Below are 144,179 nucleotides of genomic sequence, written 5' to 3' on the forward strand. Positions count from 1 at the left end.
CTCCCTTCCTCGCCGGTGCATGATAGTAACTTCTGTAGCTTCTTTATCCCATTTCATGACCACAGCTGCAAGAGTTAAACAAAAACAAAAATGATAAATATGTAAAGAAAACCAGTGTACATTACTGTCAGGGTGCAAGCGAAACAGAAGGCGGAAGCCGGAGTACAGCTCGCTTGGGCTTTAATGCACATGTGAGGGAGAGAGAGAGATACGAGCACACACACACACAGACGCGCATACGCGCACACACACACAAGCACAAGCACACAGCAGTCCTACGGTTGAAGTCCAAGGTGCGCTAGCTGACCCGAGATGCACGGGGAGGTGAAGCGCAGCCGGTATGGGATTGAACCATGCTCCCAGCGGAGGTCCGAAACGGCGCGTAGCTCATCGCGGAGGCCAAAATCGGAGCAAAACCACCGGCGAAGATCGGAGCCAGGACGAAGGCCGGATCCAGAGAGGCGCCCCCAGTGGCGACCGGGGACGGAGGTACGCCTGCAGCGGAGGCTGGAGACGGAGAGCTGTCTTCAGCGGAAGTCGGAAGCAGAGAGATGTCTCTGGTGTAGGACAGGGACCAAGCTGTGCCCGCAGCAGAATCCAGGAGCTCGGGGGCGAGATGTCGCCACCGGGGGAGCTCGGAGGCGTGACATCGCCACCGGGGGAGCTCGGAGGCGTGACGTTACCATCAGGGAAGCTCGGAGGTGTGACGTCGCCTGCAGGGGTGTCCAAGAGCGAGTCGTCGCCGGCAGAGGAGCTCAGGGGCGAACTGTCGCCATCGGAGGAGCTCAGAGGTGTGACGTCGTCTTTGGAGGAGCTCAAAGGCGTGACGTCGCCATCAGAGTAGCACGGGGGCAAGACGTCGCCATCAGAGGAGCTCGGAGGCGAGACGCGCTGGAGCAGAGAGGAGCTCTCTGAGACTCTGTAGAGCGGAGAGGAGCTCTCGGAGACTCTGTGGAGCAGAGAGGAGCTCTCGGGGATGCTCTGGGGCAGAGAGGAGCTCTGTGACGTAACTTCGCCTGGAGAGGAACCCTGTGACGTGGCCTCACCTCCAGGGGGACAGTGAGGCGAGCCGTCACCTTCGGGGAGACCGTGAGGCAAGTCGTCGCCTTCGGGATGACCATGAGGCGGCGGTACGACATCCCTTTCGCGTCCAGGCGGCGGTACAATTGTCCTTTTCGTGGCCAGACGGCGGTGCGACTTCCCCTTCACGGCCAGACGGCCGCGCAACGTCCCTTTCGCAGCCTTGGGGCTGAGCTGAGTGCACTGGGAAGCTCCGGGGCGGAACGGAGCTGTCCTGGAGGTCCTGAAGCGGAACAGAGCTCGCCTGGAGACCTTGGCGTGGAACTGAGCTCGCCTGGAGACCTTGGAGCTGAGAGGAGCTCGCCTGGAGGTCCTGGAGGGAGGCCGAACTTGCCTGGAGGTCCTGGGACAAAGCCAAGCTCTCTTTAGGACTCTAAAGCGGAACAGAGCTCTTTTCAGGACTCTGAAGCGGAACGGAGCTCTCTTCAGGACTCTGAAGCGGAGAGGAGCTCTCGGAGACACTCTGTGACAGAGAGGAGCTTTCTGTGGAGGCCTGGAGCAGAGCTGAGCTCTCCTGGAGGTCCTGGAGCGGAACTGAGCTCTCGTGGAGGTCCTGGAGCAAAACTGAGCACTCATGGAGGTCCTGGGGCAGAGCTGAGCTCTCGTGGAGGTCCTAGGGCAGAGCTGAGCTCTCGTGGAGGTCCTGGGGCAGAGCTGAGCTCTCGTGGAGGTCCTGGGGCAGAGCTGAGCTCTCGTGGAGGTCCTGGAGCAGGCTGAGGATCTCCTGGAGGCCCTGGGGAGGAGTAGAGCCATCCTGAAGGGCCTGGAGCAGGGCCTGGAGCAGGGTGGAAATCCCCCGGAGGTTCTGGGACGGAGTGGCGCTCTCTGGGAAACTCTGGTGCGGAACGGAGCTTTTCGGTAAACACTGGCGCGGAATCGTGCTTTCGGTAACGGGAGAAAGATGGTGGAGATCTGAGGTGACCATCCCTAGTTCCCGGGTGAGAAGCCGGATAAACCGGGCGCACGAGCCGAATTCGCCACCAGAGGCGCTCCACAACTTACTGGCCAGAGAGAGGGATTCTCCAGACAGCAGAGAAATGTGGAGGGCGATCTCGTCTGCTTCAGTGGGGTAAGAGGATGAATAAAAGTCTATATATTCACCGACGCTCCGTATAAATCCGCGGAGCAGCGGACTTTCGGGTTTTCCCCGAGGCGGAGCTTGGCTGCCGCTTCATCATGGTAGAGCGAATCCTACCTCCAAGGTTCGGTTCGTGCCGGAACCACGACGGTAATCCGATCATTTTCGTTCCCTAGTGTTTTCTTTCTTTTTTTTTTTATATATCCTTTTCAGGAGGTTCGTTATTCTGTCAGGGTGCGAGCGAAACAGAAGGCGAAAGCCGGAGTACAGCTCGCTTGGGCTTTAATGCACGTGTGAGGGAGAGAGAGATACGAGCGCGCACACACACACACACAGACACACAGACACACACACACACAGACGCGCATACGCGCACACACACACAAGCACAAGCACACGGCAGTCCTACGGTTGAGAAAGTCCGAGGTGCGCTAGCTGACCCGAGATGCACGGGGAGGTGAAGCGCAGCCGGTATGGGATTGTGGAGTCCGGATGGAACGGACAAGTGGAGTCCTGGATGACAACCGGTACGTGAAGACATGCAGCACGGAAAGTCAAACATAAACAATAACGAACGGTTTATGTAGGAGCGGGGTGGAGTGATGAGCTTCAGGTGTGCCTCGTTAAACCTGGAGCTTCAGAGAGAGTGGAGGCATGAGTGATGATGAGCTCCAGGTGTGCGTGGTTAAACCTGGAGCTCTATGGAGAGTGGAGGCATAGAGAGCCACCAAAGGGGGCGTGGCAGGTGGCTCCCTGACGATTACATTTCAATATGCATGTTCATATACAGTATTTTCTTTGTGAAAACATGAAGGTTTGTTTATATTGATTATACTTTAATACTTATATTCCTCCTGTAAAATATAAACTAAGTGACAATACTGAAAACACACCTGACTGGTGTGGTATATATGCAAACTACTGTAGGGCTGCTTCTATTGACTATTTTAGTAATTGAATAAACAATTATTCCAACGATTTTTCATGTAATCGGATAAAAAGTACTTTCTCTTGATTAAAGAGAAATACTAAATAAGAGAGAGAAAATAAGATAGGTCACTTAAAATAAACAAGCAATTTGTTTTCTTTTTTTGCATTTGAAATTTTTATTGCTAAAATTGCACAACTAAAACTAAACCCATTTTAGTGCATTTAATTGTCATATTAAGGTTGGCTGAAGCTTACCCATATCGGGTCCTTCCGTTCGGCCTTGCACTCTCACCCTGCACCTTCACAAAGTGTGAGTTCCAACGCCTCCCCATGGCAGACTGCTAGAGTGTCTGCCACTCGCTTTAGCGACCCGGGTTCGAGACCCGCTCTGACATTACAGGCCTTAGACATGTGGAAAGACCCTTGGTTCCTGTTACAGGACCCCGTGTTGGGGGCTTATTGTTGTCACATAACATTAACGATGGACGCCTCCCTTTACAAGTTGGGGGGCGGTCATGAGTGCCCACTCCACCCAAGGACTATGAAAGGGCCCCATCTGTTGTGACACATCAACTGCATGGAGATGCTGGCTGTGCTTCTAGCATTGAAGCATTTCATCTCAGACCTAAGGGGCCATCCTTTGCTGGTCTTTTACATCAACCACCAGGGGAGGTCAGTGCTCTCGCCTCCTTCACAAGCTGGCACGACAGACCCTTCTGTAAGCTGCTCTTACTTAGAGCACTAAACATCCCGGGCGGTTGAATCAAGGAGCAGATGCCCTTTAAAGGCAAGGGCTGAGCTCATATGCAGCAAAATGCTGCCTGTTAACTTGGGTCACCACTTAGACACAGTTAATTGTCCGGTTTCCCAGTGCTGGAATTTTTTCAATAATTTCTTCCACCCTAAAGGTGCTTATCATTCTCCACTTGCTGAGCAGTCGCTAGGGAAAAACAAGTTAGTGACATGTTTCCTCCAAGGTACCCTGAGGCCTCAGGTACGACCCAAAGTTGGACCTCGCCGTTGTTCTGGGGGCCTTGTCTAATCATCCCTTCGAGCACCTGTCCGAAGTGCACTTGAGATTTTTGACAGTCAAGACTTATTTTCTACTGGCCATCTCCTCTATAAAGAGGGTTGCGGGTGTTCACGTTCTTTTTGTGAGCCCCTGTCTAGAGTTTACCCCAGGCATTATAGATTGTGTTGTAGAAAGAAGTGTCCTTGCATCTTTTGGTAGCAGGTGTCCTTACTTTCTTAATATTTCCAATTCATTTAAGAAACTTTGTATGATTTTGGTTCTTTGTGGACCACTGTCCTCTTTTAAATCTGGAGAATCCAATAAAGCATCAGAAGACACATATTCTATATCAGTGTCAAAGTGATCTGTTGTCAAACTGTCAGTGGGTTAATTAAAATAAAAATTAATTATTATTAATAATAAAAAAATGTCAGCCTGTCAGCCTGTTTATGTAATCCACAGGTTGATCATGATCTCTGACTATCATGGTCATCATCACTGTCAGAATGCAGGAAATGATTGTGCCACGCTTATAAATATGCCATCTGTAACGCAACGTTTAAAGGCAGATTCTTAACTTTGCTTCTTTCTCTTAAAATTTTTAGGTATGACAACAGTTCTGCAAACTTGAAAATATGTACAGTATGAATCGAAAGTCTTTGAAAGAGTTATACACAAGTCAAGGTTTATGTTCCATAGCTAAACTATAGATTTAAGTGATTTTACTTTTATTTTTAAGTTAAAAGACAAAAATATAATCTATACTTTTTACTTTAATTTTAAAAAGGTGTGTTCAAAACAAACTAGTATCTATTAAACAATGTACACACATATCCCATACAACAGAACATTGGTCCCAAGAGCCAAAATTCATTGAAAGACAGTATTCAAAAATTAGATGTAGCTCTGTATAAGGTACAGCTTGAAGTCATCTAATAAGTGCATTTACCACTCTTGTGAGAAGCACAAGTATATTGCTGTAAAATATCTTTTTTTTCCCTCAGTGTTTCAAATTTGCCCATTTTTCAAGTCAATTTAATTAGACAATTTAATGAAACTTATAATAATTCATAGATGAGGTGTCGCATCAATATTACATTTACATTACTTTACCGTATGCAGTATTTGCTTGCAAACTTGCTTACAATAATTACACAGAATGAAATTTTATTATTTACGATTATGATGATTATAACAAATGAAAGCAGTAAACTACACCAAAAATAAAAATAAAAACATTTTCAAATACAAATTTAAATCAAAGACTTCACCATATAATCATAGCCATGTGAAACATTATAAACTAAAGTGTCGATGTATTAAAACCCAGACAAAGAAAGTGGAGAATTTCGAAAATACAATAAAATAAAAAATGATTTTGACATCCTGATTTTGCCATACTTGCGTTTTTCATCTACCTCATGCATGACCAGTTAGAACTTCAGTCAGTGAAGCGTCGCGCACGCGCAAAAGTTTCCAGGGTGCAGTTTTTAGATAATTTCTCTTTTTTTCCCTTCATTTTTTATTCAGTAACGGATATGATTTAAAATGTAGCAAAGTACAATACTTCAAACAAAACATACTTTTTTTCTACAAAATCTATAAATAAGATAATTGTAAGATGCTCTGGATAAGGATGTCTGCCAAATGTAAATATTTTCTTTAGGACTATTTATTTAACAAATCAAAACACTTTAAATAATGATAAATTTATGATTAATGTTAGAACACATATCTAATTCAAAATATCAGGAAATGAAATAGCCGAAATTCTGAATTATCCGTCCCACATTGTGATCTCAAACCCAAAAGATTTTAGTGTAGACTAAATTGCCATATAATAAGAAGGTTGTTTATTGTACAGTGTTACATCATGTGTCAAATTATTCATTTAATGATTGTATCAGTGTGGCTGAACCAAAAGTAAAATAAAATGGAAGATAAAGAAAATGAATCTGACATGCGGCTCATTGCATTTCAATGACATTGTTAGAATTTCTTATACTCACACACACACCCGCTTACGCAAACGCAAACACACACATACACAAACATGCAAGCAATGAAAATGACAATAATTCTTAAATGTTATTTTTGTATTAATTCATATTTATTGTACATTTTGTACATATAGACATATCAAATACATTTTTAAAAAGTAATAACATTTGAAATTGTTTCAATAAATTATAATAATAATAGTAATATAATAAAAAATATAAAATAATAATGTACATAATCATATACAAAATATATACACACGTAAGATTTATTAAATTATAATATTACTTATAATATTAATATTTGTAATTCTTTTATACAATTAGATACATAATATCTATCTATCTATCTATCTATCTATCTATCTATCTATCTATCTATCTATCTATCTATCTATCTATCTATCTATCTATATTGATATAATGAAACAATTTTTATAGTTTATAGTTTTTTGGCTTACATCACTGATTGTGTAGATGAGAAATAATCAGACAGTCATGAAAATGTGTCAGAGTCTTGCAAAACACACACACACACACACACACACACACACACACACACACACACACACAAAATGATTAAAACACTGTAACTGTACCTAATTTACTATAGTAAATAATAAATGAATTTGTGTGTGTGTGTGTGTGTGTGTGTGTGTGTGTGTGTGTGTGTGTCTGGTGAATTACTGTAAAAGTTACTTATGTTTATTAGTCACTATGTTGCAGCAGGCAGCAGATTGTTCATAAACTGATGTAATTGTACATTGTGCTGTAATTCACAAAAATAACAGCTTATTATATATATATATAATGATATAATGATATAAAAATTATATATATTTTTATACAGTATCATTCAGTATTATTACACCACATATACAGCATATTTACACCAGCACAATACATTTTTACCTTATACACACAGGTATGTAGCTTTGTATTTTTCTTTTGTATTTTTTGCTATTTTAAAGAAAACTTTGCTTTGTTTTGTTGTGGATTAGTGTATGTGGATTAAAATACAATATATACAATTTTAAAATTGACTGTAAATTAAATGTTAATTACTATGTCTAATTTATCACAGTTTACTTATAAATCTAAATAAAGAAAAAAAAAAATCTTTACCAAGAAAAACAATTCACTTTTGCTCTTTTATTTGTTTTGGTATGTTTTTTTTGTATCTTTGGTATGTGTATGTGTATGTGTATGTGTATGTCAAACATCTCAACAATGTTACCACCCTTCAAATGAAATACAATCTATTGTTTTAAAGCCAAATATTTGTTTTGATCGATACTTCCATCTCACACTTTACACTGATTGGCTGCTGGACAGTTTATAAGGTGACACTTCCACACTTATCATAGACACTTCTTCAGGCAGAATCTTTCTGATAACCTGATAACAATTCGACTTGATTGTCAACTTTACCTGAAAGAATGTATTTTGTGCTCAGTGTAGTTTTGCCTCTGCTTATGCTTTCCTTTGGGCAGTGTGCAGTCGTCAATAACACAGAAACCAGAATTGCCTCCAATACAATCAGTGTGCTTAATGGACAGATATGGGGTACATGGGGAGTTACTCAGAAGTGTCCTTCAGGCACCTATGCTACAGGTTTTAGCCTCCTGGTGAGTACACCTCATTTTCAGCAGTTAATAATTACTAATTAAGAAATGTATGAGCACTTATAAGAAAATGAATATACTGTATGCTAAGTATACTTTATGCTACAGTTACAGTTACAATTACAGTTTGTTTTTGTGTGTTGGTGGTTTACGTAAATGGTGAAGTAAAAAAGAAAAGAGTAACTGAAGGACTTCAGTGCAGCAAAGACTGTAACTGGATTCTGTAAACAAATTTGATGTCATCAGTAAATTACTAAAGTATGTTCTTTTTATTAGGTTGAAGGAAATCAGGGTTTTTGGGGCGATGACACGGCCCTAAATGGAATTGCTCTTTACTGCTCAAAACCCATCGGCTCCAACGGGATTGTTGGGACCTACACAACAATCAAGTCTTCTGTAGGAAGGTAAGAAGAGATCAACATTTCATACACTTAGTATATGTTGCATTGTTATGTATTACATATTTAATGTTCAGTATTAATAACATAATGCATACACTAAGTACTGAAAATTGCATAAAAAAAAATACCTACAAAGGATATTCTTAAGATACAAAATTGTTTTAGTATCACAAGTTAGAGAAGGAAACGAAGAGAAAAAGTAATAGCGTCAGTGTTAGCAGAAGTACTAGTCATTGTTGCATCAGTAGTAGTAGTAGTAGTAGTAGTAGTAGAAGTTGTTTTATCAGTAGTGACTGTTGTTTTATACAGCTGGGGGTCTTGGACAGCAAACAAGTTTTGCCCAAGTGGAGTGCTGAAAGCTTTCCAGCTGCAAGTGGAGAGTTATCAGGGATGGTATGCAGATGATACCGCTGCTAACAACATAAGGTAATTAGTAACACACAATAACCCCCACATCAGACAATTATCTCAAATGTTACACAGTTGGTCATGTCTTTGGTCCTGTCATGTCCTATGTGCATTTGATTAAAAAAATTAACAAAATGTATTTCTAACTAAAAACGCCAGGTTTTCATGCACTGGAAACCAGGTGTTGCAAGGCTTGGGCATGAGCTGGGGATCCTGGGGTTCCTGGAGTCCAAGTTGTGGAGGAACTGGCATTTGCGGGATCCAAACAAAAGTGGAGTCACCCCAGGGTGCATCTGATGACACGTCTCTAAATGATGTCATCTTTAACTGCTGTTAAAAATAAGGTATGTTTCTTTCTTATCTTTGTCATCAGGTGTTTTTACACACTTAATGAAAATAACTCTGACACCTTTACCTCACTTGAATATTTGTTTTCTGTGTTACAGTAAGAGTTGACAGGACAAGAACATGAACTTGATCATAATCAGTTTTCGGAATGGATTATAATCACAAATTAATATAATCTTCCAGTAATCACAAACATGTACTCGCTGATGATTTAGTCTTATCTTTTATCCTTTGCCTGTTCTTTAATTAAATTTCATAATAAATAAAACATGTTCATCAGCAGTTTTTGTGGTTTATTTGTCTTTATTTGAAAAAATTATTGTTCTTGATTAGCTAGATCATAACCACCCTAGAGGTGAGTAGTATGAGCAGACATTTTTTTCACAATGTGTATAGACGTTTGAAAATATAATGTGTCCTCTGATGATACAAAAATGTAAATGAACAATTTGGATCACATAAACAGTTTTCAATGTAAATTAATTTAAAAGTATCCATTTATTAACAGATTTATCCATGATTTCTTCAATGTTTTATTCCTGAGTTCTTTAGGTTTATAATTAACCATTTCCAGCATTTGAAATGTTAGTAATCGGTCCCAAGGCCATTTTACAATTTGTTCAAACCTACCGAAAGGTTAAACACATGAAGCACATCAAATGCAGAGCATATAGCAGCTCCTTCAAACCAAATACATCTAACTGATATAAACTAATAGAAAACCATGTGTTTTCAAATGTATCTAGTGTTAAAGGATGTGCTTTGGTGCTCAGGATGGAAAGCCGAAAAAAGAGTAATTCATATGCAGAGGTGTTTTATACAGTACATCGTCCAAGTTCACCCAGTCACAAACCAATTCAGTACCTGAAAACAGTACCTGGGCTCTGTTCAGAGTAATGTACAGTATATTTATACAACATATATAGACCCAGGAGATTTGTAAATGGAATTTGTAAATGAGCCAGAAGAGTTTGCCAGAGGATGACCAATCCTGGCATGCTGACTTCATATTACACAACCATGACAGTTTTTTTCTGTTTGTGTTCAAATTGAATTCATATTATTTTTAAGGATGATTTTAATTTGAATAAAACTGGGGTTAGGTCAGGTCAGGTTAGGTTAGGTTAGGTTAGGTTAGGTTAGGTTAGGTTAGGTTAGGTTAGGTTAGGTTTAATCTCCATTACAAAAAAAAAAAAAACCTTTCATAGGGTAAATACTAGGACTCAGTTTCTAAAAAGTATTAATTTAACAGTATTTTACCACAGAAACCCAATGTTTTTTGTGTTGCTTGTACTACCATTTAACGTTTATCTGTATACTGTGTTTTCATTCTTCTAACTCTGTGTGCTCCAGTATATCTGCTACTGGAAAACCGCCACGTTTTGTGAAATCAGTGTCCCTTTGTGAAAGTGTGGAAATTTGAAGTCTGGAAAAGCCAAAGGTTATAAAGGTTATTTTAATGTACGCGCACATGTGCACGTCCCGTAATGTTTCTTCGGTAACGGAAATAGGAGGAAACTCAGGCAGCCAATAGCTTTCTGTGGAAGAGAAAACATCATAGAGACAGTTCAGTTTATAAGTGGTCACAGTGTGTCTTCAATTTGCAGACTTCGCTTCCTTTTTTAGGAAAAGATTCTTAGAAGCAAATAAGTTATTTTTGATCTCGGTTTATCAAAAAACATGGATTTTGTGCACAGTATTGTGTTGCCTTTTTTAGTTCTATCATTTGGGCAATTTATAATGGTCAGCCATGGAGAGACTTTGAGAAAATATACTGGGATCATTGCAGTAGAAAATGGGCAGGCCTGGGGCTCATGGGGAAAACGGCAGATGTGTCCCGAAGGGACGTTTGCTACAGGATTTAGCCTGAAAGTAAGTACAATATACAGTATCTTATTTCATGATGGATTATTAATAAGTAATTGTATTAGTTACTTAGAAGATTTTTTTTCTCAAATGCTGAATTTAATCATTTAACGCAGCCATTAGGAAGGCACAAGCCAGTGCACTTTTAGTGCCGGTCCCAAGCCCGGATAAATGGGGAGGATTGCATTAGGAAGGGCATCCAGTGTAAAACATGTGCCAAATTAAATATGCGCATCACAAATCAGAATTTCATACTGGATTGGTCGAGGCCCGGGTTACCAAAGACCGACACAGGTATCGTTAACCCGCAGGGTACAGGTGGAAATTGGGCTACTGTTGGCTGAAGGAGGAGAATGAGAGGAGGAAGACGTCTACAGAGACAGCAGGGAAAGGAGAAGTGGAGGAGAGTGGAAGTTTGGGTGGGCACTTTAAATGTTGGTACTATGACTGGTAAGGGGAGAGAGATAGCTGATATGATGGAGAGGAGAAAGGTTGTGTGTTTAGGGGACCAAGTTGAAAGGGAGTAAGACCAGGAACACTAGCGGTGGGTTTAAACTGTTTTATCATGGTGTGAATAGAAAGAGAAATAGTGTAGGGGTGATCCTGAGGGAAGAGTACAGTAATAGTGTAGTGGAGGTGAAAAGAGTTTCTGATGCCTATGGTCCTGTATCTACTTCTTGATGGAAGAAGGTTTAACAGTTTGTGACTGGGATGTAAAGAGTCCTTGATGATATTGTGAGCTCAGTGGTAGTAGAGTCAGCGGTTGAGGTGAAATGTCTTATGCCTTTATCAAAACGATACGAAAGTGAATGGGTTCCTCCGGTAGGAAGGCACTGCTGTTTGGTTGAGATTGTGGTGTTGATTTGTAATCTGTGATGGTCTTGATGCCTTTCCACATTCCTCTGGGGTCAGAGTTATGGAAGAGCTCTTCTATATGGAGTTTGTATGTGTGTTTGGCTCTTCTAATACCCATTTTCAGGTTGGCCCTGGCTCTGTTGTAGTCAAAGCAGCATCTCTTGCTTTCAAAAGGAGACAGATCTCATTTCACGTGTTTGACGGTAGTGACATTGTCAATGCATGTGTTGATATGGTCTAAAACAGATGATGTGCAGATGTCCATGTCTGTGTGAAAGTTCAATGTGGCCTGTGAGGCAAACATGTTCCAGTCAGTATCCTGAAACTGTTGCTGTAAAGAACAAATGGTCCTATTTGGCCATACTGTCCTCACAGCTGGTTTCAGCTGGTTTAAGCACTGTGTATGTGGGTAGCAGGAACAAAGAGAGGTGATCAGACTCACCCAAATGGGGATGGGAATGGCTTAAGGTATGTTTGTATGTACGTGATCCAGTGTGTTTCCACTCTGGTAGAGTAGAAGAAATTATGTTGAAATTATCATCCTATAAATCACAGTCATCACTTACAAGGATATACTATGATCCTATAATCCTAAATGATAATCAGTTAAAAAAAAAATTCCAATCGATGCATGTGTGTATGTGCATGCATGTGTTGATCTATAATATATTGATAATGTTTGTTCCAGGTTGAACGGTCAGTAGGAGATGGGGATGACACAGCTTTAAATGGAATTGCTCTTCACTGTTCTAAACCCCTTTTGGGAGGGGTACCTGCACATTACACTACAATCTCATCTTCTGTAGGAAGGTAAAGCATTCCATCTGTCCAAAATCTATTACTTTATATTTCTTTCCATTGTACTGAACAAAATTAAATTGGCTGCTTAAAAGACATGTATTTCGATAATGATGTTTAGAAAAGCAACACTCTGAACTTGAACCTCACAGTTTTCATTACTGTTTAAGGGTTAACCAAAAAAAGACTATATTAGTTCTGAAACTATAATAGATGTCACAATTGTACTTTTGATTATATCATATTAAGTTAAAGAAGATGGCCATGACTGGAGCATGACTAAAAAGCCCATGCTGTCGGCCTCTGACATGGACATGAATTCATGGGCTGCCTCATTGCCCCCCACTATAAGCTTTATTAAAGAGCCCCCCTAATGGGCCTCTGAGTAAAGCTTGGCTGAGAGGCTAACTTGTCAGTCTCTGGCATTGACTTGAATTGCAGTGCCTACAAAGGCCACCTCATTGACCCCCAGCATGGACTGGCATTGGAAGTTCCTTTTCCCACCCTTTGCTGGGTCATGTAGTGGGTGGTTGTCTTGTCAGTTGCACAAGTGAGCTCTACAGGTAAAGCCACCAGGTTAACTTCAGGGTGGAGCTTGCCATGGGTGGCTACCACATCATCCACATCATTAAGCTTGGTAGCTGAGTGTTGGCAGTAGAGCTTGTCATGGGAGGTTTCCCCATCAGCCTCAAAACCCATAGATGCAAGTGTAGTTAACACAGTGAAAGATATATTTCAACTAATCTTTAAAAAAAGACTATAAGCTATTTTTGGAACATTTTGTTCCCAGTTTCCCATTTTTTTCCTGTTTCTTCAGTAGCTTCTCTTTAAATACTTCACTGCAGCTAAAGTTACAAAAGCAAATTGTGGTAATGGAGAGTCTCATGAATGCATTTGTTTCATTTCTGCTTATTTTCTGACCAAAGATATTGTCTTGTTAGCCATTTTTTGTCCTTTTTTTGTCCTCACACTAATAATGTAATAATAAAGTAATGTCTGATAACTAGGTAATACTTGATAAAAAGAAAATCAGCCATCTAAATATGCCAAAGCCCCATTTTTTTCTTTTCTTGTAGCTGGGGAACTTGGACACATAAAAATTGGTGTTCTATTGGAGTGATGCACTCATTCCAGCTGCTTGTAGAATCTCAGCAAGGACATGGTGATGATACGGCTGCTAACAACATAAGGTGACTAGTGTCTCCTTGGAATATATTACAAATATTTGAAGTCCATATTAATAAATTCTTATACTTGTGTTTATAATTTGGTAATTGTTTTGTGTAATAAGTTTTATAAATTGCAATTATGACTCATCAAGCTGATTTTTAAAACATATTTTTTTCAGGTTCTATTGCACTGGATTGAAAATTATGACCGGCAAAGGCATGTCCTGGGGAAGCTGGGGAACATGAAGTTCAAATTGTCCTGGAACTGGTATTTGTGGAATCCAAACGAAAGTAGAACCACCGCAAGGTTCAGGAGATGACACTGCTCTTAATGACGTCCGCTTTTATTGCTGCTAGCCAAGGTACTTTTTTTAGTCTGGATAATACAGTAAAAGAAAACACATTAATTGCCATTATGCATATGGTAAAAGAAAAATAAAGATATTGTTCATTCCTACCAAGATTTAGGTTTTAGGCACATTTATCTCTTTATCTCATTCTGATATTTGTCTTCTGTGTTACAGCAGGAACTGATGAGAACATCAACATGAACATAAAGCATGAGGCATAAAATCTTTTTCTGTGCATATGTTTTTGTTTGTTTGGTTGTTGTTTTTTATGTCAATTTTCTAAATGCTAGTTGATTTAAATACATTAATTTAAATATATATCGTTGTATATTTATATGATTACAAACCAGTCAGTGACTGAAACTGTCAGAGTCATAGTTTAATCCAGGAGGTTTCATTAGGTCAATATAATGTTTGCAATAAGAGTTTCAAAGCATAAGCAACTTGTTCAAAGTAACAAACTTGAATTAAATGTTATAAAACTGTTACTCTTCCTCTCAGTGTTCAATTAGTGATAATTGTGTGTATATATATATATATTAACTGAGGGACACCAAGAAATATGAGGAAGTTTTAGGAAAAGCAGATGATATAAATTAGTTAAATAGTTGTAAATGAAAATGCACAGATAAGATCAAATAAATGTTTAATTTTAAAAATCATTTGTTGTTGTTGTTTTACATTTACCCAAACAATGTAACATTCATCTTTTTTTGGAATTTGTAATAACATGACCATATTGTCTGGGTATTTTCCCCGTCATGTATCAAACACATCACGGTAGCTGATATTGACTCTTTAGGAAAGCATAGAGTACTGTGCAAAAACTTTAAGCAGGTGAAAAGAAATGCTGTAAAGTAAAAATGCTTTAAAAATATATATTTTTACTGTTTTCTGTATGTAATTTAATTGTTTCTTTTTAAAAAATTCACAGTGAATTTTAAGAAGAAAAATCTAAATCTATTCAATATTTAATGATGATATTATGAGGTGGATGAATTCAGGCAGGACACCACTGAAGTCCTTTACAGAGCAAGTATTCTGTTTATTTATATATACATTGATATGATTTATACGCTGCTTTATAATCTCAAAAAACAGCTGGCAGTCAGTTTGCTAAGTTACTGATACATACATAGTTATTTATTGTTAAATCTGTCTAAAATGGTACAATTAAATATCTCCTGTGTATAGCAAAAACAAAAAACATGTATGTAAATCTTCTGTGAATAGCAAAAACAGGGAAAGGTCTCAGTGTTCCAATACTGTCGGTGGTAATTCTATAATATAATTATACATTTCTTGTACAGTGTTACATAATGCTATGGTAAAGTGTTAATTATAATGTTAATCTATTATAATTATTATAATAGAAAGAAATAGAAAGAAAGTAAAACTAAATAAATGATAATGACAGTAAATCTCACATGCTATTAATGGCATTTTAATGACACTGTTACAGTAAATGATTTCTTAGTCACAGACACAAACAAACACACACACACACACACACACACACACACACACACACACACACACACACACACACACACACACACACACACACACACACACCCCAAAGAGACACCCAAAAGGCAAACAATGTATCTGAAACCAGTTTAGCGTGATTTGCAAACTCTAAATAAGATATTCAATTAGATAGATAGATAGATAGATAGATAGATAGATAGATAGATAGATAGATAGATAGATAGATAGATAGATAGATAGATAGATAGATAGATAGATAGATAGATGGATGGATGGATGGATGGATGGATGGATGGATGGATGGATAGATGGATGGATGGATGGATGGATGGATAGATAGATAGATAGATAGATAGATAGATAGATAGATAGATAGATAGATAGATAGATAGATAGATAGATAGATAGATAGATAGATTTACATATTAATGAAGAATTGAAGAACATACATCTTTATCAAGACAAACTTCACTTTCTTTTGCTAATTGTTGTTTTTTTTTTTTTTTTTTGTCCATTAGGTGTGTTTGTGTGTGTGTTTGTTTGTCAAACATCACAACAAGGTTATGTAACATGTCAGGAAGGACATAAACACCCTCACAATTATTCATTCAATTTATTCAAATAAGGCTAAATAATTATGATCTATGCTTCCGTGTCACATGGCTACTGGACACTTTATAAGTGACACATCCACACACTCAGCATAGGCACTTCTTCAGGCAGAATCATTTTGATAACCTGATATCAGTTTAATCTGATTGTCTGCTTTACCTAAAAGAATGCATTTTGCACTCAGTGTTCTTTTTCCTCTGCTCGTTCTTTCCTTCGGGGAATGTGCAGTCGTCAATGACACCCAAACCAAAATTTCGGTGTCCAATACAATCAGAGTAACTAATGGACAGACCTGGGGTGTATGGGGAAACCCAGAGAAGTGTCCTTCAGGCACATATGCGACGGGCTTTAGCCTTAAGGTAAGTACACCTCATTTTCAGCAATTAATAATTACTAATTAAGGTTTAGTGTTTGAAATAAAAATTTTATAATATTTCAGCATTTATAAGAAAATTCAAATTTAAAAAAGAACTATTATAAGAAAAATTATTACTGATCTGTGTTTCACAATTTGTGATATTTCTATTTCTAGTTTTCTATTTTTAACTACTTTTGTAGATATTTTTAAAAAGTGTATTAAAAGGATTTTATTGCTGCACAAACTGTAACATTAACCCTTTTAGTGATTTTTGTATTTTGGGTAAATATCAGCAATACATGATTTGTAATGTATTTGATTTAGGTTCAACCTCATCAGGGCTTTTGGGTCGATGACACGGCTCTAAATGGAATTGCCCTTCACTGCTCTAAACCCATCGGCAACAATGGGATTGTTGGCCCCTACACAACAATCAGGTCTTCTGAAGGAAGGTAAAAAAAAATAAAATCAATTTTATACATTGTGTATGCTGTTTCCTATACACTACTACATCAAGAAATACAAGACATACAAGATGTACTTAAGACACAAAGTATTTCAGTTGTAGTATCAGTACTAATATTAGTAATAATAGTTGAAGTACTAGAAGTAGTTGTAGTTGTATCAGTAGTAATAGTAGTAGTAGCTGTTGTGTCAGTTTTTGTTGTATCATTAGTACTGTCAATTTTCTTTATACAGCTGGGGGTCTTGGACGCAGAACGTGTGGTGCCCTAAGGGAGTCCTCACGGCTTTCCAGCTGCAAGTGGAGAGTTATCAGTGGCTGCTAGATGATAGTGCTGCTGCCAACATAAGGTAATTAGTAAGTCATAATAACCCGCAGATCTGATATTCAAAAAAGTGCTAAAAAGTCTTTAAAACAAAAGTTTACCAAAAATGTTCTACCAATGTTTCGTACATATTTCTTAAACATACTTAGGAATAAACATCACAATATAATATCAATATAAAATTCCAGGTTTTCATGTACTGGGAACCAGGTGTTGGAAGGTTCGGGTATGAACTGGGGTTACTGGGGTTCTTGGAGCACATTTTGTGCAGGAACTGGCATTTGTGGGATCCAAACAAGAATGGACCCACCTCAGGGGCTAAGTGATGACACTGCTCTTAATGACGTCCTTTTCTATTGCTGCTAACTAAGGTACTTTTTATCATGTCTGGATCATAAAATGAAAAACTTGAGTGTTATTTAGATTGTTGCAGAAAAAGGAAATGTACCTGCTTAATGAGGATCACTCTGATATCTTTACCTCATTTTGATGTTTGTTTTCTGTGTTACAGCAACAGCTGACAAGACGAGAACATGATCAAGAGCTACATATATATTCATAATGATCTCTTTATTTCTCATTAAAGCCATTTTCTGAGTGCATTATAGTCACAATGGAATTATTAGTTAATCAATCTTCCACTAATGATAAGCATTTACATCCTGTTGTTCTATTATCCTTTGCCTGTTCTCTAATCTAATCACTTAATAAAACAAAACATTTGCATCAACAGGTTTCTGTAAACTTTTTTTTGCTTTTTTTTTTTTTTGAAATATAAAAATATACAAAAAATAACATTAAAGCATAACCACGCTGTAATGTTGAGTAGTGTGTGCACAATTTATTTCTTCTTGTCAAGATTCTTACAAATATAATTTGTCCTGTAATTGATAAACAATTTGGACAAATAAATGTACTAAAGTTATCTTCCGTCTTCTTCGACACACATCAATCTCAGAGTATATGCTGTAACAGCTCCATGTTCATATTAATTATATGCTTATTATTTTAAAAAAAAAGTGTAGAAATTAAAGAAATTAAGAATTTTAAATGTTCATATTAGTATAAAAACAGAAATAAAAATTTAGACAATGTAGTGAACTTTAGTGAACAACTGCTAATTAAAAGACTTTTTTACATTCTTGATTCAGTGATCAAATTAAAGTGACATACTTTTAAATGTGTCTGATGAAGTTGACAAATTAAAAGTTATGCAGTGAATACATGTTAATACATTTTATAAAAAAAAAAACTTACATGGTGCATAAGCTGAGGCATTTGTCAACACACCTTATCCCATTTATTTTTTTATTGAATTTATTAAATGTATTACATTAAATGTATTAATAAATTTCATTTAGTATACTTCTAACTTGGTAATATACACTATAATAATACATGCACCGCTGTTATATATGAATTTTTCCATATGTGATGAATAAAGAAATCGATCTACAGTGCCTCTCAAAAGTTTGGAAACTCTTAGACTTTTATTGTTGAAGTTGTACACAATCAATTAAATGAATGTACTAAAGCATTCGCAATTTGATCAAAGCACAAAAAAATCTTTTTATGATGAGCACAAGTGACTAAATGATGTGGAGTTTGGACAAGTAGTTTTGAGAATTTCATTTATGTTCTGAAAAACGCTCCAAAGCGACTGAAAAAACTGTAACAATAAACTTTACCATGTAACCGTAGCAGTTACAGTAAGTACAGTTTAGTGTTGGCAGAAAACTTGTATTCACACTTCTTACCAATAAAATTTATATTATACCCAAATGGACCTTTACCTCACAGTTGACAGACAGACAGACAGACAGACAGACAGACAGACAGACAGATAGACAGACAAATAGATAGACAGATAGATAGATAGATAGATAGATAGATAGATAGATAGATAGATAGATAGATAGATAGATAGATAGATAGATAGATAGATAGATAGATAGATAGATAGATAGATAGAATTATCACTTTATTAATCCTAAAGGGGATCTGGTTCCTCTCAAGGATTCTTCCTTATGTCCTCTCAGGGATTTTCTCCTTGCCACTGTTATTGATTAGAGATATGCGAATAGAAATAAAAGAAATTATATGAAATGTAATGTAAAGGATTTTGGATTGATATAAAACTTTACCTTCCTATAGAAAATGAGAAAATGTGTATTCTTAAAATGTATATTCTTAATCTATTTAAATATGTAAATCTCCTTTGTGACAATGTCTATTGTAGTGTATACAAATACAATTAAAAGAATTATTTAAATAAATAAAACACTAAGTGATGATGGGCGTTAAAGATAATATGTAGCTGCGCCTTCTACTTATGCAAAGGGTAATTTCAGACAAATAAAAAGACAGATAAAGAGAGGTTAAGAGAAAGAGACTACAGTCACTACAGTCACGTCCTCTGTCGGAAGGTAAAGTTTTACATCGATCCAAATCAATTTGTATTGAACAAGATTATAGTGGATGCTTAAAGGAAATATACTTTAAGACACTCTCAATCAAAAACAGAAAAAACCTTTGAGCAGTTGTCAATCACAAAACACAGTATGTGTTAGAGAGCAAGTACACTAAGGTTTTTATTTTTTATGTATATAATAAAAAGGTAAAGTCTGGTTTAACTGGCTAAACAATGTGTTCTGGCTATTCAACAAAGTAACAGCATCAGTCAGCTTTTCTATTGTACAACATTTCATATGAAAATGTGCATATAATACAAAGACAAGTATACACAATGTATTATGTTTTACTTTATTGAGACACAGATTGCCAGTTTAAGGTTAAAGGGTTTATTATAGGGTTCCAGTAGCTGTAGTGGAACTGCCGAGGGGTGTAATCGCTGAGTAAACATTGAGTTGCTGCTGAAAATCACGTATTCCAGTGATGATAGAAATAAACAGATCTATTTACAAATCAGCAAATGACTGATTTAGATAACGGGACTGGGTTCAGTTATTTTCACTGATAAGATAAACCTAAGATAAACCTTTATTTGTCCCACAGTGGGGAAATTTCTAAACGCAAAATAACACAAATACTAATAAAGAAAGAAGAATTAAAAGCTGTAATAACTATATTATTTTTTTTTTTTTTTTCTAAAAATGTCTGTAAATGTAAAATAAATGTCTGATATATCAGACGTACATTAGACTCTTTGCAACATTATTTGAAAATTAGCTCAGGTGCTCCCCAATTCTTTTGGTTGTTGCTGAAATATATCTACACCTTGACAAGACAATGCACCTCTGAATTATACTTATTTATGCAGTATACAGTATACACCCGGGCAAAAATGGTCAAATATTAAGCTTTTACATAAAAAAAAAATCATCATGGAATAGAACAATATAAGAGACAATAGAAGTAAATTTCCCTGTTTCTAGCTTTTTCCCAAACTCTTCAATGCCGCAAAAGTAAAAAAGTGTGTGTTTGTGTGTGTGTGTATTGTTGGGATTGGAATGGCTGGACATCAATATGAATGGCCATGACTGTAGCTTGTCTGGCTACCTGGCCATCAATATGAATCAAAAATCAATATTAAAAGCCAAACATGTATAACTAAAGCCTTTAATGGTCAGCCATTCATTTATATGCAGTATAGCAAAAAAATGGAATAGGTCTTTGTTGCAATACTTTCGGTGGCAATTCTCTGACATAATTTTACATTTCTTGTAAAGTATTACATAATGCTATGGTAAAGTGTTAATTTTAATGTTAATTCATTATAATTATTAAAATAATTGAAAGTAATATAAAGGAAGGAAGGAAGGAAGTAGTGTTTGTGTGTCTGTTTGTTTGTCAAACATCAGAACAATGTCATGTAATACATCAGGAAGGACAAAAACACCCTGACAATTATTCAGTCAATTTATCTGTTAGCCTTTGCCACAGCTTTTGGGACTCACAGCTGAAAATGCCCTACCTAACTTTGAATGTTAACAGTTCCTGATAAAACTGGGCTACAAACACAATTTAAATATCTTTGGAAAGAAGACACTTTGAGCTTTACTGTCAATCATTCAAAGATACTAAGTTATAGATGATGTATAGATAAATGTTATGAGATTTCCATGACAAATGAGATTCCTACCAACATTTATCTGAGACTGTCTGATCATTTTCTCCCTCCCCCTGTTTGAGAGCCACCTGCTAAACTCAGGTGGCCATTTATACTGTATTCATACAGTCTGCATATAAATGAATGGCTGACCATTAAAGGCTTTAGTTATACATGTTTGGCTTTTAATATTGATTTTTGATTCATATTGATGGCCAGGTAGCCAGACAAGCTACAGTCATGGCCATTCATATTGATGTCCAGCCATTCCAATCCCAACAATACACACACACACAAACACACACTTTTTTAAGCATTTCTTTTATAAACACAAACAAGCAATAAAACATTGTATAAAACTGTGAAGGGAGATATATTGTACATTACAGGCATAAAAAAAGGCTCAGATTTTCCATCCCCATGCAGATCACCAAGTCGCTGTTGTTACTTCCTCATCGCTGCTTGGTGCAAATCTCAGATAAATGAACTTATTTGACTGTTTATTTTTTTCTTTGTTTTGTCTTTGTACTTTTTTTTGTAAACAAACTTCAGATAGCACAAGCTGGAAACAGCTGTTTGGGCAGAAACGACAGCTGCTTCCTGGTCTGTCACAGTGCACATGTTCCCCTTTCTTTCTAAGTTTCTAAAGATTAATAAAATTACGAAAAATCCACGTGGGGAGTAAAAACCTCCCATATATTGTTCGAATCCTTTACTCATTGGCAACATTTTCCATCACTTATTTTGTTTCCATAATGCTACCGGCTGGAAATAAAAGGTTTGAAATGATAGGTGATGCAGAGCAGACCGTCATGACACCTGCCTATAAAGTGCAGGCTCAAGCCCAAGATTCTGCCTCTTTTGTTGTTTTTTTAGTGGGTGGTCTCATTTGTTTTGTAACACTATATTCTACCAGCCATATTTGTTTTTTTATCCATAAGATGACGCTTTTTATGCGAAAGATTTTCCGAAACATTAACAAACAATACACCAGTTGAAGTAAATGGAAAGAATAAGCATCTAAATTGCAACACTATTGATTGGTTGGAAACCGGGATTTGCAGCATTGGATGCGATTGTGACTGCTTATTACAATAATTGTATAAGTACTGCATTTTTTTTTATACACGTTACAACGGTATAAGTTTGCCATTGAAAAACAGTGATCTAAGAGCGATGCTTGAGGCTTAGACCTTCGGAATGATTTATAGCTAGTCATGGTTACTCTTCTTCCTTTTTGTTTAATCTATTGTTAAACATTAACGCCTCTAAACAATGGGATATCGGTTGCGCTGGCGCAGCGCTGAAGGCTAAGGGGTTTTAAGGCCAAATATTTGTTATGATCGATGCTTCCGTGTCACATGGCTACTGGACACTTTATAAGTGACACATCCACACTCAGCATAGGCACTTCTTCAGGCAGAATCATTTTGATAACCTGATATCAGTTTAATCTGATTGTCTGCTTTACCTAAAAGAATGCATTTTGCACTCAGTGTTCTTTTTCCTCTGCTCGTTCTTTCCTTCGGGGAATGTGCAGTCGTCAATGACACCCAAACCAAAACTGGTGTGCACATTACAATCGGAGTAACTAATGGTCAGACCTGGGGTGTATGGGGAAACCCAGAGAAGTGTCCTTCAGGCACATATGCGACGGGCTTTAGCCTTATAGTAAGTACACTTAATTTTCAGTAATTAATAATTACTCATTAAGGTTTAAAATTTGGAATGAAAATTGTAAGCATTTATAAGAAAATTCAAATTTAAAAAAGTACAATTATAAGAAAAAATATTACTGATCTGTGTTTCACAATTTGTGATGTTTCAAAAGGTTTCAATTTTTAACTACTTTTGTAGATATTTTTGAAAAGTGTATTGACTGTAATGGTAATTGGCTGCACAAACTGTAACATTAACTCTTTTAGTGATTTTTGTATTTTGGGTAAATATCAGCAATACATGATTTGTAATGTATTTGATTTAGGTTCAACCTCATCAGGGCTTTTGGCGATGACACGGCTCTAAATGGAATTGCCCTTCACTGCTCCAAACCCATCGGCAACAATGGGATTGTTGGCCCCTACACAACAATCAGGTCTTCTGAAGGAAGGTAAAAAGATAAAATCAATTTTATACATTGTGTATGCTGTTTCCTATACACTACTACATCAAGAAATACAAGACATACAAGATATACTTAAGACACAAAGTATTTCAGGTGTAGTATCAGTACTAATATTAGTAATAATAGTAGTTGTTGCTGCATCAGTAGAAGCAGAAGTAGTAGTTGTTAATGGTAGTAGTAGCTGTTATGATACAACAAAACTTGACACTAGTACTGTAAATGCTCTTTATACAGCTGGGGGTCTTGGACGCAGAACGTGTGGTGCCCTAATGGAGTCCTTACGGCTTTCCAGCTGCAAGTGGAGAGTTATCAGTGGCTGCTAGATGATAGTGCTGCTACCAACATAAGGTAATTAGTAAGTCATAATAACCCGCAGATCTGATATTCAAAAAAAGTGCTAAAAGTCATTAAAAAACATGACATATTTCTTAAATGTACATATGAAAAACATCTCAATATGATCTCAATATAAAAATTCCAGGTTTTTATGTACTGGGAACCAGGTGTTGGAAGGTTCGGGTATGAACTGGGGTTCCTGGGGTTCTTGGAGCACAGTTTGTGCAGGAACCGGCATTTGTGGGATCCAAACAAAAGTGGACTCACCTAATTGGCAAAGGGATGACACTGCTCTTAATGACGTCCTTTTCTATTGCTGCTAACTAAAGGTACTTTTTTCTTGATCATAAAATGAAAAACTTGTTATTTTGACTGTTGCAGAAAAAGGAAATGTACCTGCTTAATTTCATTATTTTTATATTTGTTTTCTGTGTTACAGCTTTACAACTTTTACAACAGCTACATATATAATCATAATGATCTCCATTTCTCATGAAATCCATTTTCTGAGTGCATTATAGTCACAATGGAATTATTAGTTAATTAATCTTCCACTAATGACAAGCATATACATTCTGTTGTTTTGTTATCCTTTGCCTGTTATTTAATCTAATTACTTAATAAAACAAAACATGTGCATCAACAGGTTGTGAGCCTTTGTTTGCCTTTATTTGAAAAAAAAAAAAAAAAGATTAAATTAAAAAAAAAAAAATACACAATTTATTTCTTCTGTGTCAAGAATCTTTCAAATATAATTTGTCCTGTAATTGATAAACAATTTGGACAAATAAATGTATTAAAGTTATCTGCCATCTCTTCCACACAACCTACCTAAATTAAAGATTAATGTTACACACATCAATCTCAGAGTATATGCTGTAACAGCTCCATGTTCATATTCATTATATGCTTAATATTAAAAAGAAAAGGTGGAGAAATTAAAGAAATTAAAGATTTAAATTTTTCATATTAGTATAAAAAGTCTTGACTTTTACAAAAACAGAAATAAAAAATTTAGACAATGTAGTTGTCATGCTGCAATGAACGGAGGCGAAAGCCAGAGTAGAAATCGCTGAATGTTTAATGAATGAAGCGAAACACACGAATACATACACTGCAGTCCAGTATAAGTTCAACGAGAGATATCCGTGGTATGCCCTGGAGGGGGGAGGTTCACATAGGCCAGGAACGAAGGAGCCGCCCGCACAGAGCTGCTCGCATTCGGGGTTCATGGAGAACACCTGAGGCTCATTCACTCACTCATCCATGCTCCTATATAAACCCCACATTCACCCACACTCCCTGTCCGTTATTGTAGGTTCATGGTGGTATGTGTGTTCGCATGTGCGTATCCCGCTAACCCTTACATGGTGCATAAGCTGAGGCATTTGTCAACACACCTTATCCCAAGACTTATTGATGATTGTTTTTTTATTAAATTTATTAAATAACATTTAGTAAACATCAAACTTGGTAATATACACTATAATAATACATGTACCACTGTTATATACTGTATGAATTTTCATATGTAGTGAATAAAGTAATCGATCTACAGTGCCTCTCAAAAGTTTGGAAACCCTTAGACATTTATTGTTGTTGAGAGACATGTTGCTTTTTATTTTGTTTATATGCAACAAACTTTCAACTTTCCAACTTTTCTTTAATAAAAAAATATCTAAATTGCCATGCCTTTCGCCAAAGGTGTTCTTCACTACACAAACTTCACTAGTTGTAAATTTCATTCTGACCTCGTGATCCAGTTCATCCCAAAGCAGTTCAATAGGATTTAGGTGCAGTTACTGGGCAGGCCATGATAGGCTATTCCATGATAGATAAACACTCTAGTTTACTGTTTGCTCTCTAAATCTTACAGAGAATACAGAGATCTTGTCTTAATTATGGTGAATTTGGTTGCAGTTAGCCACAGGCCAGAAAGAATTGTATATATATAAAGAATTAGCATGTTCTTCCTGCAATAAATGGAAACTCAATCTTTGAACCCAAACATGGTCTTTTTCATGGTCTAATACATTGCACGCTTACCACACAACCAACTGATTAGATATTTACATGAATGAATAGGTGTAATAGGTAAGTGAATGCATGAGAAAAACAAAAATGTTCCTGCTAATACGTAGACAATTGTACTGGAAGGACTTTGACATTTTAAATTTGCTAAATAGTTAAAAAAAAAAAAGCAAATACTGAACAAAATACAAAAAAAAATACTGTACTAGAGAAAGCCAAAGCTGTTTATTATTGAGTACGGCTATGTGTGGATGAGCACCTTATATTTTAAAGTCCTTAAAAATGCAAAAGAAGTGCTGAATTAGTAATGTGTAAGCTATGTTACACTTATGCATGCTCTCTGTCTCTCTGTAGAGCATCCCTTTCACGGTAAAGAAAGTCTATAAAGCATCAAAAATAAGGCTTAGGGACACACATTACAGTTTTTCTTAGATGCTCTGGAGAATTTCTTAAATGATCCTTAATATTTGCAAATCAGTAAGTGCATTCTCAAAACAATTTGTGCAAGCAGTACAAAACATTGGATTTCTTGCAAAAGCCTGTATTTTTCTCACAATCTCTCAAAAGTTAGTATTTGTGTGTATAGTAATCAGAATCTTTGCAACATTATTTGAAAATTAGCTCAGGTGAAATATATCTACACCTTGACTAGACAATGCACATCTGAATACTTATATATGCAGTATACAGTATACACCAGGGCAAAAATGGTAAAATATTAAGCTTTTACATTACAACAAATCGTCATGGAATATAACAAAATAGGAGTTCAAGGGGAGCATTGCAGTCGTTCTGGCTGTAGAATCTTGGAAATGCAAACTGTGATTGTGACATCAATCTGATTTATAAACATGCAGTAGCAGTTTAAATCTCCACTGTTATTTAGTAATAGATGCTTAAAGGAATAATGCAAAATTAGTTCTCAAAAAAAAAAATATTAAAAGAAAAATAAAACACCTTTATTGCACTGGAAAAGATTAGTTGCCTGGCAATAAAATAAAGTACATCCAGTCTTGCTCATTTCTCAAGAATACTGAGTCTAAACATGACTGTTGACATTACAAAAAAAAATTCAAGAAAATGAACATGATGTTAAAAGATTTACTGGACATGTATTTTCGTATCCTAAATGAATAAATCAGGAATTAATTAAATCTATGGTATTGAAGCGTTGGTGTGGCAGAAAATGTAGTAAATACACTGAATAACTGTCTATTTCAGTCTTTCTGCTAACACTATGCAGTTTGGAAGTGGAAATGCACAAATTTGATCAAATAAATGGATAACGGATTCGTTAATACCATTTCTTTCAGAATGTGTGATACATTAATGCAAAGTCTAAAGGTTTGGATATCGCCGAACACTTTATTCCATCATGTATTAAACACATACAGAATAACTGATATATACTATTTAGGAAAACATTATTTAAATGCTACATAATGTAGTACCTGCTTCAGAAATACTGATATCTTGTTCATACATATTTATTGAGTTAATTTATTTTTGTCTCAATATACAGATGAGACAAATTACAGGGATGCAGGGCAAAATGTAGACTCCTGAGATGAAAACTTGGAAATCTAACAAACAAATCATCTGTCAGAAATTAAACAAATGCACTCCTGATTATCTCCCATGACACAATTTGCTTGTTGCTGCAGTGAAGTGTTTGGGGGAATTTCACTTATATACTCTTTTTAATATGCAAAAGTAAAATCATGATAATGAGTAAAATGTTTGATGTCAATTTCAACACACAAAAGAAACTCTGTGTACAACACTTTCCCAAATGTTTATTTTTTCCCTTAAAGAACGAGTCATTATTTGTTTATGTGCCACTCCTGGTACATCCACTAAGAGCCTGATTCATAAAGTTCATAAATGGAAGCGAAATCGATAGAGCAGAGACAGATCTACAGTGTTTGTTTCATTTTTCTAATTTCAAAACCAATGATTTTTCATTTATAGCAATATTTTATAGGATGATGCCCTTTATGGTTTGTCCCTTTTTAATTTTGCCCATTTTGTAAATAGTTCAATAATTTATTTATTATTAATATGACATGAAGAGAGTGTTTTTTTTTTAGGTGACTGGGAATGTTAAGTACTTTCTGTTCACAGTGAAATAGAGGCATATTATGGGATAGTATTATGTTGCATCTCATTCTAAAGCAGATTTAAGACAATAGGGTGGCAACAATAAAAAGTGAGTACATTTGCTGGCATGGTTTGGGTCTACATGTCCCTTAGAAGAAAAAAAAATCACTGCAAAAACTCTTCTGAGTGATGAACTTGATCCTATAATGAAACATTTCTACCCTAATGGGAGTGGTCTCTCCCAGGTTGACTCCACCCACATTCACGGAAAATGTAAATCATATGCTATAATCGTTTGCCTTATTATGTCCTTTAATACTTTAAGTGAATAAATGGTGCAGTACTAAAGTGTGATGGAATTTTATTTGAGAATAGGATCAAACCATTAAATTGATAAACAATATAATACATTTTTCTCATCAGGGTTTCTGTGCCAGGAGTGTGCTCAGTTTGATTTTCCCATCCATCGACGCTGTGAGGCAGGTTCCACAGTCCACAGCAGAACACCAGTCCACCGTTACCACCGGAGCTTTATGTCCTCCCAAAGACAACACGCTCTCCAGACCTGCGTCTCCCTTATTCAGCTTAAGACACAAACACACAGGATTATGTTCAAATATAACCCATACACACAATGCACAATATTTATTCTTTTTTAAATAACGTAATAAAATTAATTAAAGTAATATTCATTTTCAGGCAGAAATCTATAAAGACAAAAACACCAGTAAACATTATTGAATCTGTAGACTGGGTTACACTGATCTGTTACTGCACAATGTCTAAAGCTCTCTACAAATGTAAATTAGTACTAAATTTTTTTTTATGTGAGAGAATGCAGCTGAAATTAATCACATTAAAAATAAACTAAACCATATTATGTTTTAAAAAGGTATTTTTTACCAATGAATATAAAAATAATTAGAACAAATAATCAAATTGTAGTATTTGTATTAGTTATTATACTACAACTGGTTGTTTACTTACTTATTTCATTCATAAAATGAAAAAACATTTTTGCCACAAACTGCAAACTTAGACTTTGTGTTTCTTTTTTTCCATTCCAAAGTCCTCCTTCACATTATAAAAGTTGCTTCCATGGAGAAAGTAAGTAAATAATTAAGTAAGTAGGTAGGTAATTAAGTAGGTAATTATGTAAGTAATCAAGTAAGTAAGTATGTAAGCAATAAAGCAAGTAGGTAAGTAATTAAGCAGATAGAAGGGAAGCAGATAAGTAAATGAGTAGGCAGACAGACAGACAGACAGACACACACAGACAGACACAAAGATAGATAGTGTGTGTGTGTGTGTGTGTTCACCCGAAAGATGAGTCCTCCACTACTAGAGCAGGTGAGAACGTGCTGTCCCTCTGAATCAAAAGCGAAAAGTCGTCCACGAGCCACCTGGACCTGCTTATAGCCACTGTAGCCAGAGAGCACAAACGGTCCCACTGCATCCTGAGATAATAAGTACTCTGACTGTTTCACTCCAGAGCGATGGATGTTCCACTGGATGAACTAGAATTCACACAGACACATGCACAGATGTACTTTATTTACAACCCTGATTTCAAAAAAAGCTAAGATGCTATGTAAATGTAAACATATATTTTAAATAAAACCACATTTTATGCAAATGTCTACATTTTGTCTACAAAATGTATCATTTTCAGGAAGAAAAAAGGTCATTTTAAATTTAAGCACACGTCTCAGAATGTTGGAAAAGGGCTGGTTTTTAAACACTTTTTACTTTTCCAGCCTTTGTTGCCTTTGTTGCCAGTCTCAACTTTTAAAAAGTGTTGTTTTATATGTTCTAATTAAATAAAATATAGGTTCATGAGATTTGCAAATCATTGCATGTTTTCCAACACATTGGGGTTGTAGATACTGTACTTTAAGAGAGAGGGGAATTATTCTTAAAAAAAAAAAAAAAGAACAAAAGATAATAAAAAGATAAAAATAATCTATGTTTAAGCTGATAAAATCCTCGACAATAAATGTAACACAAACACAAACACTTACCTTGCCGTCCTCTCCGATGCTGAACACTGTATTTTCATCATAGCTGAATTCAACACTGTACACTTCACCATCATGAGCCTTCCAACTCATAACACTTTCATACCTCTGCATATCTGCAGAAGAACAGAGGAAATGTGTGAAACTTTCCATCAACATAAAATTAGAACCATTGCAATTGGGATTTTTTTTTTTAAATGGAGAAGGGAACAACAATTAGATGGTGTGATGTATCGCTGCAGCTATTGATTATTTTAGTAATCGAGGGTTGTGCTGATTAGTCCATCCATTAATCAAATAATCACATACAAATTATTTCTTCTATATACAAGAGAAAATAAGACAGGGCTCTTAAAATGAACAAGTCATTTGTTTCCTTTTTGAAAAAAATCTATATTTCTATTGCTGAATTTGCAATCTGTGAAAACTGAACCCATTTAGTGCTTTTAATGGCCATATTACATCAAAATGCAAATACAAATATATAAATATTAAAAAATCTAATAAAAATCTAAAAATCAATACCGAATGACAAAAGAAATTGCAGCATCTTCTATGTGGACGCACATGTCCAGCACTGTTTTGCGTGTACGCCATGTTTATAAATGAGACCCCAGCGGTCTAGAGATTAGCGGGTGGTGCAAAAGTGATAACGGTCCGTGAGGAAACAGTGCGCCGTGTGTAGATAACTCAAGAAATCGTTTCAGCCCTTATGTGCCGTTTAATAGCTGCATGTCCAAGTGGATTTATTTTCCAGGTAGGTACAATTTTAAACAGCCATCAAATAATAAATGATTATACCATGAACATACAATAATTGCACTTAGACTATAAATGAACCACCGTAAAGAATGAAAAAAAAATTCATATTACACAATAGATTTTACTTTAATTTTGACATTTTTCTAATTCTGTTATAATAATAACTGAGAAATAATCCTACCAAACAGGCGTATGATTCCATCAGCAGCTCCAGTTACCAAAGATTTCCATTGTGGTTGAATGCAATGCAGTTTACAGCCACAGGCCCAGGCTCCAGTGCGAACTGCAGCTACAAACACAGAAAAAAAAAAAAAAGGTAAAATCACACAATGTACAACAGACAAAATCTTATGCTCTATATAGCATAAAAAAAACGCTATAAGGTATTATATGCGACTAAGGGTTTTTAAGACAGACAACTGAACACTCAAACATTATTAAATACATCACAATAACATATTATAAGAATAAAGGATCATAACACAACTTCCCTGAAACTGCACTATAAAATACTTTAAATGAGTGTGCAAAAGTGTGAATATCCTGCACAACATTTTATAATACCATGTTTACAACATGACACCAGTACACGGTCTGTTGTAGGGCAACACGATGAAAGAATAACGGTAATAATCCGTGTTTACCTGTTGTTTGACAGTTTTAGTGTCCCAGAGCAGTAGTTGTCCAGAAATGGGCTGTCCCAGACGGGGCACTGTTTCTGACATGCTGCCTGAACGAGCTGCAGGAGCTGCTGCTGAACACACAAATGATGTTCCACTGGGACTGCAGGCCAGCGATAGTATCCTATAACACAAAGATGTACAACATGCATTCAATAGAAATTAATACCACAGCAATGAAAATAAGCATATACATATATTTGTAGAAAACTATTGGGACTCATGACTTTTCTAGCCATATGTGGTTCTTCCCCAAACTGTTACCACAAAATTGTAGACATTGTGTCTGAATGAGAATTTTAATTCTCTCTTTATTTAAAACTAAAGGATCCAAACCTGTTCCAACATAACAATGGCCGTGTAAGCAACGCTAGCTCCATGAAAAATTGCTTACATGGGTTGAAAAGTTTTTGAGTGGCAAGCTATAGAACTCTGACCTCAACCCTATTGAACACCTCGAGATGAATTTAAACACTGACTGCACCCCAGGCCTCCTCCTCTTCATCAGCACCTGACTTGACTAATGCCCACACACTAACATCTAGTAGAACATCTTTGCAGAAGAGAGGAAGTTATAATAGCCAATATAGACTATAGTGTTGATATGACGAATTTTTCTCTGATGAGATGATTATTTTGTTTTTTTTGTAAAGTAAACAGCTGCATGTTTTCTGCAATTAAACGAAAAGGAGATCAAAAAATGTTGTCTGTTTGATCTATGCCAAGTCTTACAGAAAAGTCGAATTACTTACCGTGGATGAGAGTCGTCCATTGACATCTCATAGAGATTTTTCTTAGCTTCTGTATCATACAGCCTGACTGTGCCAACCCCACTGCCCAACAACAGCTAGAGGGAAAACACAAATCGACTTTATTTATCACAACCAGACCTGACAAATAACTACCAAACTACAAAATGGTAAAAGCAGGGATACAAACTAAAAAATAATATTAAATGATCAAGTTATTAATGCGGCATAATAAATGGGCTCATCCCAGCTGCTCGTCCAACGTATTGTACATCGTACGCTGCTGCCTGTTGCACGGAATTTTTAATATGTGTAAACTTCCAGGAAAATTGTGTGTTGTTTTGCTAACCCTAACCTTACCAATCAATATGTCCATATTTACACTTTAAGATTATATGCATACTTTTCCATTTAGTCAGTTTTTAAATAATCTGGTTTTATGATCATTTATTAAAAGCCAGACATGTTAGTTCACTTATCACTCCAAAGGGAATAAATGAGTCAGAATACTTTGCTGAGTCAGCATTCAGACCACAATTTATCAGGGTGAAGCATTGACCTTTGGGATTTTGAAAGGCCCCACATAAATTGAATGCATTAGTGTTAGTGCTGGTGAAGGCAAAAGCTGCACAGCTTATGTCTGAGGAGGCCGCACTGCTTTCATTTATTATCCCTGCACTCTTCCACTTTGCAGGAGCTCAGAGTGAATGATAAGAAATTAAAACAATGCAGTAAATGCATGTTTTCTGCAGAAAAGAGCACAGTCTCTCTATTACTTACACTGCCTACTGGGTTATACAATCCTCAAGATGAATAATTATTAAAAGCAGGGTATTTAAGTATTTGAAGGATACATACAGAATGTAACAGGTTTATTAATACAGTAATCTCCCGTTTATCGAGGTGGTTATGGTCCAAAACCAGCTGCGATAAACGCAAAACCACGTTAAACGTACGCCACCCAAAAAATGCTTTTTTATAAATTGTTTAAGCCGTAAATGATCCTCCCACACACTTTAAACACACACAGAAAAATTGCAAGAATATAGCGAGATGAATTTGGTGTAAATTTGTAAAAATACAGTACACTGTATCACATTTATAGTGACTACATGTACTGTATAGTATTAACATTTTACTTCATTTCATAATTAATAATTATATTTTTATTAATAAATGTCATTATTTCAACATAAAACTCCATAAGAACAATTCCCCATAAGTGTTTTGGTCTATCGTGCTATAAACAAAAGAAGAATTAAGAAGATGCCCTTCTCCAGAGTGACATACACAAGTGCTTTGAGTCTCTATCGATGAAAAAAAATCAACACTGGTTTACTAGGCTGCAAACTTAGAATACCATTAGGTTAGAACTCTACTGAGAGGAATTGTAGCATAAAATGACATAAAACAGGGAAAAAATGTGCATTTAAACAATTTTTGTTTTATGCTGAATTGTAAAAAGAAGGAATGTGTATTTCTCACCAGTCTGTCTGGTTTTGTTGCCCATTCCAGTGAAAGAAGAGGAGATTTGGACATAATGGTGGCTTTGGTCTGCAAAATTGGGTTGAAGGACCAAACTTTTACAACGCCATCCACATCCAAACTTGCCACTTTTCTACCCGAACTATCCACCCTGGTCAAATAAATAATAAATAGTAATGGTTTTAGAGGCACTAACAATAGTGTTAGAAGCTACACTGAACAGACATAACATTATGACATAACATGGGTCCGCGACGGTACTGCTGGAGGTCCGCTAATTTATGCTGTATCACAAATAATGTGCGATATAAATAAACATGGGTAAAAACATCAAACATTAAATATCTCGTTTTAAAAAATCATATAATTATTACATTAAAGTTCTATTCAAATTACAGCTGAGGTTCTTGTAAATGTATAACATTTTATCTGAGAGTAAAAGGAAAATGTAAGAAACTGCAAATCTATAAAAAAAACCACAATATTGGTGAATAATTTAATAAATTGTGATTTTTACTGCAAAATATAATATGATGCATAAATCTTTTTAAATGATTTGAAAATTCATGAAAATATACAGACAATTAGGCATGTTCAACAGCAACATACTAGCACTTCAAAATATAATTTGGCACGTGTGGTCCGATCCAAGAGATGAGCTCCTGTAGCTAAAATTGCTTGTTAATGATGGACGGGTCAGAACCTTTTCGGCAGCAAAAAGGGGGACCAACACAATATTAGGCAGGTGGTCATAATGTTATGCCTGATTGGTGTATATAGTGCTAGTATGTTAACAAGGATATTACTTATTAGTCATAATCCTCTATATATAAGTTCAATCATAATCATGACATTAGTTGTTGTACCAAAGACTCCGTAATGGTTAGGAATGAATGGAAGATTAATGAGAGATGTTGTGATTCAGAATGTACCCGAATAATAAACATTTAACTTGGGTATATCCTGTATTCAAATTTAAATTTGCAGCGAAGATTGTTGCTAAATACTGGTTGCATACCAAATCTGTGCATTTTAAGTCACAAGAAATGCTATTTGCCCCTATAATTGTTAGTCGTACTGTATAAGGTTGCATTTAGGTTCTGACACTACAAGATGCGGAAAAGTTTAAGGTGGTTTTTGTGTATTTATAGGACACCCATGCAAGGTACGGGGTGTGAATATCTCAATTATTAATCAGCCTAATGTTCTACCACTATAATATGTGAAACAGACATTCGCAAATGTTTTGATCTCCACCTACTTGCAATGCATGATGGACGAATGATGCTCTCCATACTCCTCCTGACTAAGTTTGATGAATGGTTGTTCAGCCCCAGACCCGCCTCCTTCACTGCTAGCCTGAGCCTGATTGGTCGCCGAGTCAGTTGTGTCGCACTGGCCCTCGATTTGACCTTCGCCCTCGGAAATCTCAATTTTCTTTTCAGAACTCTGTGAGAAAATAAGAAAATACACACAAGTTTAAATTGTTTTTGATTTGCAAACTAGTTTAAGCCGTACTATTTGTTCACATAGTTTACATTATCGTTCCTACCGCCTAATTTAGAGATGTATATACAGCAAGAGAATAATAATAAACCTGTGCTACTTGTTTGGAGAAAAGCTCTTTTCTCTCTTTCTCATGATACATCTGCCGCTTTTGCCTTCCACCTGTATCTGCCGATGTAGCAGCACCAGAGGGCATCTTGAACTCTTTCGAGATTGTAGGGTCCTTTATCTTCTACAAAAAAGACAGAATTTAAGCATTTCTCAGAACCCATAATATAGCTCAAATAAATTAAAGAAATCCAAAAACAAAATAAGTAATAAGGTACAATAATATTAATAATAACCTAAAATTTACAACCATTTAAAGACCTTCAGTGCAAAAGTGTTGAAGAAAACAACCAGAGGACCAATCAGGAGTTTTTGCATCTCCTCAAAAATTAAACCTGACTGGCTGAAGTTTCCTTCCTCCCGAGCGCGGCCTGTGTGGGGGAGGAACTTGCTGCCCCCTGAGATGATCGCACTGGGGCTCTTCTGCCCTGAGGCAAAAAGGAGAAGAAATTCCTTGATGGAGTGGTAGGGTTTGCGACACGCTGGCTCGACACCAAATCCCTGCGACAAAACACACATGCACGCCTCATTCTCCTCCTCCGTCCTTAAAGTCTATAAGTAAATCACTTTTGGAGGAATCTGAATAAAAACATCACACACAAAACCGCAAAAAAAAAAACCTCATGGGGAAAAAATAAGGCCTATGCAGTATTAATGCTGTTTGGTTGGGCTTATGACCTAAATACAAACGGCTTAGCTTTATAATAAAGAAGAAATAAGACTATTGTAATTGAATGTATTACATTTACCATAATTGTGGGCTTTTTCCTATTTGTGAGTGCTTAGTAGTGAAATTAAAAAACCGTATGCCTCCTAAGTTACCAACTATGAATGGTCTCTATTGTTTCTATATACAAACAAGCACATGGATATAATATAATAACACAGAAAATTAATCTTGGAACGTCTAAGATTATGGACTTACAGGAGCTTTTGCTTGTTACTTAGAATGTAATCCAAAAAACTCCAAAACAGCACAAGAAAAAAAATTATCAGGAATTTTTATTCCTTGTTAAAATTCTGTTTGCACTACAGCAGGCTCTAAAACACTGAGTCCACTAGCAAAGTCTGCTGATTTGAATCAGTTATCCAAAAACGAACACACATCTATACAAGCAATATAATGCATTTAAACTGACTATAATCCTTCTGTGGTTTTATTAACAGTTTTAACAATCAATCTTTAATATATCCTATAATTACTGGTTCTTACCAGGCTATACATCATACTTAGAATAATACATTTAGGTTTTATTAAATGGAGTCTAAATTGATTGAAATATTGATTTGAAAAACATTTGGTTTTGTAGCTCTCATTTATATTGACATATTGCCTATTTTGACAAGCTACATTCATTAAATAATCAATACTGTAGACACTCCACAAAAAAACAGAATTTTTTTATAGATAACAGAAATTTGATGAAGTGAAGATTTCTGTTAAAAAAAAGTTGAAAGGAGTATTTAGTGTCAGCACTTTTCTAAAAAATAAAAAATAAAATTTTCAGACACTTCAGTAACATGGCAAACTAATTTTTTTTAAGCCTTATTAAGCATAATATTTCACAGAAATAATCTACATGCGTCTCGACTTGGTGGAGTGTCTCGGTTTCTAGTGGAGTAAAAATAGCTTGTGCTTTATCATCTAAAACTCGACCATGCTGTCAGAGTTAAAGGTTTTATTTTAAAATAGTGTTAGCTTTCTATTTACATTTGAAATAAAGAGACAACATTTTTGGGATTTAAATCAATGAACCATGATGTAACCATGTTCAAATGGTAACTGATTCAATCACGACGCTTCTTGTTAGCAGACTCAAAACAGTATCCTTCAGTTAAAAACACTGTTGCAATGCAACTGTAGATTCGGTTCCAAAAGTCGGCCCTCACAGCTCTGTGTCTCCGAGTCGGTCCATGTGCTGGACGTAAGCAGGGAGTTTGTGATGCAACATTTCCTCTTCTTTCCTGGGCTTTGATTCTCCTTGAAGTGCAAATAACTGGGGAAAATAAAATAGCAGCATCAGCATAAATGTCAATCTTTCAATTTACCACAGGTCAATGAAAGAAACATCAGTCATTGAAAAAACAGGTGGGCTCAAACATATGCTGTTAAATGTTTGTTCTAAAACACAAATATCATGACTAATGCAAAAAATATTAATAAAGGGCTTTGGTGTTCCAATACTTTTGTGCATTTACTTTAAAAACTGAGGGAAATAAATTAATAAAAAGCTTTACCACTTGGCGCAGTTGTTCATTCTCCTCCTGGATGTTGGTGGTTCTCTGAACTTCAGTATCAAAACTCAAAAGCACAGGCAGAGGTGATCTTATTAAGGAAAGTCACGTCACATCATCGCACTGCTAAGTAGAAGGTTTGCCGATTGTTTATGAAGCGTTTCGTTTTTTTACTTAGAAATGTATTAATTGATACTTCAGAATAAAGTTGATTGTTCAACTGCAACCAAGTGTCCCTACATTTTTCATTTTCTTGAATGATTAATAAACTGCTTCAATATTGCAAAGCTTATTTTAAATCAGAAGATTTACTGTATATTTTCTATATATTCATTTGATTTCTTACGTTCGCTTCTCATTTGAATTTTATTTTAAAAACACAGGATTTTATATGAACGCTATGGAAGATTGCTTTATAACTGAGAATTATTTTGCACAATTTTCAATCATTTGGAGAAAAAAAAAAAAACGTTTTCAGGTACAATGTATAACAAACGTATAACGAACGTATAAGAGGCAAATGGATTTCAAGGGAATGGTCTCAAAAAAAAAAAGATTATACCCTTAGAATTCCACAGACCCAAGCTACATTTTTATTATTAAAAGCATCACTAGGACCAACCTGCTCTCCCTCCAGGATCTGTAACCATTACATGACAGGAAACAGACGAAAATAATCATAAGGGACTCTCACACAAAATAAGGAGTGCCACACTTCAAAATAGCATTTTCCCAGCAGACAGAAAGATTGGAAACGGGTTCCCATAACTCAAATCTACACGGGATTTTTTTTACCACTACACAACCTTTATTACTTCTACTTTGTGCAATATCATACCCCTGTGCAATATTTTACTATACTTTCTTCACTTTAATGTCACTTTCTCATGGGCCATAGTGTACTGTTTTCTAAGCTTGGTCATCTAGTTATGTTTAATCCAGTATCTTATTAGTCCAGCACTGCTGTGCCATGCCTGTATGATAAATGTGCACTGTTGGTTTGATTTTAACCATAACCCTGCCATACTTGGCCAATAAAGCTGATTCTGATAATACGATTCTGATCTTAATCTTAGTTACTAAAGATCACGTAGAAGATCCATCCTTGAAATGTGCTTGAGCAAAGTACAGAAAGGATATGCATACACCGGAATAGAACACTGAGAAAATTATGGAGGGAAACGAGAAATGTGTCGGCCCACTGGCGGGAAAAATATGGAGAGAAGCTCGGATTTTGCTCCGGTGCTGAGATGAATGGGAGGATAAACCAATCACGCCATTCTGCTTGGCCCTGTAGATCGAGAGCCTGCTTCTGGAAAAACTCATGAGTCTTCTCCAGGTTCTTTGTCTGAGTAAAAGGAAAGGAAATTGTGAAAATAAAAAGAAACCACAGAATACTGCTACTACTAATAATAATAGTTAAAATAATAAAATGTATTATTGTTTTAATTATTATGCACCAATCAGACGTAACATTATGACCTCCTGAATAATATTGTGTTGGTCCCCCTTTTGCTGTTAAAACAGTCCTGACCTGTTGAGCATCAACAGCATTAACTTCTTCAGCAATTTGAGCTACAGGAGCTCGCCTGTTGAATCGTACCACACGCCTTCACTCCCCACATGCATCAATGAGCCTCGGCCGCTCATGACCCTGTCGCTGGTTCATCACTGTTCCTTCCTTGAATCATTTTTGAAAGATACTGAATACTGCAGACCAGGAACATTCCACAAGAGCTGCAGTTTTGGAGATGCTCAGACCCAATCGTCTAGACATCACAATTTGATCCTTGTAAACTCGCTCAAGTCCTTACGCTTGCCCATTTTTCCTGGTTCTAACACATCAAATTTGAGGACAAAATGTTCACTTGCTGCCTAAATATATTCACACACTAACAGGTACCATGATGAGATAATCAATGCTATTCACTATACACCAGGTCAAATATTACTCCAGTAAAAGTGTCCCTTTAAACTTGAGTAATGTACTTAAGTGTCCAAAGTACTATGATTTATTATGGCTATAATGATCCTCTTATTATTTTTGTCACAAGACTCTTTGGTTATTCAACTCAGTTTATGTGGAAAGACTCTAATGTTACTCTTAGCAACACCAATCTATTAATAGAGTAATCAAATAAGGCCACGGGTGCTGTGGCAAGTCAGAGTCAGGATTTTCTTTTATCATCTATTCCTCTCAAAATGTTCTGCTTGCTGTTGAAGTGATGCTGAACTGTATGTTGGTGATCAATAGATACCACCAAGCGTCAATCAAAACAAGTTTAAAACAGAGCGTGTCGTGCTGTGTGTTTGACCAGTTTAGATTTTATCCGCTCGTAAATAAAAAGGAACGACTGATTTCATTAAATGTAGTTTAATAAGATATTTGACTTCAAAATGGAGTGAAGTTAAAGTAAAAGTCTCCCCAAATGGAAATACTACAGTAAAGTACAAATATGCTACATAAGTACAGTAACGAATTACATACTATCCACCACTGCTTCTTACATATTGTATGTCTAATAGTTTCCACTGACATTTGCTCAAATGGACACTTTGTGTATGTTTATGTTAAGTAGCAGTCAAGAGCTAGTGAGTTAATAAAGCTTCAGCTTGTGTCAGTCAGTTAATACTCATCATAGAACGTAATATGAAAATAGTCTGAAACTCTTGAAAAAAAAAATAGTCGCCCACCTGAACAGTGTGCACGAGGTAGTAGCGGAACAGGCTTGTCCTCAGTTTATTAACAGTGGGTCTGTAAACATCCTCCAAACGACTGAAGAGTCTGTGATCCAGGTAGCCCCAATATTCCTTCAGTCCAGCCAGGTCATAGTTCTGAATGAACTGCAGAAGCTGCTCGATTATTTTATCCACCTGGGTTGTAAAGCATGTGAAAGTATACACGTGACTTTTCACTTCTGCACTGCACCACACATGGAGAAATGTATGAGAAACGCCCACCTGTGGCATCAGCGTAGTGCATTCATGTATAGATCAATATATTACCACCAGAATCATTAAGAACGAACATTTTATTCTCAGCTGCTTTGTGTTACTTACTCGAAAGCCTTTCTCTTTATCCGCTTTGATGTCAGTGTCCAGATGCTTGAGAGTGCTTGTAAATCCACGGTATATTAAATATTCACGCACCAGATCGTCTGTCCTCTCCACAGCTGATGCCATCCTTACATCTGCAGCAAATAAGAAATATATTAGTTGTTTGTGGAATGATTTTGTTGATTTAGACACTGGTTGTTCCACATCTGGCTTTTTAACAAGCACAACACCACACAATATTTTCTGCTCTTTTAATACCACAGCTTTGTTCTCAAGTCTGATTAGTCAGAACGTGTTTTCTTTTCTGTAACAGCAGCCCTGGCTTTAGTTTAATCTGCGATGTGTATATTAATGCTCTCGTTCTAACATGTTTCTATAGTAACAACTCATAAAAAGGGATAGTATTGTGGACAATCATAATCCAAGACATAGTAAACAGATTTTGTGTATGTTGATATGATAGAGCTTTCTATAATGATATCATAGGTTCTTTATTATTTAGAGAAGAAGTCTCCAATGTCACTTTTTATACTCTTATACCATTGTCTTGAAAACATGATAATATGCACTTTTGTTTTTGTGTAAAAAATATATAAAGGCTGGTGAAGGAATGGCATTATAGGAATTTGTCTTGTGAACGATTCACATCATTAAATGCAATCAAAGTAATAATTGATGTCATTTGTTAATAAATCAACAGGAAAAATTGTTTTGAGGTAAGAAGGATACAACACTTTGGGTGTGCTTTTATAGAAAAATAATAAAAATAATCAACATTTTGTTGGTTGCAGTAACTCATGTCAAACATCACACCACCCCGTTGTGGCTTATTTTCCCATAACAGAGCATCCCATGTTGTTTTATAACTAGCACAACATACGTTTAATACTTCCAAACACATACGTCTAACTAAAATTTGTCAAAAACACAAACACCTGTTGTTATACACCCTTTATTATAACTATACACTGTGGGGTTCCCTGGTGGTCTAGTGGTTAGGATGCGGCACTCTCACCACTGCGGCCCGGGTTCGATCCCCGGTCAGGGAACCATCCCCAGCCACTTTCAGTGCCGGTCCCAAGCCCGGATAAATTGGGGAGGGTTGCGTTAGGAAGGGCAGCCAGCGTAAAAACATGTACCAAATCAAACATGCGGAGGATCCGCTGTGGCGACCCCTAACGGGAGAAGCCGAAAGAAAGTTATTATAACTATACACTGTAAAACAGGTGTCCCCAACATCTGGACTATGGAGCGGTACTGGGCAGTGGATAATTTGGTGTGGGGCAGAAACAACAATAATAAAAACTTTGTCATTTTTATTTTATTGACTGTCTGTGTGGATGTTCTATATTGATAAACAATTATGCCTTGACTAATTTCCTGCATCTGTTTCAGCCAAAGTTTTATTCTCTGCTTCAATAAATTACGACCACAAGACAACAACAAAACAAACACTGCACAGGACGAAGGACCAAATGACAAGATTGTCAACAAAAAAGAAATCCCAAATGTTCTAGTGAAGGTTGGATCATGACTCTCATGATCCAAGTCTGTTTTTGTGTAATGGGGATCAGGGATCCCAGTGATGATGCTTTATGAAGAGTTGAGTTACATTTTCATTTTTTATGTAATAATGAGTAATGAGGTTTCTCCAGGTTATTTGCTTCAGTGAGGATAAAAAGAAAGCACAAAAAAGCCTTAATAATATTCCAAATATAATTTTATAAAAAATAATTTATTGAAAATCAAATAATTAATAGTAATAGAATATTGAGTAATGCAATTAAAAGGTTGGGGAACGCTGTAACAACTGAAAGTATAACGGGAACAGGTTAGCAAACCAGCTAAGCTCTTTACATCGTCATTCAAGCTGCACCATCGTACACATTATCCTTATATAAGCATTTTTATCCTTTATTACACATAATAAATCATATGGCGAGGCATTTTTTTAAATGAAATATCCTGGTTAATTGTCATAAACGAGCCTCTTACCGATACACAGCCAAGGAATGAAAAATCTCTTCCGGTTTCCTGTTTTCGTGTCTCGTGCTGGTCATGTGACTCCGATTGAGGTCAGCAGACCAGCGCGTGCATTTAAATTCCCGGATGAGGGGGGACGATTGCTGTATCTGTAGTAGAAAGGATGCTTCTGGAAAGCTTTATGTGGAAACTGTTACACAAACAGTGGCACGATTTTAACAAATGTTTAATACAAAAAAAGCAGACATCTTGTATAACTGCTTCCCATTTCTCCATGTTGTTATATAATATCACTAAAAAGCAGTGGTGGACAGTAACATAGTTCATGTAATTCATTACTGTATTTAAGTAGTTTTTTCACGTAGTTGGACTTTACTCAAGTTAACTTTAACTTCACTACATTTCAAAGTGAAATATTGTACTTTTTACTCGACTACATTTCGCAAAATCCATCGTTCCTTTTTATTTATGAGGGGATAAAAACTAAACTGGTCAATCACGCAGCAAGCTACCAATCAGGGTAGTTGTTTTGATTCGCTTGGCAGTGGCGGATTTAGGCATTGGCGATATGGGCACCCGCCCAGTGCAGGATCCTTCTATGTAAAAAAATAAATACAATTATATTATTATTATGTTTTGGGGGGTTTACCACTTCTCATATAGATGAGGATATAGATGGTGTATGTACGTATCTTATGGCTACAATTAGCCAAGGAGTTGTTTAGTTCTTGTTTCTGAGAGTTTGATAAATTGTGCACAATGACATGTAAATTTAATTGTGCAATAACTGTATTTAGGGTGATATTTATACATGAGATAGAGCTCACAGAAATGTATTCACATTTGTGGACTGCTCTGAGAATATGTCTTACTCATCCAGTGACGGTAGTTGAAACAGAGATGAGCTTTTCAAAGCTTAAATGAATCAATGTGGGCGACATGGGTTCATGGTGTGGATCACCCAGGTCGTCTTGCAAGCTAGAACCACCACTGGCACTTGGTGGTATCTACTTAGCATGAACATACAGTTCAGTGTCAGTTCAACATCAAGCAGAACATTTTGAGAGGAATAAATGTTGGAAGAAACTCCTGACTACAGCACCCGTGGCCTTACTTTGCAAGATTTCTTTTAAGTCGTTGAATAGGAGGTTTTGTGCTCATGACAATTTATTAAATAGCAATCAGTGTTGACCTCATAATTATCATTATATTAATAGATTAGTGTGCTAAGAGTAACATTTGAGTATTTTCACATAAACTGAGTTGATTAAGGAAAGAGTATTGTGATAAAAATGATAAGACATTATAGCCATAATAAATTATAGTACTAGGATACCTAAGTACATTTGAAAACAAATACTTTTGTACTTTTTCCCAAGTGATAATTCTAAGGGAGCACTTTTACTTTTTCTGGAGTCATATGTTACATCCTGTATCTCTACTCTACACCTGGGCATTCAATGAGGTCCTGCCTGAATCAATATACCTCTAAATATTGTCATTATGATGCCACGGCTTTAGAAACCATCAATATTAAAAAAAAATGCAGTATAACAGAGTGCATCACAGTCATACAGTCTCATACAGCGAGAAAGAATGCCATTACTAAAGCAAGAAACCCAATGAACACAACTCAAAAAGTTGCCTGCATACATCATCTATAAGAGAAGCATCAATATTAACCTCAATAAAATTACTCCAGGTTTTTGCCTGCATTTTATTCCATGCATTATGGTTTTCCTGGGGATTATAAATTCAAGTAAACTGTGAGTTTTTGTGCAAATTCTACAGGAAAGAAATCACAAAAGTATAAATGGTTCATGAAAAAGCTTTACAGCTGTTTTGAACTATTTTGGCCGACTTTTCCTTGCAATGTCCAGCTGTTCTTGATAAGTCCATCTTGTAAATGTACTTGTAAATATATCTGCGACCAAATCTGTTTCTTCTTCTCTTCTAGCCATTGTGAAATCAAAAAAAGCTATTCAATCTACATGAATATATTGTACCTTGATGCGCTCTCTGACCATCCAATCAAAGGACATGAAAATGGCAATGTTGTTGTATGCCTGCTAGATGGCCCCAGTGCCTTCAACTTTAAGCAGCGTGTATTCTAATCTGTAGTCACGTGCATTGTTCATTCTGAAGGCTTGAGGCAGATATCTTTGAACCCGGCATAGAGACTCAAATGTAAACAGACACTAGGGTTGGGCTGCTCCTAGAAACAGCCCACCTGAGAGAAATGTTATGAAATGATGAGAATGGACTATTTGGAATAATTTTAAATATATTATTTGACTAAAATTTATTAAAACTTAAGACAGTGAATCTGATAGAGTTTAGGCTGTCAGAGAAGGCCGTGTTGACATTGACGGCCCGCCACTGCTAATAAGACTTATTCTATTCAATATCTGAATTCTGTTCATCGGATTTACAGACCAATGTTGTGCAGCACATATAAAAAAATAAAAAGCACATTAAACTTGATTGTGTTACAGCACACTTTGCAAAGGTACAAAATAAACTTTATTACCCTTTTTTTCCCTCTGCCACTAATACCTTTTTTTCTATTTGCCCTCTGCGACAGCCACTTCCACCTTCTTCTCAGCCCTTTTTCTACACTATTCAACTTAGACATCACTCTGCCCTCTCACCTCCATGCAAGATTCAGAACAAAACACCTGCACACCATCTCAAATTTGCACTGTCAAGCCTCTGAGGTTTCTCTGAGGTCTACTCATGCAACATCTAACTTCTCAGTGCTAGATCAAGGTTCACACTTCACTTCAAGCAGAGGTCTCCTAATATCCTCAGTGATATTCAAAAATTGTCTGTTACAGTAGACTTGAAGCGGATCTTGGTTTTGAACTAATAAATATATTAAAATGAAGATTAATTTTTTCAAGTCGTAGTAAGAACAGTCGAGAATTGAATAAAGTATGCCAACTCAGGTAGACATAAATGCACTGAATGTGAAAAAATAAATAAAAAAGACCTAGATTAGTGAACACAATGCATTGAAGAAACCAAGGAGTAAAAAACACATGTATACAGAAAGCACAAAACCATAGACACATTTAAGAAGCTATACACATGAATAAGGCAAACCTTAAGCATGTTAACATGTAGCCTTTATCATGATTTCAACCATGAAATCATATGCACAGAGTCTCTGTATGCAGTCTTTCTTTTTCTGTTTTCAGTAGCCACTATGGTTGCTTAGCAATTTTCTTTTTCTTTTTGCTCTCAAACACGTTCTTGTGCCATGCTCCTACTTGACTTCTGCTTGTGTTGTGGGGGCTGTCCAGCATTCCACTGGCACTGCTGTCTGTAGTGTTGATCCAAAGTAGCTCAGGGGCAACAACAGTCTCCCATGACACCCAGCTTCATTGTTCTGTTCTCCTTAAGGTCCTTAGGGCAGAACATCTTTTGACCGGGCACATGACTCATTAAATAGGGTGATGAGATGTCATGTCTGCTATTGATGAAGCTAACCCACTGTGAACTTGATGGTCACTGCCTTCTATCTAGTGTTTGGTGTGTTTATTTGTAAGATTGATTGTTGCCTGAAGACAGAGATGACTAGTGTCAGATTTAGCATCAGAACATGAGGACTATTTTACCTCTTATAGCTGATCTTTCTTGGTCAGGTCCATAACTATAACAGCAATAGTTATATAATTGCATAATATCTATAATATTAATAATAATAGAAAATAAAACAAATTTGTTAGTCTTATATACACTTTATGGAAATTAGGGAATATGCATTTTCTGTGTACATATTTAGCTTGCATCAACAAAAACAGGGATCATACAACCTAAAATAGACAACATTTTGGGTTCACTTACAGCAGCTGGTTCGATTCATTGTACAATTATGTTCTTGATGCAATCAAATTTGATTAAAATATGTTGGGAGGAAGTATATTGGCAACCAAATAGTAAAGACCTATCCTAAAATCTGAATAAGTATATGTGTTTCATTTTAATACTAAGCAGTGGATACTTCACTGCTCTAAAATGAAAGATGAGAATAGAACATTTTGTTATTGGAATAGCTGATGGGATCATCAGGGCATGTATAAGCAACATAAGGAATGAGTTTATCTGTACCTTATGCATTTTCAATCAAAGTTCAGTGTTATTCAGTATTCAATAAAATAAACCCTTTGTATTTTGTATCTAATTCTTATATATTTCTTCAATTATCCGGAGTGCATTATAAGAATAAATAAGGATTTTATCAATAATGAATATTTATCAATAACATAAACAAAAGCTGTGAGTTTTGCTGCAATCATTAGTTTTTTTTATGTACGTTACTTGCAATAAAGAATTGTTTTTTAAGCACAATGTGCACCATGTAGCACAAGTATTGCATTTAATCTATACTTCTTCTTCTTCTTCTTTCGGCTGCTCCCATTAGGGGTCGCCACAGCGGATCATCCGTCTCCATACCACCCTGTCCTCTACATCTGCCTCTTTCACACCAACTACCTGCATGTCTTCCCTCACCACATCCATGAACCTCCTCCTTGGCCTTCCTCTTTTCCTCCTACCTGGTGGCTCCATCTTCAGCATTCTTCTACCAATATAATTCATGTCCCTTCTCTGCACATGTCCAAACCATCTCAATCTCGCCTCCTCACCTTGTCACCAAAACATCCTACATGCTGTCCCTCTAATAAACTCATTTCTAATCTTGTCCATCCTCGTCACTCCCAACGAAAACCTTAACATCTTCAGCTCTGCTACCTCCAGCTCTGCCTCCTGACTTTTACTCAATGCCACTGTCTCTAATCCATACAACATGAGTCTCACCACAGTCCTATAAACTTTCCCTTTCATTCTTGCAGATACCCTACTATCACAAATCACTCCTGTCACTCTTCTCCACCCACTCCACCCTGCCTGCACTCTTTTCTTTACTTCTCTAACACACTCTCCATTACTTTGCACTGTTGACCCCAGGTACCTGAACTCCTCCACCATCTTCACCTCTTTTCCTTGCAACTGCATCACTCCACTGCCCTCCCTCTCATTCACACACATGTACTCTGTCTTATTCCTACTGACTTTCATTCCCCTTCTCTCCAGCGCATATCTCCACCTCTCCAGGCTCTTCTCAACCTGCTCTCTACTCTCACCACAAATCACAATATCATCTGCAAACATCATAGTCCAGGAGACTCCTGTCTGACCTCGTCCGTCAACCTGTCCATCACCACTGCAAACAGGAAAGGGCTCAGGGCCGATCCTTGATGCAGTCCAACCTTCACCCTGAACCAGTCTGTCGTACCTACTGCACACTTCACTGCCGTCACACTGTCCTCATACATGTCCTTTACCACCCTCACATACTTCTCTGACACACCTGACTTCCTCATACAATACCACAACTCCTCTCTTGGCACTCTGTCGACGCTTTCTCTAAATCCACAAATACACAATGCAATTCCTTCTGTCCTTCTCTATACTTCTCCATCAACATCCTCAAAGCAAATAAGGCATCTGTGGTGCTCTTCCTCGGCATGAAACCATACTGTTGCTCACAGATGGTCACCTCTTCTCTCAGCCTGGCTTCCACTACTCTTTCCCATAACTTCATGGTGTGACTGATCAACTTAATTCCCCTGTAGTTACTGCAGGTCTGCACATCTCCTTATGCTTAAAGATCGGTACCAGCACACTCCTTCTCCATTCCTCAGGCATCCTCTCCCTTCCAGAATCCTGTTAAACAATCTGGTTAAAAACTCCACTGCCATCTCTCCTAAACATCTCACGCTTCTACCGGTATGTCATCTGGTCCAACCGACTTTCCATTCTTCATCCTCTTAATCGCTGCTCTCACTTCCTTCTTACTAATCCTATCTACATCCTGCTTCACCAACTCCACATCATCCAACCTTCTCTCTCTGTGATTTTCCTCATTCATCAGCTGCTCAAAATACTCCCTCCACCTTCTCAACACACTCTCCTCACTAGTCAACACATTTCCTCTCCATCCTTTATTGCTCTAACTTGCAGTACATCCTTCCCAGCTCGGTCCCTCTGCCTGGCCAATCGGTATAAATCCTTTTCTCCTTCCTTAGTGTCCAACCTCTTTCGCTTTCGCCACATCCCTTTTTACCTGCTGCCGCATCTCCTTGTACTCCTGCCTACTTTTCTCATCACTCTGTCGATCCCACTTCTGTTTTGCCAACCTCTTTCCCCTAATGCTCTCCTGCACTTCCTTATTCCACCACCACGTCTCCTTTTCTTGCTTTCTATTTCCAGATGTCACACCAAGTACTTTTCTAGCTGCCTCCCTCATCACTCCTGCAGTAGTTGCCCAATCATCCGGCACCTCTTCACCACCACCAAGCCCCTGTCTGACCTCTTCCTGAACCTCACACTACACTCTTCCTCCTTCAGTTTCCACCATCTTATTCTTCTTTCAATCCTTACTTTCCTCCTCTTCTTCTTCGCCTCCAAAACCATCCTACAGACCACCATCCGATGCTGTCTAGCTACACTGTCCCCGCCAACACCTTACAGTCTCAATCTCCTTCAGGTTGCATCTCCTGCATAGCACATAGTCCACCTGTGTGCACCTTCCTCCACTCTTATCGTCACCCTATGATCCTCCTTCTTCTTAAAATACGTGTTCACCACTGCCATTTCCATCCTTTTAGCAAAATCTACCACCATCTGCCCTTCCACATTCCTCTCCTTAAAACCATACCTACCCATCACCTCCTCATCACCTCTGTTCCTTCACCTACATGCCCATTAAAGTCTGCCCCAATCACCAATCGTTCTTTCCTAGGTACACCATCTACCACTTCATCTAATTCACTCCAGAATCTTTCCTTTTCCTCCATCTCACAGCCAACTTGTGGAGCATAGGCACTGATGACATTTATCATCATCCTTCAACTTCCACCTTCACGATCATCACCCTATCAGAAACTCTCTTCACCTCTACTACACTCTTACTGTACTCTTCCTTCAGAATCACCCCTACACCATTTCTCTTCCATCCACACCATGATAAAACAGTTTAAATCCACCTCCAATGTTCCTGGCCTTACTCCCTTTCCACTTGGTCTCCTGAACACACAGCATATCTACCTTTCTCCTCTCCATCATATCAGCTATCTCTCTCCCTTTACCTGTCATAGTACCAACATTTAAAGTACCAACCCGAACCTCTACTCTCCTACACTGCTCCTTTTCCTGCCGTCTCTGTAGACGTCTTCCTCCTCTCCTTCTCCTCCTTCGGCCAACAGTAGCCCAATTTCCACCGGTACCCTGTCGGCTAACGATACCTGTGGCGGTCGTTGTTAACCCGGGCCTCGACCGATCCGGTATGAAATTCTCCTTTGTGATCCGCATATTTGATTTGGCACATGTTTTACGCTGGATGCCCTTCCTAACGCAACCCTCTCCATTTACCCGGGCTTGGGACCGGCACTAAGAGTGCACTGGCTTGTGCCCCCCTAATGGCTGGGTTATTTAATCTATACTATATGGCTAAATGTTTTTACTATTAAACATACATAGTTCTTCCCTAATGTGGTGTTACAAATTTAGAGGCACACAGCTGTACAGGATGTCTTTGTATGCTGTTACATTACATTTCCTTTCACTGGAACTCAGAGGCCCAAACCTGTTTCAGTATGTTACACCCGGTACACAAACTCCACGAAGGCACGCACAAAGTCGGATTGGAGCTACTTAAGTGGTCTGCACTGAACCCTGATCTTAATCCAAATGAACACATTTGGATGAACTCTAGAACGCTGACTGAAGCCCAGATTTTATAAGATGACCGCACAAAGGCAAAATCTCCACATCCCAAATCTCACCTTTAGGATGAACTGAGACAACGACTGGACCACAGATTTTATCATCTTTTTTTAAGCAGATTTTAATACGAAGGAACTTGTGCACAAATCTCCACGACTGAAATCTCACCTTTGGGATGAATTGGAACACTGACTGCACTCCAGGCCTCCTCACTCTACACCAGTTCCTGACTTTACTAACACCCTTATGGCTAAATGAGCGCAAATCTCCACAAAATCAAACCGAAATCTAGTGAAACATTTCCTCGAGGAGTGAAGGCTGTTATAATGCAAATACACATCAGAAATCTCACCTTTGGCATGAACTGAAACGCAGACTGCACCCCAAACCGCCACACGCTACATCAGTACTAACATTACTTATTTACTTACTTTCAATTTATTCAATGAATTTGTGTATTTATTTTATTGTTGTTTTATTATTATTATTATTATTATTATTATTATTATTATTATTATTATTATTATTATTATTATTTGTCAGCTGTTTTTTTTTTTTAACTGGGCGGTTGTAGCTGAGTGGTTAAGGCATTGGACTTTGGATCCAAAGGTTGTGAGTTCATATCCCAGCCTCATATCCCTGGCTCTCAACCTCTGCTTATTTGTATGATCAAGATATCTGTAAGTCACCCTGGATGAGGGGGTCTACCAAATGATGTAAATATAAGACCCAAACCTGTTTAAGTATGACAATGCCCCTGTGCGTAAAGCAAGCTTCATGAAGAGGTTTACATGGTTTTTACGGTTTACATGGGATGGAGTGGAAGATCTTGAGTGGCCTGCTATAGAGCTCTGGACTATTGGATGAATTAGAAAGCTGACTGCACCCCCAATCTTCCACACCCCTCATTAGTACCTGATTTTACTAACACCCTTGTGCCTGAATGATCACAAATCTCCAGACATACAGTACACTCAAAAAATCTGGTTGAACACCTTTGAAGAAGAGTGGAGCTTATTACACTGTATGAGCAAGGGAATCTAAATGTGGAATGTGATGCTCAAAAGCTTAGGTGGCCACAAACTTTGGGCAGCTGTAGGACGTTTTGGAGACAAGGTGAGGGAGGGGAGATTGAGATGGTTTGGACATGTGCAGAGGAGGGACATGGGGTATATCGGTAGGAGGATGCTGAGGATGGAGCCACCAGGAAGGAGGAAAAGAGGAAGACCAAGGAGGAGGTTGACAGATTTGGTGAGGGAAGACATGCAGGTAGTTGGGTTGAAAGAGGCAGATGTAGAGGACAGGGGGGTATGGAGACGGATAATCCGCTGTGGCGACCCCTGATGGGAGAAGCCAGAAGAAGAAGAAGAAGAAAAGAAGAAGAAGAAGAAAGTGTTACACGTGAAATTCTCTGCAACCTGTTGATGCAGGGGTTGGAATTTCTACAAGTCGGCGCTAGGACCCAGTGTGCTGCGCGCGACAGAGAAAAAAACGAGCAAGTGTGCTCGCGCTCTAAAGCCGCCGCGAAGCGTCCATGCCAACAAGCGCTTCCAGGTTTCAAACGAGTGCCGACCACCACAAAGAGCGCAGGCGTCTGAATTTTATTTCTTTTTCCCAGAAGTGAAAAACCAACACTCGTTTTATTTCGGGTTGAAAAATGTATAATAAAAGGTCTCATCTCCAGGGCTATAGCGGCTAAAGGCACCTGCTCCTCAAGACTTCAGCCTTATTCTTAGTGATATGTAAGTAAAGGCACGACACCCACGAACGCGTGTGTATTTTACACACACATCCTATATTTCACAATATGATATATTTCATAATTATAATGTTTCATTCATAAGGTTTTATTTAAGTTCCGTTTGTAACGCTTCCATCACGCTCTGTGCTGGGTGAGTCATAGCACCGAATCGGTTCTTTTTTTTTTTTGCGTTTTTTTCCCAGACCGACTCTTTCGCGGTGAGTCGATTCGCACACAATCATGGATTGAAAGTTGATTTCTAAGCTGTCTCTTTTATTTATTTGTATTCAACTACTATTGCTTTCAGCATGCTTTAACAACACCAATATTATATTATTGCATATTATTTTGACATTGTGGTAACTCATAACTCATCAGAACGTTGATGGTTCAGCTCCCAGCACCATTAGGGGTATTAGTAGTGAAATGAATGGTAGTGGTGGGGAAGTGGGAGATCAGTGGTCCAGGCTCTGGGTTGCTGATCAGATGGTTGATGGTTCAAGTCCCAGCACTGCCACTGTTGGGCCCTTAAACAAGGCCCTTATAACCCTCTCTGCTCCAGGGGCGCTGTATTATGGCTGACCACATGTTCATGCAAAGAATTTCTGCTGGGAATTTCACTGTGCTGTAATGTACATGTGACAACATTCATTGGTCATTGATTCAGTTTAAAACAAATATGCCAATATGTCAAACTCAAGGCCGCTGGGCCACTGCCTGTGGATGAACATAAACACACACGGGACAATCGTCTCTAACTTCTGCTCATCTTTACTCCATTCTAAAAGTTGCAGCACAGAACCTGAAGCCCGAACCTTAATGAACTGACAGCCAAAAAAAAAAAGCCCTGCATCATGCTCAGCCAAAAGTTCATAAGAGCAGAATGTACTTTTACTTACTTATTTTTTACACTTCATTCTGTATCCTTTCTGTCTTGTTTGGCATTTTTTTTAGGCCTGGTATTTCATTTCTATGACGCAGTTTGACACACACACACACCCGTGGTTCATAGAGTTTCATGCACAAAAACGCAAATGATCGTCTTTAGTGTTTTGCATTTGTATCAAAATTCATTAATTTAAAATCTAAGGGCATAAATTATTGAAAAACAAAACTTTGGATACTTCGGTAACACTTTACTGTCTTATTATATTAATGGTATGTGCGGCTGTCAATCAAACAGGATTTTAAATGCAATATTAATATTAATGCATTTCATTACAATATACGTATCGCCATGCACACCTTTTTTCTCTTGGATGTTCTTCAATGTTGGATTAGTGGCTTTAAGGGACTTAAAATCTTTCTAAACCCCTCACTAAACTGTAAGATATATGATTTTAATAAAGACATACGCTAGTAGTCTGTATGGTTTATTTACATATTAATGTAACACCACTGAATTTGTTGAAATCTAATCACGTGGATTGAGTAATGATTGAGTAATTCAAACATTAAAGGCTTTCGAAAGGTGTGTAAACTTCAACCATAACCAAATCTGTCCCCAAAATCATATATCACATATATCATATGTGTGATATGTTAATATGTTGAAAAAAAAATATACTGTCTTTTTACTATAGGCCTGCAAAATCGTCCTGGAAGTTTTTGATAAGCAAACCGTGCACACATAGTCAGTTCGATTACTTGTTAGGGTTATGCAATCAAAAAAGAGAGAAAGAGTGACAATCATTTGGCAACAGGAAAGGATGTTCTAAGATTTTTCTTACTGCACCCATGTCAGTTTGTTCGCTCTGAACGGTGACTAGTGCAGTTCGAGTCATTTAAACGAGTCTGATCCGAAAGGATCAATTCAGTAGAGTGAGTCGTTACGGACATCGGTAGTGAGTCATAACAACCCCCTCCCTCCTTCCCACGCGCCACAGAGCGCTGTCCGTGAGCACCGGCTCGAGTTCAGCTTTGGTTGCGTTGAGGCGACGAGATGATGTGAAGCCGTAGTTTTGCTGTAGTGGAGAGAAGTTTTCAGCGCTGATGCAGAAATATTACATTCCTGTGTTTCTGATTCATTGCCAGGATATTTCTATAGTCGTTCTGTTGTTGTTGTTGTTGCTGTTGTTGTTGTTCATTCATTGATTTACCTTCAGTAAGAACTTTATCCTGGTCAGGGCTGCAGAGGATCCAGACCAATCCTAAAAACACTGGACACAAGGTGGGGACACACCTTAAACGTTACGAAAGTTCATCTCAGGTCACACACACACACACACACACACACACACACACACACACACACACACACACACACACACACACACACACGCTCAGGTTCATGGACAATGTAGCTGTTTTGTGGAGGAAACTGGATAGTAAAACATCATCTTTATCATCATCATCAGCAACAGCAACAATGACAATAATACTAAGTAATTATATTTGTAGTAGGAATATTTTGCATTGCAGATTGCAGTATATGTGTTTCTTTTTGTACAGAGCACATGTTGTCCTTCAGACTCTATATTCCGAGTCTGAGATTTTACACTGAGATTTCCACAGGGGGAACATTTTTCTGGGCTCCTTTTTTCATCACACCTGCACGTGGTTCACGCCTGTGAGGCTGCTCGATTTTCACGAACAGAGGTGTCTGAGATGTGGTCTTTCATTAGTAGATTATACTCCTTCGCTGTCGAATGTAACGCACGCAAGCAAAGCACATGAAAATGGAAAATAAGAAAAAGAGAAGATACGTTTGGTAGGTTGGAAATTTTGTGTGCATTATATTTAACAGTATATAAAATTAGTCGATTGTTCGATTTCTCTTTTTTTTTTTTTTTTGTAGATGGCTGATTTTATTTACGTTTTTTGTGACCTTTTCTGTTTAAAAAGTAACACATCATGACAGATTTTGGAAAATTGAAGACTAGTGCAATTAAAAAATTGCAGAAGCATAATAGGATCAAATTGCAGATTTGATCCTATAACCTTCCGATCCAGAGTCCTATCCCTTAACCAATGAGCTGCAATCTTCAGTATGTACACAGTGCAAACTATACAATACGTGTTTCTGGCCTCAGTTTGTTTGTGATGCAATTGCTTTAAGTAAGGATTTCACTTCCTGCAGCAGCAAGTTGCATAATTCTTGTGACATGAAAAGTAGTTTTGGTCACCTATCGTTTTCTACGTTTTTCCCTAACGATTTGCTGCAGTTGACAGAAACGGAACAGATGAAGTACATAGACCATTGATCTCCATTACACTAATTAATATTGGCCTGGTTCATAGGCTATAATTCTTCTGCCTTAGTGAATTTCCACAGGAAGTAACAATCCATAAGATGATGACAAATCGTAGCATGAAATTACAAGACTGCCTGATTAATGTGCAGCAGTTTACCATCTAATAAAGCTGTAGCGTTGTTTTGTACGATGGAACAGTGCAATCGTCTCCTTAATCCAGCTATATCCTAATAGTAGATTCTGCTGGAAAGCATTAAAAAACATGACGTATTACCGACTTATACGAGCTCATATCCTGACATTTTATTCCGACCTTGTTGAAAGCTCTTAATATTTATTTCAACTATTACAATTCAGTCCATACTGTTATAAATACTAATGCTTTACTCATATACACTACATGAATAAAAGTGTTGGGACATCTGATATTTCCAGCCATATGCAGTTTTCCCCCAAACTGTTAACATAAAGTTGGAGGCGCACGATTGGTTTTGTAGTAGCATTATATTTATTCCTTCTACTTTAACAAGGAAACATGAATCAGATGTTCCAGCATGACACTGCCCCTGTGCACAAAGCTAAACAGTATTATTTTATAAAAATGCTTTAAAATTATATAACAAAAAGAAAAGACTATGGCACAATCTGACTAATCTAAAGCTACCGTATTTTCCGGACTATAAAGCGCACACATATATAAGCCACTGAATTTGACAAAGATTTTTATTTTGAACATAAATAAGCCGCCACTGTCTATAAGCCGCAGGTGTCTACATTGGAACTAATGAACTTTACACAGGCTTTAACGAAAGACAGTGTCTGTTACACGGTGTAACGGGTGAAATATGTTGTGGCTTCTTTAAGAGCAGAGCGGCATTTTGGGAATAGCCTGCCGCCGCATTTTTCCGGTATTACTGCATGTGTGCAAGACCGAGGAATATGTCCTTATTATTTTCTGATGCTCATTTCTAAGTTTCTTTGACTAACCAGTAACGCTGTTGCCAAGAAAAATAAAAAAGCACGAGTTTTGGAAACCTGTCTGTGCTTATATGATTTCTGTTGCAACTGGAGTTAGCGAGCTCTCCCTTCACCCAGACTCAACGCGATACAACGGCTTGTATCTAAACAGTAGCCTACCAAGAAAGTCATTGTTCACTGTCTTCCTCCTTCCATGGAAGTTTTTTCTCCCGAAGCCGTGCAGCTCAGAACACAGGTGAGGTGCGTTTTTTTCGTTTCCGTTTGGAAATTTCATTGGTCTAATGGGGTTCAGTTTTTTGGCTTGAAGTTTGTGAAACCGGGAAAAACCCAGGAAAAATCCATAAATTAGCCGCTTCGTTGTTTAAGCCGCAGGGTTCAAAACGTGGGAAAAAAAAGTAGCTACTTACATTTTTTTTTCTTTAAATAAATGAATCCGTAAATTGGATTTTAAAATTTTGGCTTATTGGTTTCTTTAACAGAGCAAATAAAACATCCCTGTGTTGTTTTATTACATTTGTCTGTAATCTTCCCGAAACAGTCCAAGAGAAAAATACCAGCTTTAAACCAAACCACCGTTACTGCTATTGCAATTTACGAAAAATAAAATGCTCAGGGAGATACAATCACAGCCAATGTGAATTAATTGACAGAGAAAAATGGAAAGTGTCAAATATGGAGATGTAGGGCAGAGGGCAAGGCTGCAGTCACCTCCGGGTCACAATTAATCTTCTCATCAGAAAGACAGGGCTTTGCATGTGTACTATGCAGTCTGCTACAACACAGTCACCACTTAAACAGACCACACAAAATTAAGAAATGGGGAAAAAAATTTCCTGGATATTAGAAATCTGATGAAAGCTGATAACTAAAACATTAACGAAACAACAAAATCTTTCATTAAAGCAAAACAAAAGAGGTGATAAAAGACAAAATAAACACAGTCGAAGACAAGGTTGATGAGAAAAATGCACCGCAGTCTAAACACGAAGATATTATACACCAAAACACATAAAGTGTAAGCGTTCTTGATGAGAGAGAAGAAGAGAAGTGTCCTCTTTGAATAAAAAAAGACACTATTGGTGGAAAATGTCAAACAATTTTCGAAACCTCAACCAGACACAAGAATCACAACATGGTTTTCTCAAGCCGGCTTTTTATTGCGCAATTTTCATCCCAGTTTTACTGTCGAAGATGAAAAGCAAAGGGTTTTTTTTTGTACCGTGGCTTGAGAGCAGCCAAATAATCAGCAAGTTCATGATACGGCTGTTTCAGTGCTATTGTAAACAAAGACAGCCAACATGTAGACTCTGCTAATGTCAGAAACTTTGGATCAGGTTCTCGGAGGGTGACCACTGCTCTGAACCTCGACCAAAGACCACTAATACGAAGATGGCGCTGATTTATTAATGATGCAGCTACAAATATAGTAGTTGGAATGGAAAATGGTAAATAAAACATGCTGTGAGCTCATTTTGTGCCCGAGCCTGGATCTTGTTGACTTTAGTCATTTTCTTGCATCATAGATTTTCCATTAGAGAAGATTCCTAATGTAATCTGGCACAGTCTGCTATAAAATTAGGATCACCCTGTACAGTATGACGAGTAATGTAATCTGTAATCACACAGCTGTACTGCCAGTTTGTTTCGTACGAGCCATTAGTTGTCACAGAACCTCGATCAAGTGATCGCAGTTTATGTTCCTGTCAACAAACCGATAACATGTGACTACTGATAGCAACAAAAGCCTGTTGTCTCTCATCTCCTGCAAAACATGGATTATAGGAAACATAAATCCAGGATGCAAATGAACTTGCTTTGATGATGACATTATGCAAAATAGTAATAAGAAAAAGGGAATGGAAACAGTTTGGTTGTAAAATCGGGTATAAACTGAAACTATTGAGTGGGACAATTTGTTAAAGAATTCAGCAGACTCGACCAGTCAGAGAAAATCAGGCGCCTAAAAAGGAACCGAATTTGAGCCGGATTTGGACTTTTTTAAAGAATTGTGCCTGAAAATGAATTTATTTACGTGAAAATTCGTCAGCCAGCTTTGATTCATACAGTAGTTGCTTACACAGGTTAATGCCACAATTTCTGCCTTTTTTTTTCGACAGCGCTCTTCAGGACCCGGATGTGGTACTTTAAATAAGGCTACTAGTTTGCTTATATTATGGAAAATAATACCAATATTTAAGTTACTAGCAAAAAAATTACTCGTGCAAGCAGAATAATAAAAAAACAGTCCCATATGTTGATTGCTACAGTATGAAGTCAATGGACTGATGGAGACAGAATTCAAAGACCATGCTGACAGTTCCTGCATTACCTCTGGGTGGATCTATTCAACTCAGGTCACGCCCACTTTTGGTTTAATCCCAAACACAGATACACATATTCGTAGCACTTAACAGATACGCTTAGCGGCATTGCATTAAACCCCTAGCACACACAGGAGTTCTGGTGAATGACATGGAGATACTCGGAGAAGCCTTATGGTAAGGGATCGTCTGTTCACATAAATTTATTAGAGGTCAGCTTTTTCACTGCACTTTGTTATGTCTCGCTTGGGTGTTGAGATTTGAATAGAAGGTTAATATTTATGCTTTCGTGAATAACCAGGAACGAAGAAAGGAAACACTGAGAGAAGTAGAAGGTAGTAAAATAGTGGATGTGATCATGTGCGTTTTCTGAGGGTCTTTTGCACTAATACAGTATTTCCCTGGCCCACAAAGTTGTGTGCGTTGAACAGTTTTAATATGAAAGAAGACAATAAGATTTTCACTTGAGTTGGCTAATTACGAAAGCAGGGATAACCTTTACATTTGTAAACTTTTTTTGCTAGCTGACTTCTCTAGGGTTCACAAATATGTATTGTGTATAAACATTGGCACAAAGAACAATTTTGAACATCGAAGCAATTTTTTTTCCTGTTGCCGTAGTAACCTAGCGAGTAACTTTCGGTATATAACCTTTTGCAAGAAAAACAATTAATTGTCTGTATCCATAAATAGATAGATAGATAAATAAATAAATAACTGAACAGTGTCAAATTTTACTTACATGTAGGAGGCCAAAACGATTGATTCAAAAATATCGCTTGTACAAAAGCTGCTGTATCAGTCAGTGAGTATTCATGAGTCACAAATCAGGTCTCAGTACTATTAGATTACACTTTCCTGCTCAAACTGTCAAGTGTTTGCTTGAAGCACATTACTGTAGATTTGTATCACATGATGGTGAGATTGTCGAGGTGTGCACATTGACTCCTCTGGTCGCCATAATAACCCCATCTGCTTGGACACACACAGATACACTATATTTACAAAGGTTTCTGGATACCTGAGCATAAGATTTGTATGTACTTTTTAAATATCCATTCCACATTTATTTCCTATTTCCTGTTAAAATAATCTCCACTCTTTGGGGAAGACATTCCACTATAATCTGGAGTGTGTTAGTGGAGATTTGTGCTCATTTAGACACAAGAAAGGTCAGGTACTTATGTAGGAAGGTGTTTAATACGGTTGATCTCTATAGCAAGCCACTCAGGACCTTTCATTCCAGCCCATGGAGACCATATCTTCATGGAGCTTGAAAGAGAACCTTACTCCGAATCAGTCCTGATTATTTTACATCGAAAGGTTAGAAATGAATCGCAATACAGATGATTTCTGCTGAATAACAGTAACAAAAAAAGCAGCAAAAATAGAAAACATGCACACATTTATACAATACATTCATGGTTAGTAATATTACTTAGTATTTATTGATACCAAACTGATTAACCAAATATTGATCAGTCAGGAGTCATGGACACATGGACTGTACATTTTTATTTAGCTTCATTTATTTATTTTTTTATATGAAATTAATTATCAACCTCAGAATTGAGCTTGTGTGTAGCTGTAAAGTACGTTTCTTTGTGTTGTGATCCATCGTTGTCAGAGATCAAACATTGGCACAACGTTGTGTGTAGGCATTGTTTTCTCCGTGCTGCTAGCAGTGAACGTTTTTTGCTGATGTTTATGATGTTGAAGGAGAATGCTGTAGTTCTTCTCTCTGAATTAGTCATAGATCACATTTTGAAGTTTGCATTTGAAGCACTTATTGCCATCATTAATCATGAAATTTCCACTTTCAGCTGTTTCATAAATCTGCTTTTTTGATTTAACAAATCTAAAAAAAATGTTTTATTTTCTGAGCCTTCCTAACTTCTAACACATAACTAAGCATGACGGCTGATAAACTGCGTAGGGTTCGGAAGAACAGTTTTTATTTTTACAGCAAATTCAGAGGGGATGCATCAAATGTCAGCGACGTAGCCAGTGTAACTAACATGCAATGCAGCACATGCAATCCATTTCATTAACCTGGGAATTGTTCTTTAAATAAACATTTCTTGCTAAAATCTAATAGTAAATATAGTCGCTGAAAGGGCAGACGTTTGGGCAGAATTGGTGTTTTTGCATTTGAAATAATATGCTGCATTCTGCATGGGATGTGTGGGAATGTGTGGATGAATATGCCAAATCAGTCCTTGGCATTCTCAGAAGAAAACTATTCCTTGGCCTTGAACACATGCTTGATATTGAGACATGATGAGATTATTTGCTTTTGTGTTTTCAGTTAAACTCTTGCTTGCACCCTACAAATCTGCATTTACTACCAACACATTAGCTAATATTAGCGCTAGCATCTGTTAAAAACTATGCAAAATGACAGCCTTCCAACTGTATAGACATGAAATTCCCCACTACCATAACCAGGATAAACTGGGAATGTAACTAAATGGAAATGAAGGTCAGTTTAACTATAATTCTATTTACAAAGGAAATGAGCTAAAAAACAAACACACCTCCCAACACCCCCTTTCTTATAACCATGCAGTGCAACAAGTGTATTAGTTAAAAAAAAAAACTAATTTGTAGTAACAAATAATATTCCTTCATGTGAGGAAAATGATGTTATTCAACTCGTGATGCAGCTGTAGACATTATCTGTCGTGTTACAGAATGTACAATTGATATGCAGTATGAAAGACTAAACAAGGGGAGGAAGGAATCTACAAAGAAAAGAGAGAGTTACTGATGAAGAAAGATACTGAGGGAGGGGTAGTGAGGCAGAAATAATCTGCACGATAAACAGTCTGTTAATGAAAGACTCCATCTTGAATGAGAGAGAGAAAGAGATAGAGAGGAGAGATCTTGGCTCTCTGAGCTGCAATGCTGTCTGGGTAATTATCACAATTCCACCTACTGTGACCCTCCACAGGGGTCAGAGGTTGGAAAAGGGGGCTCCATTTGCTGAGAAAGATTTTTACTCTTCCAGTGGAACATTAAGGCACTGTGTGTTTTAAAAGTATTTGATATCCAACACAGTCTGGAAATGGCCAAGTCCTATTTCATAAGAAATATCTTGCTGGAGTAGGTTTCAAAACCAGTGACCGGCTTTCTATCTGTTTGACTTAATAAGTAGTAGAGATGCTATGCGATGGGCGTTGCATCTTAATGCAGTTAAAGAAAAGTCTAGTCCCAGTTTGCCCTTATAATTCCCTCCACTCTCCTCGGAAGCTGCTCCACTAGATTATCGAGTGTGCTTGTAGACGTTTATGTTCATTAGACACAAGGGTGTTAGTAAAGTCAGGTATTGATGTAGGGTGAGGGTGCAGTCAGTGTTCAAATCCCACATGCACTCCTCAACAAGCAGCCACTATAAGCTTTTAGATCTCTAAATTAAAGATAATTAAACTCAATATGTGGTTTTTGCATTTTTTTTGCACACTATTATACATAAGTACCCTGAATTAGGGTTTTATATAGTTATAATAAGCAAAACATCTCATTTATCGAATATCGCTACAATCCATTATCAAAATTAGTTGCAGCCCTACCTCCAGTTTTGTGGTAACAGTTTGGAGAAGAACCCCATATGGCAGGAAAGGTCAGGTGTCCCAATACTATTGTCCATTTTTTTTTCTACTTTTTGTCTGCTCCCCATTCATGTACCCGTCTCTGCCTTTCGCTTTCGTTTTTTGTGACGTCCTTTTGAGACACGGCAAAGAAATATTGCATTTTTAAAGAATCAAGGTCTGATTTTTAGTCATCCAGCATTTTTCCTGCTCCGGCCATAAAGTTTCAATAAACAGGAATAATAATAGTTTCTATTGTAATCTTTTTCAAAGCCACAGAACAAGAATCTTAATCTTCTTAGACTGTAGTGTTATTTTCATTCACTGAGCTGTTGCCTCTATGTGTATGGACATATAAGGGAACTTAATTGCCAGCCCTAAATAATTAATGACACTGAAGATCCTCAGAAATGCCAGGGAGCCTCAGCTAGTTCCAGGGATAGTCTGGAAGACATGTTAAAGACTGACAGACATCCAAATTGGTGGGATCTTTATTTATGGTTCAGTAGGTTGTTCTTGAAATTCTGTGACATCCAGACCCCGAATACTGGAATTACAGTAAAATGACTTTACTACATGTAGATTATGGATATTGTGGTGAATCGCATGTTTATAACAAGGTATTCAGGTGATGTCACGGCCTCTTGTGGCATGTTAAATGTTTTAAACTGCATTTTATTTAAAAAAAAAAAACAATGGTCCAGCCAATGGACTGCGAAGACCATTCCGAAAGCTTCAGGATTTAAGGTAGAATATTTGTCTTTTTGGTGTCTCCTTTCAGCTTCATTTTCTTGACGGTCTTGACAGTTCTGTGTTTTCTTGGTCTTCCTGGACTTTGACTGTCATTTCTTAATGATACATTGGACAGTGGAAAATGTAGGCTGGAAGTGCTTTGATATCTTTTTATAGCCTTCCTCTGTTTTGTGGGCATTAATTGGATTCATTTTCCGATCCTCAGTCAGCTGCTTAGAGGAGCTCATGGGTGTTGCGTGTTAGCTCAGGGATTTAGAAGTCAGAGAATTCATTACATTTTGTTCTCGTCATAACTTGACAATTCCTAAGGATACTTTATTTTGACATGATTAATGAGTCCTAATGAGTCCTGTAAGGCCTAACGTTGCATCTGGAATGGTATCCAAACCTCTTTGCTTACTAATAGAAAGTAATTGTACACAAATCTTATGCTTTGCACTTTGTACTTAATTAAAAAATGTATAAAATATGTCATTTTGCTTGAAGGTGCCCAAACCCTTTGTATACAGCTCTAACTTGGCTGGTCAGCAAGAAAATAAATCATATTAAACAATTTCACTGTTTCTCGTTTATTCCCTTTTTCACACTTTCACACTCAATGATTGCCTGAGCTTCCTGGCAGTCACCTGCATGTAGTTTTGCTGTACAGGCCTTGAGAAGTAGCACCAAATATGAAGCTTTGACAAAAAAATCCTAATCCAGATGTTAAAACCAGTGGTGGACGAAGTTCACAAGATACACAATGTAAAATACTGTATGACTCCAGTAAAAAAAAAAAAGTGTTCCTTTAAACTTTCAGTACAAAAGTATTTGCTTTCAAATGTACGTAAGAATCCAAAGTACTATGATTTAATATGGCTATAATGTTAATATTATAATTTTTGTCTCAAGACTCTTTGCTTAATCAATTCAGTTTATGTGAAAAAGCTCTAATGTTACTTTTAGCAACAACAATTTATTAATAAATTGATATTATTGAGTCAAACACTGATTTATATCTAATAAAATTATTATGAGCCCAAAGCTTCTTTTTAACTACTTTCAAAAAAATCGTGCTAATGAGGCCACGGGTGCTGTTGCAGGTCAGAGTCAGGAGTTTTTTTCCATTATTTATTCCTCTCTAAATGTCCTGCTTGCTGTTAAACTGATGCTGAACTGTATGGTCATGCTGAGGATGGTGGTGGATTGCTGCGTGTTTGGCCAGCGAAGCTTTTATCCGCTCGTCAATAAAAAGGAACGACAGAAAATGTGTAAAAGTCAGATATTTGACTTATGAAATGTAGTGAAGATCAACATCATAAAGAGAGAAAATGGCTGAATAAAAGAGAAGTGACTCTCGAATATGTTCAGCTTTGTCAGTATATAGAAATGCTCTGGACTGGTAAAGGCATATCCTGAATTAAGAATGTGCTAGAGAGATAAATGACTAATGGGTTTTTAAAGAGGAAGTGAAAGAGCTCAGAGTTGTTTCAGAAGATTGTGTAAAATACATCTTTACATATGCATAATGGATTTTTGTGTATAATAATATACTGTTATTATAACGTGGTATATTATTATATATTGCATATTATATGTTTCACTGATTCCTCTGAACAACAAACTCTTGGATCCCCATAATAATGTTGGGAAGTTTTTATCCATATTGGAACACCTTGTTGGTCTCTATATGGACATCTATAACTATAAGAAGCCGATGAACGTACTGGAGATAAAGTTAGGATTAGGGGTTTAATGTTGAAAAACAAAAATGCATGAAAAATTACAAACCTGTACACACACATACTGTACATACACTGAAGTATTGATTTGTGTTAAAGATTTATTTGAAGCCCATTTTCTAACCTTCTCTGGTGAGCTGCAGTAGGACGAGTTTTAACATTCGCTAGTATTCTAATTGATGTGGCATTTACATGAGACGTGTTTCAGTATAAAATGATCGGTTATCACCTTGTGCTTTTGCTTTGTTGATTGTGTTTTAACAAGTGATTTGTTTCCATCCCAGCGCTGTTAATTAATGCACCGTTACAGTCTCGAACACAAGGATTGTACACTGTATACCTGACCACCTGACCACTATAAGATTCGTATATGTTCCAAGTCTTTATTTGTTGATAAAATAAACGTCCACTCTTTTGGAAGAATGTTCCACTAGATTTGTGTGAGAAGTGTGTTTGAGGAGATTTGTGCTCATTTAACTGTAAGGGCTTTAATAAACTTAGCTCCTGATGAGCAGTATGGTGAGGAGCTCTGGGGTGCAGTCAGCATTCCAGTTCATCCCAAAGGTGTTCAAAAAGATCTTCTGCTCCAACCCATAAAAATGATATCTTCATGGAGCTGTTGTGAGCTTTGTGCACAGGGGCATTGTCATGCTGAAAAAAGGTTTGAGCCTCCTAGTTGTGTGTCCAAGTGTGTGTGTGTGTGTTGGTGGATTTTTCTTGCATATGGCATGAAACATCAGTTGTCCCAATACTTTTGTCCGTATAGTGTGTTAATGCACAAGGTCTGACAGGAACCGTGGACATTTTACACAATCAAAATGTGTGTAATGGAAGATATTGGTAAAGTACACACTTCTTTACTCTGCTTAAATCCAAAACAGTGGAAATTTTGGATGATTATCATCGTAGAAAGGAAAATTGCGATCAGCAGAAATAAGCAAAAAAACAAACACAAGCCTTCTAAACAAATGAAAAAAATGTTTTTTGTGTTGTTTGTTTTTTCGCTGAACCTGTCTAATTTTAGCTGCATGATTCTTTTAGCTGACATGATGCATTACGGTGTATTGAGCTATCCGTGCAGTGCTCTGTCTCTCTCACACACACACACACACACACACACACACACACACACACACACACACACACACAGTTATGTAGCTGCTGTTTATAAGCCGTTCTCTATTATCTCCCACTCTTTCTCTCTTTCCACCGCCCCACTCCTTCCCAGCTTCGTCTTTTCATCTTTCCTTTTCTTTTCTCTCACTCTTTCCCTCCCTTATTTTCCCTCAGGTTGTTCTCTCATCTTCACTTCCTTTCATGTCTCACACCTTTATCTGTCAATGCGTCCTCTCTTTAATCTCACTCGCGTTCTCTTTTCCTTCGTCTCTTCCCTCTCTTCTCTATTGCTTCTCATCTCACTCACTTTGTGCATCCTCACTTCCATCTCTGTCTCACTCTGACACGTGCACACACTCGCGCACGCACACACACACACACACAGACACACACACACACACACACACACACACACACACACACACAGATTTTACGCTTCCTACACATTAGGGTCAGTGTACGTTTATCTTGTTTTTCTCCACGGGTTTGTTTCTGTGAAAGCTGCAGGAGATAATATTATAAAAGCACATCACCACAGAAGCTTCACCGTTGCATTCTTTGATAAGAATTTGAGAATAGTATTTATAATGAAATAATGAAATAATATTAATTAAGCTTTATGAATACCCTAAAATACTTTACTTTGCATTACAGTGGACATGATGCTGTTGCTTGTCCACAACAATGTGCCTGTGGGTCAGTAAGGAGAAAAACATTTGTAATATTATGAATTATAAATGATAAGTCATTGCCTTGTGATTTTCTTTCTGAAAAAATTGATACAATGTTCGCCTTCTTTGGATGATTTTTCCTGTTTTTTTCCTGGTTTCACAAACTTCAAGCCAAAAAATAATAATAATAATAATAATTCGTTACATTTATATAGCGCTTTTCTGCAGCACTCAAAGCGCTTTACATATGAAAGGGGGGATTCTCCTCAACCACCACCAATGTGCAGCATCCACCTGGATGATGCGACAGCAAATATCACATCAAAAAACTGAGCGACATAACATTAGACCAATGAAATTTCCGAATGGAAACGAAAAAAACCTTACCGCACCTCACCTGTGTTCTGAGCTGCACGGCATCGGGAGAAAAAACTTCCACTGGTGGTGATTTTTAAACGCACGACGATGCCAAAAGAAAAACTCTCGAGAGAAATATTTGTGAAAGGAAGGAGGAAGACAGTGAACAATGACTTTCTTGGTCGGCTACTGTTTAGATACAAGCTGTTGTAACGCGTTGAGTCTGGGTGAAGGAAAAGCTCGCTAACTCCAGTTGCAACAGAAATCATATAAGCACAGACAGGTTTCCAAAACTCGTGCTTTTTTATTTTTCTTGGCAACAGCGTTACAGGTTAGTCAAAGAAACTTAGAAATGAGCATCAGAAAATAATAAGGACGTATTCCTCGGTCTTGCACACATGCAGTAATACCGGGAAAAACAGGCTATTCCCAAAATGCCACTCTGCTCTTAAAGGAGCCACAACATATTTCACCCGTTACACCGTGTAACAGACACTGTCTTTCGTTAAAGCCTGTGTAAAGTTCATTAGTTTCAGTGTGGACACAGGCTTATACACAGGTGCGCATACACTTATTTATGTTCAAAATAAAAATCTTTGTCAAATTCAGGCTTATATATGGGTGCGCTTTATAGTCCGGAAATTACGGTATCCTTTTTCCTGTTTGCTTTTCCGTCATTCTTTCTATGATTCTGCCTTTCTCTGATTCGTTTGATCTCTGTCACTTTCTTTCCATCTCTCCTTATTTATTCCCTCTTGCTCTTATATCATCTCGGTATCTTATATCAGTAAGACGACACACCAAAACAAAGTTTCTAGTTTTCTAGCGATTGGTTCGGCACAGAATTCGATTACGTTCCTCCTCGTTTCCACAAAAGACCTGCCTTGGTCTGCGTACCTGCGTTGTAACTGAAACAAAACATTTACATTTACGCCATTTAGCATTTAGACTGAGTTTATATCCAAGCAAACTTGGAAAGTGCTAATTTAAGTGTTTCAGGAAGAGGTGGGTCTTCACCTGTCGTTTGTAGATCTGCTGTTCAGACATCCGGGGGGAATTTATTTACCCCATACACCACCTCGGTGCCAGAACCTTCAAGAGCCTTGAATGATATTTACCTCTTACCCTGAGAGAAAGTGGCGCCAGTGGAGTAAAGGGTGGCTGTCGCTTAAGAATGATCCATGGAACAATTTCTTACTGCTGGTGCCTGTTGTTTAAAGTGCTGTGCACTCTGACATGCTTTTTTTGCTAACCACAGTTGTAAAGAGTAATTATTTGAGGCCCCTCTCTCATCAACAAGGTGTTTTTCTATCTGAATGTTTGTTTTTTCACCAGAAAGAGTAAACTAGAGACTGTTGTGTGCAGGTCATACAGTTAGCTGTGGAGCATAAGCATAGCCGACATGTATATAACGCATATATATATAATATGCTATACAGACAAAAGTATTGCGACACCTGACTTGAAACCTGCTATCACAAATTTGAAGGTACCGAATGGTGTAGGATGTCTGTGGATGTGGTAGCATTCAATTTTAGCTTCACTTGAACTAGGAGACCCAAACCTGTTCAAGCATGACAATGATCCTGTACACGAAGGTTCATGAAGGTATGGCTTACATGAGTTGGAGTGGAAGATCTTGACCTGCTATAAAGCTCTGACCACAACAATACTGAAAACCTTTGGGATGAGTTATAAAGCTGACTGCACCCCAGGCCTCCTCACCCTACATCAGTACATGACTTTACTAACACCCGTTAGAGATGTACCAGCGCCATTTGGATCCCACTTCATGTGGATTTGGACATTGGACCTCTTTAAGTGTTTAAAGGCTCTGGCATGGAGAAGCTGGTGTTGGATCTATGATGATTGCAAATGTTGAGCTATTTTATGAGTTGCTCAGTAGCTCCTGGTTTCATAATCTCAAATGACTGTATAAGACTGTAGGAACGACATAATCTTACATTCCAGTGCTCATGAAATTAGCTCTCACTCTCCAGTGTTCTGTATTGTTCAAAAATGTATTATCACACCAAATGAGGATGGGTTTCCCTTTTGAGTCTGGTTCCTCTTAAGGTTTCTTCCTCATAAAATATAAGGGAGTTTTTCCTTGCCATGTCACCATGACTGCTCATCAGGGATAAATACACATCGCTCACCCTTAACGGTTAAATTCTGTAAGGCTGCTTTGAGACAATGTCTGTTGTGAAAAGCGCTTTAGAAATAAATGTGACTTGACTTGACCCCTGTGGCTGAATGAGCAAAAAGTCTACACGAGCAAATTCCAAAATCTAGTGGAACATCTTCCCAAAAGAGTTAACGGTTATTATAATAGGAAATGAGTAAATAAACTCAAGAATCTTACCGTCTACAAACTTTTGTCTAAGTAGTGTGTATATATGTGCAAACTCAGAAGTCTAATTATATACACGTGTATTATGTAACTGAGTGTTCCGTCTGCTTTTACATGCATCAGTGTTTGGCATTATTGCAATCTTAATTTTGGCGAAAATAATTAAAATAAATGCACCAAACCCTTTTAAATGCAAACACAGGCACGTCGTAATTGTTGAATGTAACTCCAATGTTAATTATGACATGTTCAGCAAAATGTGCCTTTGCGTTTGCATTTTCCTTATAAGTGAATAATTTAGTACGTTCTTATCACCTGCAAAACACATTTACATTTTTGTGCAAGGCAAAATATAATAGCTTTCGAAAAAAAATAACGCAAAAGCCAAGCAAAGACATTTCTTTAGCAAGTGTCTAATCGTCATTAAAAAAAAAGCCTGAAATGTCTTTTTGGAAAACCGTTTTTTTAAGTATAACATGAGAACCACCAGTGTTTCTTAATTCTATGGAGACTTCAGGACACCTGGAATACCCTCTCATAAAAGCTACCCAGCTAACAGTGTGAATGGAAATGGGATTGCAAAAGTGATTTATTTTGTAGGGAATACTATAGTATTGTGTTGTTTTATATACTGTAGGCTTTTTTTTTCTTTTGCATATCCCAGCTTGTTAGGAGCATTAAAAAAGTTTAGGGCTTTGCTTCGAGGGTCCTGGTACTGCGCCTTAACTATTGAGCTGCCACTGCCATTAAAATGCACTCCAACACTGGTAGGTGCAGGCTACACTATATTGCCAAATGTTTGTGGACACCTGTTCATAAGTACGGTATGTGCTTTTTGTGCATCGCATTCCACATTTGGTCCCGATTTCCTCTTATAATTCCCTCCACTTTTCTGGGAAGATGTTCCTCTAGATTTTGGAGTGTGCCTGTGGAGATTTATGCTCATTCAGACACAAGGGTAAAGATAAAGGTAAAGACAGATACTGATGTAGTTGATGGTGAGGTGGTCTGGGGTGCAGAGCTCTATAGCAGGAGATCCTTCACTCCAACCCATGAAAAAAAAGCACAACTTCATGGAGTTGACTTTGTGCACAGGGCAGTTGTCACGCTCAGGGCTAGCGCCAGCTACAGGCAGAGCAGACAATTGCTTAGGGCCTCGGGTTTGGCCTCCATAACTGTAACTAACCTATACACGAATTCACCAATCAAGACGGGCATATTATTTATATGGTTGCACCCATCACCTTGCATACTCAAATGCTGCTTTTTGTTGTTGTTGTTGTTGTTGTTGTTTGTTTTTTACAGAAAGGAACAGAGCATGAGTGAATTTGTTCAAAGGAGAAATCCCCATGCACCCCTCAACAAGCAGCTACTATAAGCGTTAAAATGTTTAAATCAAAGATAGTTAAACTCAATATTTGGTTTTTGTGCATAAATACTTTTATACATAATTACCCTGAATTTGAGTTTTATATAGTTTTAATAAGCAAAACATCAAATTTTTAAAAAGTCAGTTTTTTGTTGTTGTTTGTTTTAAATACGATAAATACGGGGGAAATTCATCCGAATAATCGATTATCAAAATAACCGTTATTTGCAGCCCTTCTATGTAGTGTATATTGTCCATTAAACAACAAAATCCACACACTTTTTTTTTGTCCATCAAATGACAAAATCCAAACACAATTTAGTGTCTCAGAAATGTTCTTGGGAGATGGGAGGAAACCTGAGAACCTACAAAGAACCTTCTCAGGCAGACAGTGTAAGAGTTAGTAAGTAACCAGAGTTTAAAATCCAACACTCTCTATGCACGTGATCCTCATCGGTATGACAAATGCAGTAACAAACACGTGCTGACTTGAACGCTCAATTTGTAATTTGTTTTTTTTTATTTGTTTGGAGTCTTCTCAATGAATTCATCCTGACGTGTAAAAACCCAGAGGCGCTGTAGGTTAAATATAGGATACACATTGAATCTGGGCTGATTAGCAGTGTTCTTTAAATCTGATGGACGTGTAGGTTTTGGGTCTCCTTTCTCCAACTACGATTTAAAATTGATAGCAGCAATAAACTTTTAGCATCATGGGACTGCAGAAGAGAATGAAACAGCACTGAGAAATTTCTGTGTCGGATCCTTATTTTATTACACATATTTCAGTCAATATTTAAAAAAAAAGAGGGAGCAGTTGGGTGTGGAGTGAGGTTTACTGGCACATACTGGGTTTTTACATTGTGTGTGTGTGTGTGTGTGTGTGTGTGTGTGTGTGTGTGTGTGTGTGTGTGTGTGTGTGTGTCACAGCCACATTGATTGGGAGGTAAAGTCATTCTCGCTTTGAGCTTTCCCTTGAGTCATGTCTCTCTCTTTTCTGCTCTTCCACATGATTTAGATGAAGTCACTTGCAATCATCAGCAATTCTCTACTGAGCTTGTCTGGGTTTTTAAGACCTCCTGGCTTTTTACTACTTAACATTGTTTGACTCCAGGCTCTTTATAAACTGAACAAAAACTGTAAAAACTCAACTTTTTACCGGTGAGATGAGTCTGAGGCCAGTTTCAGAGGCAGCTAATAAACCATTTTTTTTTGTCGTTTAAATGTTTGACATCCTTATTCATTCAGTTTGGTGTTGCAACCAATATGTGTGGAATTCACTGATGACCAGTGGCTTTTTGGTAAAGGTTTTTGGTTGAATCGATTATGGTGGGCGTTTATAGTTGAAGAATTTATGGTTAAAAGTTTTAGTCGAAGAATTTATGGTAGGAGGTTCTAGTTTAAGTATTTTTAAAAGGAGGTTCTAGTTGAAGTATTTATGGTAGAAGGTTTTTGTTGTAGTATTTACGGTAGGAGGTTCTAATAGTAGTGTTTACGGTAGAAGGTTCTAGTTGAAGTATTTATGGTAGGAGGTTCTAGTTGAAGTATTTATGGTAGGAGGTTCTAGTTGTAGTATTTTTGGTAGGAGGTTCTAGTTGAAGTATTTATGGTAGGAGGTTCTAGTTGAAGTATTTATGGTAGGAGGTTCTAATTGTAGTATTTACAATAGAAGGTTCTAGTTGAAGTATTTATGGTAGGAGGTTCTAGTTGTAGTATTTATGGTAGAAGGTTCTAGTTTTAGTATTTATTGTAGGAGGTTCTAGTTGTAGTATGTATTATAGAAGGTTCTAGTTGAAATATTTATGGTAGGAGGTTCTAGTTAAAGTATTTATGGTAGGACGTTCTAGGTAAAGTATGGTAGGAGGTTCTAGTTGTATTATTTATTATAGAAGGTTCTAGTTGAAATATTTATGGTAGGAGGTTCTAGTTAAAGTATTTATGGTAGGACGTTCTAGGTAAAGTATGGTAGGAGGTTCTAGTTGTATTATTTATTATAGAAGGTTCTAGTTGAAATATTTATGGTAGGTGGTTATAGGCAAAGTATGGTAGGAGGTTCTAGTTAAAGTATTCATGGTAGGAGGTTCTAAATGAAATATTTATGGTAGGAGGTTCTAGTTAAAGTATTTATGGTAGGAGGTTCTAGGTAAAGTATTTATGGTAGGAGGTTCTAGGTAAAGTATGGTAGGCGGTTCTAGTTGTATTATTTAATATAGAATGTTCTAGTTGAAATATTTATGGTAGGAGGTTCTAGATGAAATATTAATGGTAGAAGGTTCTAGTTAAAGTATTTATGATAGAAGATTCTAGTTAAAATATTTATCATAAAAGGTTCTAATTGTAGTATGTATGGCAGGAGGTTCTAATTGTAGTATTTACAGTAGAAGGTTCTAGTTGAAGTATATATGGTAGAAGCTTCTCGTCGAAGCATTTATTATAGGCGGTTCTAGTCAGTGTTTGTGGTAGGAGTTTCTAGTGAAAGTTTAGGGGTTTCTAGTTGCTGCACATTTGGTAAATATTTCCAGTCAAATCATTTAAGGTAGGAGTTTCTGGTCAAAGTGTATAAAGGAGGGGTTTCTGGTCAAAGCGTTTATAGTAGGGGGTTTTCTTGTCAAATTGTTTATGGTTGGAGTTTCTACTCAAAGCGTTTATTTTAGTTTTCTAGTGGACACAAAGTTTTTGGTTAGTTGTTTGTGATGTATCATTTAAAGATGACACTGATATGGTCCCAGGTATGTACTCAAAGCCATGACATGGCGTATATGTTTTTTATGTTCATTAATATGCACATCTTTGTCTGGAACTTTATTTATTTATTTATTTATTTATTTTTTAGCATTCTCCCTCAACAGTTTCTTACACTCTTAAACACACACACATACACACCTTGGTTTCCACCTTAAGTCTACAAAGGAGAGGTAGCTACTGCAAAATACAGCCCAAATGTGATATACATAGTTTTGATTATTCTCATTATGATGCAACCAGTGTCCTGTATAAGGCTATATTACAAATATTGACCTACTTGATGTAATGTAAATGTAAAATATTTGTTTCAATTTTCAAAAAAGTAACTGCTATTATTTTTAAAGGGTTTGAAGAACACAGGTTCATCATCTTTTATATAACAGATAAACTCGCATCTAAAAATCATATAGACCGAGTGACCTTCATAGTCATCTTAAAGTCCTCTAAGTGTATTTAGTAAATGCATTGTTGTTTCAGTTGGTAGTTACACACACCAGGGTGTGTCAAGAAGAGATTTGGAAATAGCTAAGCTAACAGACTGACACTTGGACAGCGTATGTGGTCATAGGTGTCTATCCACAAGGATATTTAAAACAGGGATATTTTATACCACTTATGTTAATCAAGGTTTGGGCACTGAACGATTCCTTGCATAGAAACATAACTGTATAGCAACAACATACACTTATTTAGCTTTTGATTCCTGGCCTCATATTGAACCATTTTAACAACAGATGAACAAAAGCTTTTAAAAAAGAAAAGATAAAACATCTCAAATCTGAATAGAGAGGATCTACAGATCTATGAAGGGGTATGAATATGTACACAAAGTAAGCTGCAAGCACAACAGAGGATTCCCTACATCATTTGCATTTGTTTTGTGTGCATAATACTTTTCCATAGTTTTATGGGGTTTTTTTATCCTCTGAAAACTTGGTTCAGCATCCGACAATCCGCCGGGTAACGAACCCAGATTTAAATGTACATTAAGCGTTTCAGAACGTCGTTCTTTTTGTGTCTCGCTTTTTCAAATTGACACAGTCTCACCACACTCCGGCTTATGTTGAACGAATAGGTGGAGTGCCGTAAACAAGCAAAAATCCGCTTAAGCGGAACACGTTACAATTATTTGATTACTCGAGAAGATCAAGGGAGAACTTTGCATGATGCGAGGTGGAGTGTATGAAACCACGGATGATAAAAATCTATTCTTTCACAGCGTAATTAGAATTATTATAAATAATATTTGCAATGATTAAAACAACATTCCAGTATTCCATGGACTGGACAATGGCTGTTGTGTAATGGTTTTGTTGGTTTCAATTTCTGTGCACTGACGCAGAATTAAGTTATAGTCGATGAAGTCACATGGTGGATGTCAAGGGTTTTACACCAATCAGATTTTTAGAACCAAACATATCTGATGTACTGTAAAAGTAAATTAATACGTTTCATTAGATAGGATATACTATTGTGTGTGTTATGGAATGAAGGAGGAATAATTAGGGTTTCTGTGTGTGCATGTGTGTGTTAGTGAGTGTGTGCTGAAGAGACAATTGCCTGCGGCTTGTTTCACGTTTCTCGGAAGACGTCAGATAGGACAAAGCTCCACTACAGAGGTTAAATAGCTGTGACTACGCGTGCACACACACACACACACACACACACACACACACACACACACACACACACACACAGGAACCTCAGTGGGCCTGTCCTGAGCAGGGGTGTGTTCTCTTTTGCCATTCAGCTGCTTGTGCACTCCTGCGGCTGCTTTTCAGCCACTGACAGTCAAACAGAAGGAAACACACAGGTAAGTTTTTCCACGTACATATTCTATACAATATACAAATTGAGATGGACATCACTTTATATGACCTGTTAATCGTGTCTTCAGAGCTTGTGAGCTTTAAGCACTGAAAGTGTGCTCTAATTGTGTACTAGTGCATGTTCATTTTCATGAGTAGACACAGGAATGTGATCACACCCATTTTCTACAACTCCTTTTCCTCTGGGGAAAATCTTTAAGCTTCAAACGGAATTTCTTGTAGTCACACTGACACAGCGTATATGAAGATGCAAAAGGTATACAGAGAATATTTTGGGTTTGGGAGCTTGTACAGATATACTGTGCAGTAAAAAAAGTGTGATCAGTTAGTAGCTTTGGAAATAGGAATTATATTTTGTACAAAAATATTGTGTGAGGCAAAACGAACACAAAAAATATCAACCATAATCGTTTTCGATCTTCCAGTTGTTTTTGCAAATTTTCCCCAGTTCAGGATATAAACGGGTGAAAGCATGTGACACGGCAGCAAATTGCTCATGGGTTTCCCTCCTTCTAGCCAGACAGAACAGAACGATTGTGTGTGCGTGTGTATGCATGCTTTATGATTGACCCATTTAACTGCTGGCATTTGTGTCTTTTAGGCTAAAGTTTATCCCTAACTCAAAACAGAACAATTATTAGGCCAAATTTTGTCTTTTCTTTTTTTTTTTGGAGCACTGATGAAGTTTTTCTCTATTAAGCCACTTGTAAATGATATAATTATTCATAGCAATGAAATTGAGTCCGTGTTCCACTTTTTAAAATGAAAATGGAGTCAGTATTCTACTCAAATACTGTGTCACAATACTGTATAAGTTTGTCCATCAGGTTTTGCCTGGACAAGTCATACAAAAGTGATTTCTATGCAGGTTAGAACATCTGGAAAGTGTAGAATTGCAAAAATATAAAATGTAGAAAAACTTTTGTCGAAACATTTTAAAAAGTTTATTTCTGTTGTCAGTGCCATAGCAGTTAATGCATGAGGCAGACAGAGACTCTGTATTGCAAAACATTGTATTGCGAAACCCTTTTTTTTTTTTTTTTTTTGCTTTTTCATTTCTACAGCTATTGAGATGACCTTGCAAAAACAAAGTGATTTCTTTTTTTTCAAGGAAAGTATCAATACGTGTTTTAGAGCAGTGCTCCCCAACCTTTTGCATGTTGGATGTCAGTATTTTCACGGATCGGCCTTTAAGGTCTGGCAGATAAATACAACAAAATAAAATGATACGACTATAAAAACTGGTATTTTCTAAATATAATAATAAACGTGAATCCACTGTGTTGTTTTTGTTCATTTTGCAAGCTTGGGGGTTTAAGTTTTGCGCTATTTTACTGTGTGTTAGCGACCGGAGCAGCCTCTTTAAGAAGGTAGCGGGTGGAGGTAAGACATGTGACCGAGAAAGCATCATGACATGCATCAAAAGTGAGTCATAAACAGATGTGGCAGAGAGAATCCGGTAATTTACCAAAATAAATCATTGTTTAGAATCAGATAATAAATAAAAATGTAAATAATGTAAGTTATGTATTCTTTCTGTGTGGCCCGGTACCAATTGACCCAACGACTGGTGCTGGTCCGCAGCCCAGGGATTGGGGACCACTGTTTTAGAGGATAATTATATTTACATCTGAAATGTAACTGTATTTGTTAAGAGACATAAATTGCATTGTATATTTGGAATGGACATGTATTGAAGCTAATGTTGCCTGAGTGGATTCTTCAAATTAGGTTTTCTTAAATAATATAGATTTGCCTTTAATTGGTCTGATTGATTAAAGCTTTGTACACTAAAATACACTTTCTTTAGGCTCGGTTAAGATTCTGGTTTTGTTTAGTTCAATTTAAAGCTTATTGAGCTAAGTGAGGACCAGATTGTACAATGTTTACAGCTTTGTCAGAGGGATGTTTAAAAGCATTTTAAATTACAGGACAGGCCAATACTACTTATGTTATGTTGCAATTTATGCAGAAACCTTTACTGTGGTTAACAAGATCACAAACAAAATGGGAATACTCCTGGGAATTAGTGATGGCAAGATTCACCGATGCACATCGGTGCATTAAAGTATAATTCTTAATTATAAAATGAAGTAAAATGTTAATACAGTACAGTTCTGTATACATAATATAACATTTTGGGGTGGTGTCTGTTTATCGTGTTTTTTCGTTTATGCGGTTTTGGAACGTAACCACCGTGGAGGATTACTGTAGATTTTATCTTCAGATATTGTTGTCGGACAAGGACTAGCAAAAGCTGTAATAGGATTGTGATCTGTAGGCCTTCTGGTTTGTCTAAATGTCACCCTCATATTGCATTTAACAAATGTCAGGCCTAATAATAATAAAAATAAAAAAAAAAATAAAAGAAAATAGCCAATTGTCTGAAATTGCTTCTTTATTACTTAAATCCTGCTGTTAAAAAACATTGTTACAATTGAATTCAAACAAATGTGTAGTCACAAGATGCGGTTATACATCGCATCTTATTATAGACAAAGATGTGGTTCTTTGGCCTTCTCAGGAGCAATTTATGTCACTGCTCCTAACGTTAACCATTTAATCTTTAAATGCCAAAGAATCTCTTCAGTCTGCTGTCTGGTTTTATTGAGTTACCGTTTAAGGTCAGCTGTTGTGTTTATGAGCGTGTGTATGTGTGTGTACGGTAATCAATGTAATTTGAAGTTATAATAGTGCTTAACTTCAAAATGCTGGGCGTTTGTAATTAACATTGGCACCTTAAAATTTGTTGAACTCTTTAAAGGATCCATTTATTTAAGCTTTGCGCATTTGTATCATTTTCCCAAAGGATTATGATACAAATGCGCAAAGCATAAATAAATGGATTATTTAACCTGTAGCACACTTGCAGTATCATCCAGTAAACAACATTAAATGTCTGGCAAAATTCTGTAATGCTGTAAATTTTCAAGAAAAAAAAAAGTCTGTTTTAATGGGATATTTCTCCGTGATGTCATTTCCCAGCAGGAGCAGCACAGTCACCATAAATCAAGCAGACATTCAAAAAGATATACTGGCTTGTATATAAAAAACAAAAAAAGAAAGACACTGAAAATGTTTTGGGAAATTTAAATAACTAAGTTCAAGAAAAAAAATATAAAAAGGTTAAGAGTGTCAGGAGTGTGAGGTTAGGAATGTTAGTGGGAATTGCTAAAGAGCGTCATAAGTGGTGTTACAACCCAGTCTAGGTTTAGTCTGCACAGAGTAACTAGCACTGGATTCAAAGGAATTGATATTTTTATTAAAACACAAAACCAGACACACACAAAGGTTTGCTATACAAGGTGTTAGTATTTTGTTAACACAAGTAGTATTATTTACATATATACACAACTGTACAATGGCATGTCTTCAGGGTGGGCCAAAGCCAAAAAAAGTCTGATCAGACCAAAAAATGTCTGATTTTGGAAGTTTTCTTACCTGAAAGTAAAAAAAAAAAACTAAATATAAGACTTCCCTAACTCCCTACTACAAACACAGAGATAAACTAACCCCACTCTAAGGGAGTCTAGTGTCTACAAACGTGGGTGGAATTGGTCAAGTGTCTGTGGAAGTGGTCGAAAGTGTTCTTAGAAATGGGCAAGATTTGTCAAGAATGTCTGTGGAAGTAGGTGGTATTGGAGAAGACTGTTGTTACAAATGGGCAGGATTGGTCGAGTGCCTGTGAAAGTCTATGCTGTAGTTTAATAGTGTAGTACTTTTGCTAGGTAATCTTAGACATTAGGAGGCAGGATTGAGAAAGTGTCTTAGAAAGTGGTAAAGATTGGTCAAGAGTGTTGGAGAAATTGGGAAGAATTGGTCAAAAGTGTTGGAGAAATTAGGAAGGATTGGTCAAGAGTGTGGGAGAAAGTGGGCAGGACCGGTTTTGAGTGTCTGTGAAAGAGAGTAGGATTGGTCATTGAGTGTCTACAGAAGTGGGTAGAATTGGTCAAGATTGTCTGTGAAAGTGAGAAATTGGGCAGGATTGATCCAGAGTGTGTAAGAAAGTGGACAGGATTAGTCCAGAGTGTGTAAGAAAGTGGACAGGATTGGTCCTGAGTGTGTAAGAAAGTGGGGAGGATTGGTCAATAGTCTTGGAGTATGTGAGCAGGAACAGTTATGAGTATCTCTGAAGGAGTGTAGGATTGGTTAATATGTATCTACATAATGTTGTTGAATAATTAGTTTGTTTATTTAACAGGGACAATACACAAGACATTGTTACGCACTGACAACCAATGGCGTCTACATTGGGCATAAAGCAAAAAGGTCGTTTGCAGCCCTCATTCCTGCTTAGGCTTTTAAATAAGGTCAAAGCAACCAAATAAAAAACAAAACAAGTACAAATAAATGGATGTATGCAAGCAACTCTGTATGCATAAGGTGTGCCCAAGTAACTAACAATAGCACAATGACACACATTTAACAAACACAACACACAAATCAACTTGCACTAAAAAGTGAGTGTCAGTGGCTGGAACTGGTCAAGCGTGTCTTAAGAATGTGGTCAGAAGTAGACAGGATTGCTAATTATGTAAGAAAGTGGTAAGAATTGGTCAAGAGTGTGTAAGAAAGTGTTAAGGATTGGTCGAGTGTAACCAATTGGTAAGAATTGGTCAAGAGTGGTTAAGAAAGTGGTAAGGATTGGTCAAGAGTGTGTAAAAGAGTGGTAAGGATTGGTCAAGAGTTTGTAAGAAAGTGGTAAGGATTGGTCAAGAGTTTGTAAGAAAGTGGTAAGGATTGGTCGAGTGTGTAAGAAAGTGGTAAGGATTGGTCAAGAGTGTGTAAGAAAGTGGTAAGGATTGGTCAAAGTGTAAAAGAACGTGGTAAGGATTGGTCGAGTGTAAAAGAAAGTGGTAAGGATTGGTCAAAGTGTGTCAGAAGTAGACAGGATTGGTCAAGAGTGTGTAAGAAATTGGATAAGATTGTTTGTGTTTGCAGAAGTGGCCAGAATTGGTCAAGAATTCTCTGGATAACGGCTCCTGCCAAATGCCAAACATGTATGTAAATATAGTAACAAATCTTTCCAAATCAGTAGCTGTTTAAAATTACCATTTATTTAATAACTGGCACAAACAGCTCTCTGTCAGTTTCTCTGTCTATGTATGTAATTAATTTATGTGCATAATATGCAAATGCAGTGCTGTTGTTTTGGCAGAAGGATTACTTATAAAGTGCAAGAAGTTTGCAAGTAAGCTAAAATCAATAAGCATACTTTTAGCATATTATCTGAATAAAGAAGCTAAGCAATAAGCTATGATTTTAGGGGGTTTCCTGGTAGCCACTTAACATGAGTATGATCATAACTGACACATTACCTAAAAACCTTATACATATATTGACCATCTATGGGGTACTGTGTAACTCAACTGCAAAACTAGTACAGATGTTGCTATTGTTTATTCATTCATTGTTAACATTATTAGCATTAGCATTTTGGAGGTAAATTGTTCCTTTAAGCCTTTGTTTCCTCTCACTGCATGGTTCCTGTGTAACATCGATCGCTCACAGCATTGTTAACCTTTCTCCTCCTCCTCTGTCTTCCCCACTACAGATGTCTGCTTGGCTCCTATAGAGAAAGCCAGAGACCCAACTGAGTGTGCGTGCTTGCAAGCGAGTGTGAGGAGGAAGAATGCCACAGTATTTCATAAATGGAAAGGTTATAGGGCTTGACATCTATATTGACATATATTGATGTGATATTTCTCAGCATCCGTAGCCTTAATCTGTGGATCAAGGCATTTTAATATAGCTAAATGCCTGAGGTTATTTCTGTATACTTTTAAAAATGTTTACCCCAAAGGATAAATATGTGGCAATATTAAAATTTGATTAGATCCTGATTTGAATTTCCTCATCAGACTGGTTAACTACCAAAGTTAAACTAGTTTAGCATGTTAGACCTGTTGCTAGTCATGTTGGGTTGCTTTAGAAAGCACAGTATTATTATGGAGTTTAGTTTAAAGACTAGCTTTCTTAAAGACCACGGAGAAAAAAAAGTGGGTAGAAAAGGATTGACCTACTTTTGTGGTGCCTGGCTAATGTGATGTTGAACAGGATGGTCTAGTAGATTAACCTCAGTCAGCTCCACATTTGCCCCCGTTGATGCCAGCTAACATTTGTTTGTTTGTTTGTTTGTTTGTTACCTAAAATATGTTTCATTGGTTCAACAAGTTGACTATATATGGACTGTATTATACCGTATATATGGGTGGATGGATACATTAGCCAGTCTGCTTGCTCACATCATATGTTATATAAAGTTCTACTCTTTTTTATTTGGTGACATAAATATGCTGATGTCTAATAACCTTTCTAGTTTTTGAATACATGAACACATTATTCATTAACATATATAAATTATTCCCAAGAGTTTTGGTGAGATGTTCTATGGTTTTCCTTGTTTATGTTTACATTGCTGTGTTATGGTCATGTTGGAAATTGAGTAAAACTCTAATGTTCAACTTCTGGGCATTTTCCAGAATTTGCACTGTACATTATTTTTCCCCCAGTTCCAATTTAACACAAAAGGTAGTTACTTAAGTCCACATAAAAGCTTGGGTAACCACCACAGGTTGACGAGACTGACCTGGATACCCCCCTTGTGTGTGTTTGCAAGCATGCTGAGACCTTGATCAAAGTCACAAAGTGGTAAATGACGCAGCATTTGCAGTAAATACAGCTGTCATACAGCAGGAGTCGAACATTTACCACTGAATATAAGGCAAATGTAGAGCCACATCACTAACAAAAATGCAGTTTTCAGCATCATGCCCAGGCTTGTAAGTGAGTCTAGCCCAATGGGGAGATCCAGTGGTGGGCTCAGTCTGTGTGGCCATGCTGGTATCGTGATTATGAAACCTGCACAGCACTCTTTAAGGCCTCTTCTACATGCCACCCTGGAACATTGTATTGTGTTGAGTTATAGAGACCCAATAGTCCATCAGACATCAAAGAAACTTACAGTACAGTAGAATTATATGATAGAGATATAATTATCATATTTCATTCTATTAATATAATTAATGATTATATAGTAATTTTATAGGAGAACAAAAAATAGAATTTCTTTGACAAGACAAACACTACAGTTGTACATGAAAACTTAATGTCACGTGGCTAAAAAGCTTTTGAAAACAACTGTTCTGGTTAATAGGTTTGACCTGAAAATATGCAAGTAATCAAAGTTATACCTGAAGTTTATTGGTTCTAAGAATATTTATTTTTAATGTACGACTATTAGCTTTTTAGAATTTTGAAACCCTCCTATGGGCATCCGTGACTTTCTGTTATCACTGAGGTAAAAATATGAATTGACCTACTGTACAGACCAAAGGTTTTACCATGGCTCAAAATCATGATAGACGTCAGCATGAAATGTTTTCTAGCAATGTTTATCGTTAAGATGTCTTAAAGTTAGACTGCAAGCAAGTTAGACTCTTCGGCAGTCATTTAGAACCCAGAATTACATTGCAATTTTTGACATTTAGTTTATTTTATATTGTCTGTTTATTAAAAACATTGATTGGGGAAAATGGATTCAAATGATATAATGAAATAATGAAAATTATAAAATAATCATAAATTGTGTTTACGTGCAGGTGTTGTAATTATAATAACGCATAATGCATGCTGATGCTATTCAGGAATTAGAGATGTTTCTTTTATTTTTAAGGCCAATTTACAGTAGATGTGTATTGCCATGTGTTTATTTCTGCACTAAACATGTATAAAGGTTATGAGCTGTTAAACACCTAAAGCTATTTGGATGTTTTGTGTCGTCTGATCACTCAGGCTCCAAATCATGTGCCGTCTCCTCTAAACAACACACATGCAGAAAACATGAAAAAATACTTGTGATTGAACAGGGCTTTCTGTGTTCTTTGCTTAATATGGGCAATGAGGCACAAAAGGTCATTGATGCTAATCTCTCTCTTTCGCTCTCCTGCTTCGCCTTTCTCATGAACTCTGTGCTTAAAGAGAATCAGTCTGAAGTCCTAATCCATGTCCTGTGACATTTCAAGGGTTAGAATGGTTATAAGAAAACCTGAATGGTCCTGCAGACTTTCCCATGGTGGACATTTTTACTTTTTGACTGTTATGAAGTGAAATGGAGACCTTTGGTAGGCTAAAACAGTGGCATCACATTATTAGAATCGACTTGTTTGTGTATCAGGATTTGATGTCTGTTGTGGCTTTGGAGTGCGTAGAGCAGATGCCAGGTTTTTTTTTTTTTTCCTCTTTTCAGTATTAATCACTTAATTTCATTATGTGCAAACATTTGTCACCCAGACACTGCCAGGCTGTGCTGTGATTTTCAATATCTTTGAATGTTTGTGTCAGTGTGTAACCCGAACCACATTAGTTTTATGAATGCAAAGCAACTATAACTGATCTTCAGTAAAATGTGTTAAGGCTACAGTAGCTGTAAATGTCTCATGAACAGGGGTTTACAGGCCGTATATGTCTCGTTGAAAATGGTACAAAAGTGATAAATTTGCTTTGTATAAAAAATAATAGTTTGCTTTGCATTTAAAATGCATTCACTGAGATTTGATGATTTTTGATTCTTCTGATTTCAGATACTGTAAAAAAAAATTATCTGGTATCTGAGCTTTATGAAATCACTGGAAAATTAAACAAATATGACCGAATCAAAGCTGCAATGGAGCAATTTTAATTTCCAATAAAGCAATATGTATTTATTTGAACCCCAATGGAGAATTCCAATAATCCTTTTTTTGCGTGTGTGTGTGTGTGTGTGTGTGTGTGTGTGTGTGTGTGTGTGTGTGTGTATTTTGATAGGTTAAGCGCAGTCAGCACTATGACTGATGGGGACTATGATTATTTGATTAAACTCCTGGCTCTCGGAGACTCAGGAGTGGGAAAAACCACCTTCCTTTACCGCTATACAGACAACAAGTTCAACCCCAAATTCATCACTACCGTGGGCATTGACTTCAGGGAAAAACGAGTGGTGAGTTTCTTCCTCTCTTCCTTATTTCCATCTTGTTTGAAATCCTAAATCATGAGCACACAAAGAAAAGGTCAAGAAGCAGCTTTATAAAAACAAAAATTGGGGTGATTTAAAAAAAAAATTAACATGTATTATATGTTCAAATTGACAAATTTACAATCAGATCAGTCCTTACCTCTGACAGCAGAAGGGTTGAAAACTGTTTCAAATGCTGTATAAGTACTCTTTGTTAAATGAATCCCTTACTACTGCACAATACTATCAAAAATGTACTCATGGACTTGTTTGCCTTCCAGCTCTGGAAATATTTCCAGGGAAATACATTAACTACTTAACAAGAAACAGGCAAACAATGGTTAACAAGAACTGTTGCATTTCTACCATTTCCTAGCTAGAACTGTTTCATTTGTAAATAAAATTGCGATTTTTCAATCAATTACTACCATAATGGAAGGACATGTAACCAGCCGGCAATGGTGTCTCTCAGGGTGGACGGTTTAGACTTTGGAGTGCACAGACATTAGATTTTGTATCATTTTAAATAAGGATCTATGACTCCTAACTAGAACGGAAGTAGATCAATTTCAGATTAAAATCTTGGCGCTTATTGTAACTCCTAAGCTTTTCATAATTCACATGAGCCTTCAGTATTTTGTAATGAAATCAGTTGGTTCTCTTTCGCAAAGTAATAAATGTAATAAATAAATGAGTCATTTAAACCCTGACCAGAACAAAACATTCTGAAGATACTGTAATATAACAGAGTGAATGCTTCACATGAGTCCTCACTCCTCTAGCTGCATTACTCCAGTGTTGATGATTGTGCTCTTTCTTTGTTCTGAGAGCTTCAAAAAACTTTTTGTTGGTGTTTATTTGTTTCCTTTTGGCATCCTAAACCCGTTTTTGTTTTAATCCTCTTTGTGTTGGCCCATGTAGTCATGATTTTCACTCTCTTCATCTTCATTTAAGAATAAAATGTGGTGGTAAAATGTGTTTAGATAGTGAAAGGGAGTGGTCACAGTGTGGTGTATGGAGATAAACTTCACCAACAATTCCCCTAAACAATTTATTCACAAACACTTGAAAGACAGATTTGTGGTTATGATAAGCCTATACAGTATTATCAGATAATCAAAGACAGATGAATTCCTTCTCTAATTAGAACACATTATCATACCATCATATTTGCTTTCTGAACATATTTTAGATCAAGTCCCTGTTTTGCTGTTATAGACTTTTTACCTGGTTTTTGGAGCCTGGGGTACAGTTGGTTTTCAGTGTGTTTAAGGGCTTTGTGCACGACACACATGTAGGGTACAGTTGGTTTTCAGTGTGTTTAAGGGCTCTGTGCATGACACACATGAAGGGGAGAGTAGATTGGAGACGGGTGAAGGTGGTTAGTAGGAGGGCGAGGCTGTGCGAGTGTGCTGAGTGTAGGAGGAGGTGGTTCCCTGACAGTCTACACTAATCCGGATACATTCGGCAACGCCGTTTTTCGGCTAAAAGCCCATGGCTCCACACTTAGCTTTTAATTGTTTCTCAAAAGTTGCTCATCGCTCCACAGAGAAAAATATGCGTTTTCAAACGAATCCATATTAGTCAAGTCAAGTCAAGAGGCTTTTATTGTAATTTCTACTATACACAGTGGTACACAGTACACAGTAAAAACGAGACAACGTTCCTCCAGAACCCTGGTGCTACACTAAACAACATAGAGCTACAACACAACACAAAGCTACATAAAGTGCATCGAGTGCAACCTAGTGCAAACAGTGCAGACGAAAAACAGTACAGACAGACAGTGCAAACAGACAATACAAGACAACACAAGACAATGCCAACCAGTTAACCCACTGTATACTCTAAATATACAGTACTCTGCAAAGAATTTGGACAGTGTGGACATATCCAAAAGTTATTTTTTCCCGTTGAGCTCGGAGCAGATACTCAGCGCTGATAAAAGAACGCTGCTAGACTGGATCTGCACAAGGTCAAGAAAAAGTTATAGTCATTTCAAATAATTATTTGATATGTTAAATATGGTCTTCAACATCTTTGGGAAAGTCTGCAGTCTGGTAAAAGTATGGAAATATTAAAATAAAAAATGTGAAGGAACCTTCCTCAGTGGTTAAGATATTGGACTTCTCATTAGAAGGTGGTGAGTTCAAATCCCACCACCACATAGCTGCCACTACTGTTTCCTTAATCAAGGTCCTTAACCCTCCACTGCTCAGTTGTATGATTGAACACAAACTCTAAGCCATACAGTATATGTAGGTTATAAGCTCTGCCACATGTATTGGGCTTGTAATAAAGTGTATTCACTGACACTAAACTTTGTCAGTCCTTATGTATAAAATGTATTATTAATGGTTCTCAAAAATTGTTGATAAGCCTTGGTGCCTGTGTGTGATGTGTTTAGGTGGCATAGCTCATGATTATTAATGCTATTGCATACAGACAATGGAAATTTCTGCTACAACCTCAGTTAAAAAGCATGTAGAAATTCTTCTTTAGGTTCAGTCATCTGGTTGAGTGCACTATAATTTTTTTATAGGGTCTGTAATCAAATATTTACATCTCTGCCTTTACATGTTCAGAGACTGGCATTTAGACAGATCACGTTATAGGATCATGGATTAATTTATTTAATACAATATTGTCTATTGTGAAAACAATAGGAGCTTTTGGCTGTTTGTTGTTGTCATTAGGTTTGAATCGGTCGTTCTAACGTGTTCTGCCTAGTGGTGCAATTCATAATGCATAAAATCTTTGAGTGCTCATTTCATGCCAGAAGGATTTGAAACATTTTATTTAAACATTATTTGTGTCAAGTGTGCATCACACACTCGGTGTGACCCTTAATGCCACTTGGTGTTATGTAATGTTGTGTAGATCTTAATAGTCAAAATAGACAAACGAAATTTTTGTTCCCCTTGTAATAAAGAGCCTGGCACAAGCAGTGGGCGCTGATAAATCTTTGCTCAAATTGGAGAGGTGGTCTTTTACAGCATGAACATTAAAACTTTTATGTTCAAACGTTCAAAATTACTAATGTTTACAGTCCAAGGGTTTAGTGGGATTTGGTGATGCTAATCATTATGTGATTAAAAACAAACTGGGATTTGGTTTGGTTTGGGTATTTGGAACTAATAGGAGAATTGTGGCTATAAAGCCAGGTCAGGTCTGAGATAATCGGATTGTAGGGGAAGATGGCTAGTGTTAAAAATGCCTACAGAGAGCTCGCTAGGAGAAGTGAGGTGTGTGAGCTCCTTAGTGCCCCACAAGTTTTCACAGCATGCACCTGGAAAGGTGACTGGAGATCTCGGAAGGGCAAGTCGAGCCGGTGGGTCTTTCACTAATCCTAAAGGTGCACCAGAAGATGGATGCAAGAAAATCCGATTGAAACATTTAGGCATTACTCACACCAGACAAGGAGGTGCAAGGTTGCATTGTCGCTCCTGATTTAAACAGTTATATTCTCTGGCAATGGCTTTTGGTGATCTCTGGTTGGTTGACTTATATCTCCACACTTAATATTCACTTGCAGCCACTTTATGCTGGTCAGGCAACCTATTCTGTGGACACTGGGGATGAGGGTGGAATACACCCTGAATTGGATGCTAGTCCATTGTATGGCATACACATGCATATTCACACACAGGGCAATTTCTCTTAGGCAGAACTCCTACTGGTATGCATTTCAGAGGTGTACATGTAGAGTCCAGAGGAACCACACATGGACATGGGGAGAACATACACATAAACTCAGCATAGACAAAAACTTGAGCTCAGGATTAATCCAGAGCGCCTGGCGCTTCGAGGCAGCAATGTTAGGTACTATTCCCCCATGCCATTCGAGATTCCTGAATATTAAAGGGACAGCTTCATTTCAGAACCCAGGTTACTTAGAAGGCTCTGCAGACTCAGGCACCAAAAAGCACTTCTCTCAGCAAGACAGCTGTTGGACCTCTGTTACTGTTGAATGCAGTAATCAGAGCAACTCCATTTCTTTTCTGCCCTGGAACATTTGCGCCATGAGAGTGGCATAGCAATTCCTTACCTTCTTCTTCTGGCACATCTACAGAATGCTCTTAAACAGTGGTGAGAATCGCTCATAATTTTGTGTGATGGTATATTCTGAAAGTTCAGTAGCCCAGTGAGCAGTGAGAGTACACCGTAAATTGTCCATTCAAGTAATCGCAGATAATTGTGTTAAATGAAAGGAGAAAAAAGTCCGGAAATGGTTTAGATCTTTCTCTCTCTCTCTCTCTCTCTCTCTCTCTCTCTCTCTCTCTCTCTCTCTCTCTCTCTCTTTCTCACTTTCTTTTTAACACACACACACACACACACAAAATGCATAAACATATCAGAGTACTGCTTATATCTGCCTCGTTTATGTGTCTTTTGGAGTATTGTTAAAGGCGTCTAAATAATATTGTATCTGCTACTTGTTCAGGGGGAGGAATAATTTCGGTTATGGGAGATTCCACTCATTGTTTATCTTATTGCGTGGTTTGTTGTGGAGATTATATAAAAACGGTTATAAATAATGTATCAGACATAAAATATATGATAACAATCTGCTACATATTTTCAGTCATTCTTCTCTCTCCTTTTTTTAAAGCTTTTTTGTCTGTGATTTTTTTCTCCTCAGGCGATGATGAATAAATTAATGATTTAGATTTTTTTGGGTCAGTTTGATCTGATTGGTTCAGGTGGGAACTGGAAGGACAATGTTCATGGGTGGCTGTGTAAAAATATAATAAAGTAAATGTGGGACACTCTGGAAGAGCTGTTTATATTGTGATATCTGAACATACAACAATCCTTGAATGACATTTTTTTTAATGTGGACACAATTATTACACTCGTGGGTCTTTTCTAGACTGTGACCCAAAGATTTGAACATAATTATAAAGGATGTATTTATATGCTGTACCATTACAATCTCTATTCACTGGAAACAAAACATGATCCAGCATTTTGTTTAGTTGTGAAGGTATAGGCATCTAGAATGTATAATGATTTATGCATAAATGAAATATACAAACATTAGAAACAAGCATTTGAACGCAGTAAAGCCGTAGTAAATCACATTTGAAAACGAAGAAGTTACTGTTGTAGTGGTGTGGTGGTGTACAAATGCTATAAAAGAGAATGGAACAGAGAAACGCAGCAAGCTAACAGTTTTGATAAAAAAAAAAAAAACAGTTCTACAGTGTTTTGGAGAACATGTGCACCTAAATAGTTTCATACAGTATATAGTTTAGAGTGTACGGCTTCTGTTCTCTGTAAGAAGAAAGGTTTATACTGTAGTATAATAAGTGGGCTGCATTGCTTTATATGACTAATATATTCATACAACAACATGGATTATTACCATTATAAGCACTGGATTAGTCTGTTTTAGTGTGTGTGTGTGAGTCATGTGCAGGATGTAGGGTGTGTATATGACGGCATGTGACTGTGTTTTGTGTGTAAATAATGATTAATTGGATTAATACGGTGTGTGTGTGTGTGGGTGTGTGTGTGGGAACTCAGTGTGTTTTTTTCTATATCGCTATTATCTACCAGCGTGTGTATGTGTGTGGGTGTAAAATACAGGATGTTGCATGAAAGCATGAATTTTCTTTCACTAATCACCTTATTTTCTGTTATCTGGTGTGTGTGTGTGTGTGTGTGTGTGTGTGTGTGTGTGTGTGTGTGTGTGTGTGTGTGTGTGTTTTGCACATAAAACCAGTGCCATATGCAAAAGCTAATGAAGAGAGAGAATCCATCACTATACACATACACACAGTTATTGAGTCAGATTCAAACAAACTCAGTGGGTGACTCGTGAACACACACACACACACACACACCTGCACTTAAACAAATTTCAGCTATGTAAATAGTGATGATCTGAATGAGAATTAAGTATCATAAGAGTTATGTAATATTTGGTTTTTGCTTATTTTTGCATGCCGTAGGCAAATAACTCACCTCAGAGTGATGTCATCATTACTCCACCTTTATTACATTTCTAATCAAAACATGTCCTGTCATATTGTACTGTGTAATATGAATATGTAGAATAATATATGACATCATTAGTAATACTAGAAGTGGCCCATATGTGGAAGAAGTATAATTAGCAAATATTTTAGGTTGTTGTCCCTTGCGTTGGTATGGTGATGAACTTATGTGTGTGTGTTTGTGTGTGATGTAGGTGTACAGCACTAACAGCTCGAATGGAACTACAGGAAAGACTTTTAAAGTGCATCTGCAGCTCTGGGACACAGCAGGACAGGAGAGGTTCGACTTTATAATGCTCAAATATTTCATTAGTTGAAATATAAGATCATAAACATCCTGGTTTATTCACGGAGAATCTCTTTAAAACTTCTCCCTATTTTAAAACACTTGAAATCAAATGGATTCAATGGTCTTGAATTCGACTGAAATGTCTAAATCATTTCAGAACAGATAAACTGATCAAATATATAGATTTTAGGATCAGTTGAAATTCTTCTGTATCTTTTACAATTGTCTGATTATTTAATGACTTTAAATTCAACAATTTGAATGTAATCTTTTAACTAGCAATAGAGACAATACTCCTACTCCAAAACTCCTAAGACAAGCTTTTGGTTTAATAAAGAAAATGAAAGTGCTGGCAAATTGATGTGGTTAGAAAAACTTGTCTTAGTCTTAATGTTCAATCATTTTGTGCTGAGGTCTTTTTTGAACTTTGTTCATTGTTAAACAATGTTCATGTTAATTTATTGTGCAGTATTATTACTCTTGATATTAATATTATCATCTTCTTCACAGGTTTAGAAGCTTGACGACAGCTTTCTTCAGAGACGCAATGGGATTTCTGCTCATGTTCGACCTGACGAGTCAGCAAAGCTTTCTGAACGTCCGCAACTGGATGAGTGAGTAATAATCCTAACAGTAATAGATAATGTAGAAATCAAATAGATTGCGGTTATCAAGAGAGAATCTTTATCTGTTTCTCAACTGAAAATGAAACACGAGTTGATGAATTGTTTGAATGTGAAGGTCAGCTACAGGCAAATGCCTACTGCGAAAATCCGGATATCGTTCTCATCGGAAACAAAGCGGACCTGGCGGATCAAAGAGAAGTCCAGGAGAAGCAAGCTAAAGAACTGGCGGATAAATACGGGTGAGTGTTAGAGGTAGAGTCAAGTGTGAAAATCATTCAGCACTATCACTTTATCATTTTAATAAAGGTATTAAAAAAAGTGAGTAAATATAATTAGTACAACCTTATGAATTTTATCAGTATTAGATATTAGTGAAAATGTTTGTATTGTTGATGAACATACTCTCCCAGATTCATGGCAGAAAATACACTCCTCACTCGACCTGCACATGAACTCACCGATTCATTGCAAAGTGTCGTTTAGGAATGATCAACTATCAAACGCTGTCAGAAAGAGCCTGAGAAAGAGCTCTTCTGACTGAATAGAAAATGCAAGTCAGTTATGAATCATGATAATGGAGTCTTGTGTTAGAACAACAGAAAGCTGCAGAGGAAACTAAAACAACTGACATATCATTAGATTCCTTCATTCTGCTTAAAATCTATTTTTTTCTTCATACAGGTGATGTGGGGTGTTTAAAGTACCAGTTCTATCTGGGGAATTGAATGTGTAAATGTAGCAGTTGGTGTTGTATTTGTACTTTATTTAATTTAGTGTTATGGAGAAATTTTTGTATTGTTGATGAACATATTCCCAGAGTCACAGCAGAAAATACACTTATTACTCGACCTTCACACACCTACTAATTGCAAATTGTAGTTTAGAAAATATCAACTATCAAAATTGGAAAAAAAAAACATCTGGTCTTTCTTGCAGCGGAAAAAGCTTCAAGATCAGAAGCAATGTTCTAAAACTTCACTGAGCGTCGAGATCATTAAATACTCCGCAGTGTCTTTTTCTGTAGTGTGACGAGATCTGAATCCTGACAAATAAATAGAAACAGTAATAAGACTCAGTAATCTCCTAAACTAACACTGTCTGTATTTGATTTAAAAGGCATGTTTATTTGACTTGAATAACAGTGTGACAGCAGCAGCTTTCGACATCTGCTACAGAACATGCTGAGAGTCTGTAAGTAATAGAAATGAAGAAATGGGAAGCAGGTCTAGAGAACAAGTGGTGGATTAGAGTGAAGACATCATTTTCACAAGCTTCAGTAAAAAAAAAAAATAATAATAATTTTTTAATACTCTAAAACTTTTCCAAGTATTTCAGATCATCACATCAGGCAGAGCACCGGTTGGACTGGATACATCATGCTGCCGCTAGTTGTTGCTTTCGAAGTTTTACGCATTTTGACAGTCTATACGTGCAGAAGGTGTTAAAAATGACTCCTCAGCTGTAATTGTTCGTAATTAATCGTGTAATAGTTTTTCAGTGGTTACCTTTGTAGCTTTAATGTTGCGCTCTACAGTCCAGTGCGGTTCTATTGTAATCCGACACATAAAATATCTCCACTGTAATTATGCAGTGAACCTTCACGGCTTGCTGCGTGTAAGGGCTGTAATCACGGTGTCATTTTAATTCAGTGAAAGATGAACTTTAGGGAGAATTTACATTCAATTATTCATTTACCTCCAGCGATTGTTTATCTTGATCAGGGTCATGGTGAACCAGGGTTTATTCCAGGAATATTTGTCACAGGAATACACTACTAAAGAAAGTTTAGACTTGCAAATCTCTCTACAGCAAACTTACTGCAGGCTGGGAAAGTAGAGGGAAAGAACCTTTGAATTGCTAACCAAAGCTCAGGATTAAACTTCAGACTCTACACACAGAAACACTACATAAAGCTGTCACTACATACAGATCGTACGCCGGGTAGAGCATTACAATGGCAGTTAAAAGGGGGCAAATATTTTTAAAACTCCAAATATAATATAACCTGCCAAAGATCATCAACTTTTATTCAAACAAAACATAAACCACACCCCATATATATATATATATATATATATATATATATATATATATATATATATATATATATATATATATAATTTTTTACATTATAATTATTCCAGGATCTCATTTGCAGACTTGCTCTCTCTCTTTTAGGGCCACAGGTCAATGACAGTGAACCCTAATTATTTTGTTCCTAAGGGAGGAAACAGAAAAGTGCACACTGTCATCGAGAGTGTGCAAGTTTGTATACAGATAATGTCTCAGTCATCCATGGCTGGGAGCAAAATGTAGCAAACTTGTTAATAGACCAGGCTAAAGTGGGACAAAATGTAATAATAATGTAAATGTACAAAATGGAGATGAGCTTCCTTTTGGGGTTTTTTTCTGTTCACCATCTTTATTTTTGAAGATCTACAGGAGGAAGTGCATAGATCAGTCATGTTTTAAAAACCTAAACGCAACTTTCAATTGAAATTGCAATTCTAATTTGTATGTTAGACCTTTTATTGCTAATCACAACGCAGTACACAGCCAAACTACAAACACTCAAAAGATATGTGTTTTTACTTTGGCTGCTCTGCTGCAGGGTTTCCCAATGAAGTGTAACTGCATAAATAAACATGACAGTCGAGAGTCCGCAGGAACGATTTTAAACGGTGGGAACGCAGAAGCCGCGCGCTAGTAAACAGAGTTTTGGTTTATGGTTTGCAGCAAAACAGCAGGTTATGTGATGTAAATTGCAGAGAGAGACGACAGCCAGGCCCTTTATAGTTTCATTATTATTATAAAGGCCACTGCGGACGTGAATGGGGTAAAGGGGCAGGTGTGTGTTCCAATCTATAGTGAGTGGCCATGTGGATATTCATTTGTGATGTGTATCTCAGTGGACTATTCATTCAGTGTTTATTATGGAATATCACCACATTATGTTATTGCAAATCCTGGATTCAGTGTGTTTTAGTGCTGTCATTTAATCTGGAGATATTTCTTTAACATTTGTTTTAATTGACCAAGCTTCAAGCAATTTCAGACTTCCTTAAACATCCCATTCAACATTGTTAATTGTCCCGTCTCTCACTTCCAGCATCCCGTACTTTGAGACGAGTGCAGCCACTGGAGCAGCAGTGGACAAAGCAGTGGTCACTCTGCTCGACCTGGTGATGAAGAGAATGGAGCAGTGTGTCGAAAGACCAGATAAAGTCGACGCACATCACACAGACAACACCAGCAAACTAAGCGCTGCGCCAACAGCGGAGAAAAAATGCGCCTGTTAGAAATTGCCTTATTGCGCCCTCGTGTGGACGGCGTGTGGAGCTACGGCTCATGTCCTGTACGTACAGTACTCGTGTGGTTATGAAAGCAGGGCGCGGGATGTGTTTGTGAAAGCATTTAAATGTATGAATATTTTTTTCTTGTTCGTAGTACATCTAGTGGTTTTTGCAGAAAAACAATCTGGTTAATAAGCTTTGTCTTTTCCCACGTTATAATTGGTCATTTAAACAACCGTTTAAACAAGGAAATTCTTTCTAACTATATTTATTTCTTTATAAATAGTTTGATAGTTTTTTTTTTTTTATATTCAGTTTTTACTTGCATTAAAGCATGGGAATACTTATTGCCTATTGTATGACTGAATGTATGGATATAGTTCAATGTATGCTTTCTGCCCTTTAATTACTCATTGATAGATACACACAATTTTTATATATATATATATATATATATATATATATATATATATATATATATATATATATATATATATATATAAAATTGTATCTCCGATGCAATGGGTGATTCAGTGTATTTATCTTTCCCCCACTGTATTTGTTTAGAGTATTTAAGACAAAGCTATACTAGATATTTCAGTTTAAATAATAGAAAATTACAAATTATTTAAGTAAGAATATTTATGACAGAAAATCTATAAAGATTTTAAATATAGTTGAGATTCTACTTTTACTGTGCCATTCATTTTCCAAATGTATTTTATTTTATGTTTGTTTCCATATGTCTCACTTTAAAATAATTATCATTATATTTTGCAGGGGTTTTTTTGCCCCCAGAACCATAAAACACAATTTACTTCATTTCCTTAATACATACAACTTCATCTTAGGTTTCAGGTTAAAATTTTTTACAGACAATGCTGGGTTTTATTCTGTCGTGCTGATGTAGCGTCGTCATGGAAATTGTATTTTTAGTATTCGCCCAAATATGTTGAGAAAAAGGAACAGATTAGGCTTGTTTCTAAAATATTGCATGCCTTGCCTTGGCTGTTAGTATATAATTAAAGGAATATTTTGCTCCAAAGATAATATATAGATATATAGGATATAGTATATGATATATAAGAATTTAACTACAATGGTTATATACTGAGAAGAATTGCATGCAGTGCATCCAGAAAATATTCACAGCGCTTCACTTTTTCCACATTTTATGTTACAGCCTTATTCCAAAATGATCCAAAAAAAGGATAAAAAAAAAAATACCCCATAATGTCAATGTGAAATAATTGTGTTTGAAATCTTTGCAGATGTATTAAAAAAAAAAAAAAAAAAAAATCACACGTACAAAAGTATTTTCCTTGCTACAATCCAGTCTCTGAGGTCTACAGACAATTCCTTGGTCCTCATGGCTTGGTTTGCGCTCTGATATACACTGTTAACTGTGTGACCTCATATAGACATGTGTGTGCTTTTCCAAATCATGTCCAATCAGCTTAATTTAGCACAGGTGGACTCCAATCATGTTGTAGCAACATCTCAAGGATGTGGAAATATGATGCACATAAGCTCAATCTTGAGTGTCGTGGCAAAAGCTGTGAATATTTATATATTCATTATGTACATGTTTATTTTTAATACATTTGCAAAGATTTTAAACTCGCTTTTTTCACGTAGTCATTATGGGGTACTTTTTTTTTGTAGAATTTTTGAAAATAATGAATTTAATTCATTTGGGAAGAAGGCTGTAACATAAAATGAGGGAAGAAGTGATGTCTGAATATTTTCCAGATGCACTGTACATCCAGCGTTAAGCATAGCACATACAGTATAAACAGTTTTGGTGCTTTTGGGTAAAATATTTTTTCTCTTTTTCAGTCTTTTGATGTAATGTGTTTCCAAAACAATAGTTTCTTCCATTATTTCTAATCATTTTGTATTTAGCCAACATTGTGCACAGATACTGGACAACAATATTTCTAGTATCTTTGTCTATTCAATTTGGATTAAATGGACATTAGAAGAACTTTGAGGGCCAGGATATTTTTCTGAAATAAAACTATAGTATTGCCTATTATTAAAACATTCCAGCTTTGTAGTAAATGTGGATCCACTCCTTTGTGTAAGTTAAACGGTCATTTGTTTCAAGTAAGACTTACATTTTCAACTAAAAGCCAGTGAAGGTGTATGTGGAGTTGTATTGTTTGGATCGTGCTGAGAACACAGTCTGCAAACACACAAGAACAGTCTGGTTTAGGATCTAAAACTTCATTTGTTTCATAACTTTGATTGAAAAACATTTTGGACAGTGTTCCTTAGGCTTAATGGTGTAATTTATCATTCTAACCATTATTGTGTATTACATGTAGCTAAAAAAAAACACCTCAGACTGCCTACTGTATATACTGAACTTCTCGCATGTAGTTCGTGTGCCAAAAACTCTTTTTGTATTGCATTAATTAGTTTGATACAGCTTACCTTTTACATGTGCAGAATCATTATCAAATGTGTGAGTACCAAAATAAATGTGTAGACCACAACAGAGTCTTTAACGAGGAGGGCTAATTCTAGTTCCTAGCATACAAAAATTAGACTTTTAATTATACTGGATATTTTCGGAGCCCCTACTCCTAAATGTACAGTACAGTACATATATACATGTGTGTGTGTGTGTGTATATGTGTATAATGTGTATATATGTGTATATATATATATATATATATATATATATATATATATATATATATATATATATATACACACACACACACACACACACACACACACACACACACACACACACACACGATTTAGTTCAGGACTATGCTGTATTTATATATTAGCTAATGGAACACTGAGCTAAAGCTAAATCGGTCTGATGGTATGGGGAAGGTACAGAAGCATATCTAGATGTATGTTACACATGAACTGACTTACAGTGTATTAAATTAGTTTACAGTGTTAATTCTAAGTGTTGAAATTCGCCACAGTGCTCATTTAATCCGGTGCTGAGAATCCCACTATATAAACAATGGTAAAATGTTGACAATAGCTCTATGTATTTTTATTTTTAATTAGAACATGTCTTTCACTTGTGTTTTTCCTGAAACAATTAAAAAATGTAAATCTCCTTAATTTAATTAAAAAAAATAACTAACGTGCCAGTTTCAAATATAATTGTTGCAAAAAAGAAAAACAAAAAGGAAAACCTGCTTTGTGTGTACATGAATGTAAATCTCAGTCAATTGCTGACCTGCAAACTCTTGGCTCTGTATCCTGTCAGGCTTTGATCATGAGTAGCAGTTTTCTATTTTTTTTTTTTACCCTTTTCATTTTTAATAACTATTTTTTGATTTTTTGAACGCATACTCTAGTGAACACCCACCTCCTTAAAGAAATCACATGAAAGTAGCTATAAATAGCACAAGTTCAGCAAAATGAGCAAATTCTTATACTCGGTTCAAGTAAAGTTTACAAAAATATACAAGAAACCCATTCGTGCTCCTTCAAAAAAGTCTATGGTTTTAAGGTCCTAATTTTTTTTTTTTTTTACTTCTCTCAGTGCCAAAACAGCCCTTTTGTTTCCACGTACCGACCTCAAGGTTCTCTTTATGGCAAGTGTACAGAAATGTTTCATTTCCCTTCCAATTTCTGAAACCAGTTTTGGAAAATGGCACCCATTTTTTCACATTCCAATAAATTATCTTGGCATGAGATGACATGGGGTAACTGATGATAATTTCATTAAGCTTTGACCAGAATAAAGAATAAAAAAATAAATAAAACATGAGAAAGTCTGGGAAGTTTACATTAGTTTTCTCTCATTGTGCCTGTCTAGCTCTCCTTACAAACCTGCAGACCTTTATTACAGTATGTACACAGCTCTACTATTAATGAATGCATATAAAGTAGGTATGGAGTGTAACAAGAAACCAGGTTTCTCTGAGTTGTTTACTTGGAGAACATTAATTTGCGAGTGTTCCGTATGTTCTTTATGAATAAAGACAAATGCCTACAGCTCCTTGTGTTCAAACGATATCTGTGTGAACAACATGTATTAGTTTGTACAGTATAGTTGGTGTATTTGAAGGCTATAAACTGATGGGTCAGTATGTGACCATGATGCGATTTTGATGTGCGAACATGACATTTTAAAGCATGTACCCTTCTATAATACGACTTGCTTATCAGAATAAAATATTCTGTTACAATAGAATCAAATATTTGGGCAGTATACTTAGACTTGATTGTCTATGAGTGTATGATAGTATTCAACATATTAGCTGTATATACTACATGGGGTCAATGTTTTTTTTTTTCCAGGAACCAGTTAACTCACTGATAGCGATTTCAAACAAAGTCTTATACATGACTTGAATTCAGTACAGCATGTCATAAAGGTTGACTATTCCTTAAGGCACACATTGATTCTGCATCCATATTCAGATGAACGACACAACCTTTGTGTGAGTTCACAAATGTATATTAATGCATATACAGTATAAGGAACAGTAGCATGGCCATGCATAATAGCACATTAGCATGAGGGACAGAGGAAAAATTCTCCTAAGAGTGAAGGACACCCTTTATCCATTTTGTTATTCTAATTCTGTGTTGCTAAAAGCATGAGAATATTCTGGCCAAACTAAATCTGTATCAACACTAACCCACACACACACACACACACACACCAGCTCAGACCAACAAGAAATCTTAGCGGTTTTGTTTTTTATTTTTACAGCAGGATAGGACGACCATATTTGAATAATTAGTATGAACACACACACACACACACACACATTTATAACAATGCTGGCTTTAGGAAAGCATTTTTTTTTATGTATATTCAAGCGAATGAGCTCCTTTTAGAGAAAGGATTTAGATGCAACTGAATTGAAGCCAGTGTCCATTTACATTACAATTCAATTCATGATTCATTATAATGAACATTAGCATATTTGGCCGAAATATTTCAAGTCTAGAAACGATGGATTATAGCTCTCGGAAATGCAAATGACTGTTTATTTGTTTATTAAATAAAGCTATTTGGGATACACCAACAAGATCTCATTTGCATAAAAGCACAATCCTAAAATGATGATAAATGTGTGGCTTGAACAATTGGTCTATGAACAAGATATAAATGTAACCCTTCATATGAGGATTTTAGTTTAACTAATAAAAACAAACCTGAAATTTGAAATATTTCAATTTAAATGTATAGCCTTAAATCACAGCACAAAAACAGTGTTTAGTTTCTTTATAGTTCTTATATAAAATAGTTCAAAACTAATTGCTTAACGCTTCTATGCCTATCCATACAATCTTCAATGAACAATTAATTGGTTAATGTTCGCAAAAGTATTTACATTATTCTTATAGCATGTACACCTCTGAAGGACAGAAAAAAAGGAAGAAAAAAAAAGAAATTAAATAGTTAAATCTTTCTGCTATACAGTTAAAAAATAAAACAGTGCAAGGCGTGCACATTGCTCTATGGAAATCACGTTATGTGATCTGTCTGGCAGCAAGAACATATTTACCTCTTTACCCCTGCAAAACATGTAGCAGTTAAGCATTTTGTCTAGACTTAAAAACACTGTCCATGTAAAAGTCGATTATAAAAAAAATAACCCACCAACAAACAGAAGTTTCCTTTCCCAGTTATAAAGACTGGTTAGATCCCAGCTATTAAAGTTAATGACACATTTGGATAGTTTTGTTTTGCTGGAGCTTAGTTTGTTGTAAATGTTTTTGCAACTGGTATTTCTACTTGTCAAACATTCACTAGCTTTATACATTCACCAATCACATTCTCTCTCTCTCTCTCTCTCTCTCTCAATTCTGGCCTGAATTGGTCTCAGCAGGCTTCTTTTCCTCTTCTTCATCATCAGACAACTTTAGCTTTAAGGTATCCAGCGACTGCCTCATCATTATTGACTCCTTTCTCCTACAAAAAAAATCATAAATAAGAATAGGTTAATAAAATACATTTAGGCTTTGTAAAGGCATATATATAAGTGTAAAAGGATATATATAAGTGTAAAAGAAAAAATATAAATTATAATTATTGCTTATATAATTAATCAATTACTACAGAGACTTTAGTAGCACACATTTCTGTTTAAGGTACATTTCATATCACAGAAACACATACTGTAGCTGTGAACAGGGGGTGGGGTCCTGTTTATATATCTTGGTGCAAACCGAATGTCCCCACAAGGATATAAATATTTTACATGTTTGTACTTGTTGGGACATTTGACTGGTAATCAGAGTTAGATGAACATGTATTAATTATACACATCAGTATTAATATTATTAATTATACTCTGGATCAGTTGGGAGAAACTTAAACTGTTGGCACCAGGCACAATGATTATATGCAACAGAGACAACAGAGAAATGAAAGCGTGTTTACATCACATATATGTATATGGAATAACTCACTTCATGTGTAGCTGCAGGTCAAGCAGCTGTTTCTGTAATCGAGCAGTGGAATCCCTCTCCTCTGTTAACTCTCTGTGTGTGTGTCTGAACTGAGCCTCACGGCGACTCGCCTCCTCTTCTGCCTCATTCAGTTGCCTTTTCAGAGATCTCATTCTCTGAGTCATCTATACACACACAAAACAGAATATTGGTTAATTTACAAATCCATAATCACTCAATGAAACAATCGTATCATATCATGGCTGACCCTGCACTCAAACCCCTACTTGCTACCACCACTGTGATATGATATATTTATATCCCAGTGATCATATATTCAACTCATCAACTCCACGAGCGCCATCTAGTGGTAAAAATGAATAAATACAGTGTAAAGAGTGTACCAGGTCTTTTTGCTCATTAGCGGTCTTGTGCTCGTCCTCCATCTGATCACTCAGTTCATTAATTTTCCTCTCCAGCTTACTGATGGTGTTGTTCAGTACCACTTTACTTCTGCAGAGAAACATAAGAGTTATAATATAAGTGAGTGCACATGTTTACATTAGTGAACTTTCTGCAGGCAGTTAATTACAATCTAATTGTGTATATTAAGCGTATGTATGTGTGTACATAGACACAGAATGTTGTGTTTTAGTGTTTGTGTGTGTGTGTGTGTGTGTGTGTGTTTATTACCTTTCTTCCATTCTCAGCATATTCTCCAGTTCTTTAGCTCTGGCCTCTGCTTTAGTGACCACATGCTCCTGAACTCTGTTGTTCTGCAGCTCCTCGATTTCACTACGCAGCTCTCGTACCTGTGAATAAAATAACCATTATATCACAAGTAATTAACACAATATTATTATTAAATGATATAATAAATATATTATAAATACAATATAATAATATATTATTAAACACCACCACGTATGCACTTGATACATCACATTCTAATTTATTAGACATTTTATAGCTAAACCTCAATATCACAGATGTCATGTGTTGAGGTCAGACAACATAGAAGCATCAGTGTTTGATAACTGACTATTACTGATTAATGACTCTGCATTTCATCATTACACTTAATTCACCTGCACGTTATTATCTAAAGTAAAATCATATGTATATGTAGATACCTGTCTCTCCAGAATCAGTTTCTCACACTCCAGCTGATCATTTAAGTCCTTCTCGTTTATCAGTTTCAACTGAATCTGTTCGAACTGCAAGATAAAAAAACAAAAACCATAAGTCTTATTTTTAACAGTTTAAGGCAAAATTCTATAATAAATAAAATACAATAAATGAATTTCTTAAATCTCTACCTAGTCCAGCAAAAAACTACACAACTATCCCCTTCAGTTGTTGTACATTTTCTTCATTTGACTTGCTATGTAGCTCATAATTAAGATATCACTTAAAATATCAGGGGATAAGGTTCAGCTGGTCCAGCTCCTCAGGCTGGAGAAGTTTGTTAAATGTGTGGTTTTATGTTGTACACCATTGTGAGATTAGGGGTCATGGATAGGGTTATAAAAGGAGTTGGATTAGATCCAGCTCCACCCACTAGACTTTTATTGACTCTCTCCAAACATCTTTCAGATAACTACATGCACAAAATTTAATACACTTTCAACTTCTTAATGATCAGACACAATATAGAAAATTCAAGATGAATCGACATGGCTGATGGGACAAAAATGTAACCAATTCTCTGTCCAAAATACAAACAAATAATTACCAACATTTGTCCTCCTTTAACAATAATTTGAGAAAATTTATATGGACATCATAATAAATACAAATCAAACAAAACACAGCTGTAGAATGTATGTATTGACCTGCTCTAATGCTCGCTTGTGTTTTGCAACAAGTCTTTGCTCATTTTCGTGAAATTCCTCCAGGTCAGTGTCCAGATCAATGATTCTTTCCTAAAGCACACAAAACACACATTAAACCGCTGTAGGATTTGACTGTGTGTATATGCGAGGTGATGAGGTCATTTGAATTAGTTTGTCATCAGTTGGAAAATAGTTTTTGCATATATGCCCTTAAGGACATGATTATTATATTAAGAATGGAATGTGTGTATGTTACCTGTGCCTGTTTGAGCTGTTTGCTCAGATCGTCTTTGGTCTGTGTGACTGTGTTCAGTTCCATCTGTAAATCCTCCACTGCTCTCTCAGCCTGTTTACACTGAAGCTGAATTTTCTCCCTCATTTGGATCTCATTCTCTAGAGACTGCTCCTTATCCAACAGCTTATCTGAGACCTACACACACACACACACACACACACACACACACACACACACACACACACACACACACACAGCTCTTATGAGAATTTTGGTGTAAAGAATTGGATATGGAGAGTGAATGTAATTGTCTACATGGAAGGAAATTGTATTTTTATCGAGGAAGTACTGTATTCTTTATACTCTATCACTTTTTATTAAGGAAGCTGCCTTACATTTTCACAAGTTTGAGTTTCGTAGGATTTGTCATTACTGTTTACTATGGAAAACTGTTTATACCACAATCCAAAAGTTCTTTTTGTGGCGCCAATTATTTTCTATTTATATTATAATGGTTTATATGTGTTTCACGATATTTCATTTTGTTTTAACACTTGCAAGTATTCCGTACTCCAACATTGAACCCACAGCCCTCAAAGTGTAAGTGTTGTGCAAAAATCCTTCTCCTCCAGGCAGTGCATGTGTGTATGTGTATACCTCTCCCTGTAGGCGGCTGACGATCTGCTGTAAGCGCATAATCTCCTGCTCCTTCTCCAACACACACTCCTCCAGCTCCTCCACTCTCAGCCGTGTGTCTACTCTGAGTTTCTGCTGTAGACTAAGTTCAGTACTTGACTGAGCTGCCTGCTGCAGAGCCTCTGCCAGCTAACACACAAACGCAAACACACACAAAGTAAAAATGAGCCGCTGTGTATTAGTTGTAGCTTATTGAACCAATATCTTTTCATGAAATCTTCCTAAATCTTTCTCCATCACATAAAATTTACTGTACTGTAGGTGTGCATGTGAACAATGTAGAAATATATACATATAAGCTTGTGCAGTTGTGGAAGTTCTGAAGGTGCTGCAGCGCTCCCTACTGTCAGGATGTTCTATAAGCAACAGTTGCTAATTTTTGTCATTTGTGTTTTCTTAACAGGTTGTTTATTAAACAGAAATTACAGCACACATTTTCTGCATGTGTGTGAATGTGTCTGCATGTTCACCTCAGTCTCCAGTCGATCTACAGTGCTGCTGAGCTCTAATGCTTTCTTCCCCCTGTTTTCTTTTTCAATCTCCATTTCCTCCAGATTCCTCTCAGCCAGCCACAGCTTTTCAGACAGCTCTTGTGCACGCGTGGTCTGCTTCTCCAGAGCTTCCTGTACACACATATATACAGTCAATAAAACTGCTTACACAACAGTAGTCAAAATTTACTCCCATACAGTACATTATACACAAAAAAACACATCTTTGTAGATAACTAATAATACAAATTCCAGGACAGCTTTTTACAATACAAAAGTTTCTAACTAATAACAGTTATTCAGACCTGTTTTCTTACATAAAAAAAAACATTCTATTTTTATTTTATTTTAATGTTCTATGCACCAATTGTAAAATATTGTGTTTCATGCAACTTATATAATAAATATTTTTAATTACATTTGTAGAATTAAATATATAAATGTAAAAAGTTAAATAAAATTCAATATATAAAATTAATTCCCTACACACATGCACACACACACACACCTCTGCATCCTGTATTTTGTTTTTAAGTGACTGTTGCAGAAAGTTAAAGGCATATTCCTGAGTGTTTGCTTCCACCATTATCTCACGGGCCTCTTTCAGCTCCACCTGCAAAACAAACACACACAAGTAAGCCATGTGACAGACACATAATGTTTATTTAAGCATATGAGTATTGCATATATTATGTAGTTCTTTAACTATGTTATGTGTCTGAGCACTTTTTTTACAGAGGAACATCGGGAATATTAGTTGCATAGATCATTACAATAATTTTATAAAAATAAAACAAACAAAACAAATTAACAATTGGTAATGAACAGGTGTTTTATAGATTTGGCTAAAATCTGATAGTTATTTCTTACATCGATTTGTTTGAAACGCTCCACCATAACATTGTTGTCGCTCTCAAGTTCGACAAGTCGGTCTCTCATCCTCTTCATTTCTGTCTGTAGCTGTGTGTTCATACGGAGCAGATCCTCGTTATTCACCAGCAAATTTCGCATCTCGAAACGAATTTGGGTCCTTTCCTTCTCCAGCTCAATGCTTTCTGCCTCCAGAAACTGGTTTCTCTGTAATGAGGAGAAAAATAACATGGTTAGAAATAAATCCAATTCCTCCAGTGTGAAAGCAAAGAACAGTTTCCTTTTTTTTTTTTTTTTTAAATAGCAGAGATGGCATACAGTTGCCACACAATTACTGCTTGTGCAAAATTATTTTAATGAAGTGTTATTACTTTAAACAAGCAATTCTATTATTATTCTTCATAGACATCAGTTATTATGTCCAGTGATGGAAGGTATCCCATTTATTTTCTGAACAATAGCTGAATGTGTATTTAATACTGTAATTTTTTGTGTCAAATCTTGTCTTTTACTTACTCTCTGACATTCCTCTAGCTGTCTGGTCAGCTCTTCAATGTAATCCCGTTTGTTTGGCACATTGCTCCTCAGTAAGAATTGTGATGGAGGGGCTTGCTGCTGAGAAATATAATAAACATAATTAAATTCACAACAAGCTGCTCATCAGAAAACACTGCTCAAAGAACAGATACGAATACTTTGGAAAATATATTTCATCAGTAGCGAGGTAAAGTGCAATTAATTTAAAATATTTTATATTTGATATCACATGTAATACTGCTACATGGCGTTATGGTATCAAGTGACAAGAAAGGATAGAAATGACATGCAAACAGAACAGTGAGTAGCACACCAATTATTTTAATTAAACAATAATAAAATTTAAACAATTGATAACATTTATTTTATGAGAGTTATTTTAAATTATATATATTATTATTATTATTATTTAAGAAGTAAACATATTATGTGACAATTCTTTAGAATAGTTTCTCTGAACAAATGCACAAATTCATTTGCTGGTTTAATTTTAATCCCGTATGCATTTTTGCATATTTTTATGTACTACTTGATAGAGTCATTAATAATGTAAAAACAGAAAGCCAAAGCTCTTACCCCTTGTCTCCGGGTGAGAGTATCAAAGGGAGTGTATCGTGCACGGGGAGCGTTCATGGTGTTCACAGGACTTGGGCTTCGGTTTAAACTGAATAAATTCATCTCAGACATTGTTGGAGACCTCCTCTCTGGCATCTACACAAACCGTTTTGTTAATGCAGGAATCATCACCAAACCATCTATTTATAGTATTATATATTAATATAAATGCACTCCCTAGTCAAAAACAAAAAGCTATATACAGTTTTTATTTAAATGATACTCAGATGAGGTTCCTTTTAACCACTGATTACCACCAGTATATTAAATTTCATACTAGGCACATACCACAATTACATCAAACTATGCAACAAAAATTAGTACATTAGAAAATATCAACATATCTGAATTTTAATAAAGTGCACATAAGTGTACCTTGTACTCGGACATTCGGCTTACAGGGTTGTAATCTAGTGAGATGGTTGAGTAGGGGCTGTTAAAAACTCTTGCAGGCACCTCAGAACTGCCCGTCTATGAAAAGGGACAAAAAACAAACAAAAACAAAAAACACTGTAAATTAAATAATAAGGAGAAAATCTCATCTGCTGAACAGCACAATAAAAAGGCAATAAATAATATTATATATACTTATCTACTTTATACATCTGAGGCCACATGAATAACCACTGCATTTGTGATTGTTTGCTTTGCAGTGAATACTAACAAAAGTAGCTATTTTACAGATATAAAAGCAGGAATGGAAGTAAACATCGTGCATAACAAGATCTCGCATTTTAGCCCTAAATGCTTACTAATACATGCATATATATATATATATATATATATATATATATATATATATATATATATATATATATATATAAAAAGAATTACAGGCAACAAAGGGTCAATTAACATATACATACACAACATCCACTTACCCTGGTGGGACCGCTGTCCCAGTCTTTCAAAGTCAATGATTCCATCGATTTCCAATGTGACATGTTAGTTTTGGAAAGAGTTCCATTGGTACTGATGTCAGTGGGTCCACCCGGTCCACTAGCACCGTTTCTGATCGTATCGGATCCTAGAAACATCTGGTACTTCGGGTTGTAAATCGCTTTAGGGGTAAGTGGATCCTCAGACTCTGGGCTTGTTGGGCCATTTTCTAGGTCAAACTAAAAATCCAAAAAAGAAAGATGAATCATTAAAAAGTGCTTTAGTAGTTGTGTGTGTTTTCATGTTCGAGAGCTTGGATGCACACAAAGGACAAAACATACGACAAGCTTGTGCGTTGAGAAAGCAAAAAACTATTCCAGAAGCAAGCAGTAACAACGTGTGCAAACAAAGCCATGAGAGAAGTGCTGTTGAATTTTAGACAAAGTTGTAGCATACAGTGAGACAAACAAACAAACAAAAAAGCAAATTAGTCCAAGAATCCATGTATTTATGAAGCTCCATCTGCATGAAAACTCACACAAGTCCTTAAAGAGACATAAATGTTCCGTAGACACGAGCGAACCCATGCAGTAAAAAACATACAAGCGTGTCAATACAATATGAGTAATAAATAGTGATTTGATAATTTGTTTCAAAACACATTCATGGCACATGAAGGTTAGTGGTGTGATGATAAGCGATGCAAATGCATTCAGACACAGGTGGCAGCGTTGAAGAGTGTGGAGGTCATGCATGTGACAAAACGCTGCAGCTCTTGCATGCGGAGTGAACACGGATCGCCCGGTCAAGTATGGCAAATTGCACGCACACTTACCCCGTCGGAGTATGAATGTGTATTGGGACCATTGGAAACATTGTTTGACTGTCCGGATGGGGAGGTTACTGTTACAGCCGGAAGGTCGCTCTCTTTTGCATTTTTTCTTTGTTGTGATGGAGAAACACTAGGTGACATCTGCCCACTGCTTTCAGAAGCGGAGAACTTGTGGATGAGGACTTTCACGCTGCCTGATCGTGTGAGACAGGTTGTTTTCATCGACGAGGCCTTCATGTTTTCTCTGCAGTTCTTCTTCTCGTCCTCCATGTTATTAGTGGTTACTGCGTCAAGTCCATTTGAGTGTACGGCAGTGTTTTTCGAGCTACACATGTCCTGCCTGTTTGTTTCCTGAGAAATACACCAATCTATATTTCAAGAGGAATTCAACAGACTGCTTTTGTGTTTTTTTTTTTTTTAAACAAATATAGTAAATGAAATGTTTTGTAAATTATAAAAAAAATTTGTACATCACATTATTTGGATCATTTAACTTAGGCAGAAATCCCTAAAGCAACACAAGTGGCTTAGTTTGCCATTTCTCTGCCTGTCTGAATATGCTATAAAATGTTACAGTTGTCAGATTGACTCTTTATTAAAAAAACTGAGACAATAAGCATATGGAAAGAAAAAAAACTCAGGTGACAACCTGTCTGCACATGAGGCTTCACATGAAACATTTTACTTTAAATCTCCACCTGCGTGACAGCTGAGCTATCGATTTTCAATGGTGTCAATCCCACTTTTTTCTTTCTTCTAATTTTTACCCCCAGTCTCTACAATGGAAAAAAAAAATCCCACTTTGCCTCAGTGGATAATCTCACCTGGATCATGTAGACTTGTACATAAGAACAGCCATGAAATAACAAGGACTATTGTTTACAAGATGCTCAAGAACATTTTAACGTAGTAAAAATTAATAATCCCACAATCTAGTACCACAAATTATTCTTTGAGATTTTCTTTACCTCTGTTGCTTCTAGCTTGCTCATTATATATATATATATATATATATATATATATATATATATATATATATATATATATATATATATATATATATAAATAAATCTACAACAGGATTTCTTTAAAGCTGTAAAGTATTGTTCTAAGCACTGTATAAATAAAATGTAATTGAACTGACAGTGATACTCAAGCTCTAGTTATGAGCCGACAAGCAATACTGATCTGATATCCTCATGCAAGCTGTTGCTGAATAATCCCAAACACCATAGGTGCTATGGTGTTACGCTTTAAGACAAGTTGACAACATGTCAACATGACACACGATCACAGCACAAAACACGTAAGTGGATCGGCACAGAAATGTCAAATTAGAAAGGGAGCTGTGAGATGTCAGCGGTTTGAATAAACACAGGTACGCCTGAGAAAAAAGGATGTTAAGGTAAAATGACAGCCTAAACACACACACAGGTGGCTTTGGAAACATGGCTTTGGGTATAGGAAAACTCAACTCAATTGCATCCAGATAAGATACACTAATTCTCTAGATCTATAAATATCTTTTTTCTTACTTATAAACTTTGTTACATGTTATAATAACTGCATGCTTTTGGTTTGGAAAAGCTGCAAAATTGAGCATGTGGAAGGATGAATTTATGTGCTGTTCTGCCAAATGTAATTGCATCATCGTATAGTATTGCATGATTAAAGGGATGAGACAGATTCAAAAACAAAAAAGTCTAATTATATAATGACCTGCATCTATTTCCCCATCTCCTTCTCTCTTTAAAAAAATTAACCTTCATTTGATTGAACCTGACATCTGGTGACAATAAATGTGCCAAACATGGATAAAAACACACATCCAATCACCAAAAAGCCAATAAACACACAAAAGATAATTGTGTAAATCCAAGATCTCCAAATTGGCTAGTGTCCAGTGAGTTACACAGATGAAAAGAGTTCAGCATAATCCAGACACTCACACAGCTTCTGTCCCCAGGGAAAGCACAGGGAATCATGGGAATGCGCTCCAGACCGTTCCCTGAGGGCCGGCTTCAGCGCATCGTTTAGTGTATTTAAAGAGGGATAATCGCTTAATCTAGACTTTAATGTGATTACTTTTCTCCTAAAATATGATCTCATAAATAACGGCAAGCATGTCATCGTTTATCCTTGATCCAAATAAATCAAATCAAAACCTATAAAAAAAAAAAAGAAAGAATATACTGAGTGCAAGCTACACTAATCTTCTGTTACTGTTATAATCCCAATGTGAATGAGAAGAGGTCACTGGTTTAGAGGCTGAATGTGTGATTACCCAAAATGCACCTCTCCCTGGGTGCTTTTCTGGCGAAAGGCCTTCAGTTCGCTGATGGGCTGAAGAGTCCCAATTAGGGGGAAAAGGGCATTACAGTACATCTGTCTCATTCCCACGGCAACCGCACACATGCATGCGCACACTCACATTGAGGATAGGGTAATCAGTTGAAACACTTTATGTGTGCAAGTGTGTGTATTCTGTGTGTTCCTTTGGGGCCTGCTGAAGCGACATATGGTGCTGAATTCAATGTGTCCTGACCTAAATTACTGTGATCAACCTCACATAGCGTGTTGTAATGCTTAAGCATGTTGAATGTGGAATTTAATATCCATTTACCCATTTACCCTCATCCTACCCAAAACAAAGCTACATAAACCCTGCAATTATATTCCAAATATTATCCGACTCCTCAGACGGCCCTCCCTATAATAAAATAAATGCAATTGAGAGCAATGTCCTATTTCACCTGTGCAATAAGTGCACACCACTGAATGCCAGGTTGTTGTTTTTTTTAGGCGAATGGATGCATAAAGGTGATAAATTATGTAGAGCGTTGAATTAAACTTCTCTGTGGCCGTCCAGACTTAACATTCACCGCTACATTTACTGTGCCACTAGCAATGGCTTCCTTGACAGATTTCAGCATATAACATGCAAAAAAATGCTTTAAAAGGAATATATTGAAATGTCCACCTAAAAAATTATCAAAGAAAGACTGATTAAGACTGATTGTTATATCTTCAGGGATTAAACAACCTTAAAACATGAGGTGGATTTTAAATAAAGTCAATTAACACAATTGACAAAACAACACAGCACACACTAGAAATTCCCACTCATTGAAATTCCTATTAATAAAATGTGATGGAAATTCCATCATCTATGAAAATGAAAATTATTTGAACCAGAGACCTTAGTCATTCCCTTACTCATTCATCAACATGATGAGTTGAACTTGAAAGTTAGAGTTCTGCATATACCCAAGTCTCCAAATCTATAATTAAATGCAAGCAAACTAAGCCTTTTCCTTCATCTAACCACAAAAGTAAGCACCTGGAGTCTGCATTTGTACTTCAGCAGAGATTCCCTCAGTGCCTTGCTGTGCAGTGCTGATCCTGCAATGATTTTGTATTACAAAACCTGTGGAAAACAATTGTTTTGCCACATAGAGTATGAAAAAGGCAATTACCATTTGGCTGTCCATTTGACTCTTTCCTGGCATGCCGTTACTCAGTTTATTCGTCAGGTGGTCAAGTTTAGTGCTTTCCTCTCTGTATCTCTGGATGTTTTCTCCAAGCATGCTCAGAAGGGCAACAAGAGCCTGCTCACGAAAATGAAGCTGCTCTGCGTGGGCCGCTATTCCCACAAAACACTTCTGGAGGTGATGTTTGCTCCCAGAAAAGCACTGTAAGACAGAAAGAATAAACAAGAGTGCATTGCTTAGAAGATCAAGCATCCTCAGGTAAATAAATAAAGCTAAACCTGAAACATTTATAACAAAACTTAAACAAATTTAAATTAGTGTCTGATAAATACACTCAACCAAGACCTTTGGAACGTGTCAGACTGGGTGTGTGTTTCTGCTCTTTTCACTCTTGTGCAGCTCTTGATTTAATTACAACTGTAATTAATCAATAGTGTTTGTAAGGACAGTAGTAAAATATGCAGAAATAAAGGAGCTTTTGATTGCTTTTGATTGGTAATGTAGTGTATTTTACTCACAGTGCCGGTCTCTGAGGTTACGTTTCTCTGTTCAGCGTCAGTGTGCAGACTCTCTGAAGCTGCTGTTTCACAATTCAGGACCTTTTTCTGCAGCCGCACCGATGTCAGTCTAACACACACACACACACACACACACACACACACACACACACACACACACACACACAAAGTAAGACATTCTACCCATAAATCTTGCACTATTGTAGTAGGAGATGGCTGTAATCCTTATACATATAATATAGATTTTTGTAAGATTCAGCACAATGAGAGTAGGTCATGGCTTTAAAAAGTCATTAATCAGACTATGGCTCATGAATATATTTCATGGCGCCTCCACTAGAGGGAGATGCACACTCAGGAAACATTGCAGTTTTGTTATTAAAAATAGCATACTTTTTGCTTTAGGTTATGTGTGTGTGTGTGTGTGTGTGTGTGTGTGTGTGTGTGTGTGTGCGCGCAATAGAATTTAGTGAAGCACAAAAATGGCTCTGATCTCACACAACTAATTATGGTACAGGAAACATAGAATCCAGAATGATGATAAACGTTCACCAGGTTTTAAAAACCTCCTCCACTTTCCCACGCTGCCCTTTACGCAGAGTTTTCCACGCGCTTCCAATGAGCTTGCACAGCTGTATTTCAACACATGCGCTTGCTCGAGCTCTCACTCTCCCTCACTCTCATACCACTCCTATCATATTTCCTAAGCAGAGTTACCACACTTGCTTTCATATACTTACCCATATTGCTAATCTCTTCAGGGAGAGAGGAATGCAGCCGTTATACAAGCCTATGACAATTGTGCAACAGTGTGCAGAGCCTTCCCTACAATTACTGAATTGTATTTATTCTTATTTTATGTACGATTGGTTGTTTTATAATTAAAATGCACTTTTTTAGCTATACAACCCCCACCATACAAGTTACTCAAGTGAATTAGTAAATCAGTAAGAAAGTAAGAAACAGAGACAGAAAGACAGGCTGGCAGACATAGGAAACATAAAAAATAAATAAAAAATCTCCTTGCCCCTGCCTAAAACAAATACATAAAGGAGGAAGTTGCATGCTAATGATGCAAAATATGTTGATTTAGCTGATTCTGGTGTCTACTGAAGGGATATAAAACCTTCAAGAGAGCAAAAAGTAAAGAAAAGTGAGAGAGAGAGAGAGAGAGAGAGAGAGAGAGAGAGAGAGAGAGAGAGAGAACAATGTTTTTCCATTGTCACCCATCTGTTAAATTACATTTATAAACTACGTGTCCTTCCTCTGAAGTATCTGCAAACCACATACGTACTTATACAGGTGAAAGCTTCCTGTTACAAAGGAAAAAGTGCTGCGTTTGCTTTAAAAAGAAATCAAACTAAGTAATTGTTTATAATCATCAGGTTAATCATGCATTACTGAATTCACAAAAAATGTTGTTGACAAGTGATAACTCGTCATCTATTTGGTCATAAACTACACATTAACACGGGTCTTAAATGTCATCTTTAGAAATCTCATAATCATTTTTCATGTGGTAACACTAAACTGGAACCTGCGGTGATGTACGTACTATTACTTGGCAAGCTAAAGTCTTTAAAATAACCCTGGATTTAACAGGTAAAAAAAGACACACCCTTTATCAGTGGATTATGTTCTCCAACATGCCTTCACGTGTCTGGTAGGCATGTGGAGAAGTCCCAGGGTGAAACAGTTTTCTCTTACAGTAATGTTCAGTTCAGTGATAGTGATCCTGAACAAAGACATTTTTGTTTGAGATCAGAACATTAAACAGTTAATCTTAATTTCAGTTTCATTTCTTGGTAACATCCAAATGTGTTAGAACAAGGCAATGCTGGAGGCAGACTACCAAACCATTTTAGTACAAGAACACATTAAAAATAATATAAAATAATTAACATTTAATATTTGGGTGAATATTCTGACTGCAATAACTAACCTGTTACTGACAACCTTAATGATGCATTTCTTATTTGTGACTCTTTTCCATGCTTGTACCACAGTTTTTTATTCTTTAGGAGGAAAATGCATGTTCAAATATGTTAAGGTCTATTTATACTTGGTCAGTCTAAAACCTTACACTTTCCCCCCTGATAAAGTCCTTATTTAGGTTAAGAGTGTGTTTTGCATCATTATTTTGCTGCATGATGATTGGGATCGTTGGCATGTTTCTGTAGACGTCTTCATTCATTCAAGCTGCTACAATTGTTAGTTAAATCAACAAAAATATTAGTGACCGTTGCTTGACCCATTAGTTTGTCATCATCCTTTTGTTTTACATACATTGGCCTGTCTATTATTATTCAAAGAGGTTTATCTTGATTACAAAGCATTTGTATATCTATATTTTATGATTCTCAATCTGGTCCTCTGATTCTTACTGCTGATGAGTGGTTAAAAATCTTATGCTGGATATTTCCTCTTATTTTCTCTAAACAGTGGCTTGTGATAACTGAACTATATTTAAAACGACAGTAGTGTACAAGTTACACACAACCAATATGATTGTTAAAATAAGTTGCAAAAAAAAAAAGGAAAAAAAAAGAAAGTGTGTGTGTGTGTATATATATATATATATATGTGTGTGTGTGTGTGTGTGTGTGTGTGTATGTGTGTGTGCTTGTGTATAAAAGAAAATGAAAAAGCATAGTTTGTGTTTGTGTGGGAGAGAGCACATCTCTTCTGTTAATCTGATGTAAACAAACCGGTAACAATTCATCTAGAATGTGGGTGGAGGACTTGGATGTAACCTGACTGACAAGTCCATGTCAGGATAAGTATTTTCTTCAGAGATCTCACTTTCTTCACTGCATGTCACTTTCCATTCTCTTTGCATTGCTCTAATTTACTTTCTGAACTCATTATTAGGTTGTGGTAATTCTGGAGGAAATATATTTTTGTGTGTTTGATGTCATCATAATTGTTGATCTTTTTTCTTTAAGGTTTAATTGATTTAAATAAGGTGCGTTTCTGCATTTTGCATGAGAGTTTGGCTCCCAGGACAAGTTGATATTCTCCTTTCTATTGACTTCATGACCTAGTGTCTTGTTAGAACATATTACAATACCAAAGTGCATTTAAAAAGGCACAGTAGGATGGGAGAAGCTCTGTGCTTATAATACAATGCCACAATGCAGAACATTTAGATCAGGTCTATTCAGGTTTCCTTACCACAGAAACAGAAAGTAAAAAATTCTGCGTGACAATCTGCATCAAACCAGAACAGATGAACAAAAGGCTAATGCTTGCAGTTAAATAACATGCGACAAGTTATTACAGATGCAATCCTGAAATATTAAATTTCTATTCCCCATTAAGCACACAATAGCTAATAAACACAGACTTCTGTCGTAGAAGAAGGTAACACACATAAATGCAGCTAGGGATTGTTTTCAGCTACTGTCCACAGGAGAGCATGTCCATGTGTGTATGTTTGCATGAATATGTACATTATGTAGATGCATATTACAGAGTGTAAGTGAGTGCGTGAGTACTTACTGTTGACTGACGTGCGAAATCTCCCGTTCTGTCTCTCTTTGCAGGGTAATTAATCTGAGGTGACTCTGGGTAATGAGACTCCACAAATTCCCAGCACCGTCACTGATCTTCTCTGGAAAAACCTGTCCGATGTTACAAAATTATAACATTAAAAATAATTACAACACAAAAATACAACAGCTTAAGTATCTGACAAATTTTAAAAGAGTCAGGTATGTACATTTCTCAGAATATTCAAACTTACATTTATAATGTATGGTTAAAAAATTAAATAAAAAAAAAAACTGTTCTTGTAATAATCTAAACACACACATATATGCTGTGTTGATCACTGGCACACAACATAATTATAGCCTCTTGATTCACAAAAACATGCATCAGGTGTTTTGTCAATCCAAAGGACCCAAAGCAGAAGGCACAGATTTAAAATTTAAATGCTTAAAAAACACAATGTAATGAGTAATGCATTATGTGGGCAATTTTGGCCACAATAGTGTTCCAGCCTACAGATGGAAGTGACAGGCGGCTACAGGCCACGTCAATCTGCACAATCTGCAATCTGTTTCGTGTTTTCGCTTCACTTTAACAAGTGTAAGTGGATTTAAGCTGTTTTTTTATTGCTCAGATTTGGAGAATCCACCAAAACCCCAAGGTCTCTACTGAAGCAACATTTTGATAAAATAACATAATTTTTCAAAACTGAGAATATCCATGTAGTACTGTAGCTATTCTATCCTGGTATTATATTAAAATCTGTCTAAATATCCTAATCACACAGCACTGGCTTTGTTTATATGAACTGTTATGATGCTGTATATTTTACAGGAATGTTGAATATCCTAATGGCTTCCCACAATCTAAAGCCAAATACAAAACCCTATATCTAGGTTAGGTTGTTTGTCCCAAGTACTTGTCATGATGAAGGAAGTCTGCCCGTCCTGAAAAGAAGACGTGCCGGTAGATGTAACGTCATCCTCTGAGCATGTAACAGACTCAATTTTGGAAGATTTAAATGTTGGCAAATGAATGTAAAAGAAAAACGAGCGTTTTCCTAATTGCAACAGACCACTTTGCTAACAGGAATACATTTTCACACTCGGTTATCATGAATTCCTGGCAATTGACGCTAATGACAGCTCAACAAACAACCAACATGCTTCTCCAGCACGGTAAAAGCTGCCACGGAAGACGGGCAAGAACAACAGATCTGTTTTGGGAATGAGTTCGAGTGATTCATCATGTGAAAAAGGCCTGGAACGATTTGGGAAAGAAAAAGACAAATGTACGGCCAATTTGCCCTGTGGCTACATCTACAAGCTGCGGTCTGGATCTGCATCCGACAAAACAAGTGTTGGTGAGATAAATGACTAGTCATGTCCAGTTATTGCTAAACATGAGTTTTAGCAATTGTGCTTTGATAAACTTACTGTGATACATGCGTTACTTATTTAAATGAAACTCTATCACAATAAATTCACAATTTTTTCTTGCAAGCAAAAACCAGACAAACAAACTCCTTTTGCCTGTGTTGAAATTGCTTGTAGTGCAACTTATAGAAAACTTTAAAACAGGGCATGTCAAATGTTCAGCTTACTGAATAGAGTTAGAATCTGTGTCCTAAATTTAAAAAGTGTCTTAAATCAATAATCAGCTACTGATAAAATTTGATCAGTTCTTTATTAGAAAAGCTAATACTTTGACATATAAAACCACACATATAATACCACGAGAGAGGTGGTAGCTTACTGGTTAAGACATTGGACTTTGATATAAAAGTTGTGAGAAATCCCAGTCACACCCAAAAGCCACTCCTGGGCCCCTAAGTAAGGCGCTTAACTCCGTAGCTGCTCAGATGTATAAATATGAAAAATATGAGTCGATCTGAATAAGGGCATCTGTCTAAATGCTATAAATGTATATATTCCCAGTGAGGTCCATTTCAGTTCCAGGTTTGGGAAAGCCTTCAGGTTTCCAACACAAAAGGAGTTCAATGGGGTGAATATTGATGCAATCCACTGTGTGGTTAAAACAATAATATGGAGAATCTCTTTTCCTTGATGAAATTGATGAATGTGTTGGAGTTGCTGTTGACATGTTATTTTGCTAGCTAAACATGCGCAGTTACCCAAAACTAGATAACGACTTTACATGTCTTCAATGTAGTTTTGTGCTGAGATCTAAGTGGAAAGATTGTCACAAATTGGGTACATTCCTTGCTGTTTACATAGCAAGGTGATATCTATGAAAAAAAAATGTTTGTTTGAATTTGTTCTGACAGCCACTGATGGCCAAAATATTATTTTAAGATCTGCTTTACCAAAAACACTAATAACAAAAGAGACGATACATTGATACACACCGTTAGCAACGTTAGACTGAATAGAGGAATTAAAAAAAAAAAAGCTTGTGATTTTTCTAAACAAACAAAAAAAATAAATAAAAAAATAAACAGTACCTGGAAGCATATAAATGATTTTTCCAGTAAAAGCTTAGAGATTCCCCCAAGCTAGGACATGGGTGTGACTACTGTAAGGTGTTACGGGAAACAGGAGGTCGAAAACCCCATCAGATCAAACCCCATGCAGTATTAACAGAACTTCTGGTGAAATACATATTACGCAACAAACTGATGATTAAAAACTGGTAAAAAAGAATGCAGACTAAGCAAACATGGGAAGTGTTGTGAAGGAGCTGATGTTTTTAAAGAACAGGAATTCCCAGACTCGTCCTAATCCTTCATGAGAAAAGGCATTAATAAAGGACATGTGGGACCTTTCAAGCACCGCCTGAAATTGAACAACATTAGACAGAAAGAAGCAAACCTGAATCAACATGTAGAGCATCTCAGGTAATTCCAAAACATGAATTGAAACATTAAAAAAACAAAACAAGACTAAAACACAATCGCTCAGCCATGTTAAAGAATATTTGACACGGAGAGCCTTCTGTTCATGTTTGTTTGCCTGCTGCTAATTTCCTGTCACCCTATGAAAAGATTATTTCACTAAGAAAGCTTTGTGCAAACATACAAAACACCTCTTTATCATTACTAGTTACTTTCACAATCGTTAAACTAATCATCCAACACATAAAAAGGAAAGGAGAAAAAAAAAAAGAAAAGAGACTAAGGACAAATTGATCATTAGAGAAAAAATTGACAGGAGGGTTACAATATAGTATTTATATGAACGTTTACTTACAAACTCAAAGGCAGAGGGAAAGCTGCAGGCGCTCATGGTGCATAAAGACTGGGTTCGGGGGAGATTTTGGCTAACGACAGTGTTTAGCATTCTGTCCTGTTGCTGTGGGTGAAAATGTGACCTCCTTCACAAGTCAACCCTGTGTGTGTGTGTGTGTGTGTGTGTGTGTGTGTGTGTGTGTGTGTGTGTGTGTGTGTGTGTGGTGGTGTGTGTGTTGTCTGCTTGATTGATCATTCTCTATTCTCCCCTGGGAGAGTTAAAACGACAAGAGAGACAGGATTAAAAGTGAGTGTTTAAAGTTCGTGTAAGAGAGTGTGTGCGTGTGTGTACTCTCAAGTGAGATGAGCTTTCGACTATATTTCTATATCATTTCCTTGACAGTAAAGTTAATAAGTATTGTTACTATTATAATGAGAAGTCTGTTGTATCATGTCTAAATGTTTTTACTTTGACCAGTCAGACACACACACACACACACACACACACACACACACACACACACACACACACACACACTCGACAGAGTGCCCACCAGAACAAGATTGTTTCTTCAGCAATGTTATAAAGTCAAACACCCTCTTTTGGAAGTGGAAATAACTCAGGTGGTTAGAAATGATGGTGAACTACAAAGTTTTATATTCTTGGTAATTTATACTTGCAACTGCGTTCAAACATATTTGTGTGGTGACTGAAAGTGGGTTTATGGGTGGCACAATGTGATGATATGTACAGATCTAAAATCCAAACAGAGCATCTTTGATACTGCGTGTGAACCAGTCTACAAGTGATCCTCACTGGTTGAGGATGGGAGGCGTTTCTAGTAAGTGGGTGTAGTCAAAAGGTTCAGAGTAATATTTTAATCTAATTGATTTCTGATACAGGGCTATAATGTGGAAAAAAATGCTGATGTTCAGGAAGATGGAGAAGAGTGAGAACATTCTCATACACTGTTGGTACAAAGTGAAACGGAACTAAATAACCATAAATCTGAAGACTATGTATCAGTTCAGGTTATTTACGACTTTACATTACGTTACCTTAGTGTTTTAAAAGAAAACTAATCTGGTTTGCTTTAAAACCCAATAGCTGTCTTTCTTTGTTCTCTTGATCCTCTCCATTACTCTGAAGTGAAATGCGAGATTTGAATTTAAGCGTTTTATTGTCTGTCCTTTAACGAACATTTGTGTTACATGCAAGTATGAAGACTGACACGTATGCAACCGTCCACCTATGACACCTGCCCAGAAACAGACGCAAAAACCAGGCCGAATACTAACTTCAAAATTTAATCACACAAAAATGGTCTGCTTTAATCTACATGAATAGGTGTTCAACATATATATAAGCATATCAGCAGATACCAGTCAAACGAACTCAAACCTATATTGCGTAACTGATAAGACAGTTTTAGTGTATGCACACCTTCTTTAACCCTTGCCCTGAAATGAATCAAGCACATTACCTTTACACTAATAAACACATGCACATTTCAAAATATATATATTTTTTATTTATATCTCATAGAAGACAAGCTGTTAGTTTTAATGATTTTTAAGGCGAACAGCTCAAACGGTGCCTACTATAAACATATCCTTTTATCAGCAAATTCTGATCAAGAAGTTTACCCAAATTCTTCATGGCAACAAAACAAAACACACAGGCATGGGTGATTTAAGATAATAACGTTCCTGTTTTAGCTTCTAAAGCAAGGGTGCGTCCCAAAAACGACTGTCACATAAGAGCTCATGTTAGATTGTACTTTGCTAAGAAAGGCTAAAAGAACATTTGGAAGAGGGTAAAAGATTCGGTGTAACAAAGACGATCAGTGAAAACCTACGTGTCCGGTTATGACTGTGTAGTGTAGCATTCTATGAGATGGCACTCTAAAGAAAAGCAACACATGTACCCAACGTCAAAATCTGACAAAGGAACGCTAAGATGGGCGTTTTATTAAAGTGTCTGATGTTCTGGTAAACTAGAAATGAGTTCATGTGTTTGAAACCTAGCCAAAACCAACCTCTAAAGCCTCAGAGCATGTAAGTGTGTAAACATGCCGAGAGTGAGGAATCATCCAGGACATATTGATCATCATTCCAAAACACCATGTACAGTTTTGACACTGTTTATTAGAATTAGGATTAGAATACTAAAATAATGTCTTCTCTAATGTTAAAACAGTCATGTATGATTGCAGAATGAACAATTAAACTCACACCAGGTGATGTCTTACCTGCTCAGGTTCATCGTGCCTATTCCATAGCGGAGGAAAGAAATTTACAGATCAACGGTGAAATGAAGTGCAGCAGAGGAGGAGGAGGAGGAGGAGAAGGGTGGGGGCTAAACAACTAGTTTTTCCAGTCCCTTTGCATGTGTAAACATAGGAGAACATTATTATGCACAGGGTGTCAAAGTAACCATCAAGTTTTAAAGATGCCTTTTGGTTCAAAATCAATCATTCAATCAATCAAGCATCAACAGTTACTGTACTCTAATGTTTATTATGAATACTAAGAGCTAAATCATTACGCTGACCTCCTCAGCTCATCACTGGGTGTAAATGTTACCATTTTAAAACTACTCTTGCAGGAAAGATGTACAAATTTTAAGAAAATAAAATCAAACCCCTAAACAAATCCTGAGAACTTTTCTCCCTTAAAATATGATGCTCTGATCTACCTGTACTGCAATTAAGTGAAGTTAAGCAACTCCTAATGCAACCGAGTGACTCATTTGTATCTGCTGGCATGCAGGTGAAAAGGATTACGAGGGGAAAAAAAAACAGGTGTGTGAGGGTGGGGCAGTGTCGGCAATCAGTGCAGCATTTAGAAAACATCTAGTCTCTCCAGCAGGCGAGATGTGGGTGTGGGTGTGGGTGTGTGGAGGAAGTTGACAGTGTGTGGGACAGAGGAGAAAAGTGTATGAGTGACTCAGTACCAAAATATTTAAAAGGGGCTGGAGTCAGTGCATTTTTGGAGGCTGGACGATTATGTGCGAGTCCAGGGGATCGTGAAGAATTGGAAATTGCACATTTCTTACCAACTTTATTAAATAAAAGGCCCCCTCATAAAAGGGTCAGTTGTTAAAAAAAACGATTTAACCTTTATAATGTGACAATAAAGCCTTTTAGAACTGGATGCTGTCACACCCGAATAAACATGATTGTAAGATCATATAAAAATAAGTAGTTGTTTTTTAACAAGTTCTGATTTTCTGTACAAAAAGAGTAAAAACTGAACAAAAACGTTCTTCGGATATTGAGAAGTTTTCCTGTTTTGCTTGCAACAATTGTGGATGCTCTGGTTCTAATCTAATAACTTCATGAATGTTGCTGTCTGTTCTTCTAAGGCGCTGATGATGCTGGATGATGAACATGATCAATACCCAAACTGTTGGGACCTTAACATTTGTGGCTGTATAATAACACTGGTGGCTAAGTTTGATCTTCATTGCATGGTCATAGTGAGGAGTGAATCAAGCAGACGGTGAATCAAGCATCTGAGGAAAAGGTATGCTCCTTACCACAATATTGGTAGGTGGAGTAAACAAGATTTCAGAGGGTAGGGCCAAATGCAAAAGCTGTTAACAATAATGCCACAGGGCGATAAAAAAAAGACGAGAGCTCAGGGAAGCCTTCCTTACAGAGTGCTGAGGTACGTTCAGTAGCTGTAGCTCATTCTCAAAGCTTAAGGACCACATTAGCATGATCATAGTGTAATTTAGGAGTGAGACTCATCAGCTTGGTGTGTGGGAGTGTTCAACACTGCTTTCTTCACCAAAATACCGAGATGCTATTGTAAAATAATACCTCAAAAAAAGTCACATATGCATTACTTTTGTATTTAGGTCTTGTGTAGCCTTTTATTTTTTTGCCCAGAACGTATCTTGAGCTAGTTCTGCAAATGATGGTATTTATTTCTTATTTATATCTTCTGTAAGCTCTTTATCTGACATGCGACTCTGACATTATGGGGACAATACAAGCTTATTAGGTTTCCGTCCACTTCACTTTAGGACAGTGTATTAACTATAATTTAAAATATTTACAAATAACTATAGTCATAAAAAGATAAAATGGGTAGAGTATTTTCAATTTACTCATGTGCATATTCTTAATTATGATGACATGGAGCTTCATGTCCTCAGCGTCATGTCTGTCATGGCATCATTTTCTTCAGCCATGTCAGATATTTGACCTGGTGACTTCACAAGCCAGTCCAACAACTAATATCTTCTCAGGCAGATCTGATTATTCACTAATGGAAGCAATTAGTGTTGGTGTTTCATACCTTAGGACAAACTGCATTACATCACTGCGGTGGTTTAAACAGGCCATAATCTTATCACGAAGCATCTCAGCTTCCAAGATAGCATTTTTCTATTATTTAGGTCACAGTAACCTCCTGTTAAACCAGCTAATGTGTAAATATTTGAATTTGCTAAATGTTTAGACAATGGTTTGGGGAAAAAAAACAAATAATCCATTTCTTTTAAAATTCATTACTGAAAGTGAAACTACCCAGGCTTTGTTTTAGCTGTTGGCATTGCCATATTACAGTTAAACATGCCTGGTCTGAGTGGCTGCCATCCAAATCTCAGCTTCACCAGTGGCTCATGGAATCATGCTGCAACATATATGATTGTTGCTAAGACAAAACAACTCAGCTGAGAGGAATTTGTTCCAAAAGTCACTTCACCTCCCGAACAAATTCCAGAAAACGCCCTTGTTCACTGTTTCTAGGAGACACGAGATGCCAAAGTCTAGTTTATGATTGTAAATGGCCTCTCCCTACTGAAGGTTAACTACACAGCATACTATTCCATCTTTTCTTACTAATAGCAGTTTCCTAAACAAATAATTAAACACCCGTATGGCCACCGCAGTGTTACAGCATTTAATGTTTTAAGCACATACCATGCTGTACTAAAAACGTCAGATTCTATTGGTCAGTGTATTAATCACACCGTGTAGCCAAAAGCCTAGCACCCCTCCTGTTTTCCTTCCGTTGGAGTAGTCGTTTATCTCATCACTTGTTTTGTTGTGTTCAGATCCAGACTGCAGATTTAGCCACGGGACAATCTGGCTACATATTTCTGTCGTTCTCTCATCCAAAGTGTTCCAGGCCTTTCTAATGATGAATCACTCAACTTCATTCCCAAAACAGATCTGTTGTTCTTGCAGTCTTCCATGGCAGCTTTTACCATGCTGGAAAAGCATGTTGGTTGTTTGTTGACTTGTCATTAGCTTCAGCTGCCAAGAATTCACGAACACTGAGTGTGAAAATGTATTCCTATTTGCAAAGTGGACAGCTGGATTTAGCCAAGCTTCCTTTTTTTACCTCCCAATGCAAAACAGATGATAAGTATTATTTGCACAATATTTCTGAACTTACTGCTAGTGGGGTCTAACAATTATTTTTTATTTCATTAGTTATTAAAGAACATCCACAATCCTTGCCAAACTGCTTTTCTCAAATGATCTACCGTACTCAGAAAAATGCAGGATATAGAGGGTGATATAGACTGAACTCACTGACAGAAGTCTGAGTAATTCACAGCTAAAGATAAAACATTTATTTGCTTCAGTGGTAATAGTTTATATTAACATCCATTAATAAATAAATTAACATTACCAAACAGCATAAGCAGCGTAATGTAATGTTTAACTAACGTAGAACATTTAGGTTAGCACATGTTTTAATTGACATTGGTTTTAACTATAAATCACAGCGGCATTAAGGTTTATGTTTAAGATTTCCATAAACCAACTAATGTTTAAATTTTTGCATTTAATAATCTGTTAAATGTGCATTAGTTAATAATGGTGTTGGTTACTTTTTTTATGTTATTATGATGCATTAATGACCTTATTAAATAATACAGTCTGTAATATGTCATTTCAGCTATACCATTTCTGTGTTTTCATAATAAGTCTCCACATCCTCCAACTGTACAAAATTAAAAAAACCTATGGAATATGAAGAGAATGGTGGTAAAAAGTGATCACACCACATAAGTGCCTGGCGGTCATACTCCATATTGTACTGTGAAGTGTGAAAATGTTCCCAGTGGTGCAAAAAAACAGATAGAAAGCTTAGACAATTTGTGGGAAAGGTGTGGCTTTTTCTGCCCTAAACTTAATCAAGATGAAACCTATGAAGCTATTACTTGTGACATGTTTAAACAAAACGAATGACCTCAGGTATATCAGGGAAATCTGCGACACATTGCGCAATCATATCTGTCAATCTGTAATTTTCCTTGAAAAAAAAAAGAAAGTAAATAATTTATTAGCCAAAATTCTGTTATCATCCTTATGAATAAGTAGAGACTGTTGGTTTGAAGTCTCACGCAATCCCAAACAGACATACATATCATTACACTGTGTATTCTCTGAAGCAAACCCTGTGCTGAGTATTACAAACAATATAGGATTCTATTTAAAGTTTGTAAACAAGATAGATCATAATGAAGGTCACAAAAGGAGCTTATAGCCTATTGTGGCCTATGACCCTTATTATACTCATTTACACAGACATTGGGGTTGCACAAGCCAGTGCACTCTTAGTGTCGTTCCCAAGCCCGGATAAATGGGGAGGATTGCGTTAGGAAGGGCATCCAGCGTAAAACATGTGCCAAATCAAATATGTGGATCACGAATCAGAAATTGTGTTAGAGAAGTGAAGAAAAGAGTGCAGGCAGGGTGGAGTGGGTGGAAAAGAGTGATAGCAGGGATGATTTGTGATAGAAGAGTATTTGCAAGAGTGAAAGGGAAAGTTTATAGGACTGTGGTGAGACCTGAGATGTTGTATGGTTTAGAGACAGTGGCATTGAGTAAAAGGCAGGAGGTGGAGCTGAAGGTAGCAGAGCTGAAGATGTTGAGGTTTTCATTGGGAGTGACGACAATGGACAGGATTAGAAACGAGTTTATTAGAGAGACAGCGCTTGTAGGACGTTTTGGAGACAAGGTGAGGGAGGTGTGATTGAGATGGTTTGGTGTAGAGGAGGGACATGGGGTATATCGGTAGGAGAATGCTGAGAATGGAGCATAAAGGAACGAGGAAAAGAGGAAGATCAAGGAAGAGGTTTATGGATGTAGTGAAGACATGCAGGTAGTTGGGTTGAAAGAGGCAGATGTAGGGGACAGGTGTATGGAGACGGATGATCCACTGTGGCGACCCATAATGGGAGCAGACGAAAGAAGGAAAAGATACTCATTTACTAAGGAGGACACTCAAATAACTGACACCTGAGGCAAAAAATAAATAAATATATATATTATTTATATGTAGGTCCTACAATAATGGTTACTCATACTAAGACACATTTTACACACACTAAGTAAAGCCAGATACTGATGTAGGGTGAGGGAGCCCAAGGTGAAGTCACCATTTCATTCAAACCAAAGATGCTCAATAGGGCTGAGGTTAAAGCTCTATATCAGGCCACTGGATATCTTCTACACCAAACTATGTGAACCATATCTTAATGGAGATGGATTTGTGCACAGGAGCAATATATCTAATTCTACTGCATTTAAAGACTACAATTTTGTGACTAATTCTTTGGTAACAGTTTAGGGAAGAACTGCATATGGCTGGAAATGTCTGTTGTCCTAATTATTTTGTCTATATATTAGTTTGTTTTATTTGTTTTTCTTAATTTCAGATTAGATTTCAAACTTACATAAGCCTGTGCTGTTAATAAGATAAAATAACGTTAATCTTTCTGTATGCATGGGTGTCTAGACAGACCATCTGTTATTCAAAAAAAAATTTTTAACATGACACTCCCTCCTTCAAGAAATGTTCAAGAGTGATGTCCCCATTAACACACCTAAAACACACCTAAAAACCTAAGCACACACTACAAGTAAAAATTTACGCTTGTTGTCTTATCAGGCAAAATGCTACAATTGGAGTTCACTGCACAAAAAAACAGTAGGAAAGTGTGTTTTAATCGACCTGTACACAATGTGTACAAGGTGTGGAATAATTAGGTTACAATTAAATATTAGTCACATGTTGAATGGTGGAAAAAGAAAGGAAAAAATAAAATGAAGACACCATTTTAAGTTAAAATGTAAAACATTCCTCATATTGTCAGCATTATAATGCATTAAAGACAGCACTCTCTGTTTTATCTGTGCATAACAATGTTTCTGACTTAAAGTCCAGAGTCTGGCAAACGTCAAAAAAAGTAGGGCTGAAGTAATTCCTTGAGTAATTCAAGTAATCCAAATACAGAAAATCCTCAATTTGACTTGATTTATTTAGTATATTTAACTACACACAGAGCACTGCGTTTCCCCACTGACTATTATTACTGACGCACCACCGTCTAAACTCTGGACGGCCCCAGACAGGTAAACACAGAAGATGCGGCAGAATGAAAAAAATGGAAGATAAACAGAAAAACAACAAGGAGATCTGCCCGTTTCCGCCATATTAACAAAGTTCGCCTAATTCCACCTTTTTTCTTTCGTAAATCCATGTTGTTGTTTTTTTTATTCCGACCAATTCCGGCTAACCGGGCAGCGTCACCCCCTCTGTAGTGCCACAAAAATGTACACATTGAAAATGAAATGGGCTGCAATCAATAGTATCACATGGTATTAAACTAAGCCTTCGATCCCTGGAGAGAACTCTGTCTAACAATCAGCTCCAAAGGAGATGGAACAAGACAGACGAAGCAGAGGAGCCTCGTTCATACACCAACAGCTCCAAACTTCAAGCCGACAACATGGTTACCATTGGATGCACCAGAAATGTATGTTTAGGAAAAATAAAGTCAGAATTGCGAGAAATAAACTAAGAATTACTCGATTAATCGATGGAATCATCAGTAAAATACTCGATTAGTAAAATAATTGATAGCTACAGCCCTAAAAGGAAGTGTAAGTTACTTATTTTTCCTGCACAGAGAAACAATAATCATACCTGAGAAATAACTGTTGAGAAACGTTTAACTGGTTTCTAAAATAAGAGAGTGCATGTCATTTGAAATTGATAATTAGCATATTTAACATGTTTAAAACACTAATTACGTGACCAGGTCTTATATCAACTTTTGCTCCAAAAGACATTTTGCACATTGCACCGTGTGGAATTTTTTCGGGTTTAAACCTGACGATGATGCGCAACGAGTCGTAATCTGTAAGCAGTGCTTTGGCATTGTGGCAGCCCCGCAAGGTAACACCACCAATCTCTACAACCACCTCAGACGTCACCACAAAATACAGTACGAGTTAGCCATGAAAGACAAGGGAGCCACACCAAAAAATACCAGCCGCCAGACCACACAAACTTCAATAACTCAGACATTACACGGTGCATCCCCATACCCCTCAAGTTCCCAGCAGCACAAAGACATAACAAACGCCATCGCTTATCACCTAGCTAAAGACATGGCTCCTATAAACACTGTTGAAAAAGAGGGATTTAAGGCAATGATAAAGACTTTAGACAAGCGCTACTGTCTGCCCTCTCGCAACTATTTTTCATCCGTTGCTTGCCAGGTCTATATACTCAGTGTCGCATGACAGTCGAGAAAGAACTGCAAAATGCAAATTACTACTACTTTTATTATAACTGAAAATCGTGTGTAGCACTGTTTTTACTTGAGTGCAATAAATGTTTCGGTTGAAAACATAAGAATCTTGTGAGAGAATCGTGATCTCAATTCCCATGGAGAAAAATTGTGATTCACATTTTAGCAAGAATCGTGCAGCCCTAGTAGACAAAGAGCTGCTCTGTTCTCAGCTTTCATGTGCGCATATGAATTAAACTATTGCCCAAAACTTTTTTTTTGCAGTTTGCATTACAAATAATGGAGTCGTGAAAGAATGTTATAACCCAAAATGATGTAGGAGTTAGTCCTATCCATGTTCAATGTTGACACACCAGCTCTGGCTCAGCTCAGCTCTGACAACACCTTAATTTGAAACATACTTTGGTTATATAAAAAAATTAACTACGTTCCATCTGGGTAAAAAGCTTGTGACATTGTGCCTCTGGCTCCAGTTACGTGATTATTAGAGGTATGCATTATGAGAGGATATATTATATATATCCCCTCATAATGCATACCTTTTATTAATATACCCTTACAATTTTTTTAATTTTTTTTTATTAGAATGTATATATAATTAGAACGTGGACAGAGGAAGGTGATAAATACTTATGCAAAGTACTGCAAATTCATTAACATACTCAATAGCATGATTTGTATTAGAAAAACTATTTTGCATTAGCTGCATACATATTGTATGATTTATTTCTTTTATAACAGAGAAAGCACTTCATTTGGAAATAAACTCTGATCGCTAACAATAGAAATGTGGTAGCTCAGTGTTTAGGATGCTGAATTTCTGATTAGATGGTTGTCAGTTTAAATCCCAGTTAGGCATGGTCCTTCATCCTCAACCACCCGGTTGCATTATTGCAAGTCACTTACTTAAAGGGCATAAATGTAAACTATTGTGTTCAAGTAATTTTATGATTAATTGCAGTAATCATCATAACATAACATCATAAAAATCTCTGAAAGGATATTAAACAATCCCATACTTAGTTACTGTTGCCATACAGACTATGGTTGTCTTTAGGTATGTGGTCTGGTGAAGATGAAGCCAAACAAACCGATCTATAGTTCAATATCTTTTTTCTGAAGAGGTGAATAGTAGAGGACAGACCTATTGTCAGATTCAACATATGCTGATGACAATTTCCGGTATGTCTCCTAAAGAACTAGAAGCTGAGCTATGTACAATAGCAACAGTTGCTAAGCAGTGGTTGGAGAACAACTAACATAAAGCAGGGCTTCACATCAACCATATAGAATTACAAGATGCAACAATAAATGCAACAATACTAACACACTTTTTATATTCATATATAGCCACTGTCATGAACATGTCATAAACTGGGATAAAACCTAGTGAGGATGTAGAAAGCAGGTGGGGACAGTGATGGATCCGCACGCTACGCATTCCCTCATAGGGTGGAACACGTGCCAGAGAAGCCTTGCATTTACCTGCGATACAAAACATACCTGTCTTTATTCGTGTCCTGAACAAAACAGCAGCAGGGCGAATGGGTGGTACCAGGAATAAAATCATTTTAAAAACTCCGCTCTCGTGCAGGTGTGTGACAAAATACGGTCACCACCTGCAGGCACACGGCAAAATTTAAACACATTTGTCAAATGCTTTCCATTCCTCAATGTGAAGAGAACATTTTTCTTACAAGGGATGAAAAGAATACTTCACTCCTGGACTTGCTCCTCCACTCACTCTCTACTAGATTTTTTACATTTTGCACTTTCTTCACAATGCAATTCTTCACAAGGCTGAACCAATCACCAGGCAAGCAAAAGCTCCAGTGTGCTCCAGTGTCATACCCACAAATATAACACACACAAAGTACATGACAATATCTTGTTTCCTAAGTAAATAGTATCTCACATAGCCCATTATCTATAAATATGCATTGAACTCACTGTTATTAAGGCAAACAACTTCACTACAAAGCACTTTAGGTGTTAAAAATTAACTACTCGGAGTAAATAGGATTATATATTATATACACTCATCTGTCTAAACAATTTAGAAAATAAATGTTTATTCGCGCAATTATCCAATCAGTCAATATGACAGCAGGCCAATGCTCCTAGTTTATACAGAATGGTGTAAAAAACAAACATCTAGTGAGCTGTAGATGGAAACACATTGCTAATAAGGAAGGTCACATGACAATGCAAGGCTGGCTCTACTGAAGGCTACAGTATCTCAATGATTACCAATGATAACTGAAGAGCTGAAGAGCCTCGTAGAATACACACAAGCCTTCAAATGGATGAACTACTACAACGGAAAAAGCCTTTGGATTGTGTCAGATATCTGAGTAGAGGCTGACAGTAAAGAGGTCAACACAGGCTTTTTTGCTTTTTTTATACTACAGCCGTAAGAGCCGGTTTGGTTCTTGAAACGTTGCCAAAATGATGCCAGTAAAATAAAACTGCCACTTGAGTTCTGCAACTTATAAATCTGTCACTGCCAACCTGTTAACAACACATCCAGATTTCTATGGTGTCGTTGGGGAATAATAATAGTGCATTGTCTTTTGAGGGAAGGAGAGGGAGTGTATACTACATCATAAGGTTCGATGCAAATAAGCAAGTCAGGAACGTTTCCACATTCTGATCCTCTGACTCCTTCTCTTAGCAATTTATTGGCAGTAAAAGTATGAGGGTGGAACCAGCCAAGTCTATGGCACAAAAGTAGGATTTACAGCCATCTAGGGGATGAAATAGTAGAAAGTAAATTCAGACAATGTAAGGTGTGTGTGTGTGTGTGTGTGTGTGTGTGTGTGTGTGTGTGTGTAAATGCTGCTCCTAAACCTGCCAGGTAGCATAAGATTTGGTGATGTATGTAGGGATGACTTGATGGAACAAACAGCTCATGTCTGAGGAACTTTTCCCTTGTGAAGTCTTTTATGTTGGCTTAAATAGGAAGATTACCACACCGTGACTAAACACACTTTGTGATCCTTTAAATGGAGTGAATCACAGACAAAAAAATCTGGCTTTAAACTGGACATTTTTTTTTTTTTTTTTTTTGCCTTTGTGCCATTTTCCGTTTTTAATTTCCCCTGTGTGATTCCTATTTCATCAAAAATTGTGTTACAGGGTTTAATCCAAACTTAAAAAAAAAAAAAAACCATATAAATAGCCCAAAAGTAAATAGGAAAGAAACATTTGTTTGTTTGTCTCAGTCTTTTCATGGAAATGGAGATCACCACAGTGTACAAGCATTTCTGATTTGCCCCATGTGCAAAACGCAGATAGATTTCTAAGCATCATGTTAAAATATATCAGTTCTGGACATCATAGATTTACTGCTCACACAAAGATTATGCCAAAAGCTGACTTGGTTATTCCATTAATAGGAGCTCAATTTCTCTACTATGAAAAATAACCATATTTAATCATCAAAAATGATTTCAGTTTAACACATTTTTGACACAAGCCAAGAGACTTAAATTACTCTGATCAGCATGGGTGAAGATCACTGGGGTTTTGTCAAGATGAAATCTTACACCCTCCTGACTACAAGGTGGAACATTAGACAGTTGTGCTGGAACTATAACCTGTAATCATCGGTACGAAGAATTCAATCGAATCCAAATTTGACCTGCACTTCTAAGAATGAACCATATCAACCCCACACACTGTTTTCCTGCTCTATCTTACATGTATGCTGGAGTGATATTTTAATATAAATATGATACAGCAATGAAATGCACTAATGAGTTTAGTTTTCACAGATATTCCTGTATGCAAGTTCAGCAATCAATATGACTTTTTTTAAAAACAAAAATGACTTGTTAATTTTAAGAAACCAGTCTTTATTTCTATAGTATATTTAGTATTGATCTTTTATAAAGAAAAAGTACTTCTCATCTGACTACTCGATTAATCGAAGGAATAATCAGTAGAATACCCGATTACTAAAATAATCGATAGCTGCAGCCCTGCTCTCAAACTTTGGAAGACTGACTGCACCCCAGGCCTCCTCACCTCACCTACATAAGTACCTGACTTTACTTCTTAATTATAACTATATTATATTATATTAGCAAATGCCAACTGAATGGTTAAAAAAGCAGTGACGCAGGCAATAAATAATGAGAGGATTTTCCAAGCTGCTGATAGTGAAATACTCTTAAACCAAAACCCAGTTTGTGTCTGTAGCCTGTAAGCAAGACTGATCGAGCCAAGACTCAATAAACTGATAAAACACTGTGACATCACATCTCTTGTGCCAACTTCCAAATCATGACGAATCATAAATGATGTCAAGAGACAGCAGTTAGGTAACAGAGTAATATATTATATCATAGGCACTGGGGGGATTTTTCATTCTCCTGAACAACACACCATAAGGATTAGTGTGTTACAGCACATCTGTGTGTTACAGTGTGTCCCAGCTTGCTCCTGTAAAACAAGCTCTATTTCACACTCTAACATTCGAACACACACACTCCTAATGATGTACAGTGTGTTAATGAGCTAACAAGCATGTTTAAGTGTGTGTATGTTAATTGAACAAAAGTTCTCTATCACCGCACAACATATTACCACAGACTACCACACACCAACACAAACACACCACTCACCTACACTAACACTACCAAAACTCGCCAACACACACTACCTAACACCAACACACTCAATTCCAAAAATCAACATTCACCTACATGAACCACCACTCACATACACATACACATACACTAACCACTACACACCAACACACTCACCAGTACATACTACCAAACTCCAAGTCATCCATCAATCACCCACACGAATCACCAACACACTACCACACACAAACACTTACCAGTACTCACCAACACACACACACACACCCATGGTATAGGTCTAACACATTTAAAGCTGTACATATATAAAATAAATATACACATATATATCTATATTAAAAAAAGAAAATTAAACGGTAAAATATGTAAATGAGGTAAATGCTGCTACATGGGGAAACTTCAGTTCAGTTCTCACCCCAATAACCCTCTAAACATACCAAAAAAAGAAGTCAAGTTTTCTTTCTATTTGTATATTAGTATTACTTTGTCAACATATGAAGTTCATTTAACTTCAAACAGTGTGATTTTTGCGGGTTTAACAGTAAAACTAACTCAGTACTTTACCTGGGAAACTCTGCGTTGTCCGGGGTTGAGGAGGCTGCAGCAGCACGTGCGCTCGGCAACTTGACTTTGACACCTGGCGCGTGCACCACCTGGGATATGTGCGCGAGCTCGGCAACACCTGAGACACCTGCGCGAAGGACGTCTAACGTCACTACACTACGCAACTTCCGCTCCTGGGCTGAACCCTTTCCCCGCGGCTTATACTGTCAGAGAGAGACAGCGAGAGAAAGAGAGAGAGAGAGAGAGAGAGAGAAACTCTGCTGTTCATCACCATGTTTGGAGAAACGCCGAGTTTCGGAACATCCAAAATAAATATTTTAGGAATGTGGAATGTGGGTACAGCTCATACCCCAACACACACACACACACACACACACACACGTATTTCTCTTCTGCACCGTCACACTCCTTGTTATTAACAATTCTTTTCAGTACATATTGTACACACACCCTTCTTTTACACATTAACACACTCCTTTTGACTAACATCAGTTCAATTTCACACACACACACACACACACACACACACACAAAGCTTGTCACTACCAACACTTCATTCACACACACTTGTCTTATACATTAACACTCTCCTCACTTATAATACTTCTTCACACACACACCTCTTTCATACATTAACACACTCCATGTCACCAACACTTCGTTCACACACACACTTGTCTCATACATTAACATACTCCTTGTCACTAACAACACTTATTTCACACACAATTCTCCTATACATTAACAAAATCCTTATCACTAACAACACTTCTTACACACACACACACACACACACACACACACACACACACACACACACACACACACATATTAACATACTCCTTCTCACTAATATTTCTTACACACACTTCTCTCACACATTAATACAATCCATGCCTCTAACATTTTTTCATACACAATTATTTTATATATCAACACATTCTTTGTCACTAACAGCACTTTATTCACACACACACACACACACACACACACCTTATACATTAACACTCCTTGTCACCACCAACACTTCTTTTACACATGCACACACAACTGTACACACAAACACTTCCTCCTACACTAAACACACTACTGATCATCACAACATCTCTACATTAATCGCATCATACATTAACGCAATCCACCTTTACAATTCTTACTTCTTTCACTCCACTTATTACACCAACATGCCTGTCGCATAGTAACACAATGCTTAATATACCCCCCCACACAGTCTGTCAAACATTTGCAAGTCTTCCACACTTTAACCCAGTCCTTAATATTACAGTTTTTTCTGATTGCTTAAGCACATTTTTTGTAACTATTGGCTATTTTTGCAAAACTCTACACACAAATAAGAAAACCTTTCACCCAATTATCAAAACATTGTAGTTCTCTTGCAAAAGCGAACACAGCTAGATTAACTCTTCACACCTTCGTAAAAATGGTGTTTTCGTATCAAACAGTAAACACAAGCCATCATCTACTAAGCACACAATGTGCCAACTACACACTGATGGTATGAATACAAAACACATCTGGCTTTTGCTTTCTCTGTGTACAGATGTCAATTTAAGGTCATACTTTTGTCATAGTGTCATGTAAACATACAAGGATCCAAACTTCAAGTATTGGTGTTTATTCACACTCATCAAAACCAAGACAAAGTCAGAACACAAAATAGTAATTTCACAAAAAAAAAGAAAAAAAAAAGACAATCAGCCTACATCATGTCGTCTTTCTGGGTCCGGCCACAAAAATTCGTCCACATCGCATGCAATATCCTCCAGTCCAAGGCACCGGGGAAAACATCTCCTTGAATGCCATATCCAGGCCTGACATGATGCCTGGTCAATATCTCCACATGCCTCCTCCATTGCCTGTAAAAGGGCTACCTGTTGATGAGGATGACGGTCGTACACTTTCCAGCGCCAGGCAGAGAAGAACTCCTCGATGGGATTTAAGAATGGAGAGTATGGAGGGAGGTTGAGTGCCATGAAGGATGGGTGGTCTGTAAACCAGTTGCGGACCAAAGCAGCCCTATGGAAACTAACATTGTCCCATATGATGACATATCGGGTATGCTCTGGTCTCTGAACAGTTAGCATGTCATGTAAGGTGTCCAGGAATGCAATAATGTGTGCAGTGTTGTATGGGCCTATGGTTGCATGATGGTGAACAACACCATTTTGGCTTATAGCTGCACACATGGTTATGTTACCACCACGTTGTCCTGGGACATTGATGATGGCACGGTGTCCAGTAATGTTCCTGCCACGTCTCCTGGTTTTACTGAGGTTAAAACCGGCCTCATCTACAAAAAGTAGCTCATGTCCCATTGCATCTGCTTCTAGTTCCATCACTTTCTGGACAAGACAAAACAAATGCAACACATCAGGCCCATGCACAGCACTACAGTATGCACTTCCAAATTCAGAACCAATGACACTATAGCTTACCTGCACATAGTCATATCGCAGTTGCTTTACACGTTCTGTGTTTCTCTCGAAAGGAACTCTGTAAATTTGCTTCATTCTTATTCTGTGGCGCGCAAGTACACGACTTGCAGAAATGCTTACACTGTGTATATTTTGAAAGATGGTGTCATTATCAATTATGCGCTGCTGTATTTCGCGCAGTCTTATTGCATTATTGGCAATCACCATGTTCACTATATGGGTCTCTTGCTCTGGAGTGAACATTCTTCCTCTGCCCCCAACATCTGGACGTCTAGCAATTCTGTAAAGTAACAATTTCAGTATTTTTGCATGTATGGTACTGTTGTGTTTCTCATTAGAGTATGGCAGTGCTACAAAGTTCTCATTTCGAAATGTCCTAATGATGCTTGCCACAGTGTAGCGGCTCAAATTAGTCTGAACCCGTTGGCCAGCTTCCCTCAGGGTCATCCCATGGTTGATGACATGGTCCACTATTGTAGCTCTGATGTCATCAGTTATTCTATTTCTTACTCTTCTTACCCTTCCTCTTTCCCCTCCTCGTCCTCTTCTTGCTTCTCCTTGTCCTCTTCCTCTAACTTCCTCTAACCCTCTCTCTTCTTCACCTCCACGTCCTCTCCCTCCAACTTCTTCACCTTCACGTCCTCTCCCTCGGCCTCCTCGGCCTCCTCGGCCTCCTCTGATTCTCACTCTTCTCACTCTTACTGCTCCTTCCATTGTACTCCACACAGACAGCTTACCTGTGGCTTATTTATAGTGCTTAGGCTGATTGCAAAGTGAACTAATTATCTAAAACAGTTTTCACATGTGAAAGTGTGCCAGACAGTTGGCAAAATAGTGTTAATGATAGCCATACATGTGTATAATTTTGCTAGGAGTGTGTTGGAAATTTGGTAATTGAGTGTAAACAGTGAGTTGTGTTTAAAGTTCTGCAAAAAGAGTGTTGTGCAGTGAATTGTGCCTACAGTTTTGCAAAGTGTGTGTTACAAAATTGCAAACTGAGTGCAAAGCAGTGTTTGTGCTTTTAGTTTTGCAAACTCAGTGAGTGGTTTTGCTATACGTATTAATAGTTTTAGAAATTGTGCTACAAGAATCACGATTAGCGCTTAAGCATTCAGAAAAAACTGTAATAATCATATTATATATATATATATATATATATATATATATATATATATATATATATATATATATATATATATATATATATCAGTGTAAATATGTAATATAATATTTTGATAGAATAGAATAGAATAGAATAGAATAGAATAGAATAGAATAGAATAGAAGCACCTCCACATTATCACACCTTGAGAACCACACATTCAGGAACTGTTTGTATGTCTAGCAAAGACATGGTGATTAGAACCAAAAATATTAAATATAGACTTAACAGATTTTCACTGATCTAATGTCCATTCCTTGTGTTTCTTGTTTCAAGCAAGTGACTTCAGCTTGTTGTTCTTCTGAGGTAATAGTTTCCTTGCCGCAATATGACTGTAAAGGCCTGACTCAGGCAGTCGCCTCTGAACAGTGAAAGTTGAAATGTGTCACCCACTTGAACTCCAAAAAACATTTATGTTATTTAGTGGTTTTTGTGGCTGGTAGTTCTAATAAACTTATCCTCGGCAGCAGAGGTAGCTCTTGGGCTTCCTTTCCTGGGCCGAACCTCGTGAGAGCCTGTTTCATCATAGCATTTGATGGTTTTCGGAGACTGCACTTGGGGACACATTTAAGGTTTTTGAGATTGAGATTTAGTGTAGACTGACCTTCAGTTCTTATTGTAGTGATTGACTCTTATTTTTCTTTACTTATCTAAGAATTTTTTTTTGGCATAATATGGATTTGAACAGTAGTTGTAGAAGCACTACCTCTTCCTGAAACACTTTAACTAGCACGTTTCCTGGTTTGTTTTGTCTTTGTTTATATAAAAAAATCCTCTCAACAGAATTTTAGGATGACGGTATCTTAAGTTAGTACTTTAGCAAACCAATGTTGATTTATTCATTGATAGAAACTCAAAGCCCTTTTGTACGTCGCTCTGGATAAGGACGTCTGCTAATAGGGCTATTGCCTCTGTACTCACCCTTTCCTGTGCACAAGACAACTGATGATCTAATGCACATTAAGAAGGCAATTAATGACACAAATGAACTCTTGACAAGGCACACCTGTGAACTGAAAACTGTTCCAGGTGGCTACCTCATAAATCTGATGAGAGAATGCCATGAGTGTGCCAAGCTGTAAATAAAACAAAATGTAGCTACTTTGGAAACATTTTCTGGGTTATTTAACATGTTTTTGTTTATTACGTAATTTGAATGTCTTCAGTTTCAATGTTAAATGTTACAAATAATAAAAATAAAGTGGAAAAAACCACTAAAGATGAAGGCGTTTCCAAACTTTTGACTGGAAGAGTATACTTATATACTATACTACAATATGAATTAGCAAATAATCCAGACTGCTCTGGTATATTCACAGTGTTTTGTGATATGTGACACTTGATTTTATTTCCCTGCCCATTACAATGTTCAGTATTCATTATGCAATACTGCCTTATAAAGCTACAAGAAGAGCGTCCAGCATTTAGTCATTTTATTTCTTCTGCTTCATTCGGCTGCTCTCATTAGGGGTCACCACAGCGGATACTAATTCAGTTATGCTATTTGACATGCTTAAATTGAGCTCAAAAAGCACCCAATTTGAAGTGTGTGGAGAAAGAGATAGAGGACAGGGGCATTGGGAGAGGAGAGAAAGTAGGGGAGGAGTGGACAGGTAGAGGAGTAGCAACATACGTAGGAGGGAAGGCATTTAGAAAATGAGAAGCAGTTTAAAAAGGACAAGTAGGTAGAGAATTATGTGCAGGTGAAAAAAGAATAAAGAGGTAGAGAGTGAGATGCAGGTGGAGGAGGAAGAAAGCTGTAGAGAGTGAGATGCAGGTGGAGGAGGAAGAAAGCTGTAGAGTGAGATGCAGGTGGAGGAGGAAGAAAGCTGTGGAGAGTGAGATGTAGGTGGAGGAGGAAGAAAGCTGTGGAGAGTGAGATGCAGGTGGAGGAGGAAGAAAGCTGTAGAGATTGAGATGTTGGTGGAGAAGGAAGAAAGCTGTAGAGAGTGAGATGTTGGTGGAGAAAGAAGAAAGCTGTAGAGAGTGAGATGCAGGTGGAGGAGGAAGAAAGCTGTAGAGAGTGAGATGTAGGTGGAGGAGGAAGAAAGCTGTAGAGAGTGAGATGTAGGTGGAGGAGGAAGAAAGCTGTGGAGAGTGAGATGTAAGTGGAGGAGGAAGAAAGCTGAGGAGAGTGAGATGCAGGTGGAGGAGGAAGAAAGCTGAGGAGAGTGAGATGCAGGTGGAGGAGGAAGAAAGCTGTAGAGAGTGAGATGTAGGTGGAGGAGGAAGAAAGCTGTAGAGTGAGATGCAGGTGGAGGAGGAAGAAAGCTGTAGAGAGTGAGATGTTGGTGGAGAAGGAAGAAAGCTGTAGAGAGTGAGATGTAGGTGGAGGAGGAAGAAAGCTGTAGAAAGTGAGATGTAGGTGGAGGAGGAAGAAAGCTGTACAGAGTGAGATGTAGGTGGAGGAGGAAGAAAGCTGTAGAGAGTGAGATGCACAATTGTTGGCCCAATTGTTAGTTGCATATATATATATATATATATATATATATATATATATATATATATATATATATGTGTGTTTGTACTAGGAATTATAGCAACTATGATTTCATAGTTTGAGAAGCAAGCAGATGAAATATTACTCTAAACTTTAGAGCAATCAAAAATTCAGCTTTTTTCAATATATAATGTTTAAGACCAGTTATGGTATTTATTATCCTGACTACACCCAAACATTTTATAACAAGTGCTCTATCCTCAGGCTTTTATACAAAACAGGCAACATACACGCATGTAACCTCTGTTGAATGAGTAATATCTGATGTCATGCATTTGTAGGGGCTTGTTGCATAGAGAGTGCAATTCCAAATAACTCTGTTAAATCCACCAGACAGAAATTTGAAATGTCTAACTTGGACAATTCACACAATACGTCTTCCAGATAAATGACATCTGGTCGTGTTCTTGTCCCAATATGTTCTTCCAATAACAGTGGTGTTTATCAATAACACAATATCCAGATCATGTGAAATCATTCCTGCAAAGGGTTTAATATCAGGTTATAAGGCTACAATAAAATTCAATGCTATCACCCATTTACTGAAACTTTCCAGAATGTGATGCACGATTCCAATATCTCACCTTTTTAATATTATCTGCATACTGCATAAACAATTATTGGGACAAGGTGCAACAGGCAATAGACAGGTAGGCGTGTTAATAGGATTAGTGTGCTTGTAAATTGCTGGTTTTGCTCACACATGTAGAAAAGCAATGATATCACTGACATTATTGAAAAGCAGTAGCATAGTTTCAAAACTACTTAGAATAACAAAGGCTATGAAGTCATGGCTTCTGGTACACACACCTTTCCTGTCATGTGGAAAAATGAGTGAGTCAGCTAAACCCCTAATTCCTAAAACCTAAATCTTACATTCAATACACTGTCTGGCCAAAAACAAAAAAAAAACAAAATAAAAAACAAGTACATAAGGTCCTTCCATTGAATAATTACTGCACTGATGAACATGTTTCAGCTGGCAAACAGTTTAACCTTGTGTGACCAAGACATATCCTGGTCAAGGAAAAGATATAACTGTTTTAGAAATTTTAAATTATTGACCTGCAGCAAGCAGAGAAAACAGCAAAGGAAATTGTGGAAAGTACTACAATTTGGTTCTGTCCAAAGGATTATAAAAACCTGGAAATCGCTTACATTTTTAGTAAAAATCAAATCATACAAAACCAACAGTAGAACTCACTGCTATGTGTGACAGTAAAAGTATGCAGAGTCTGAAGAGAACTTAAGGGATTGCAAGTAAACATCTGTGCAGCTTTAAGAAAGCCACCTAGCATAAAGCTAATTGGAAAAACAGGCTTTCATTTGCTAGGAAGCATAAACATTTGACTTGAGAGATATAGAAAAGGCCAAGTGGTCTTATGAGTGCAGATTTACCCTGTTCCAGAGGGATAGGCACATCAGGGTAAGAAGAGATGCAGATGAAGTGATCCAACCTTCATGCCTAGTGCCCACCGTACAAGCCTGTGGGGGGAAATGTTATGATCTGGGGTTTACAGCAATGAGGTCAGCTGACTACCTGAATATACTGAATGACCAGGGTTTTCCATCACTGGATTTTTCCTTCTCTGATGGTACAGGCATATTCCAAGATGATACCAGGATTCACTGGGCTCAAAATAAGAAAGAGGGCTTAAGGAGATCATTTTCACACATAGATTGGCCAGCACAGAGTTCAGACCTTAACACTATTGAGAATCTTTGGGACGTGCTTAAGAAGACTACGCAGTGGTCCGACTTTCCCTTCATCAACACCGGATCTTTGCGAGAAATTTATGCGACCCTGGATGGAGTCATAGTCAAATGATGTCACAGCGAACACACGGAGTATTAAATGTATTCACTGTGGATGCACTGAAATGCAAGCAGCCTTACATACACATTATTTGGAGAAAGGTTTGTGGACACCTGTGTTTTTTGAACATCCCATTCCACATTTAGTCCTCATTTGCTGTTATACCATCTTCCAGAAGGTGTTTGAAGTGTGGTCATTGGGATTTGTGCTCATTCAAGGGTGCAAAGGATCATAAAGTCAGGATCGTCCACTCTAACTCATGTAAACCATATCTTCATGGAACAGGTTCGGGTCTCCTAGTTCAACTGAAGGAGAAAGTACAATTGTGTGCCTCCAACTTTGTGGTAACAGTTTGGGGAAGAACCACATATGACTGGAAAAGTCAGGTGTCCCAATACTTTTGCCTATATAGTCTTTTATAAACTTAAACCCTAATTGACTCTACTATCACAAAAAAAATCATTTATTTGGAAAGTTTGCCGGTGATAATAAAACAGTAGCCATGTAAGCGGTCAGTTATAAAAATGGCACATTTATTGCTACAGAATGGTCATGTACATGACTTCATTGATTAACTACAAGATGAAAACCGACAGGCAAATGGCCGAGGATGAGCTGGCTCAAAGAGAAAACTCCAGCACACAATCCGTTTACACACTGATACTAGTCTTAAAACAAGGAACAACAATAACAATGACAATAATAATTATAATATAATAAACATAATTCAAATGGAAAAAGGTAATCACCAAAAAAAGTAAGAAATGAAAATGAATATAAACAAGAACACAACAGAAATTACATAAAAAAATGATAATAAAAGGCTTGAGGCACACAGCCACACGTTTAGAAACAAGGTGTAACTGTTATATATGCTTAAATGGGTTTTGAAATCTGCTCAGGTTTTTGATGGATCCGCTTGTCCCCTCATTTTCACACCCTATAGCTTCGTCTGAGTAACAAACAAAAAACAATGTTAAATATTAAAATAAAGTATGCTTTTATTTTTTTTTATTATTCTTTTCACAATATTCCCCCCCAAAAAGTATAATAATGCAGTTGGCCAGTTGGGCTGGTTATCATGTTCCTTTCTAACTTTATCAATATTCCTGATATGGAACGATTGCCCCTGCAAAAAAAATGAGCCAAATATAATATGTTTAATTTAGTACTCATTTCTTGTGTAACAATAGGGTGTGCTAGTCTGATATTTATAGCAAAAAAAATCTCTAGAGAAAAACATTGTCGTATAACAAAAAGCCAGGCACTGGTATACGGGAAATCTTTGATTATTGTATTGTCATGTAATTGCATCACAAGTAACAAGAATGAAAAAAAAAAAGGCATTATAATTTGTTTGTACTGTTACATGAGTGTAATACTTTGAAATAAACGTTTAAAACCACATATACTTTTGGGAGATAATTGACAGGCTTTTTTTTGTCTCTGATCCACGCACGTGTTCATTTTGCAGTTGTTTTGTGCTTGTTCGTAAGTGATTTTTTTTGTTTATTTTTTAAAGTTTTTTTAAAGGTTGTTGCATGAATTAAGAAACTTCAAACTGAAAAGAAAACCATCATGGAAGACTCCCAGAAATGTGCATATGACAAGTGTCACCATTCAATTGGAGTTTGGGGAGGGTGGGGGTCTGGGAGATGAAGACAAATGGAATAGGTTTGCATTTTCAGTGGTGAAGTCAATATTTGTTCCTAATTTTTGGAAAAAATTAAAAATAAAAATAAAAGAGACAAAAATTGTAGATTATTTTCATTGTTCCACTGAAATCCTCCAGCTGGAGTGCAAGATACTCTTCTCACCCTGGATTAAGACATTTCACTTTTGAGTAATGAAACTTTAAATACTGGCGTTTTTCTTTTTTTTCCAGAGTGTATCTGGCAGTGACAAAGTGTTCAGATGCTTTAAAAGAAAAAATGTTTGCGATGAAGGTAAAGGTAAGTGGTCAATTGGAGAACACTGTGCACGAGTTTGTTGCTTGTGACATTCTGTAAAAAAAAATAATTTATACATCATGAACATATACAGTGAGGAACTAATCAGAAATTAATTGGAAAATCTGTGGCACATTTTTTCTTTTTGCTTATTTCACTAACACTCCTGGGTATCAAAGGCTTGCCCTTGCGAAAAAACAAAAAAAGTTCTCATTTCCATCATATCCTTGAAAACAATTCTCAATTCTTGGTGCTGATTCTCTGATGAAACACTGCAGTAAAAATGCATTGGAAAGCAAAACAAGCATGATAGAATGAAGAATATAAAAAAGCAATCCAGATGTACCAGAGACAATTTACACAGGAGAAAAAAAGCGAGTTTAATAGCTAATGGCAAATGTCTGCTTCGAAGCACCATGTTCAACTGAGTTAAGTCAATTATTCTGTTCTTCAGTATTTTACAAAAAAGACCGAACTCTTGTTGATTACTGACGTGAACAGACAGCAGTCATTTATTTTAACAGTTGGACGTGTGAGAAAAAAAATGCTGGGTTTGAATCTAAAACCGTGTTACTCTACCAGCTGCAGTAACCAAAATGACATAAACCCTGACTATTTACACACATCTCTTCAAAAATGTACAATTAATCATGGCAATGTCGTGATCATAGAGATTGAGACAATTATTATATACCTTTGTTTTCCAACCTCCTGTTTTCTTCGGAAAAAAGAAAAATGTTCCCAGGAATATAAACAATGTTTTTTTTTTCCTTAAAAGAAACAATTTTTTCGAAGCTTTTTGACCTCACTACAATTTCAAATGTGACACTTTTTTTTAACACACAGAGTTACTGTTACTTTTTCGCCTTTTAACAAAGAAAGAAGGAAAGAATGAAAAAAAAGAGAAACCGATACAATTTTTTTTATCTAAACACAAAATAACAACAGTCTACATGTAAAAATATAACTTTTACATACACAATTTCAAAATAATGGTTTGAGTTTGCATTTGTTGCATAAAATGTACAAATGTCTGTTTCGGTAGCCAGCCGGGCGAGCTGGGCTCTGATCCTTTTTGTCCTGCAGAGGCTTCCGTACTGTCGCATGACACATCGGATCACTATGGAGTCACATCTCACTCTTTTCTTTTTTTTTTTTTTTTTTTTAAATGAACACTGATGTATCGCAGCGCTCCAGGAAAACAAAGAAACAAAAAAACCCAAAAAGAAAAATCAGAAACCATTCTGCATCAATCTCTCCTTTTGAAAACAACACTTTTTTATATATTGTATATATTTCTACATTTATATATATTGATTTTCTAATAAATTTTTTCCAGTTT

At 36.9% G+C, this 144,179-nt stretch overlaps 9 protein-coding genes across 25 annotated transcripts in view; 5 read left to right on the forward strand and 4 right to left on the reverse strand.

Annotated features, from left to right (window-relative positions):
- The first annotated feature begins 7,451 nt into the window (after positions 1-7,451).
- On the forward strand, positions 7,452-9,159 carry LOC124397624 (vitelline membrane outer layer protein 1-like). The gene is made up of 5 exons (XM_046867213.1): positions 7,452-7,728; positions 8,002-8,129; positions 8,436-8,552; positions 8,694-8,878; positions 8,981-9,159. The coding sequence occupies exons 1-4, from the start codon at positions 7,540-7,542 to the stop codon at positions 8,869-8,871; spliced, it is 612 nt and encodes a 203-aa protein (XP_046723169.1). The 5' UTR covers positions 7,452-7,539; the 3' UTR covers positions 8,872-8,878; positions 8,981-9,159.
- Positions 9,160-10,506: 1,347 nt separating this feature from the next.
- LOC124397626 (vitelline membrane outer layer protein 1-like) lies at positions 10,507-14,444 on the forward strand. 2 transcript variants are annotated; one of them, XM_046867215.1, is made up of 5 exons: positions 10,507-10,754; positions 12,292-12,413; positions 13,478-13,591; positions 13,819-13,932; positions 14,095-14,444. In XM_046867215.1, exons 1-4 carry the CDS (start codon positions 10,563-10,565, stop codon positions 13,925-13,927), a joined length of 537 nt encoding a protein of 178 aa, XP_046723171.1. In that variant the 5' UTR covers positions 10,507-10,562; the 3' UTR covers positions 13,928-13,932; positions 14,095-14,444. The 2 variants fall into 2 exon arrangements, with proteins under 2 accessions (XP_046723171.1, XP_046723172.1); XM_046867216.1 differs by lacking the exon at positions 14,095-14,444 and having other exon boundaries at positions 13,750-14,004.
- A 1,662-nt stretch (positions 14,445-16,106) lies between these two features.
- LOC124397625 (vitelline membrane outer layer protein 1 homolog) lies at positions 16,107-17,974 on the forward strand. Its single transcript, XM_046867214.1, has 5 exons — positions 16,107-16,382; positions 16,706-16,833; positions 17,081-17,194; positions 17,358-17,540; positions 17,681-17,974. The coding sequence occupies exons 1-4, from the start codon at positions 16,191-16,193 to the stop codon at positions 17,533-17,535; spliced, it is 612 nt and encodes a 203-aa protein (XP_046723170.1). The 5' UTR covers positions 16,107-16,190; the 3' UTR covers positions 17,536-17,540; positions 17,681-17,974.
- A 4,657-nt stretch (positions 17,975-22,631) lies between these two features.
- LOC124397627 (vitelline membrane outer layer protein 1 homolog) lies at positions 22,632-24,342 on the forward strand. The gene is made up of 5 exons (XM_046867217.1): positions 22,632-22,929; positions 23,238-23,348; positions 23,598-23,711; positions 23,845-24,028; positions 24,139-24,342. Exons 1-4 carry the CDS (start codon positions 22,718-22,720, stop codon positions 24,020-24,022), a joined length of 615 nt encoding a protein of 204 aa, XP_046723173.1. The 5' UTR covers positions 22,632-22,717; the 3' UTR covers positions 24,023-24,028; positions 24,139-24,342.
- Positions 24,343-28,174: 3,832 nt separating this feature from the next.
- wdr91 (WD repeat domain 91) lies at positions 28,175-42,534 on the reverse strand. The gene is given in 17 exon segments (XM_046868036.1): positions 28,175-28,414; positions 29,150-29,347; positions 29,852-29,964; positions 30,792-30,833; positions 30,836-30,899; positions 31,255-31,414; positions 32,043-32,137; positions 33,525-33,675; positions 34,786-34,973; positions 35,122-35,262; positions 35,474-35,639; positions 37,029-37,135; positions 37,377-37,459; positions 38,514-38,721; positions 40,068-40,247; positions 40,434-40,564; positions 42,426-42,534. Coding segments are annotated over 16 exon segments (2,184 nt in total). The 5' UTR covers positions 40,557-40,564; positions 42,426-42,534; the 3' UTR covers positions 28,175-28,249.
- A 9,126-nt stretch (positions 42,535-51,660) lies between these two features.
- rab27b (RAB27B, member RAS oncogene family) lies at positions 51,661-94,491 on the forward strand. Of its 2 annotated transcripts, none has more exons than XM_046867377.1 (6): positions 51,661-51,946; positions 83,748-83,919; positions 90,131-90,216; positions 90,736-90,839; positions 90,967-91,090; positions 93,961-94,491. In XM_046867377.1, coding segments are annotated over exons 1-6 (678 nt in total). In that variant the 5' UTR covers positions 51,661-51,944; the 3' UTR covers positions 94,151-94,491. The 2 variants fall into 2 exon arrangements, with proteins under 2 accessions (XP_046723333.1, XP_046723334.1); XM_046867378.1 differs by lacking the exon at positions 51,661-51,946 and adding an exon at positions 74,783-74,926.
- Positions 94,492-98,818: 4,327 nt separating this feature from the next.
- LOC124397710 (cingulin-like protein 1) lies at positions 98,819-120,484 on the reverse strand. The gene is made up of 20 exons (XM_046867376.1): positions 120,465-120,484; positions 115,035-115,156; positions 111,534-111,642; positions 111,001-111,216; positions 107,528-107,875; positions 106,695-106,931; positions 106,189-106,284; positions 105,775-105,909; positions 105,178-105,276; positions 104,662-104,868; positions 104,300-104,404; positions 103,771-103,923; positions 103,262-103,429; positions 102,626-102,799; positions 102,370-102,459; positions 101,668-101,751; positions 101,228-101,346; positions 100,939-101,047; positions 100,556-100,719; positions 98,819-100,055 (listed from the first exon to the last, which is right to left on the reverse strand). The coding sequence occupies exons 4-20, from the start codon at positions 111,109-111,111 to the stop codon at positions 99,944-99,946; spliced, it is 2,511 nt and encodes an 836-aa protein (XP_046723332.1). The 5' UTR covers positions 111,112-111,216; positions 111,534-111,642; positions 115,035-115,156; positions 120,465-120,484; the 3' UTR covers positions 98,819-99,943.
- Positions 120,485-134,258: 13,774 nt separating this feature from the next.
- On the reverse strand, positions 134,259-135,758 carry LOC124398149. Its single transcript, XM_046868202.1, has 2 exons — positions 135,411-135,758; positions 134,259-135,317 (listed from the first exon to the last, which is right to left on the reverse strand). Exons 1-2 carry the CDS (start codon positions 135,651-135,653, stop codon positions 134,670-134,672), a joined length of 891 nt encoding a protein of 296 aa, XP_046724158.1. The 5' UTR covers positions 135,654-135,758; the 3' UTR covers positions 134,259-134,669.
- A 5,642-nt stretch (positions 135,759-141,400) lies between these two features.
- The window catches only part of LOC124398484 (transcription factor 4-like), a 146,547-nt gene continuing 143,768 nt past the window's right edge, over positions 141,401-144,179 (reverse strand). For all 15 annotated transcript variants that reach the window (XM_046868737.1, XM_046868733.1, XM_046868729.1 and 12 more), the window contains one exon: positions 141,401-144,179. This exon is cut by the window's right edge and continues 1,708 nt beyond it. The gene's annotated coding sequence lies outside the window, so the exon portion shown is untranslated.

This window comes from Silurus meridionalis, chromosome 15 (genome assembly GCF_014805685.1).
Source record: "Silurus meridionalis isolate SWU-2019-XX chromosome 15, ASM1480568v1, whole genome shotgun sequence".
Lineage (NCBI taxonomy): Eukaryota > Metazoa > Chordata > Actinopteri > Siluriformes > Siluridae > Silurus > Silurus meridionalis.

Bases quoted from the DNA above. Each gene is read 5' to 3' on its own strand.
- LOC124397624 (XM_046867213.1), top strand. From the start codon at position 7,540: ATGTATTTTGTGCTCAGTGTAGTTTTGCCTCTGCTTATGCTTTCCTTT. The intron at 7,729-8,001 runs GTGAGTACACCT...TCTTTTTATTAG, and splicing joins CTACAGGTTTTAGCCTCCTG to GTTGAAGGAAATCAGGGTTT. The intron at 8,130-8,435 runs GTAAGAAGAGAT...TGTTTTATACAG, and splicing joins ATCAAGTCTTCTGTAGGAAG to CTGGGGGTCTTGGACAGCAA.
- LOC124397626 (XM_046867215.1), top strand. From the start codon at position 10,563: ATGGATTTTGTGCACAGTATTGTGTTGCCTTTTTTAGTTCTATCATTT. The intron at 10,755-12,291 runs GTAAGTACAATA...TGTTTGTTCCAG, and splicing joins CTACAGGATTTAGCCTGAAA to GTTGAACGGTCAGTAGGAGA. The intron at 13,592-13,818 runs GTGACTAGTGTC...GGGAACATGAAG, and splicing joins ACGGCTGCTAACAACATAAG to TTCAAATTGTCCTGGAACTG.
- LOC124397625 (XM_046867214.1), top strand. From the start codon at position 16,191: ATGCATTTTGCACTCAGTGTTCTTTTTCCTCTGCTCGTTCTTTCCTTC. The intron at 16,834-17,080 runs GTAAAAAAAAAT...TTCTTTATACAG, and splicing joins ATCAGGTCTTCTGAAGGAAG to CTGGGGGTCTTGGACGCAGA. The intron at 17,195-17,357 runs GTAATTAGTAAG...ATAAAATTCCAG, and splicing joins AGTGCTGCTGCCAACATAAG to GTTTTCATGTACTGGGAACC.
- LOC124397627 (XM_046867217.1), top strand. From the start codon at position 22,718: ATGCATTTTGCACTCAGTGTTCTTTTTCCTCTGCTCGTTCTTTCCTTC. The intron at 22,930-23,237 runs GTAATTAATAAT...CAACCTCATCAG, and splicing joins GTAAGTACACTTAATTTTCA to GGCTTTTGGCGATGACACGG. The intron at 23,349-23,597 runs GTAAAAAGATAA...CTCTTTATACAG, and splicing joins ATCAGGTCTTCTGAAGGAAG to CTGGGGGTCTTGGACGCAGA.
- rab27b (XM_046867377.1), top strand. The intron at 83,920-90,130 runs GTGAGTTTCTTC...TGTGTGATGTAG, and splicing joins ACTTCAGGGAAAAACGAGTG to GTGTACAGCACTAACAGCTC. The intron at 90,217-90,735 runs GTTCGACTTTAT...TCTTCTTCACAG, and splicing joins GACACAGCAGGACAGGAGAG to GTTTAGAAGCTTGACGACAG.
- LOC124397710 (XM_046867376.1), bottom strand. From the start codon at position 111,111: ATGCTTGGAGAAAACATCCAGAGATACAGAGAGGAAAGCACTAAACTT. The intron at 104,405-104,661 runs GTAAGAAATAAC...TTTGTTTTGCAG, and splicing joins AGCGTTTCAAACAAATCGAT to GTGGAGCTGAAAGAGGCCCG. The intron at 100,720-100,938 runs GTACACTCTTTA...GTGTGTGTATAG, and splicing joins CTAATGAGCAAAAAGACCTG to ATGACTCAGAGAATGAGATC.
- LOC124398149 (XM_046868202.1), bottom strand. From the start codon at position 135,653: ATGTTCACTCCAGAGCAAGAGACCCATATAGTGAACATGGTGATTGCC. The intron at 135,318-135,410 runs GTAAGCTATAGT...TGTCTTGTCCAG, and splicing joins TGCGATATGACTATGTGCAG to AAAGTGATGGAACTAGAAGC.